This window comes from Taudactylus pleione, unplaced genomic scaffold (assembly GCF_031769625.1).
Source record: "Taudactylus pleione unplaced genomic scaffold, aTauple2 ptg001846l, whole genome shotgun sequence".
Classification (NCBI taxonomy): domain Eukaryota; kingdom Metazoa; phylum Chordata; class Amphibia; order Anura; family Myobatrachidae; genus Taudactylus; species Taudactylus pleione.
The window spans coordinates 182,285-326,463 of NW_028286243.1; the positions used below are offsets into that span (position 1 = coordinate 182,285).

A 144,179-nucleotide genomic window follows, 5' to 3' on the forward strand; every position below is an offset into this window, starting at 1 on the left:
TATCCCTTCCCATCTCCTCCACTACCTTTCTCCATGTGCCTGTTCATATCTTGCCTACCTCCTCAATCTCTCCCTCTCATCTGACACTGTCCCTTCTGCTTTCGCATTCCCTTGTCTCCCCCATTCTTAAAAACCATACCCTTAATCCTAATACTCTCTCCAACTACCGACCCATCTCTCTCTCCTCACTTTTGTCTTCAAACTCCTTGAGCGTATTGTTTACAACCCAATTACCGCCTTTCTTTCCTCCCACTCCCTCCTTGACCCTTTTCAGTCTGGCTTCCGCTCCACTGAAACTGCCCTCACGAAAATCAGCAATGACCTTCTTGCTGCCAAATCCAAGGACCACTACACTGCTCATTCTCCTCGACCTCTCAGCTGCTTTTGACACTGTGGACCACTATCTCCTGCTGCAAATCCTTCACTCCCTTGGTCTATATGACACTACCCTCTCCTGGCTGTCCTCCTACCTCTCTGACCAATCCTTCTCTGTCTCCTCTCATGACACCTCTTTTCACCCCCACATCCTCTTACAGTAGGTTTTGTTTTTAGACTTCACCTATTCTCCCTCTATATGTCCTCTCTAGTTGAACTCATCAGCTGTTTTGGCCTCCAATATCAACTCTATGCTGATGATACTCAGATCTACCTTTCTTCCCTTGACCTCTCCCCCTCTCTCCTCACTCGTATCTCCAACTGCCTGTCTGCTATCTCTTCCTGGATGTCCCAGCGATTTCTTAAACTTAATATGTCTAAGATTGGGCTGATCATCTTCCCAGCCTCCAAAATAACCTCATTTCCCACTATTTCTTTATCAATTGATAGCACAACTATCAACTTTAGCTCCAAAGTGCGCTGTCTTGGAGTTATCCTGGACTCCTCCCTCTCCTTCAAACCATATATCCAGCACGTCTTGCAGTCCTGTCGTTTCCATCTCAAAAATATTTCTAAGATCAGACCCTTTCTCACCCAGGATGCTACTAAAACCCTTATACACTCACTGGTCATCTCCAGATTAGACTACTGTAACCTCCTCCTATCTGGCCTCCCCTACTCACATCTCTCCCCTCTCCAGTCTGTCCTCAATGATGCTGCTTGGCACATCCTGCCTTTCCTCTTCTACAAGCTCTCCACTGGCTCCCCTTCCTGTTCAGAATCCAATTCAAGGTTCTTAAACTCACTTACAAAGCCCTCACCCATTCCTCTCTCATTTACATCTCTTACCTCATCTCCCTTCACTCTCCTGTCCACCCTCTTCGTTGAACAAATGCCCGTGCTGCTGGAACTCTCTCCCTCTCCCCATCAGACCCTCCACCTCTCTACAATCCTTCAAACGGGCTCTCAAGACTACTTCATCATAGCCTTCCAGCTCTCATCCTAACCCGCTGCTACATGCTCCTTCCTCCCCATCTGTGTCACCCCTGTCTGTCTGCCCCTTCCCTTTAGAATGTAAGCTCTTATGAGCAGGGCCCTCTACCCTCTCCACTTACTTTACTGTCATCTACTCCTTAGTCCCCACTAGGGCACCTTACACCTGGTTGCTTATGCTCTGTTGCTTATGTCGAAGCCGGATGATTGGCTGAGACCAGATCTTTTAAATTAATATCTGGCGACGCCATTTTGCGTCATCAGCACGATACCATTGTGTACAACGCTATACTTGGTTATTAGCGTTGTGAGTCTGTTTTTCTACTGCATATTGTTGAAAGTCCAATCAAAACCTATACGCACATTAGATAATACATACAAAATATACAAGACGCACAACGCACATTTGCGCTGTACATCAAAGCTTACAGATAAGCACAAAACACATATACGCACAACGCATACTAGCAAAAGTACACAATATTCTCACACATGCACGCACTTATAAAAGCTTAATATTAGAGGTTTTATTAGCAAATACTTATGTTGTGAAATGTAATGTATATGATATTTAAGGTACAGAAACATAGTAGACAAGTCATGTTTGGTTCCATTCTAAATCACTGTTTATTCGCAGATCTCCGTTTCTATCACCAAGGAGATCGCATCATGCGTCCGCAAGTTATGAAGTATAGGGAATTAGTGATTTGAGTGTATACCTCTGTATGTAGTGTCTTTAGCCAATTTAAACCAGTTCTTCGGCGGGAAAACCACACAAAGCAACTTCTGAGGAATTGGGACATACCCCTAGTGACACTGTATGAACTGACCTATGACCTGCATCATACCAGAATGTCCAGGAGCAAAAACCAATGGAAATCTGTCAACTAGTTTCTTTGTTAGAGCTGAACTCTGTAAGGTATATAACCTGCATGTTGATTCTAGTGTACAGCCATTCTCCTTGGATGTCCGCAGGCTTCTGGATTGACGACTGTATACTGGGACCAGTGCGCACGCGTATGTATCGGCTTGTACCTTGTATTTTACTTGCTTTTTGCGCTAATAGTTTAGATCACAGCGCGTTATACTATTTCTTGTCAAATATAACTTTTTGTGCTTTGGAACCACAATTGGATTGGGAAGCAATTATTTGAATTTAGCAATTTGAAGCGCTAAATAGCGACATTTAGGTATAGCGATTAAGGGGTATCCACACTTATTTGTGTGTTATTGTCGCTAATGTAGTAATGTATATTATCCATGTCCTGCATTGTATTGTACTGTAAGTCACTGGTCATTTATTTGTTTATGTACTTTGTATGGCGCTGCGGAACACTTGTGGCACCATATTAGTAAATTATATTAATAATAAAAAAATATCAGCATTGCGTAAATCTCTACATCAGGCCCAATGTTCCCATTCTTGTTATGCTGTGGTCTTACCCAGCGGTCTGGGAGCTGCCCAGGAAGCCCCCAACCTCTCCTTGATAACATGACAGATTGCGCCCCAATCCCTGCCCATGAGACACTGCGGCCCACAGGCGGGACAATGCCTGAAAAGCAGGACTGTTCTGCTGAAATTGGGACAGTTGGGAGGTCTGCTGTACACACAGCTCTGAGTCCAGCCTGCCATACCATAACATAGACTGCGCCTTTCCATCTGTGGTGGAACTACAAGGCCCAGCATGCTCTGCTAGACATAACATGTATTATATTGACTGATATACTGTACACACAGCTGTGCCCATCCTACCTTACCATAACATAGGCTGCACCTCTCCAGCTGTGGTAGAACTACACGGCCCAGCATGCTCTGCTAGACATAACGGGGTATATTTACTAAAGTGCGGGTTTTTAGAAGTGAAGATGTTGCCCATAGCAACCAATCAGATTCTAGATATTATCTTCTAGAATCTGATTGGTTGCTATGGGCAACATCTTCACTTCTAAAAACCACTTTAGTAAATTTACCCCAACATGTATTATACTGTCTAATATACTGTACACACAGCTGTGTCCATCCTATCTTACAATAACATAGGCTGAGCCTCTCCAGCTGTGGTGAAGCTACATGTCACTGCATGTTCTGTCTGCTATAACATGTATTATACTGTATAATATGCTGTATACATGTGATATAATCAAAATGTTGACATTTACAAAGTCAACATTCATAATGTCAACATCACAATGTCGACAGTTATGATGCAATGTAAAAAATGTACACATTGAAAACTAGGCGTATGCAGAATATCAACATGTTCACAATGTTGACATGTGAAATACCGATATTCTTCATGGACCAGAAGGGGAGGGTAAGGGTTAGGCTGCGAGAGAAGAGGTTAGGGTTAGGCTGCGGGTTGAGAGGTTAGGGTTAGGCACTAGGGGGAGGGTTAGGCTGCGGGAGGGGAGGTTAAGGTTAAGCAGTAGGAAGAGGGTTATGGTTAGGCTGTGGGAGGGGAAGTGAGGGTTAGGCACTAGGGGGAGGGTTAGGGTGAGGCTGTTGGTGGAGAGGTTATGGTTAGGCACTAGGGGGAGGGTTAGGCTGCGGGAGGGGAAGGTTAGGTTTAGGCTGTGGGTGGAGAGGTTATGGTTAGGCACTAGCGGGAGGGTTAGGGCATACAAGCCTGCCCTCCCGAAAGTTGCAGGTGGCTCCCGATTTTCCGGGTAACCCCCCGTACCCCCGGAAGGCTAGGCACTCCTGCCGCATTCTGCCCACTTCCTAGCGAAGTGGGCAAAGTAAGGAGAATTTTCTTGCGAGCCAGCGGGTCCGCGAGTAGGGGGCGTGACCTATGAGGGGCGGGGCTTAACTTCACAACCTATTTGGCCCCGCCCCCAACACTTGCCACCTGCTTCTCCTCTCTGGGCTTCTCCTGGGGAGGAAAACTCCACTGTCGGCAAGTATGGGTTAGGGATAGGCTGTGGGAGGAAAGGTTAGGTTTAGGCACTAGGGGGAGGGTTATGGTTAGGCTGCGGGAGGAGAGGTTAGGGTTAGGCACTATGGGGGAGTTAGGGTTAGGCTGCGGAAGGGGAGGATAGGGTTAGGTTGCGAGAGAGGAGGTTAGGGTTATGCACTAGGGGGAGGGTTAGGATTAGGCTGCGGGAGAAGAGGGTTAAGGTTAGGCACGGAGGATGGTTAGAGTTAGGCTGCGGGTGGAGAGGTTAGGGTTAAGCAGTAGGAAGAGGGTTATGGTCAGGCTGCGGGAGGGGAAGTGAGGGCTAGGCACTAGGAGGAGGGTTAGGGTTAGGCTACAGGAGGGGAGGTTAGGGTTAGGCACTGGGAGGAGGGTTAGGGTTAGGCTGCAGGAGGGGAGGTTAGGATTAGGCATTAGGGGAAGAGTTAGGCTGCGGGTGGAGAGGTTATGGTTAAGCACTAGGAGGAGGGTTACGGTTAGTCTGCGGGAGGGGAGGTTAGCGTTAGGCACTAGGGCAGTGGTCGGGGAACAGGGGTAAATTACCCCACATGGGGTAAAAATTAAATTCCTGGGGGTAATGGACGGACAGCCGGGCATGCATATCAATCATAGAATGATTCATATGCATGCCCGGCTGTGCCGCAAGGAGGCTTTAAGCCGGACGTCGGCTGAGATGTTATTACCAGCGGGCGCCCGGCTCCTTCCCTGCAGCGCCCCGCTAGCCGGAGGCTGGAGTTCTCTTCTGAACTCCAGCTTCCGGCTCTCTCCATGCGCACTATGGGTGAGACGTCATGACGTCTCTCCCATAGTTCCGAGGAGCAGCCGGGCGGACAGGACGGCGGCGGATGCAGGAGCGGGGATTAAGGTAAGTGTTTTTTGGGGGTTTTTTTTTGTACAAGCGGCACTACAGGGGCATTATATAGGGGCACTACTACAGGGGCATTGTATGGGGGCACTACTACAGAGGCATAACTATGGGGGCATTATATGGGGGCACTACTACAGTGGCATAACTATAGGGACACTACTATATGATTTCCTCCCTTTCAAATCAAGGGGGTAACATCGGCGTATCTAAATATATTTTGGGGTAAAAGGTAAAAAAGTTACCTAACCCTAGGGGGAGGGCAAGGGGGAGGCTGCGGGTTAAGCACTAGGAGGAGGATTAGGGTTAGGCTGCAGGAGGGGAGGTTAGGGTTAAGCACTAGGAGGAGAAGTTAGGGTTAGGCACTAGGGGGAGGGTTAGGGTGAGGCTGTGGGTGGAGAGGTTAGGGTTAAGCACTAGGAGGAGGGTTAGGCAGTACGGGAGGGTTAGGGAGTAATTATATGCACCTCCGCAAGTGCTGCTGGATCCATCGGACGTCATCATAATATGACTGCTGGACCAGAAAGACATCGCTGGAAATGCCGGACCTGCCTGACCAGGTAAATCACCACTAGACTACCAGGAATGTTTTGTCGTCATTGTAATCTTGTTAACAATTCATCAGTGTCGACATGAGGCATGCCGACCTGGTCTATGTCTACATTATCAAATAGAAAAAAAATAAACCTGTGGCGTTGCACTTCAAAGCTGCATAGGTCAATAATAAGTAACTAACTTGTACAGACATACAAGAAAGAAAAAACGACCTCACTTGCACTAAGAATTGTTCCGACAGCTGACACAGGGCCTAATTCATCAGTGCATGTTAGTGCACTGCTGAAAGCAGATTCTCGATGTTCGGGAATCTGCGCAGGCGACAGACCCGTTCTGCACATGTGCAGAACGGGTCTGTGAGCCCGCACGTAAACTTGCAGCAGACTGTCAGTGATTGACAGTCTGCTGCCGTTTGCGTGCGGGGAGGGAGCGGTGATGGCCTCCGTTTCCTGACGGAGATTTCCTGGCCTCTTCCTCGCAGCTGCGACGGCCGGCTGCGTGACCCCGTGGGTCACTTTAGCTGGCTGATGGTCTGCAGAGTATCCGATGCTGCGTTGGACAACACAGCTCGGATACGTAATGCAGTAGGAGGAGTGAAGCCCCCTGCTGCATTACCATATCTGCACAGATGGAATAGCTAAGCTGCTTGCGAGCACTGGGCCTGATTCAGAGCCGCTCGTAAGCGTCTGCTCGTTCGTTCCGAGCGATGTTCGCACATCTGCGCCTGCGTATGGGTTGTAATGCGCATGCGCCAACCAGTCAGTGCGGTCAGAAATCGTGTGCTCGCAAAATAGCGAATGCCTGCTAATATGAGTGACAGGATGAGGCGTTTGTGGGTGGTAACAGGGGAAGGTGCTTGAAAACGGGGAGTGGAGATCCGAACGCAGGCATGCCAAACGGTCAAAACGGGCGTTTTAAGGGTGTGCATAATTAACAAAGTAGCGTAATCGACCACGTCACTTGGTTGTCTTTTAGCCTGAACTGCTCGCATGATTGCGGTAGGAAAATGCTACCACAAGAATAGCAAGCAGTTCATACGCCGTTCGATGTACTCGATTAATCTAATAAATAGCGGAGATGACGTATGATGCGAGCGGCCAGGGGGCGTTTTTTCAAAATAGCGAGCGCATGTTTCGTTCGCTCGTTCAGACATAGAGGCGTCAACAGACCGCAAAGAGCGAGCGCTTAATTTAAATATCCGGCCCCTTTTTCAGAATGACCGTCCGCAAATAGCGTCCGGCTCTGAATCAGGCCCACTGTCTCAAGCTGAATCAGGCCCGGAGTCCTTATAGAGAATGTCCAGATAGCTCCCATATTGTTGTCTAAAGCATATAAACGAGTTAAAAAAAGGAAACATACAATAGTGTAATCAGGGCTGCCATCAGAGATTTTGGGGACTGAGGCTAGCAAAATAGGCAAGGGCCCCCCAAGCCTATTCCCCCTGGCTGTGTATATATAACTAATATAAATGGCCCAGCTCACTCTATCCTACCCACTTACCCCTACACACTCCCTCCAGGACTAGCCACACAGTCTGCACATCCGCATGACATCCTGGATGCTGCAGACTTACCTCACTCATTGAAGGAGGTTCCTTCTTCTCCCGGGGCCGGGCTGGTTGGCTGGTGCGGCTCTTCACTCTTCCAGTGGTGCAGCGTGACGTCACGCGCGCCGACTTAAAAAAAAAACTTTATTGAACAAGTGTGTGAGCGGGAGGAGCGGCGGGCGTCCTTGTCGGTTGTACCCCGGAAAAATCATTCACGTGCGGCGCGGCGTACCAGTCGGAGAAGGTGCAGTGTACCTTCCACTTAAGGAGGAGGTAGTAGTGGATGGTAGGGGCAGGCAGGCCCCCTGCTTTCTGTCAAGTGTCCGGGCCTGGGACTATAGTCCCAGCAGTTCCCCCCTGATGGCGGCCCTGAGTTTAATATAGTCAAACAGGGCACAACAGCACAAGGACATAATTAGAAAGGAGTTGTGCATAGGTCCTCTCCCAGCTTCAGGTAGTCCTACCACTGTATGATATCACCCGGACGGGAGTAGAAATACATGCTGTGTGCTGTGTATGCTTACTTGTAGCAGGAAAGCATATCCACATAAAGGTTTCTTTGTTGTTGTTTTCCTATATAATTCACTCAATGGTCAATATATAGCGCAGAGAGTACTCCCCAGTAGGTGTGAACCAAAATAAAAAATAAAAAAAGGCTATAATGCAATGTATAGCTGCAAACATAGGCTTTTATTGTTAAAATAATGTAAAAAGTGTCCATACCATCAAAGATGGAAAAACATATATCCAACTGCGGTAATGACGATGGAACCCGGGTAAGTCAAAATGTATACACGTTTAAAGATGAGTATCTCTTTAAGGTAATGAATAAATACATAGTTTGTATACAACCATTTAAAATACTAAAAATATATTTAGTCTTGACATAAATAGTATAGTTCTTGGTTCACAAAAAAAAACAGCAACTTCCCTTCTACATGTGTGTGGATCTAAGTTACATGACAGAGCATAATAACACAAAAAGGCAGAAAAATGTATCTATATGAGAAGCATGTGTGGTCTAGAAAATAAATTCAGTAGAAAGCCACGTTTGTGTGGTCAGACAGGAATAAAGTTTTATACAAAATGTGACGTCAGGACCATAATGCACAGCGCCACCCCTTTGCATTGCCTGTTGTTAGGCGACCACCAACACGCCGTTCACCGCTAGTGCTGTGGCAATTTTCAGAAGGTTTTAAAACATACTTGACTACCCTCCCCATTCGGCCGGGAGCCTCCCGAAAATCGGGTGCTGCTCCTGGCCCCCCCAGGAAGGCAGGAAAGCCTCCTGGAGGCCGCAGACCCCTTCATATGGTTACAAGAGAAACCCCCGCAGCGGGGCTGGCCGATGATGCAATTCATACTGTATCGCGTCATTTTGGCCCCGCCCCTTGCTTCACAAAGCCTGTAATCTCGGCATTGATTAACAGGGGCACCATAGGCAAATGCAGGGGGTGTTTCCTTCTGCCTGGAAACCCCCCTCCACAGCACATACCATGACCACAGTAGAAATAGTAATATAATATAATTTTACTAGTGCTACATGTTCTTCTCAGTATCACAAATGAAATAATTAGCACCACCTGTGGATCTTTTAACATGTATCAGCCAGTAATAAATAACCTGTGCACCAACTAGGAGATCTGGAAAACATGCACTGTTAGGGATGCACTGCTATAGAGCCCAATATGTACATATATGTCCAGGGAAGTGCTAGGTTCTTCTGCTGCTCCTCCAGGCTCCCACACTTGCTCCCATGCTCTGGAATGGTGCCCACATCTAAAAAAAAACATTCACCTCAGGCAGGATGGCCCTACTGGCACATATAATGGCTTACTGTGATCCTGAATATGCTGGAATTATGACACACAATACACATTGTATGACGCATATTAAAGCTGGATAAATCCTAATTATGACCTCTTCATGGACTGGCCACACTTGCTCTAAAATCAAGCATTTGGAAACCCCCCTCTAGAAATCCTGCGTTTGCCACTGGGCACAGTGGCCATGCCCGCGCTACTTCTGCCAACTTGTATCTGACATCAACCGCTGTTTAATGCTGGAGCCGTAATGTTTACATAGCGGTTGTCAGGCAGGTGATAATCACAGATACAGCCATGCTACAAGTGCTAGTGACCATGCAGTAAATCTCCTCAAATGGAGAGCAGTGTCAGACGGCCTGATTCAGACCCGCTCGCAAGCGGGTCAATGGCCGGGCAGTGCGCACGCGCGAGAAATCAGCACTAGCGAGAAATCAGCACTAGCGAGAAATCAATCGCTCCGGGGCTCGCAACAAAACGGGGCAGCTGTCGATGTTGATCGACAGTTCGCCCCGGTTTGTAGGCGGGGAGGGTGGCTGGCCAAACGGAGGCGTTCCCGAAGGAACGCCTGCCGTTTGAGGGCGGCCCTACTGACATCACTCACGATGTCAGTAATTGAGCTTCCTGATCTATTAGAGCAGGAAGCTCACTGGGGCTTGCAGGAACGAGACCCTACCACAAGGTTCTCGTTGCAAACCCGATGGTCGCGACCATCACCTGGCCGCTCGCAAAAGCTGTGGGTGGTCACCCACAGCTATGCGCGCGGCCAGGAGGCCGGCTCCACAAAACAAACGCCCTCATTCGGAGCATCCGGCTCTGAATCAGGGCCAGAGTCCACAGCACCCAGTAAACCTCTCTTTTTTTATTTTAGTAATATACTGTATATCTATAAAATTATACACAAATAATAAAATGCCTACTGGAATCTGAACATAGAAAATGAATATATGGATATGTATAAATTAAATTATGCTAATACAGATACATAAAGTACATAATAAAGTTTATATAAAACCATCTAATCTCAAAGTCAGCAGGCTTAAGAGTGTTTAACTCATAAATAAAATGCATCTCAGTTTTTGCTAGTCTGAATTCCCCATCGGTAGTGCGCAATTATCTTTAACTAGAGAAATCCCACAAAAACGTTTTAGTCCCTTAATGGATTTGTTGGGCTTCTGTAACGAAAAGGGATAATTCTCAGTTCCATTGGTGATGTTACGGACATGTTCCGCTAACCTAATCATTAGGGCCGTATTCAATTAATTTCGCACCCGAGATACGTTTTCGCATGCCGCACTATTCACCTACTTTGCGTGTTTTAGCCGCGGAAACTTAACTTGCGCACCCCCACTATTCGCCGGATTCAATTCCAAAGGATGTGAAAACGTGTCCCGGCGAAACTCAAACAGGCGAAAAGTGCTGTCAGTATTGGGGAAATCAGCCTGACCCCCCCCCCCCCCCCAAAACATGTACTAACATTGGGGATCAGTATAGATGTCCCTGATTACCCCCCATGGTGCTATTTGGGGTACTTAAGTCCTGTCAATTGTCCCTATTTAGCATCTTTGTACAAGTGGTGAAGATTAGCATTAAGCAATATTTTGGGGAGAAAATAAGTAGTCCTATCAAATTGGGATACTTGAAAATGGGTGCAAGCATGGTTTAAAATCTCTAATCTGTTTTCAATAGATTGTCGTCAGGAATAGTGAAGAAAGAATTTTCCAGCAATGATGTTCTATTTATTCTGTCTTGGAATATTCTGCAGCCTAGGATTGATGACGGTGAAAAAATAGGGTTGGGTATTGGATCCTGGCGGTCAGGATACCGGCATTTAGAATACCAACAGCGACATCCTGACGCCTGCAGGAAAGTACCCTAATCCTTCCTCTAGCTGTATAATTACAAATTAATGTACTGCATGATAATAACAGCACATATATATGAGCAGAGAGCTGACTCACCTAGGAGGTACCCCAGAAACCTCCTGGCACTATATGGACCAGCACGTCCTCCCAATGCTGGCTCCCTTCATGCCTCTCAGAACTGCAAATAAAAGTAGAGTGGTCGCTCACATCAGCTTAATGATATTGCACAGGTGCTTGTAAATTCAAATGCATGCAACTAATACCTCTGAATTTCTATTATCATGTAGGATTCAAGTATTCTTGCTGATATTATTGCAGTGTGCTGGAGGGAATATCCTTTTTTTCTGTGGTTCTGTGAATAAACCCCGCCCTTTACAAGCACCTGTGCAATATCATTAAGCTGATGTGAGCGACCACTATACTTTTATATATTGTGTATTTCAAGCAGTGTGTTCAGAAGAGTGCACCCCAAAACAATTCTCACAAAGGAGGCCTGTTCCTCCAAGTGCGTGAAAACAATAGCAATTTGCAGTATATTATTGTTAGCGCCGATAGCAAAAGTTTTTCTGTTTTGTATACATATATGGCAATAATATTGCCATGCTGCTGGTACCATGTATGATATGGGTAAAACCGAGCGCGGGCATATTTCTTTTCTGTTTTGTTTCAAAATTTTGCCTTGAGCTATCATGGCAGCTTTCAATTAAGGCTATAAAAAGCCTAGTTGGGTGTGGCTAACAGCCAGCCCCTGTATAGATGTGTCACTCTGTATCTAGGAGATGAGTACATTTGACTGCAATGTATTGATGTGCTAGGCATATATGCTAGTGTTAGCAGGGCCGCAACTAGGGGGGGGCTGGAGGTGCACGTGCACCGGGTGAGCCGCTGTACCTGGTGCCAGTGACCTCCAGCCCGGCGCTGCAGAGAGGCTCCAAGCCGGACGTCCGCTGGTAATATTTATTACCAGCGGGCGCCCGGCTCCTTCTCTGCAGCGACGCGGTGTAGCCGGAGCCGGAGGCTGGAGTTCTCTCCCGAACTCCAGCTTCCGGCTCTCCCCACGGGCACTATGGGGGAGACGTCATGACATCTCCCCCATAGTTCCAAGGAGCAGCCGGCGGACCGGACGCGACGCTGGATGCAGGAGCGGGGTTCAAGGTAAGTATTTTTTTTTTTAATAAGCTGCACTACAGGGGCATTATTATGGGGGCAGGGGCATTACCACAGGGGCATTACTATGGGGGCATAGGCAATAAGGGGCATTAATAATGGGGCATGAGCACTACAGGGGCATTACTATTGGGGCATGGGCACTACAGGGGCATTACCACAGGGGCATTACTGTGGGGGCATGAGCACTACAGGGGCATTACTGTAAGGGCACTACAGGGATATTACTATGGGGGCATGGGCAATACAGGGGCATTACTATGAGAGCATGGGCACTACAGGGGCATTACTATGAAAGCATGGGCACTACAGGGGCATTAATATGGGAGCATGGGCACTACAGGGGCATTACTGTATGGTGGGCACTACAGGGGCATTACTACATTACTATGGGGGTATTAACATATGGGCATTACTATGGGGGCATTACAATATGGGCACTACTGCAGGGGGAATTACATGGGGGGCGCCAAATTACTGTCTTGCCCCTGGTGACAAAAATCCTAGTTTCGGCCCTGGTGTTAGGGACCTGCAGAAAAATGGGGTCCCTTGATGCTGGGCTGCAGACTTAAATGCTTTGATCAAATCATGACAAAATCCCCTTTGTTTTATTGCTGCACACACATAAATTTGCAGTATATTATTGTTAACGCCGATAGCAAAAGTTTTTCTGTTTTGTATACATATATGGCAATAATATTGCCATGCTGCTGGTACCATGTATGATATGGGTAAAACCGAGCGCGGGCATATTTCTTTTCTGTTTTAATAGCTAGTGTTTGTTTGAAAAAAAAAATATATATATATTTTTTTTATAAACTGCATAGTGTGTTTTCCTACCAGTGTTTATGTTGGTGTGTACGGTGGTATCCTCCCCATCATCTGCAAAACAAAACAATTCTCACAAAGAAGACCTCCTAGTGCATGAAAACAATTTACAGTGTTTGCAATTTAAAAAAAATCCTTTTTTTTATACAGTGTTTTCCTTCCAATGTAAGCAACGGTGTGTGCAGTGGTGTCCCCATCCCCTCCCCCATCATCTGCACCACAAAACATTTCTCAAGTGTCTAAGCATAATTTATTGGCTGGTGTAAAAAAAAAATCTCCATTTTAATAAAACTGCATGGTAAAGGTAACAGTCCCTCCTCTCCTTTTCTGATTGTTGTACGTTCACTTGGTGTGATGGCAGTTAAGATGAACAACCGTAGCTTTACTCCTGTCCTGGTGTGAAAAATAAAACTAATCATGGATCAGTCGATAGAAGACCTGCAGCAGCAGCCAAGTACTTGTGCTGCGGCTGCTGCCAGTCATAGTACTTCACCATTTACTAAAGGTCAAGGGCAAAGTAGGTTTAAAAAAAAGGCACCTGAAATCTAAACAATATTTCACAATGTTAAAGAAAAAAACATAACCTCTTAACAATACAGGGATAATTTACTGATGAAAGACATAAAATTGCCAACATTCCATACACCAGACGCAGCAGCAAGGAAAGACTCAGACCATGGTGGATCCTTAACGGTTTGATCCATTTCTCACATTTGTTTTTCTTTCTAGTTATATTATTCCTTTAATAAATCAATCAATCTCATTGTGATTTAGGATTTTTTTTTGTATTAGCATTTTCCATTTTTCTGATTTTTTTTAATAGTTGTATTAGTAATTAATCAATCGATCTCATTGGGATTTTGGATGCTTGTTTTGTAATTGCTTTTTCACTTCTCTTAATTGTTTTATAGTTATATTAGTATTGCAATTAATCTATTACTTAATCAATGTCATTGGGATTTTGGATGCTTGTTTTGTAATAGTATTTCTATTTCTATTTTTTTTAGAGTTATATTAACACTGTAATACTCTGCCTTCATTTACCTGTACTGGTCTCTAGCCTCTGATCTAGTTCTTGATTATACCCCTTTCACATCGTGATGCTGGGTCGCACCCTGGATTTTGTTCACGCGTCCATCCCAGGTGTGACCGGCCTGAGAACCCTTTCAGACATCACTGCCATCACATGCTGAGCTGCCGGTTGTAGATGAGATCATCTCCAAGCGCCGGCTCTTCCTATGCTGTGAACGGGGCCTGGGTCTCATTGACCCTGGTTACCCGTTCACACTGCACCGAGAACCAGGTTGAACCCGTGTTCAATCCTGTTTGTTACAAGGGTTGAATTGCCAGGTCGCTCAACCCAAGTTATTTCAACCTGATCATTTCACACTGCACAGTAAGCCGGGTTGCTGCGCATTCCCGTGCAATAACCCAGGTTATTGCTTGTAGTGTGAAAGGGGTATTAGTTGAAAGTTGAAACATTCTATAGCATTTGTATAGTTAAATTGCCATCCTGTCTGACACTGCAGTGTCACTATGTTTCCCAGATGTTCTACATTCTTTTATTAAACTGCCACATGTGTTTGTGCTGCTGTTCTGTCGCTTAGTTTATCCAGTCAGCTTGCTGCAGCCCAATATAGGTGAAAACAATATTGTGAACTGTGACTGGAAATTAATGTTATTGAGGTTAATAATAGTGTAGGAACAAAAATAGGCCCAATTATGTGATTTTTACTTTTTTTTTTTTTTTATATCCGTTTTCAAAGACATCGATATTCAAAACATTTGAGGGTGGTTTTGGCAAAATCAAAACCAAAAAATGTGGAGGTCTGTGCACATCTCTAGCCCCAGCACTGCCCCTTACTCAGACTCTGCTGCCCTGCTGGGACTTCCACGTCTCTTCCCACCACAAAAAAACAAAACCTTGCCGACATGGATGCGTTTTTCTAGCCAACTCGCCCATTACCTCCCCCAAATGCTAACCAATCGCTGTGCATTCGCAGTGCGGCTCTGGTGCACGTGCAGTCACAAAAATTTGCTCTCCTGCATCAGACATCGCCCTTAATAAGCATTTAAATCGAGACAGTGACAATGTGAAAAAAAAAAGGATTTTTTTTTTTTCAAAACCTACATATAGAATTCCTACTTTTGACTATTTTTAAAAAGTAAATTATTGGCGGTACAAGAGCCAGAAAGTTATGTTATGTTTAAAAAAAATCTACAAAAAAAAAAATCATGTTTGTTTTTGGTTCCCTTTCTTGAAATTTCAATTAAAAACATTTTTTTGGGCCATTTGGGTTAAAAAAAAAAAATTTGGGGGAGGTTTCAGAATCTATAAAAGGAAGACTAATGGTATTTTCTGAAAATAGCCTTCTGAAAAAAACAAGGTACAGTATAATATCTGTGGGTGCTGTATAAAAAAAAAAAAAAAACATTGACTGATGTTGGAATGTGACAAGTGCTAATAATCACAAAATTACTTCAGCACAAGAGTGAGAAAACCCTCAGCAGCAAAGGGGTTAATGCAGAAAGGACGTGAAGTGGGCACACCTACCCAAGATTCTCTGTGGACAGCAAATTAGGCATTCCTGAATCAAGCGTCTTTGCTTTTCCAGTCCAGGTCCTTCGCAGAAACACTGTTGCATTACCAACAAGTCATTGGGGTTAAATCCCTGGCTAGATCACCATGCCTGGGGCTCTTTTGCCTTTGGGATAATACTGCTTTGCACTGGGATCCTGAGACAAACCCCCTCCCTTGCCATGCATCCATTACCCATCAGAAACACCTTAACCACATAGATCTGAAAACTCTGGTTTACAAAGTAAAATAATAAAGTCCTTTATAGCTGAATGTGACAATTAAGGTCAGTCCTCCCATGGAGGAGAACCTCATCGCAGGTAGCACCATTCAAGGGCTGCAATAGACCAGGTCCCCACATCACCTCCAGGATCTCCAACAAACCTCTCCCTACGTACTCTGTCATCCACTGCGTCTGAACTCTCCCTTGGACTCCTGGGTTATGTTGCCGCCCAATCCCGGGTGCCATCCTCCCTCCTGCACCTTAGCATCGTCTGGCTTTGACGCTCCTTGGCGCGAGCTGAATGTCTCCTGCTGCAATCTCTCTTCAGCTGGTCTCTCCGCAGTTTGTGTCTGTACTACCCAACCTCAGAGCACCTGTGTCCAATTCTTGGATCAAGCTTTCCAACGTAGCAGGCTGAGCCATACGATTTTCCCTACCACCAGCCATCTTTTTGGACTTACCGTTGATTACTATATACGCACCATGGACAATCACAAATGGCTCCAGCCAGGCAATATCCCCCCACTTTTGCCTCTCTCCTCTACCAGTCGTGGAAGTCTCTGCCCTGAGATTTACTGATAATGCTTTTGCCACCCATTTAGCGATAGAACTGGGTAAAATGAGATGGATGACCAATTTAACCATTTGCTGTCTCATTTTGACCCCAATTCACTTTCAGATTGGTCCTCTCACCTGTACTGTTATTCTCCTGCAGGAGATGGATGACTCTGTGGTTGATGTCCCTCCTTCTAATGTGGTGTCCCCACCTGTTGCTTTGAGGCCTATGTATATTGTTGGGGATGATATCCCTTTGTCTACTTTATCCTCTTACCAGAACAATTTGATTCCCAGACTTCGTATGGTCATTGACTAACTTCCTGGGTTGTTGTATTGCCTGAGGCCTTCTGTATCTCCAGTATGGGCTCGAAAACATGGACTGGGTTTGGAGAATTGGCAGCTTCACACTGGTTGCCTCAAAGGACAATGACATACTACAAACCCTGTTATATTCAGTTCTCCTTTTGGGCTGTTCCCCTAATTGTTCAAATGCTACTACTGCCCACCTGGAGACAGGGTTGGATTCCCGGGTCAAGTGACCTGGAAATCCATCCCAGGTAACTTGCAGGGTTTAAAATGGGAATAACCTGTAAAACCCTGCAGTGTAAACGGTACGATCTGGGTCACGATGACCTGTCGTTATGCCATATTAGTCTGGTTAGGAAAATAATAAAATGGCTGAAGCATATTTTCTTGTCACTACTATAGCAGTGTTGTTTTTTTGCATGCTATGCGCAAAAGGCAGTTGCTTGATGTGTTTCCTCTGTGTCAACTTTTTAGTATATAGTACTTTTTACCTTTGACTTATAGATGCATCTATTTTTTCTTTATATGCTACAGTATGCTCACTAAACAGTGGCATAACTATAGAGGGTGCAGGGGGTGCACTTGCTACGGGGCCCGGAGGCTTAGGGGGCCTGCCAGCCCAGCGAGCAACCCCCTGCACACTGCTGAATTCTCTGAGTCCTGGTCGCCAAACATATTACAAACTAGAGCAGCCGTGGCGCAGTGGATGGCTTCGCTTCATAAGCCCTCCCTGTGCCGCTTAGTGTGTCTCAGACCCTCCTCTAGTCTGTCACGTGACGTCACGCTGCCTGACATCACATAGGTGCCGTCGCGCGCTGTGCTCTACACGGATGGGTGCCCGCCACCGGCATTTATCCAATGATGTACTGAGGAGGAGACGCCACTGACTTACTACTGTAGCGCTGTCTGTGGCTGCGCTGTACTGCCAGCAGCATCTGACCTGACTGTCCTGTCAGTGGGGAGAAGATCTGTGGAAGATGTAAGCCCCCTTGGAGGAGGAGACGAGGCAGAGAGAAGAAGGTGACTAAACTACAGAACACTAAGTATATGAAGGGGGGAGGGGAGGAGCTAAGTAATGGACACCAGGGGGGGGGGGGGCATTGGTAATGGACACACAGAGGGGGGGCATAGGTAATGGACACACAGAGGGGGGGCATAGGTAATGGACACACAGAGGGGGGGCATAGGTAATGGACACACAGAAGGGGGGGATAGGTAATGGACACACAGACGGGGGGGATAGGTAATGGACACACAGACGGGGGGATAGGTAATGGACACACAGACGGGGGGGAGGTAATGGACACACAGACGGGGGGACAGAATAATGGACACAGGGAGAGAACATAATAATGGACACAGGAGGGGGAAAGGGGACACAACACAGTGCATACAGATGATGGGGTAGCACATTACAGAACATACCCATAAGGTCGGGAGCACTATACAGAACATAGCATAGCAGTAGGGTGATGTCCGCGCTTTTTGACAGGGAGTGATTAAAAAGCTATATTATATATCCTTAGGGCTGCCACAGATCAAAGTGACCCCTTCCAAGATCACCGGAATAAATCATTGATATGTGGATATGATCTTATAGAGCGCACCTAATGGAACTACATGTGTTAAAAATCTAGGATCAATATTGTCAACAAATGTTATGTTGTATGCTAATATACGTGTCTATATATGAATGAGTAGGTAGATATAATGTGTACAAATAAAAATAGCATTTAATATAACACTGTGTAGCAATGCAATTCAAACAAAATAGAACAATGTGTGTATATAATGTACACCAAGGTTAATGACAGCACAAAATAAATGCACAAAATAAATATATATCCATGGAGTCACACAGTGTCCAAAGTTTAAGGGCAGCGTATTGCAAAATCACTGCTTACAAATAGTTAAGAGACCTGTAGTTCATATGCAGTCTTATAAATACGAAAACCTTGTAAAAAACTTGCAAAAATGCATCAGGCACATTAAACGAGTAATAGATCCACTTTCGTTGTTCCCTTGGTCAGTATTCCAAATGCCGTCTGTAATGATTATAAATTACCTGGAACAAGTCCGGTAATAAGCTGCAATTAAATTGCCGGACAGTCAGATGGCAACGCTGGGTTCCTTATTCTGATATCACAATATAGGTATTGTATATGCATAGGAATGCTAGGTGAAGTTTATGTTATTAGGGTGCGCGCACCTCCTACCTTAGCTGACAAGCCTATTAGATGCGCTCTATAAGATTATATCCACATATCAACAATACACAACATACTGCTTATATACGTGTATATAAACATATATACATGTAAATATATGTATATACTCTGTTTAAGACCGGAGTTGGGGGGCCCCTTAAAAATATATGAGGCCTCAGGCTGCGTATGGAATTGCAATGGATAATTTATGCACACCCTGCAACGCCGTCCCAACGCACTGGCACGCCTGAGTTCGCCCGACCACCCCCCTCCCATCGCCACCCAGAAACAGCACTTCCTGTCAATCACCCTGCCATAGGTCTGCGTAGCCTCTGTAAATGCATTTCCCATCGCAATTGCTAGTTTGCGCACTCTGATGCATACGCAATGCGAATTAATCGCCCGATTGCGTGCGTCTTTGCAACTGCGATCCTTGCTGAATCAGGCCCTTTGAGCGATCGCCTTTCAAAGCCCACAACTCGCAACAAGAAACACTCATTACATTTCGCATAGCAAATCACAGATAGATATCGGGATCATTATTTTGACTTGCCCTGTATGTTTCATTGGGTCATGCTCCAATAAAAAAACAATTCAATCTCAATATACAAAGTAGAATTTGGTCTAAAAGAAAACACACACACTCTTTCTGGTTTATCATCATGATGCAACGCCACGTTTTGGTTGTTGATTATTTTTGGGAACCAAAAAAAAAAATCCCAAAAATGTAAAATTAGACTGTTTTTTTCTACAGAAGACTAGTTTTGGTGTGAAACTTTTTACAAATTCATTAAGCACATTTTTCAGGCTGTGTCAACAGCAGGGGGGCATAATAAAAAATAAAGGTCTATCCCAAATGGCATGCCCCTTAACTAGTTGTTACTACACAATTGTATAAAATGTCTGTAATGTGTTTTTTTTTTCCCCAATATTCTTGTAAATTGTTCTTTTATGTCACAGGTAGGTTCTTTGGGCACCTGGACTCCCCAACATGCTCCCTAAAAAGAACGGTCATCACTGGAGTCCAGGGAGACATTCAACTGACCATCAATAGTCAGAGAAGTTGTGAAGGCTTTGTGGAACTTGCTCCGCTAGAGATCAGCCATATAGAGCACCGGTTGGTCCTACATGGGTTAACTCAGGGTCTTTTAACCCAAGACCAAAGCTTGTCATGTTTTATGGCTTAGAAAAATAAAATGGTGCTTTTGGTCACTGCTAAGACCAGTTAGTCTTCCCAGAATCACTCACCGCAGGATGCCTGTTGCCACTGGAGGAATTGGGGGAGGTAAAGCAACTGCCCCTTTGCAATTTATCTTAGAAACACTATCTAAAGTCTGCCCGGAAGCCACACCACATAGAAATAGGTCTGGGGTTAAAAGGGAACCTTATCCATCAGCTGGTCCACTAAACAACCCTACTGAGTTGGGGGATAGTACTGATGAGGGGTTATGGATCCTGTTGGACTTCTTTACGTTAGTACCAGAGATTGGACCTTCAAGTATCTATCTATGGATTTTACGAACCTGACAAAATCAGGAGATCGAACTTGGCCTCTACTTTGCTGGCAGGAGGGGCGAATGGTGCGGCTCAGTAGCCGGAACTCCTAGGGACATAACTCTAGAGCAGGCCTGGCCAACCTGTGGCTCTCCAGCTGTTGTGAAACTACAAGTCCCAGCATGCCTTGCCAGAGTTTTAGCATTCCCTAATAGCAAAACTGTGGCAAGGCAAGCTGGGAGTTGTAGTTTCACAACAGCTGGAGAGCCACAGGTTGGCCAGGCCTGCTCTAGAGGGCCGTTTAGTAGGTCGGTTGAGCAGTAACCCCCCTCCCGGCATTTGTTAGTTAAAATGTATGTTTCCTGTGTGTGTGTATTATTTACAATTAAGTCCCTTAAGGACTGTTTCTCTTAGTGTTTCCGAACCCAAAGAGTTACCCGCAGCCAGCACTTAAGGCTGGCCAGCTAGCCCTGAGGGCTCTATTTAAGAACAAGTCACAACCCCTTTAGTACTCGTTTCTGACACTAAACTGAATATTTAGTGAACAATGGAAAGCTTAGCTTACTGCTGTGTATGAAGAAATCCCTGAGCCATCTATAGATACAGTAACCATTGCCAGTAATAAGGACCCCGTCGAGTTGAAGCAACATGCTTGGATGGCTGTTGTGCATGAGCATTTGCCAGGAACTTATCACCGACAGTTAGGCTGCTGGCAACACAGCATAGGACGCCGCAGAGGAAGGGGTCACTGCTGGACCCCGCCGGACATGAAAGTCTGGTTAAATACCGGCGGCACACTAGTAATCATCACTGCCAGATGCAGGGATACTAGAACGAAAAATAGTAACATTGTTACATGGAGTCCTGAGTAGTATAAGAGTTACGCGTGTGCCCGGTATCCCCACCCCCCGGCAATGCTGTAGTATATTTGGTAGTGGGCAGGATTATCTATGTGGGGCCATTATATATTGCTGGAGAATGATTATTCTAGTTTAACACAAACTGCACGCAGAATAAATAACGTCATACCGTAACGCACTCATTTGTTTAACATTTATAGAACATAAAATTGACTGCTATGAGGACAGTGCAGGAACAGTAAATAAAATACATAACCACAAACAGGCTACAGAGATAAAAAATATATAATTACAAAATAGCAAATATATTACATCTCTCCTCCATAAAATGACTGAGGTAAAACTATTTTCCAATACATCAAAGCATATCAGACATTAGACCAGCAGTAAGCAACGACTGACGTCCCACCTGTGGAACGCACTTGGTACTTCGCCAATGAATCGCCGCAGCTAAACATCTAGGTGCCTGTCGCTGCTGTAGCGGTTAAGGCATTGCTAGGTCCCCCTCAGCATACACCAGCGAGTTTACACGGCTTGGCAGTGAGCAGTAACATAGACAATCACAGAATTTGTGGTCAGGGATAGATCAATTCACTAATCTAAATACCTCATTTAAAGAAAACAGTTAAACGTTTAAATTATACGTCCAAAGTCAATATATTGATTCTCTATACAAATAATAACATTTCGCTCTGCATGTCTAGCAAGAGTAAGTTCAGCACAATTCGGGTGACTACGCAGAGGCATAAAATAGGTTGTGAAGGAGAAGAAAGAAAAATAATTACTTAGCATTTTTCAAAAAGTCTAAGAAAACCTTTTTTAAGCAGTGTCAGCCAAATGGACTTAAATAGCCAATGTCACAAAAGTTTTGCACCAGTGTTAAGTTAATTGGACATTTGTGCTCTGTTTTCTAGTGATGATCAATGACCCGGATTTGGATTGGCCTAACTTCAAAGGGAACAATGATCCCTCTTATTGATAAGTGTTCTAGCCATATTCTGGTTGCCAGTTATTATTTAATCTGTAATCCAGGAAAATAAGACTCCCAAGTATAAGATATTCAGTGCTAAAATATGGAATTTGGCTAGAAAAAACTAGGACTATAGTGACTGCATTTTTGATGGCCCAACGTGTAAAAGTGATATGGAAAGGACTAAAACTATTTGTCACAAGCGTGATCACAAGTTTATGACTTGTGAATAATGGTAGCTGAGAACCTATGACTCTCGGGAACACCGCTACTGGACTGCAGACAATTATTAATCTACAGAACATTCCGAGCCTATTACTGGTCCCAATTTCCTTTGCGCATTTCTACAATAAAGACTTGTGGGTTGTTCCCTGTGAACCGTTCATAACGGACTTGGTCTATAAACCAGAGCTAACCTATAGATTGTTTAGGTCAATCAATAAATGACGAACACTTTGGAATATAGGTCGGCCAATAACATGAAAACCCTTAGAAATAAATTATACATTTGGTAAGCTGCCTGACCAGCAACAGTATAGGACAGGAGATGTGTTGCATGAATCATATGCTGCCCAAGTCAACATACTCGTCATCCCTGTTCACAAGTTCATCCTCCGCTTCCCAACTCCGCCACGTGGTGGTAGATATGGAGGGTCTAAAGGAGCTTATATGGAGCAGAGCAAATGGATACAGTGATGAACGGCGGACGGACTTCTTGCGTCGGGTATCCACGTCATTTTCCTTGGCGATAGAGTGGTGGGAGGTCGGCCTCTCTTTAACCTTCTTCTTTAGACTCTGAATTTCATCCATCAGCTCCAAAATTCTCTGCATAGCAGCCACGTTGCCGCCCCCGATAACCTGCGCTTCCGGAATCCAACGCAGGTGGCGCTGGGCCCAGGCGCAGATATCAGGTCCCTCTATGTGTGGCAGGATCAAACCGTGAAAGTCCACTGGTTTCCGGTGCCAATTCTCGTAGAAGAGCCGGTAGTTACTTGGCACGTCATCTGAGGAATTTATTAGTTTGCTGATCCTTTTGCCCAGGAGACTTTTTATGAAAGGTCCGGTTTCTTCCTTGAAGAAGCCTCTTTTATTGGAACTTTTTGATTGGGTAAGCGGCAGAGATAATTGCCTCTGATGCTGTGAAAAAAAAAAAAAACAAGCACAATTAGCATCACATGAAACTTGAGGTTACAGTAGCAATACCATGAAAAGAAATAGAAAAAATTGTAGCATGTGACTGTAGAAGGCTGTAAAAAGAAACTTGGTAAATACCATTTTACTCGTTTTGATTTATTAGGCTGCTATTACATTATTTATATTTCTGCACAGTAATTACCATGGCGACCACAGTCACATGACACAGTGAGTATACAAGCTTTAAAAAGGTTCCTGTCTGCACAGTAAAATGATCCCCCTCTTCCATCACATGACATGCTAGCAGCTGTGAGACTGAGTAACTAACACTTAGGGGTGTATTTACTAAGACTCTGCGTTAATGCCACTCATGCTTCGCCTGCTACCGCTGTGAAGCAGGAGCTGGCTAACGCAGCAGTTACTAAAAAATAGACCAGCCGAAGAGGGTGAACGTCAAGCCACCCCCTCAGTGGTAACAGCTGAGACTCGCTTCCCCTGACAGCCCTGGTTACTCACCATCTCCGGCCGGTAGCAACATTTTTTTTTTTCAACAAACTATGTAAAAACGGCCAACCTGACACAGTTCAAGTCCTGCTTGTCCAGAAATAAATACAAATATAAAAAATAATGCATAAACTGAAAATAAACGACAGACCGCACCTGAGCAGGCCAGTTTTGAAGGATATCCATGCGTGACCACAAATGGTTAAATAAAACTAAACATCACCTGTGCTTCAAGCATGGATACCCTTAAAACCTGAACTGTTAGGGTGCATAGGACGGAGTATGGGAACCACTGCCCTATACTGCCAACAATTCTGGCTTACAGAGATGAAAAGAACAAAGAAGTGCCATTAGCGGTGCATACAGGACCCTTAGTGTCGAAGCCGGATAATTGGCTGAGAAATTAAATCTGCACGACGCCATTTTGCGAATGGCCGCAAGACGCCATTTTGCGACTGGCCGCCCAGTGCCATTTTAGCGAATCTCACACATTGTAAGTACTAGCGTCTTTTCTTAATACCCCAATACTTACACTCTGCACGCTTACATAAAAAGGTTCCATAGCATTAAGGTTAATATGTAAGGTTTTATTCAATATCAGTAATGTTGTGAAAAACATGTTATTTGAGATCTAAGGCTTAGTATATGATAAGCAGACCGTGTTTGGTGTCATTCTAAACCACTGTATCTTTGCAGATTTCCGGTTTCATCGGTGGAGATCGCAACATGTGTCTGCAAATTATGGGTCATAGAGAGTTAGGCATTAAAATGTATCCTGTAATGCAGCCAGTCGAGCTTTATTATGCAGCGGGAAAATGGACACAAAGAGCTGTTGCAGGCTGGACTGTGACCATACGAATTGACCTATGAACTGTACTGTAACAGAAGAACCAATGGAATCATGCCAACCTGTTCTATTGTATTGCTATCTCTGTAAGAGTATATATGCAGGCTCTCTGAAACTAGATACCAGTCATCTTTCTTTGCTGTTGACGGAGGTTTCATCTTTGATGCCGGGATCAGGATCCAGAGCGCGTGCGTATGTAACGACTGTACCTTGTGACTGTATAATTTGTTTGCGCTAATTGTAATTTAGATCACAGCGTGTAACTATCTGCTTTTATGGTGAGTAATAAGTTTTTGTGCTTTGGAACCACAATCAAAGTCTGAAAGCAATTATTTCTTGTGCGACTCATAACGCTAAATAGCGACAATTTTAGAGTGTATAGATAGGTAGGAATCAATACTTAGCACAGAATCAAAACAGAATAACCCTTATTAATTATACTTCCCTTGCTTATAACTTTAAGTTACAACAGTACCTAACACTTGGTTGCGGACACCCTGCTGCTTATTTAAGTGTTATGCAGCAATGTTTATAATTCATCTATTTGTCCTGTAAGGTTTGTACTGTTCGTAACTATTTTCTTGCGTGCTCATCTGTTTATGTACTTTGTAAGGGCGCTGTGTAACCCTTGTGGCACCATATAAATAAAGGATAATAATAATAATAAGAATAAATATTTCTAATAAAAAAAACCAGAAAACTAAACAGGATCCCTTGAACAACGTGACATATTAAAAAAAGAATATAAAAGTAACGCTGCTTTGGGAGTGGATGGAAAAATAAAAAAAATAGCTGCAATGAACAGAAAGTGCAGCTATCCCTGTACATTCATGGTGGAACCATCAGTGTATCCTCCACAGCTGTAAGCAAACATGAAGATTTGAAGCTATAAAAATATTCCACGCAGCTGAAATAATAGAGATGTTACCTTAGAGCGCGGCACTTTCCGACTTCTCTCCAGCTTGGACTTCCCCACGTACAGAGGGTTGTTTAAGAAGGACAGAGCTTTCCATTCAAACTGCACCGACCAATCCCAGACGGTGTAAAAACTCAAAGGTCCTCTTTGTTTGCCCACCCCGTCCTCGGCCTGCCAAGGAGAAACAAAAAGCTTCCAGGCTCCAGCAGACGGAAAGGGGTCACAGCTTAGGAAAACTTTGCCTTAATCACTACATTGCCCTTAGTGACTGAATAACGGATCATTTGTCCAACGCACTAGTTACATAGCCTGCCCTCCTGGTTATTCATTGTGTGAGAGGACGTTATATAAAGACTGTCCACACTTGCTGAGGACAACTACAAACAATGTCAGGAAAATGACAATGTGTAACAAAGTAAAACAAAGATGGACACTAGTTTATCTTGTCATACAACATCTTGTCCTATTCAGCCAGATCTTCAGTCCTAGTCATACCCCTCAGATCTGCTCCTAACCAACTGAAACCCAAAATGTCCCCCCCTCACCTTCCCCCTCTATTCCTGTTACCCCACCTTGCCAATGTCCAGTTGTTGAGCCCCAATGGCCACATGCTCACTGGACTTGTTTGATCCCCCTCTCCAGGGCTCCAGGTATAAACTCCTACCATCCCTCCCTGCATTGCCCCTTCTCTCCCAACACAACTGGTGCAGCTCCTCTTTTCCACCAAGAACTCTCTGGCCAGCTCCGATAGACCGGCTTCCTTCCTTACCCCCACAGGTTTCTAGCGGTGCCTTTGTTTAACGTTTCATCCTTACCAACAGACCCATCTCCTGTCTCTATTGCAGTCACAACCACTAAGCCCAGGTATCATTTTATATCAGTTTTCATCAGCGGTAAAGGGATTCTTACCCACTTGTGCTCATCTCTTTGGCATGGTGAATTGAAGAAGAACGTGCTGAAGATGGGTATATTGATGCTATCTGAGAGGACAGTCAGGTAGGTCTCAGAGAACTCGAAAGCAAGGGGGTACTGCCGCACCAATTGCCACACACAATCCAGGAAGAGCAAGAATACAGGAGCCTGCAATGCAAAAAAAGAATGCAGGGTTGGAAAACATGGCCTGGCATATAGAACACATATATAACACCAGCCTATCTGCAGGCTGGCGCTACCAGTAGGAGAACCTATAAAACAGTCACCTAAATATCATCCCCCGCACTCAGCGCCTGTTGTTGACGAGCAGGGTCAGCAGCCGTAGTTTCTTAGCTCCTCAATGTTAAGGCTGCGAGTGGGACGCTGGGCTACAATATGCCTAAGAGGCAATCTCCTAGGTTGCCCAGCAGACCTTCTGCAAGCCTTGGGCAAAAACTATGATTTTTACAGATGTTCCGATAGGATGGAATGACCCTTTATCTAACCTCATTGTCATTTTTCCTGAGGTGGTTGCATCTGTCCAGAAAAGCATGTCCTCCCATCACCCACTCCTTCTGGATGAGGCTCTGGAAGCCGTGCCGGGTGCGGTAATGTGGATCCATCATGATCTGCACAAGGCTGGCGATCAGACAGCAGAAATCAGACGCCGTGTCTTCTACAGGACGGCGAGAAGGGTAACAAAACGCCAATATTAAAATGAAGAATTTAGACATTACAGTGTGTTATATTCCCATAAGACCTTACACAATTGGTATTGTAAACCTCATTTGAATACTTTACATATTTTAGATTTCTCCTAGGATGAATCCTCTTTGGATAGATAAATGTGAAGGACACCATTAATTAGCAACAGCAAATCCCAACGCACAGTGACCCATAGGTGACCCCTAACCTCTGACTGAAATTAGCGTAGAACGAAACCCCATGGCAAACGGGTTTGTTGCAACACTAACCATATGCTCACGTTATGGCAAGCTTCATTCCCACCCCTGCCAGATTAATATACCGCCTGGTACCACGTACCGAGCTATGGCGTCAAAATACAAGGAAAGACCTCTGATAATCAGTAGAATCATAAACATTACTGACCAATATGTAAAACAAGAACACATACTTTAGTCCTGGCAACAAGATGTACAGATCCATTCTTTGTATAACAAAAGTTTATCATAGGTTTATCATAGGAGACGCTGCAGGTAGCCATGCTGGATTCCATGCAAAAGCCGCCAGGGGTTGTAAAGTCGATGGGGCGGGCACAGGATGCAGTGGCGGCAGGGGGTGTTTTAGGATAAGGAACCCCTTTAACCCCTTAACTGCTAGGGATGAGCAATGATGGCGATACAGGAAAAACACTGCAGAACATTTTAAAAGCCAGGAAATAGGGAAGAGATCATTAAAAATGCTCTGTCCTCCCACTCCCAGCACCCATAGACTAATTTCAAGGACCCGTGAGTAGTTATTCTCTGACCATGTGGGACCACTGCAGGAATCATTATGAAATCCAGAAATGGGAGAATCTCTCTCCTATCCTGGTTTCTATAAACTCAGGAGCACCTTCATTTACAAAGAAGGGAGACCAGACAATATACAGTAATACTGGTAGAGTGTACAGATGGGGGATTACCTACAACCTGGCATGTACACACTCAGGAACACCCTCATTTACAAAGAAGGGAGACCAGACAATATACAGTAATACTGGTAGAGTGTACAGATGGGGGATTACCTACAACCTGGCATGTACACACTCAGGAACACCCTCATTTACAAAGAAGGGAGACCAGACAATATACAGTAATACTGGTAGAGTGTACAGATGGGGGATTACCTACAACCTGGCATGTACACACTCAGGAACACCCTCATTTACAAAGAAGGGAGACCAGACAATATACAGTAATACTGGTAGAGTGTACAGATGGGGGATTACCTACAACCTGGCACGTACACACTCAGGAACACCCTCATTTACAAAGAAGGGAGACCAGACAATATACAGTAATACTGGTAGAGTGTACAGATGGGGGATTACCCACAACCTGGCATGTACACACTCAGGAACACCCTCATTTACAAAGAAGGGAGACCAGACAATATACAGTAATACTGGTAGAGTGTACAGATGGGGGATTACCCACAACCTGGCATGTACACACTCAGGAACACCCTCATTTGAAAGAGTAGAGTCCCCTCTTTCAAACAAAGTTCCAACTTAATAGTTAATGTCTAGTGATAACCAGACAATATCCTTATTTTTTCTTTATAAATAACAAATTCATTCCAGCATTTAGCATCTGACACTGCAGATTAATGCCAAAGCGAGAACCACAAAGTGTTTCTAGGTGGTGACTAGAAGTAATTACTGATATTGATGGTGGAAAGAGTCAGTCTAATAAGTGAACACATGGGCTCAGCAGAGATGGAGTTAGGGCTGGTTCCTCCTCACTCACACGTGAACTCTCCCATGAAACCATGGCCAGCGCTGCACTGTACAAGGTCTTACCTTTAAGGACCACATTGATTCTTTGACTTTCCAAATATTCGATGACTTCGATTGCTTTCTTGAGGCACTGCCTGGAATAGAAAAATAAAGGATCAGAGAGACAACACAGTGTAACACACAACCGGCAGCCTCCTATCAGCAGTACTGTATTTTATTTATGGTCATTTCTTTATTTGACAGGAAAGGATATTACTTTTCAGTCTAACATTTACATCTTACAGGAGAAGCATTTATTTCCAGCAACAGTAAAATACACTATGGCAGAGTTTCCTAAACATCGCCATTACAGTCCAGGTTTTAAGGATATCCATTGCTTGAGTCCATATGGTTGAATCAAATTGACAGAGGTACTAAATAAGTCACCTGTGCTCAAGCACGGATATCCTTAAAACCTGGACTGTAATGGTGGAGTTTGGAAACCTCTGTGCTAAAGGATTAAATTCCGAAATAAACAGAGGTTAGTTCTTAATGCTTTTCTCTCTCAAAAGTCAGACGTCGTTGCCGTACAGGAAACCCCTCCCCTCTCAATTCTCCAATCATAAGCATGGATATCCTTAAAACCTGGACTGTAATGGTGGAGTTTGGAAAACTGTGCACTATTGGGAAACGCAATTGGGGCTGAAGTTTGCTGTGAGGTCAAAATCACTGCAAACTGAAGACAATCGTGTCCTCCAAACCTCCAAATGTAATACCCAGCTACTTACAGGGTCCTGATGCAAACTGCCATTGATTTACAGTGGGTTTAGAAAATGAAAAGGAGTCAATATAATTTGAGAATTAATGTTACTGTTAACGAGGGTACACATTTATTTACATACATAAGAGGCCACACAACGAGCAGGGGTGCCAGGCTACGTAGCATTGGCCCAGACATTAATAGAAACGAGAGCCTGAAAAGCTTGATGCTAAGTAACCCGGTGAAATAAAAGAGGGGATGGAGGTGTGGGGGATAGTTGTGATTGCAGCTACTGTATCTTGCCTGTCACAACCACCTTTTTTGACAACTTTTTTCAGAAGGTTAACCAGTGATTTCAGCAGAGGACCCTGTAGCTTACACTATCTAGTACCCAGTCTGTGGCTTCCTGCTTGCCCCTCCTCACAACACATAACACTGCCCCCGTCACAATCAGGGGTGAAGCTTCTATATAAGCAGAGTCCGCCTCCTTGCACTATCCTCCTGGCAATGCCCTACCTCAGATTCCTCCTGTCATCTGTGACTCAGCTCCCTGACCGCTCGCTCCCTGTCTATCTAGCAGACACAAGTAAACACAGAGCGGGGCAGATGGAATGTTGTATTATGTATGCTTTATTATTTACATTTGTACAAATACAGTCTAATGTATTAATTGTATTGCAACAGTGTTGGGGGGGGGGGGGGGGGGGGTCATTTTATTTTCTTAAAGGGTCAACATTACCACAACCACATGAGTGAACAGGTGACTGCCTCCCAGATAGCACAACTCACCTTAAATACTCTGCACCATTATAAACGAACTGATGACCTTACTGGCAAAAAAGACTGTTCTATCCTCACCACTTCAAAGCCGGTAGGTGAGCAGATGAAGAATAATAACCAAGTGCTCTAACCTCAGTCATATGCACATTAACGAGAACATTTTTAAAGGAAGAACCAGGTTTCCAAAGATGTATTGTTTTTCTTTACAAGCTTGATTAGTCCTGAAAGAATCCATTATAGTATATAGGCAAAAAACAAACAAAAAGGAGGCCCTCTTCATTCTAACTTGTCCTGCTCAACATAATGCAGCCACAGTAAGGTACTCCAGTATCAATGTACAGTATATGCTACACAGGTAAAACTCTCACAGCACTCTGACCAATGCAAAAGGGTCCAAATCAAGGCTTCTCTTCAGTATGAATTGGGGTACACTGGTAATGTTATCTATGCAGCTTCATGTCCCTCAAGCAGCTGCATATTTCCAGCTGAGCATCCAGCAAGTGTCTGTCGTATTTGGTGTGCTGGGGTCTTACGTAGACACTGGAGGGCATATTATGCAAGACCTAGTTGTAACTTCCCCCTATGGCCAGGCTACCAGCAATCTTTTGGAGCTGACTGGCTCTGTAATGACCCTTTACAGCTCTCTATTGCATGTTAAAGCTATTGGTTGAACTTCTAGCACACATTCATGCAGGATGTTTATATAGCTGGCTGCAATTTGTTGGCCTGCCGGTATCCCCTAGGACAGGCCTGGCTAACCTGTGGCTCTCCAGCTGTTGTGAAACTACAAGTTCCAGCATGCCCTGCAAAAGTTTTGCTATTAGGGAATGCCAAAACTGTGGCAGGGCATGCTTGCATGTGTAGTTTCACAACAGCTGGAGAGCCACAGGCTAGCCAGGCCTGCCCTAGGACAGAAGTCCCACAAACTGATATACTGATCACAGCAAGATCCGTGGTTAGTAGTCACTTTTGCCAGACAGAACCTGGACACAGCAATTGTAGTCAGTCCTGGCTTTGATGCATCCCTATACTGAGAACTGCTACCACTGCCAGTAAATGCAGGTCTGGGCAATGTACTAAAAGCTGTTCTACTACACCCTATCGGAGGAATTTAATTCAGCGCGATGGTGGCAATTTGCCTTTACAGAACTATAATTTACGTCCATCTACATCCCAGTTTTTGCCTCGCACCCCACAGGAGTGTGCAGAAAAAACACCTAGCAATGTGGGGTTTACCCTAACTGGCCGACATGTGCGATATGCCCAGCGGACAATGCCAGCAGGTGAATCCCCCTCCCCCTATGAGTATATACCATTAGTGACACCTTTATAGAAGCTATATAATAAGATTTTTTTTTATTTATTTTAAATAATTTTTTAAAAGAGAGAAGAACAGGAGTATAGAAAGGAGAAGGGGAGATGGTTAGAACATACCAGCATGGAACAATTTGTGGAAATACAAAAACAGAGGTTGGAAATCATATCGCAAAACAAAGAAAAACAATTGCAGAGAGTGACTTTGGCACAAGGGTCCTATAGAGGCAACAGAACAGAAGACAAGGGCAGGTTTTCAAAAAGGAAAACCTGGGCAAAACATTTACATATCCAACACTTCAATATTTATATTTTCCACGAATAAATTGATGCCGTCGTTAAGTTCCTACGTTGTGGACATGTGGGGCTCTTCCCCGGCAGATGACCAGAAGTGGACCCTGGGAACTGCAGCGGCTCCTAGCTCACAACCCATACAGGGAACTTCTACTCGGCAAGAACCAAACCAGACATTATACACAAAGTCCTTTTGGTAACAAACCTTATTATTTCAAGCCAATTGCAGGAATCCAACAATGAAAACCACTTGGAGTCCGTGTCCCAGTAGTCAGTCGCGTTGTCTGCAACATGAAAAAACAAAATGTACATTTAGGCAACATCTGCTGGGTTCTGTCTCAACCAATACATACAACACAGGAGTACTGTAAGTGCAAACATGTGCAGAACCAGGAAATCCAGGACTGCGTAACACCAGGCAACAAGGACCTGGACAGGGGTTCTGGTTAATTACAGAGGTTTTGGTCAAAATCCTGGCTATTGACATGCATATAAAAAAATAATAATCAGAATGCAAGTCCCCAAGCCCCTGATCTGTGCATCCCTGGTGTAGTGCCAGGATTGCTACTGCCCATTACACACTTACACATGCCCTCTTATGTAAGGATGAGTAGATCCCTTGAAATTGTATCAAATTAGCATTAGGACTTTACATAACGGTCATATCTATAGTGTCACCATTATACACAGCGCTGTACAGAGAATACATATCAATCACATCAGTCTCTGCCCCGATGGATCTTAGAGGTTTAATTCTCTAACACACAGGCAGGTCATATTTGTCATAAGCCATTTATCCACAGACTGTCCATTGTTAATACTGTACATCACTCACTCATGACTTCCAACATGACACCAGGCATCAGCTACTTTGTTTTTTTAATTTGTAAATTACATTTCTAGATCACAAACAAATAATCTATACTATGAACATTAACAGTATCAACGAATAACAATAAAATGTAGGATTATGCATAAGAGCAATAACATTATCCCTTACTTTATATAACAGGTCATCTATTTGATTTATTAATAGCCTTTATTGTTAAGGCACCACAAAAGTTCCAGAAAAGCCATAGAGGGTATTTATACACAGTAACAATGACACATTATACATACAGTAACTGTAAGGAGACATACCTTTAAACACAGAGCAAAAAAAACGACAAACTAGGTAGGACGCGGACTCTAGGCGAGGGTTGGGGAACTCCCTGTACCCTGACAGGTAAGCGGAGGCTACTCACGGGGAGGGGATGTCAGTTCAGCCCTTAATGTGACTGTACCCTGTGAAGGGCGAGCTCTCATTGTCAAGGATAGGGAACAAGGAGCATAGACAGATATTCATATACAATTGAGGCTCCCATCAAACTCTTTTTGTTCAGTTGTGCCCAGTATAAAACAAAGTACCTAGATTGTATCGCTTTGTACAAGCTAAGAGACATAAATGGGGAAAGTGTAGTTCCCTTTACGCGCTCTGACAGTTTTTCTTGTTCTGCCCACACCCGAATGATGTCAGATCCAACAGCTGCCATTGAATGAAGCTCTCGAGTACAGATATGAGGTAGTAATTAGAAACATGCACCTGCTTCTTGAGAAAGTAGTCTATGCACAGAGAAACGCGTTGAAGTTTACAGGTGCTAGCAGTACCGCTAAGCGCTGAAGCCGCCTCCTGATTCTAACCTGTCCGGCTGTTTGAGATTTCCTGGGGGACTGGTACCAGCTGTATATAGGTCTTCTCTCAGGGCCTATGTGGCCTAATTCACTGGGACATTATCTGCTGTTTACTGGCTGGATCATCGCAAATGACCATAGAGGCAGCGCTGAAGCTGCCTCCTGATTGTAACCTGGGGACAAACACCAGCTGCATACTGATCCCCTCTCAGGGCCTATGTGGCCTAACTCACTGGGATACTATCGGCTGTTCACCGGTTGCATCACCGTAAGTGACCACAGAACTTAGCCTCCTTCTCCTTTAAGGCTGATACAGCCCGATGTATACCGCTCAGCAGCATAACATCGGTGCTTCTGTCAGACACCGGCTGTGGCTGGAACCGAAGGAGGAGCATTTCCCTTAGCAGCCTACTAACTTTTCTGTATACATTATTAACTTTCCCCATTGAAATCAACAGAGCCGGACCACTGGCATACCAATTCCTTTATTGTGCATTTTTAAGAAACTTTTACTTAGGTCTGAATTTAAGGAGGACGATTACAGGGTGAGATTTACAATTCCGCTTTCACTTACTGCTGGAGTTAATCGCTACATTATGTGGGGTTTCATTGAAGGTGTGCTACATTCGTATTGGAGAAACAATATAGCAATTATGTATGTGCATTCCTCGTTTGAATAGGAATAGCTGTGTATTGGCTACTCTGGAGCCATGTATGTTATAATTGTATGATTTTATCACTAACACACTCCCGGGAGCTATTAGCTTTTTTTGGTTATTATGTTTTAGTAAATCAAACTTTATTCAAATCAATGTTGTATTGTGTAAAGTTCTAAAGCTGGGTACACACTGACAGATACATTGGCCGATCAATTGATCGGCCAATGTATCTGCTGCCCGTCGGGCAGTGTGTACCCGCGATATGTTGGTGATCGTCGGCGTTCACCGACATATCGCAATGGCTGTGCTGCACAGCCAATGGACAGACTTGTCTGCAGGCATATCTGTCCATCGGCAGGTGTGTACGGGCGGTCAGCAGACCGCCCATACACATACAGCGGCAGCCGCGAGGAGGGGGGCGGGACGCGCCCCCCGCCCGCCGGGACACGCCCCCTGGTCGCCGGGACCTGCGGGCAGGCACAGATGATGGTTGTTCAATGTGTACGAACAACCATCATCTGCAGATATATCTGTATAGTGTGTACCCACCTTAAGCACCACTGCACAATTTTTGGTTTATAGTAATTAAAGACGCCTTTATAGAAACTAGGTAAAGCTCTGCGACATAAATATTAATATTTTAATCCAGTTGTTCCCAAACTTTCTTGACTCACAGCACCCTGGAGTATCAGCATTTTTTCCATGGTACTCCTAGGCCAAACGTTTCTTATTGAGAAAGGATGCTTAGCCGTGATCCTCAGGTTCCGTTATCTGGTGGAGGACAGGGCTGTGCTTCTGTCCATTAATTTTATGTTTGTCAGCCACCAGCACTGGTTTTCCCTATCACATTGACCATACATAATTGGATTTGGCCCTGGGACCACCAATCCGTGGCACCCCTGTACGTGCCCCGCGGCACCCAGTTTGGGAACCACTGAATGAATCCATTACTATTTCCACAGTTGTGAAGGTATTGCACATTACGGTGTGTAATTCTAATTTCATTCTTACCGATCAGAAAGAGCTGCTTAAATCGGGTATAGGCCATCTGGGTCTCAGAGAGGGAGGGGAGGCTGGCCGATAAATCCTCAATCCTTACTTCCTCGTAGGGAGGTCTGTGAAGAGTCTTCTCTACACTATTTAACAAAAAAAGAGATTATGTATTACTATACACACTTTACTGAGAGGAGGATGATCAATTTGGCAATTATTCTACTAGTTTAAAATGAAAGATAGTCCCTGTCACTGACCGAATAGAAACAGTAATTACATTAAATTTTCTGTTTTAAAGCCCATTTGTCACCTGTCACAGTAGAAGGGAGCCATTTAGCGGCTTTCTCCAGTATATATCAGAATGCAGCCATTATATGGGTGGGACCAATATTAATGAGCATGGCTCAAGGTGAGGCCGCCAGCTCACAATAAATTGAACACACTGATCTGTACGGACAGAGGCTGGTGTGGAAAGATCATCTCATTACAGTGGGTGAGAAAGCAGGGATGGGGGAAGTACAGGTATGCCCTCGCGTCGAACAGCCCCCCTCAGTACACCAGCTCCTGTGAGACTCTACTAGCGCTGGGTGTCTTTTTATGCCAATAAATTTTTTTCCACACCGAGTTCCGTTAACAGTCTCAGTCGCTCACAGATGTACAAGTGTCACATATCACATTAATCAGCAGTCTCCTGGTGCGCCCTAGTAACATCGCATTACGACGTAGACGCATTTTTGACAATAAAAAGAGGCCCAATGCTAGCAGACTTAAACGGGATCTGGCGGCTCACTCACGCTATGCAAGTCGCGCTACATGGCGTATTGAGGCTAGACGAGCAAGGACACATCTGTATATTACTATCTTCCATTGTCCTTGTTACGCTATTAGGGCAGTGGCTCCCAAACTTTCTTGAATCACGGCGCCCTAGAGTATCGGCATTTTTTCAGGGCACCCCTGGGCCAAACGTTTCTTATTGAGAAATTTAATTATTTATTTTTTCTAGAAGAAGTACATTGCGCTTCCCTGTCATCCTAAGGGTCAGTTATGTGATGGTGGACAGGGTTCTGCTTCCGTTTGTCCATATATTTTACGATTGTCAGCCACCAGCACTGGTTTTGCCTATCACATTTACCATATGGTCCTGGACCACCAACTTGTGGTACCCAGTATGAGAACCTCTGTATTAGGGGGAGATTTATCAAAGCTTGGAAAGAGATACAGTACCAACCAATCAGCTTCTGTCACTTTACAGGCTGTGCTTGAAAAATGACAGTTAGGAGCTGATTGGTTAATACTTTATCTCTCTCCAAGCTTTGATAAATCTCCCCCTTAGTTTTAAATCAGCAACTATCCATAGGGATAAGAAAATCATAGGGAAACTGATGGGAGTACAAATGGATTAAATTATATAATGGGCAAAAAATCTCTATCCTGCTGCAGTGAATATTTATACAGTAAAGTGAAAGACAGTACAAGACAGATAACACGGACCTATCCAGAAACACTCTCTGTTCCTGTATGGCAAACTCGTCCACTTCCTTAGGGAGGGAGGCCATCTTTACCAGGGCCAATCCATTCTGAGTGGTCCAGCACCAAATCTAAAAAGCCAAAAAAAAGGAGAGAGAGAAATAGGAACATTCCTTAATTGTTCTAGGCGCGCATTCTGGCAGCCATTTTCATGAAGACACAGCTTATTGACACATTAGGGACCAGTGACATCAGTGAAGCAATATGTGATGTCACTGCTTCCTAGTGAGCAGGCTGCGTGTTCACAATGGCTGTCCTCACTACGGGGCTGATTTGGAGTCGGGCAGAGCTCTCATCTCGCATGCGCATAGCGAGTTTTACCATACAATGCATGTAAAGAAGGATTTTTGCATATATCTGTCCCGATGGATCTTGGTCAGGTCTCGCTTTGCGTGAAATGGGTGTTTGCAGGGAGGGAACGCGGCATTGCACTATTCTGTCTGCTGGCAGTGTCGTGGGCATATGGCTAGAGTTCCGTGCGGGGAAAGCAAGCCTGTTGCAGACGGATCTCTTTCACCTAGCACGAGACTGGTGCACGTGCCAATATCAATGGTGACGATTGCGGCTATGGACGGAAAAAAAAAGTGGACGGAGCGGCTTCTCGTTGAGGCCGTGCAGAAACACGCATTAGCAGAAGGTAGTAAATATGGCTTCTCCAGCATTGCGCAAACACGGGCACTGTGCACCCGAATCATAATCAGGCCCTATGTGTAGGCAGTCAATGTACGCTAATGTCCCCTGTAATTGTGTCTTTAACTGAACAGCGTATTCCGCCATCATTATTCGCTATATCGCATCAGGGACGTATCTGTCACTGCAAAAAAAAAAAAAAAAAAAAGACTTCACAATGAACTAGGGGCCCGATTCAGACCCGGTCCTAGGCTCCGTCCGCTCGCTAGCCGCCGATGTTTTTGTTCTGCGCATGCACATAAGACGAAGTGAACGTGCACGAACCAGTCACTGCGATTGTGAAGTACTCAGACTCCCCGCAAGCATGAGTGACAGGGAGTGTCGTTTGTGGGTGGTGACGGGGGGCTGGTCGGGCGAACGCAGGCGTGTCTGTGCGTCTGAACGCCGTTTCACGGGCGAGCATAATTAAGACGCATCGTCAGCTTACTTAGCAGAAGGTGTCATTGCACAGAGGCACTCGCAGTGCCTGCGGCAGGTTCAGGTCAACCATAAGCGGTGCGTACGAGTCCGATGTCAGCCGATGTTACCGATTATTAAGTGAACTTCCTATATATGACGGATGAGACAAGTAAAAAGTGGGCGTCTTATTTCAGGCTGGTGGGCGTCTAGTTTCTTACCGCGATCGCACGGCAAAACATAGTACTGATGTTTTGCTAGCGATTGCCGGATTTGCATACTTTCACTGTGGTCGGCTGCGTGCGTCCTTGTATTTAGCGAGCGGTTCTGCATCAGGCACTAGACCTCAAATTGGAGTATCTTTACTCTAGGCAGGTAAACCACCTAAACACAGCACTGACTATAATGCTGGCGAGAGGATTTCCGCATGTGGAAAAGCCCATTAAATCCCTTGCATATTCTACCCCTCCGTCCCCTATGCCCCCGTGTGCTTGCAGCTAACAATCTATGTATGTATAAAATGAGAAAGCTTCATCTCTCCACCTGCAGATACTCACAGGAATTCCCCTCCCCTGGAACTTATGCACACACTCCTCCGGCAGGGATAAAGGTACAACAAAGAACGGAGGTAACCTACAGAAACACAAAACAATCGCAGCATTAACAAATCAATAAATACCGTGTACAGGGCAGAATTTATATTAATCAATAAAAGGCAATTTTATATACGTTTAGGGGGAAGAAATGCTTCTTATTTGCTTTAGGTAAGCAAAGTAGTCACACAATAATCATGTAAAGTCTATCACACCCAATTACCATGAATAATTAGTCACATATTTCAGTTGAAGCAGACTACAGTTTTCTAATCTAGGACATAGGGGGAATTGTATCAAGCCTTCTAAAGAATGGAGAAGTTGCCTATAGGAACTAATCAGATTCTAGCTAGCATTTATTAAGTGCATTCTATAAAATGACGGTGTCACGAACCCGGGCTGACTCACAGATACAACAATCTGGGTCAGCTGGTCGTAACGCCAGCGCACCTCGGTCACTAACCAAAATACGCGATTCTTCTGTCGCAACGCAGATTTTTCTGGAGTTCTGCGATCTCCGAACAGATTATTAATAAATCACATTCAATTACACACAGATATGTAGCATGGGCCTCACAGACTCGCAAGTTCAATAAGAATCACAGAGAATATGGCAGATTAAATGTGTTTAATCCCAAAAATATTTTCAAGGCTTAGTTACAAAACTATTAATAAAATGACAAACAGATAATAATGCAAATATTTTCTAAAAATAAAAGAGAAATAACTCAGAGTTCCTAAGACAACTAATGCATCCATTTAACGATGCGGGGGACGACGGCTCGATTACGATGCCGTCGTCTCCCGCGGGGTGAACGGCATACACTGAACGTTCAGACGTTCAGTGTATGCAGATCAATCATCCCCGAACATGGCAACCTGATGGCGGTTGTCAGGTTGACCGTCATGTTCGGGCGATGATTTATGTTAAAAACGACCAGCGGGCGCGCGCATCGCTGGTCATCTTTAACCTTTTACTGCCCGATTTGCGGGAGTTTACCAAGCGATGGAGCGATAACGACCATCGTTATCGCTCCATCGCTAGGTTTAATCGCCTAGTGGATAGGCAGCATTACAATAAAGTTCTTAGCACTGCTGATGAGGTGGGGGATTTCACCCACAAGAATATCCTGGTACACATATAGCACTTCCGTCTGATCCCCAATGAGTGACAAGCTGTTTTGGAAGAGCTGCACTCTTATGGTCCTGCAAGAGCCCTCCTAGCCCCCACCTTTCTGATTAACTCTCCCAGTGTCAGCTGTTAATAAATTATGTGATTTATGCACATTCTGCTCTTCAAATAACAACACAATTTAACATTTTCCTCAACTGGTCAAAGGACCCCATAACTGTTTGTTTAGGAGACAAGACACAGTTATATAAACATTCCTCAAATCGTTATCAACCCTCTTCCTGGTGTGGCTGGCTTCAAAGGGTGTTCCAGTTGTATACTGCGGAGTATCCATCAGCCCCTCTGGACACACACAGGTCAATTTAGGGTGTTCCAGTCGTAAACTGTGGAGTATCCATCAGCCCCTCTGGACACACACAGGTCATTAAAGGACATCAAATGCAGCTGCTTCATTACACATAGTTCACGAAATATAATTTCTGGAGATTATTCTTGAGATTAAATGCCACAGAAGGGTAGAAGCTAATTGGTTGCTATGGGTAACTTAGTATTCATCCTATGGTAGGCAGTGTCTGAAAAAAGGGCGTGGTCACTCAAAAAGGGAGCGTGTCATTGAGATGAGCCCCCTTTTCATCACTGTCCCGCAAGCTCTCCCGCAGTGTGAAAGCGCACGGCATCTATTCACTTGCCGGTGATTGTGTCACCGGAACTCCCCCTCCCTCCCATGGGACACTGCAGCCCGAGGGTGGGGCCGGCTGTTTCAGCAGGCGTTGCCATAAGGGCAGGGCGCATTTCAGCTATTTCAAATTGGGAAAGGCGCAGAACCCTGATGAAACAGCCAAGTGGGAACTTAACTTCTACACATTTAAGATGGCTTGATACCCCCCTATACTATCTGTGTTCTTCCACAGGGAGAAGAAACAGTGCAAAGTGTAGGGATGTGCAGTGCTGTGGAACATGAAGCTATGGAACAGAGTGTGGTTCCAGGAAAGTTTTTTCGGGTATCTCCGACTGAGAGGTATGCAGTGGGGCTGATTCTGAGTTGGGAGCAAATAAAAAAAATAAGTAACTGCACCTGGGACAAACCAGGCTGCAATGCAAGGGGTGCAAATACATTTATTTATTTTTGCATGCAGGGTAAATTCTGGCTGCTACTGCGTGTAGCCCACAGATGCTGGACAGCTTTACACTGCAGTTTAGATTCAAGTCAGGACACACCCCTCCCACATCTAAATCTCTCTGCGTATCTGCAGCATGGTTTTGCCAAGGTACAAAGTTACTGTTTTTCTTTTTTTGCTTTCCTCCCAACTCAGAACCAGCCCCTAAATGTACTACTAGCTGATGTACCCGGTTATACCCAGGTAGACCTTAGATATTTACTGTTTCCATTTCCACTCTAATAACACATTAATCCTTCACCTCTATAGTAATGTATCACTGGTCTAGTAAGACCTTACCTTCCCTCACCTGTGTAATTTCACTCCCTCAAGTCTGTAGTAACACCTTTCCCTCCCTTATCCGTGTTGTAACACTTTTGATATTCCCCTCCCTCACCTGTGTAGAAATAAAATCCCTCCATCACACCTGTAGTAACACATTACCCTCCCTCACACCTGTAGTAACACATTAACCTCACTCACACCTGTAGTAACTTACTCCCCTCCCCCACCTCTGGAGTAACACATTTCCCTCTTTTACCTCTGTAGTAACACATTACCCCCACTCACCCCTGTATTAACACATTCCTCTCCCTCGCCTGTGTTGTAACACATTCCATTCCTTCACCCCATAGTAACACAATTGACATTTCCTTCCTTCACTAATCAAATAGAGGAGCCACACCAACCGCCAGTGATGTTTGCCAGCACATGGGATGACAGTTGGTGTTTGAATATGATCTGTGCTACAGCCACGATGAGACAGTCAGACAGGACATTGCACAGGGGGAGGAAACATTTTAGTCCTTTTCTCCCCCTAAGGAGTTGAATTTCAAAAACTCTACTCTTGGTGGGCACCTACATCATGGAAGGAATATACTCCCCTATATTCATGTTTCTAGGTCCAGGGGTTTGAGCTGGGGCGTTGATAAGTTAGTCAGTGAGTCAGGACATTTTATTTTATATAAATAGATTGTGAAACAAAATTTATTTTGGAGAGCGTTGGAGTTGCAGATAAGTGGCTCTTACACACTTGAATTCCCAGCTTGGATTATAGCATGAGGACACTGTACATTATGAAATGTTCTCCCACAACAAGCAATGTTTCCTTTACTTGATTTTATATTCAAGCAATAAAACACAGATTTCGCTTTGCATTTTCTGTCTGACGCTTCTAAAGGCACACATCCACTAGAAGACGGGCACATTCCTGCACGACTACGACATAGTAATCGTGCAGTCGTTTGTCAGTCTGTGATGTGCCTACACTGAACGAGCAGTCGTACAGTGTAGGCACATCAATCGTCTGCAAACATGCTGAACCTGACGTTATCGTCAAGTTGTACTACATATTTGTCCGATGATAGATGTCTAAACGACCAGGGGGAGCGCGCATCGCTGGTCGTTTTAGACATTTTCATTCTTAATAATTTTCAAACGATTATTGAACGATTATTAAATGATTCAACAATATAGTTATCGTTCAATCGCTCAATTTAATTGTCTAGTGGATGTACAAGAACGAAAAAAAAAGTTAAAGGCTTAAAAAAATGCTGAAATGTTTGGGGGGGTGGGGTGGGAAGAGATTTATGTCCAATTTCTAGGTTGCTCTCAAGAACAATAAAACAATGTATCGCTAGGACTGTGCGAGCCGACGTTACGTCAGCGACGTCGCCAGTGTGGTGCAGCCGGCGGGCAGCGATGGCTTAGAACGCAGCACATACCTCTGAGACACCCTGTACTCTTCATTGAGGGACAATACTTTGTAACACATGTTTCCCTTGGTCCGGTCTAACTCCAACCGCCAGTCGTTGTGCTTGTCAAACATCACGGTTTGGTCCTTCGTAGATATCGCTTTACACAAAAAAAACAAATATGATTATTTTGATAATAATAATAAAGTATTTATTTCTATTAATGAATCATTAAGGGATCATGATAAAATTAGCAAACATTTGTTTAAAAAAAAAAAAAAAAAGGATTAAAATAATTAAATTTTAAAACAAAACTGTAGAACAGTGCTACCCGGAGAATGGAAGAAGGGTCAAAATATAAATACCCTAATAGAGAATAAGGCAAGGTTTCTTAATTATGGGTTATGGGGCCCATTCATCTACGATGGATTGCCTCAATTGCCCCAATCTGCCGACACTGGTGTATCAGAGAAATCCAACATATAAAAATCCTCGATTCACGGATCCTGGCCAAAAATTGTCGGGATTAGCGAACTGTGGATTTTTCCCCGATCCGCCGATCATTGATGACTGAGGATCTGCAGTTTTATTTTTTTTTATCACAGATTGGCGATTTGGATCGGCAGAACGGGTAATCGGCGCTGTAGATGTATGGCCTGCATTAATTCAATAACATTTGATTTATGATTTCTGTCAAAAATGCATGAGATCACTGGACTTAGACTTGTACTCACTAGCGCATTTAATGCTAGTTCAATATATGAAATTGGGGATACATGAGCGCTCAGGAGCGTTGTTTGTGGGTTTTACGAACGCTGCGTGCTCCACTTTTTGCATTTAATTCAAAAAGAACATGGTGAGGTCAACTGAAAATTCACTGATTAACATCAAATGTACCCACGCTTATTATCTGGGGTTACTGGCATTTGAACGTCTTTATACATAGGTGGGTATAAAGTGCTAAATGAAATGTATAACATGCTGTATGTTCATTGTATAATGTGTAAAGATAAATGCACCTACACGTGACTTGCAATGCTATACTGAGAATGGTAGACAAAATATGATTAGGATTGAGGATATGTAAAATTACTGGTTTTTACTGACTGGCTGTGTTGGTTGATGACTGCCTTGCTGCTGGGTAAGCTACTATCAATTGTGAGTGCGGTCAGCTGGTTCCAGGGGCCAATTATATAGTTTGGGGGAGTGGTTAGATCAGGTTATATATGGGAGCGTTTTGCATGGGATCAGCCTCTTTGCAGGATTTTTGTAACCCGCCATCCCTTCCGTTATTTTGCTGTGTATTAACCTTGTTTTTCCCAAGTCAGGGGAGGCGCGGCATGACGGGAGTAAGCTGCAGCTCACTGCCTTTATGTGGCGCAAGATAGCTGTGGGGGGCACTTGCCCTCGATGTCCATGGCAAATTTGTCCTGCTCCGTGCGAGGGGACCCGGGCGCTTTTGTGCAAAGCGTCTCGGATTGGCCCAGGAGGGAAGTGGGACCCTTGCAGCATTAGTGCGTCTCGAAGGGGGGACGTGTTAGTCGTCCCCCCGATTATTTGAGCAAGATAAAAGCTAGAACTGAGTCTGCAGCGTCTCTTTGCCAACCCGGTTAGGTTAATTAATTCAATTATAAATAAAAAGCTGTGACCTTTTTAGCCAAGCTATGGTGTCTGTGTCTTTATTTGTAGTTTAAGTTAAGTAAGCTAATCAAGGTTGGTAAAGGTTTGGAGGTAATAAACCTATGTAGATCTTATACATTTGCCTCATAACTGTACACAGCAACACTGCCTTTCTCCCAGGAACCAAATGTAAAGAATAATCCCAAGCCTAGGAGATCTGCAATCACCACTGAGGTTCTTAATGTGACAAGGCGCATTCTCATCAAATACGATCAGTCCAAAAAATGTCTGCAAAAAATGTCTGCCCCCAGAAGCGCTTATTTACTAACGTTGCATCTAGGTGTAGCATTTCTGCTAACCACAGTGTCCACACTGGCACTTGGCTTTCGCTGCTTAACTTGCACTACAAATAAAAGTTAGTTTGTTGGTCGCTGTGTTTATACCGAAATGCAAAGGAGAACTACTACACATTTCCGCGCATGTTACAAAGTAGAACGTGCCGCTAACAGTAGGATAGAACAGCCGTGAAATTTCCAGCTGTGTTCTCCGACTTCTCTGCTCAGGAACTCACCTACGTAACACGGGGCAGCGGATGTATATGAGAACAGGAAGAGACGTTTCAGAAGTTTAGGGCTAAGGGTGTGATGAATTATCCCGCTGACAATCTGAGACACAAAACAAAACTGAATTAAAAGAGGTTAAAAATGAAATATAATCGGCTCAGAGAAATATTATTCGGTGAATGAAAGGATGACCGCATATGAAATATACAAGGTTATCCAATATCAGAAGGAATCTGGGAACCAGTAGACATAAGACGACAAGTGTCAAAATATCACATACACCCTGTGGGGCATCACTACCTCAGGTGGAGCTTTCACTGTCAAGCATTGCCCCAAACCAGAAACTCCCCTACTTGCTAATCGTTGGCGGTATGGATAACAAAAGCTCAGCTGAAGGTGGCGATGCCCTTTTCACATTGTGACATCGGCAGAGACGTTGGGCATTGCTTGTTGAAAATGGCTCTTCTAGTCGTCTGTCTACATAAACCACTTCCAGGTATATTGGCCTCTAAAAGCATGCTATATATTATAAATATGGGCATAGAAATAACAAATCTACACAGTAATGTTACTATAAATAAGGGCGATTCGTTTATGGTATCTGGATTATCCCAGTATTGGCTACATCAAGCGATGTATTGCTCTAGGGTGATCTAAAAACATCTTTTTAGATACAAAAACAGTGAGAGAGATAATAGAATAGGGATGTGGGAAGGTGCTGTACCATATAATACACTGAGGAGCAGAAAATCAGTCATTTGTTAGGCACACTCTAATCCAGGGGTCTTCAACCTTGGCCCTCCAGCTGCTGTGGAACTACACATCCCAGCATGCACTGCCACCTTTTTGATATAACAGCATGCTAAAACTATGGCAGTGCATGCTGGGATGTGTAGTTCCACAGCAGCTGGAGAGCCAAGGTTGAAGACCCCTGCTCTAATCAGTAAAATGCATAATCCACCTTTATTAGACGAGCATAGTGAAATACAGAACGTACGATACAGATGTCTCGGAGCGGAACTATATTTACCCTTTTCACTTCCTCCTCTTTGCTGTAATTAAGAGAGAAATTAAACACTCTGAAGTCCTTACAGTAGATGATCAGTTTCTTTGGAACTTTCTTCAGAGCAGTCATAGAGATGAGAACTTTCTTTTTATCATCAAACACTGGAAAGAGATGGGAACAGATATGAAGTAACTGGGGGACCAGGTAAGACATAGAAAAAACTCAAAACACACCATAACAAGAAGTCATGAGAGCAGTAGCACCAGTGGTACATGGTCACATGACTGGTACATGGTCACATGACCCCACTTTTCTGAGCCAAGCTTCTATTATAAACCTATATATATATTTTCATACGTAAATGATTCTGGCTTCCCATTTTGTCCTGAAACTTGGTATGTAAGATCTTACTGAGACGGGGATTTAAAAATAAATAAATAAATAAAAAAAGCTTTAGAAGTCCAATTAAAAGAAATACCGTACGATAACATTTGTTGAATGAGGTATATGTCATGTATTATTAGTGACTTTCCACTTAACATAATGGTCCAAACAAAATTTTGGTCTTCTAGTTTCCATTACCAGAATATTTAGTTACATCTTTATTAATAAAATAATAAAAAAATCTTTACAAACAGCTCAGATCAATATAATTACACATAGCATGTTAGTTCATTAATGGGGGGTTTGTACTGGGACAGTCATAGTTTATGGCTTGGTCCCAGGGAGAAGGTAACCAGACAAAGGACCTGCTCACTTGTAGAGTGCACGCCTGAAGCTAGTAAGACCGGTAGAAAATCTGACTTTGCGAGGGAGCGAGTTCCGGAGGCGGGAGAAACAATAACACCTCCATCTTTGTCCCAGACCCTAACCATCTATGACAGCTTTGCAGGATGTTTAAGAATACATGAGCATACATTAAAGCACATTACAGCATTGCCCTTTTAACTATCAGGCTTAAACACCCCCTTTGGATTTAAACCATATATTTTGTCTACTGCAAAATATTAAGTGAAAAAAGTATATATAAAAAATGATCTTCTAGGGCCATATATTATTTCATTGAGGGCCTATGCCAGGATATCATTATCTTCTCCCAAATGACTCCGGTCACTTATGGACTGTGGATAAAGCATTAAGGGTATGGCCCAGAGACAAGGCTCCCCGAGATTTCTCACAGCCTGAACCGATGAATAAAATATCCATCTACGTGCAATATATACATTCTTCTGTGCTAGGCAAACAAGCAACAAACGTCTTTGAGCTTAGTGTGGCTGTACAGTGCGTTCCAATGCTGCACCTGGTATTAAAGTAAATCATTAATGTCCCATTGATGTGAAGCTACATTAGGGCTAATCTTGCTTGCTGAAGCCAGGACAATTGGGTCAATTTGAACAACAACTATGACCTTGAAAGATAAAACACTTATTGCAGAGATCTCAGCCTGTGTTTTCAGAGAGTGCGGAAACTGAACAGGGATCTTACAACCTGTAGCTTTGTGGCTGGAAACCTGCATACAGCTGGCCTTGCACACAGATATTGGTGAACTGTTCAGCAATTATAGACTGCGTGGCCTGGACACAGAATGACAAGAATGGTGACAGCAGCTTCTCAATTAGTATGAGAGTTCAAACCTACAGCCGATCTCTAGACAAATATTAATAATTTGCATTTGCAGGAGCTCATGTCTACACTTCCATACTGCATAAAACTCGGCCAGCGCAGCCTCTTTGCAAGCTAAAATACATTCACTAAAAGGAGTTGTTTATTTTGGCCAATATACGGGGTAATAACATCTACAGCCGGTGAGCCAAGAGCACAAACACACTTCTGTTTGATCACCGTGAACCGGGGCGGATTTGGTTGCGAGTTCTTCAGCGTAGAATCTGAAGCATTCAGCGCTGCCCTGGCATGTCTTTATTGACACCCTGCGTAATGGGAGGAGTGGAGGCGGATGGGCTTTATGATGGAGCGAGGACGTAAAAAAATAAATATTTGTACGTCCCTTTTTAGAATCACTTAGTGTCATGCACAGGCTTGAATTAATAGGGACTCCCGGGAGGACTTAGGGTTAGGCACCCCCCCGGAAAGGGTTAGGGTTAGGCCAGGGGAAGAGCGGGTTAGGTTAGGCACCACCAGGGGGAGGTTAGGCACCCCCCCAGGTGAGTTTAGGGTGCGGGGAGGGGGGGGTTAGGTTTGGGCACCCCTGGGGGGAGGTTAGGGTTAGGCACCACTAAGGGAGGGTTAGGGGGGGGGGAGGGTTATGGGGGGAGAGGGAAGGGTTAGGGGACTTACCCTAGTCGGGATTTTCATCTGCTGGCCTTCCGGCATCGGGACTTCATCCGCCGGACTCATATCCGGCGGTAATATATACAGATTCCGATTGCAGTCTCCTATGTCTTCTTCTGGGACCAAGTATTAGGCGAGGAGACCCTCTTTCTGGCTCCGTAACTTATAACCTGGCCCCTTGGCAAGCTACAAAAAATTCTTTACTTACCCCCGGATGTGGCTACAGTGCCTCCTGGGTCCCTGACGCGGCTCTCACCTCCTCCCACCAGTGTTAACGATCTTCCCGAGGATATGTCCCCGGCCGGAGCTGCCGCTCGCCTGTGCCCACGTGACCTCCTCTCCTCGCTGCCAGCCTTCAGCCCTTCTCGTGTCCTGTGAGGAGGCAATCCCAGTTGACCAGGCAGATTCTTCAGCACTACTCCTTCACTCTGCTGACAGCCTTGCAGAAGCACCAGTTCAGGGTAAGAGCTGGCAGCCATTTCAGCTAGTCTCCCTCTGCATACAGAGCTCTGATACACAACACCACTTTGCTCTCCTAAGTCTCAACAACTTTAGCTGTATACCATCCAGGCTGCATTACTCTTCACCACAACCACCCTTGATAGAGGTCCCTAAGACTCTGTCACACTCCAGGCTGAGAAGTGGATCTGAAGTGTAGATCCGGGAAGCCGCCATCTTGACAACCAGCCTCGGCTGCTCACTGCAGACACTCGGCCCACTGCCTCCCCTGCCCTGTACACTCTTTTCTACCTCCTTTCTGCCCTTCTGCTCCACGGGAGGTTTATGTCCTCCCTGAGCTCGCCTTAGGACACCTGCGTTACAGTTTGACAGGTGTACCGCCCCAGTCAAACTCCTAACCTAAGCCTCTGTCCCCGGGAATTATTTATTTTTATTATTTATTTATTACCAGTTATTTATACAGCGCACACATATTCCGCAGCGCTTTACAGAGAATATTTGGCCATTCACATCAGTCCCTGCCCCAGTGGAGCTTACAATTTATATTCCCTACCACATGCTCACACACATACACATACATACTATGGTCAATTTTGTGGAGAGCCAATTAACCTACCAGTATATTTTTGGAGTGTGGGAGGAAACCGGAGCACCCGTGGGAAACCCACGCAAGCACAGGGAGAATATACAAACTCCACACAGTTAGGGCCGTAGTGGGAATCAAACCCACAACCTCAGTGCTGTGAGGCAGTAATGCTAACCATTACACCGTCTGTGCTGCCCCGACTCCCAATACAGCTCCAGCGCTGGTATATCCTGAGTCTCTAATTTGCTGGACTTTGTTCTCTACTTCTCTATTGCTCTCTTTATTGCCCATAACTCAGGATCTCTCAATTTATTTTTGTCGCCTGCTGAGAGATTGATATACAGTTTACATTCCCACCCAGACGGCTGCAACATGTACTAACTGAAGCCTCACCCCCTCCCACCCCTAATCAGTACATGTGGAGTTATAAAATATATATATATATACACACACACACACACACTCAATGCCTTGAGGGAACAAACCCTCTGCAGGTGACCTCACACAGATTCAGCTCCTGACCACTAACTCAGAATCGGAAGAAGAAGACCTTTCTCCTATTACTCGCAGAGACTTTCTTATACTGTTCAAAGAACTCAAAGATGTGAAAAAGTCTGTTCAGACTCTTCATACCAGAAACTTCCACCATTGGTTCCAGAACAGAACAACTAGAACATAGAGTTGAAGAGGTGGTCACATTCCAACAATCTTACGATGCCGACCTCACACAGCTACGCTAAGATGTTGCTCAGCTTCAAGACGGCCAAGAAGACCAAGATAACAGGGCCCGGCGTAACATCCGCATCAGAGGTATTCCTGAAGACGTCGAGCTCCCCCACATTGGGCTCTATCTCAAAGACCTGTTCATGAAACTCTCTCCCTCTACTCTGGAAGATCACCTGCTCCTAGACCGAGCCCATCGCGCGCTGAAATCGTGCTATCAATCTTCCTCTCAACCTCGAAATGTTATTCTACATATGCATTACTTTACAGCCAAGGAGACTATAATGAGAGAGGTTCGCAAACTCCCTTCGGTCACCTTTAGGGATGTTACTCTCCAGATCTTTCAGGATGTTTCCCCTTTGACTCTTTGTAACGTAGGGACTTTAAACCTCTTACCACCCTGCTTCGCCATCATAACATAAGATACCATTGGGGTTACCCCTTTCGCATTCCAATATGGCACCAGAACCAGCTACACGTGGCTCGGTCCCTCCTTGAAGCTCAATCTATCCTTCCAACCCTGGGTATATCCGAAGAACTTGTCATTACACATCCTCTGCCCCCCTCCGACAAAGGTCTCGACAGACGACTCGACGCCCCCCTCCATCAGAATGGTCTACTCTTCCTAAGTCTTCCACTCTGATCCCTGAAACCCTCTAAAAGGTTTACTGTTACGTTGTTTCTGTGGTTTCGTGGTGTGGCCCCTCCACTTGTGAGGACACCCCCCATTATGAATACTTTATACTATAATCTCACTATCAATATTTGGAATTTAGCCTATTTTTGATATATTTATGGAGGTTTATGTAAATATGCCTTGGTGAAGCTCCATTATGGTTATAAGAATTATCTATACATGTTCATGTTTTATCTGTTTGCTTACTACTAGCCTTATTCAGACTTTGTTGAGCTGTTTGTGTGTATATGTCCATAAATATTCAAACACTGTCTATTACTTTGTATTTGGGTTTTGTCTGGGATGATTTATCCCTCGATCCATTGCCATTCCTTGTTTATTATTTTTCATGTTTCTGTTTCTATTGTTTTTTTACTTTTCCCATTTATATGTTCCCCTCCTTATATTATTTTCCATTTTTGCACAACATTGGCTCACCTATATTTTCTCTTACTTCTTGTGGTCTCCTTCCCTTTTTTTCTTTTATTTTCTCTCCCTATACTCCACCTGTACGATACTACACTTTTTTCTTCTTGTATTCTTACTATATTTAGGACTTGTTTTTCTCTATGATATCACTATGGATATTCGGCCCACTTCTGCCGCGCCCCTACAGGGTCTTGTACCCATTTGCTGACATATGTGCTTTATTAGTGCATAGTTCCCCTCCCCCGTCAGCACCCATGGCCTTGGACTCCTGTGCCATTTGGCCAACCTACCTCCCTTTTCCCTCACCGGTTTCCCTTCCTTCTCAAACAGGACAATCCCCCCCTTTCTATATGCCTGATGACGTGTCACTTTTGTTTACCTCTCCAATTTCAATTGTTTCTCTTCTAGCTTTCCTCTCGACCATCGCACATGGGTCTTAAGGTACTCTCCTTCAATGTGAAAGGCCTGAACAGCCCCCCAAAACGTAGCAAACTCTTTACTACCCTTAATTTATACAAAGGAGACTTAGTATTCTTCCAAGAAACCCACTTTTTGCAAAATCTCCATCCGGAACTTCGCTCTAAATCCTATCCCACCACCTATCATGCCTGCGACTCTAGACAGAAAAAACGAGATGTTGCTATCCTCTTTGCCCGCCAACTCACTTCTGATATGATCGACTCTTATGAAGATAGAGAGGGCCGCTTCCTTATCCCTTGGGTACCCTTAACAATACTCTCTGTACCATTGTCAACATATATGCCCCATACCAAGCCCAGCCTGCTTTTTTTTTTAACTAGACTAGATAACCTTCTCTCTCGTAAACAGCAGGGCTCCCTTATTGTATCTGGTAATTTTAAAGAAGTACTGAACCCTTCACTAGATAGAACTACCTCGGGGGCCACTGACGCCAACAGGGCGGATCTCCGTAACTCCAAGGCGCTGCTTGATCTCATGAAGTGCCAGCTTCTCTATGATTCCTAGCAGGTTCGAGAGCCCCTTACTCGGGACTATACCTTCTTCTCCTCTGTGCACAACTCGTGGATGTTAAAGTTCATCCTTCGATATGGTCTGATCACGCTCCTGTTTCAGCTGACCTCTCCTGTATCACTGAACATCCTCGCCCAACGACATGGCGCTTAAATGATACTATTCTTCATACTTGCGATACGATCACCCGTCTCAATACCCTTCTTACGGATTATTTTCAGTTAAACGCTCTCCCAGGCACCTCTCCCTCCACTCTCTGGTTGGCCCATAATGCTGTTCTATGGGGACATTTGATTAGTATAGCATCCAAATCCAAAAAAGATTTTCTAACTTGTGCTAACTCCCCCTCCATCCAACTCCAACAACTGGAGTCACAACATAAACAGTTCCCTAGCCCTTCCCTTCAACAAGAACTTCTCGCTGTTCGACATTCTCTCGCTCTTCTTTGTTCCCAACACACGGCTAAACATCTAAAATGGTTGCGCCAAACCATTTATGAAAAGGGAGATAAGGCTGATAAGATTTTGGCATCTCGGATCCGGGCGACATGAACCCATAGAAATACCCTCATGATTAAAACTTCCAAAAACCACCTTCTACACGACCCGGCAGCTATTCGTTCTGAATTCCAGAACTTCTACAGTAACCTATACAACCTGCACTCTGCCTCATCCCCTACTTCCATCCCACCTACTGAGACGGCAATTCAAGAATTTCTTTCCACTGTCAATCTTCCTCAGCTGTCTCATAAGGCGATCCAGGGTTTGAGTGAGGAGATCTCGGAGGAGGAAATCATAATTTCCATTAAACAGCAGAAGTCCGGCAAGTCCCCTGGACCAGACGGCTTTACAGCTGCATATTATAAAAAAATGTATGGAACATCTGGTTCCCCACCTGCACTCCTTTTTAATGCTGTTCTACAGGGGGGATCCTTCCCTACAGGCATGCTAGAAGCCAGGATTGTCGTGGTGGAGGGAAAGGATCCGCACAATTGTGCTAGTTATAGACCTATCTCCCTTCTCGACCTGGATGTTAAGATATATGCTAAAATTTTAGCCAACAGACTTAACCAGATCCTTCCCTCCTTGGTCCATTATGATCAGGTCGGCTTTGTACCGGGACGTCAAGCTCGGGATAATACCCATAGGACCATAGATTTAATCCATACCATAAATTCTAGGAGGTCCCCGGCTGTTGTCCTTTCTCTCGATGCTGAAAAACCATTCGATAGGATCTCCTGGACCTTTATGTCCCAAACCCTACGATCATTTGGGATATCGGGAGACTTCCTGACTGGTGTCATGGCCCTCTATTCCGTTCCCTCTGCTACTGTGCCCATCAACGGCGTCCCTTCCAACCGTTTCCTCATCTCAAATGGCACCAGACAGGGCTTCCCTCTGTCCCCTTTGATCTTCGCCCTAGTGATGGAACCTCTGGCCTCCCTCGTCCGACTAGACCCAAGCATTCATGGAGTGCAGGTTGGGAATTCATCTTCCAAAATCGCCCTTTTTGCCGACGACATTTTACTTACCCTTACTCAACCCCTGATATCTTTACCCAATCTTTACAAATTATTAGACTGCTATGGTGCGTTCTCTGGATACAAAATCAATTTTTCTAAATCTGAGGCCATGCTCCTCCATATCCCCCATCAGGACGATGAGGCCCTTAAATCCTCCTACAGCTTGAAATGGCAACATAGGAAAATTAAATACCTTGGGGCCTTCCTAACATCTTGTTATGATCTTTTATATCAGGAAAATTTTCCCCAGCTTTTTACAAAACTACAAGGGGATCTGACTTCCTGGAAACGGCTTATACTGTTTCTTTGCAACTTCTCGCATGGAATAGCCTTCATTTCAAAGAACAAGAATAGACTGTCGAGTTTCACATGAAAGTTCTCTTTTTCTGGCCATTTGGAGAGTATAATCGGACCCACAAATGTGATGCTCCAGATACTCAACTAGCTCAAAGGAAGACCAGTTTTATAGCTTCTCTAACGAGCAAACCTGTTTTCAGCTGTGCTAACATAATTGCACAAGGATTTTCAAGGGTTTCTAATCATCCATTAGTCTTCTAACACGCTTAGCAAACACAATGTACCATTAGAACACTGGAGTGATGGTTGCTAGAAATGGGCCTCGATACACCTATGTAGATATTCCTTTAAAAAAACAGACGTTTGCAGCTAGTATAGTCATTTACCACATTGACAATTTATAGAGTGTATTTCTGATTAATTTAATGTGATCTTCACTGAAAAAAACAGTGCTTTTCTTTCAAAAATAAGGACATTTCTAAGTGAGCCCAAACTTTTGAACGGTAGTGCATTTTGCAAAAAATAAAATAAATAAAACTACGGACATTTTTATAAAAATTTTTACTGATAAATAGAAATGCAAAAAAAGTTGGCTAATTATAATAAACTAATTCTGATACATAGTAAAAGAAAAATGAAAAAAACTTTGCTCTTCTGCCAGCATTGTCCAAAGTCGCCCATTTTGTAGGGTTTTTCTACTAAACACGTATTATATACAGTATGCATATATTTGTACATATTATCACTTATTTATATAACACCAGTGTATATTATGCCACACTGTACAGAGAATATGTAATTACTTGCATCAGTCCTTGCAGCATTTACACACTAAATTTTCTCCCACACAAAGATAAGGACCCATTAAGAAGAAGCCAATTAAGCTATAATCTTGTTTTTTGGCCTTGGGGTGGGGGGGGCAAGGGGAAACAGGTGAACCCAGAAGACGCACAGAACACAAAAACTCGCAGATAGGGCCTTGGTCAAAGTCAAACCCATGACCCCAGTGATGTGAGGTAGCAATACTAACCACTGTGCCACAGTTATAGTCTTAATTAGGGGGAAGTCTGAAAATAACATTGGCTTTAAAATTGAAAAGGAGGAAACAGCGATTTCAAAAGGAAACCGTATAAAAAAGAAAAGGAAGTATTTAGCATGAACAGTGCAGGCTGCCTATTCCAAGCACGTTACCTCCATATAACTGGTCCACGCACTGCAGGGTGATGTCATTCTCACCGAGAATCTTGTTCTTAAATTCTGGAGCCTGAAAGGCAATGAGAAGTGATACAAGTCAGACCCTGAGCACTCACAGCCCGGCAAGTAGAGGAGGGCAGTGATCTCACAGACAGAGACACGTCACATATATCATGAGATATACAGAGAAATCAGATGAGCACACATCAAGCACAACCTTTTTTTGTTATGAACCATTAAGTGTTGGTACCTAAAGAACACAAAAACAAATGTTAACACCACTAGCCCCCCAAAATAAGCCATTGGTCTATAAAAATCTAGGCACTAATTACACGCGACTTAGATCCTGCTGCTCTCTCTTCTGGCTGAGCACAGACCGATAATACAGCTCCTAACTCTGCCCTAAGTATTGCCTGGGTGCATTGTATACCAGCATATGACAAACCTGTGTTTGCGCAATTCACATGTCTGCATACTACAGGCAGTGTGTGATTGCAGAGTTCCTGGCATGCTAGCGCTGATAAATCCCATGAAGGCAACAAGCAGCACTCAGGGTTCCAAACTGATCACTATTTATCAACACCTTGCTCGCTAGAGAGATTAATGACTGTATTATCACTGAAGCTGCAATGACTGCAGCTCAGACGGACCATACATTAGGCGTGTGACAAGAACTCAGCGCTTACACTGCCTGGTGTAGACGTGTGTAACGATGTAGGTATTTACAAACACACACACACAAAGTACCTCTAGGTCACTGGTGTCAGCAGTCATTACACGGGGAGTGCAGAGTTTAGGCTGAGCGCAGCATCATTACAGCTCTTGGGAATGTGGCCGAGCTCAACTCTACGGCTGAATTCATCCAAATAGAAATCAGAGTGCAGCGTTTTTCACTGCCCTATTTAGGCGAGAGGGCTGGACTATAGCCTACCTATATCACCTTATATAACTCTTTGATAACTTGATAATGGTTTCCTCTGTATTAAACAATTACAAAGATTGAGTCACGTTATATATAGTTTCACACTGTTATACTATCCACTGGCTAGTGGGAAGCAGGAGTAAGATCATCACATGGCTCTGGCGTGTTGATGAGTTAGCAGCATGTAAAAAGCACAGATAGCACATACAAACATGCAGCTGGTGGCCACGGGTTGTGTGACTCATATACGCAACTGGGGACATATATAAAAACTACTGATGCATAGGACACATTTACTGCAATAAAAAAAAAAGATGATTTAGATTTCAAATCAACAAGTTAGAAATTGGTTGTTGGCCATGTTGGTTGCAGAATTTGTATATAATAGACAGACAGTTAAAAAGACGACAATGTCTAGATAGACAGTAGATGTTAGACAGACAATAGGTCGACAGGGACAAAAGGTCGACCCACTAAAGGTAGACATGGAAGGTCGACAGGTACAAATGGTCAACAGGGTCAAAAATGTTGACGCAAAGATGGTTTTCTAAACCTAATCTTCACCATAACCCTACCTCCTGGTGCCTAACCCTAACCGTCGGGGTAGGTGCCTGACCCTAACCGTTCCTCCTGGTGCCTAACCCTAGACCTCACCCTAAAAAATATATTTTGTTAAAAAAAATTCATGTGACAACCATTAGTGTTCAGACAATTTTCATGTCGACCTTTTGACCCAGTCGACCATTTGCACCTGTTGACATTCTTTCATGTCGACCTTTAGTGTGTCGACCTATTGCCAGTCTAACATCTGATGTCTATCTAGACATTGTCGACCTTATAACTGTCTATCTATAGTCTGGATACCGCAGAATTATTCTGTTCACCAGTATTGATATATGACCTATGTGCTTGGTAGAGGATACGGGAGAGAGTTAAAGACCAAGGGAAAATATATGTCGTTAACACATTAAGAGAAATAAAACTACAACCAGAGGCAGAAGCGAGGCTTTACAAGCACAATATTCCACTGTATTAGTGGAGAGGCCAGAAAAGCTGTGGAATTAATTAAAATCAAGGGGTATCCAAAAGATCAGGCAGTGGGCAGGGAGCCCTGAGTTCTGGCTGCAATGCCGCTCGAACTACCCAGCCCCCCCAGAGAAGCATTAATCCGTTTTACTATTTACAGGATGTTCTCCTTCCCTGAAGATTTCCATAAGTATTCAGCTACATTCCAGCTATTTATTACACCTAGTCGTGCCTCCCTGCAGGTGCCTCAGTAACTGCTGTTCATGCTTTACTTATTTAGTCCCTTGCTACGACAGAAAAGACCACCAATGCCAACACATTATAAGGCGTCTGCCAAGAATTTGTTGCTGATGTGGTTTGCCAAGGACCGCCGAGCTGGAAGATGGACACAAGAAACGGGAGCAGGCAGAGGCAGCAATGGTTCTTCTAATCAAAAGTCTTAAAGGGAACCCCAACACTATTCTTTAATCAGTATGTTTCTAATGTAAGCATTCGGGGATAACTGTAAAATAATATTCTTGATGCAGGTCCTGGAAGCAAATACGTTGCCCAACACTTTCTGCAAGGTGAACACATCGGCAGCAGACTTGTAATCTACACCCCAATCATTCCCCTCCTCCAATTAATTTTTATCAGGGCTCCTCTTAGTGACTATTGGAATAAACACTAGTCAGACCCACCGGCGCCTCCTTTAGACGAGTGTCAGAACTGCATCAGAAGTTTTAAACACCAGGGGGTATTAGTTACTAAGCGGCAGCTTTCCAAAGAAGTGTTTTGCATTTAATATTATTGCTCTTTTAAATCCCACAGTCAGAACCACTGACAAGAGGCGGCTTTGAAAAAGTCCAGATCTTGCCCATTGGGGACAGGAGATATCAGATCAGGACTTTAGGGTAAATGGGCAGTTTCTTTACATATTCACAACAGGGGGTGGATATAAAACACACTCACATTTTCGTCCGGTACTTCGTCACACAGAAACGCGATCTTGAAGTTTGTGCAGATGAGTCTACCGCAGACCCCGCGCTGGGAACCTTCGTCCTGGGTGCACTTAAACACATTGCTGGCCTCGCAGAGCAGTGTCTCACCTGCGCAAAGTATACAGCACAACCTGTTATAACCATGGCAAGTTATATGCAGCACATCACTATGAAGCAAAGGTGACATTTATCTGGCATTCATCCTTTCTGCTGCTGTACGATGCACTGCAGATACAGAACACCAGGATAATCACTGATAGCAGGGAGAAGTCATGTTGCCTGAGCGCAGAACTCAGGGGGTAAAACTGCGACAACTAAAGAAACATTAAACTGAAGTATCACAAACAACACAGGATTTGCTGAAGCTATTTAAGGACAGTGCTAAAGTTTTCCCATGTCAGAAGTGCTCTGCTCAAAATGTATCTTTGGCTAGAGGAATTTATTATTAATGCCCTTAGTTCTGCAATATTAGGGAGACATAGCGTAGACACAACAATTACACTACAGAAACATGCAGGAAAACATATGAGAGGGTCCCGATCTCTAAAGCTTACAATCTAGGAGGAATCGCCGATACTGACAAACAGGCCTTTTTCAATACTATGCAAATCAGTGCGGCTTAGTCAATAGTTACACAATATGGTTTGTAAATACAGCATGGTAACACTGCGCTGATTCTGAACTGGCGGATAACATACTAACACACATTAAAAGGGATTTTCATGATATTAATCATTTACTGGTTTGTAAACACCCTAGTGCCTCATATTATTACATACACGCTTTATCTTTCTAGCTTCCTTCTGTGTGTTTCCACCAAGTATTTGTAACATCAGGTTGTTTCCTCTTCATTAGCCTGGGATTCAGCAAAACAGCACCTCCTGAGATACAATTGTACCCAACGTAGAGAGGACAGATTCGGTGCCTTGGCCACCAGCATGAGTTTTGCAAGTTTGTGTGTTTAACAAGACAGTTTGGGGACATTTCAGGTCCCTTTATCAAGTACCTTTTAAAAGGGACGTTAAAGGTCATTAAATGTCATGTGAAACACAGAAACATTATGGACTTGTGACGGTGTTGTTTACATGAAATAAGTCCTGTATCTTCCTAATTTCTTTTTGTCGCTATATCTCTCTTTCACTCCCCCCCCCCATTCCCACCCCATCTTTCTTACCTCCAACCTGTTCTTATACCTCATTTCCATGTTTATGTTTCGTTTATACAAAGAACATAGAGAAGGAATATTATATTGTTTGTCAATTTGAGAAAGAGAGGGAGGAGATAAAGGAAAAGGATAGAGAAGAAAACTACAATGGAAATAGTTTAACACTTTTATTTTATCACATAGAATTGTTTGTATTTTGTACTAAGTCTAATATTTTTCTGGCCTTGTTTTCTTCTATATGTATACAAATGGTTACATTTGTTATTATATTTTTGAAATACGATAATGAGATTTAAAAAAATAAATAAAAAAAATATAAATAAAACTATGCATTGATCTCCGAGCCATCGCACCCACCTACATCTGTACACCAGCAAGCGTAACCAGCGTCTGCCGTGACTCTTATTAGTCTATTACACCAAGCACCAGCAGTGGTGAGAGAAGCATGGATAGTCATATATTTGTGTGACCAGTTTAGAGCTGTGGTGCCCAAACTTACTACACACAGGGACCACAGACCTCAAACTTCCACAGAGGTTTTTCCTTAGGCATGCCCTGTAGTTTTATACAGCATATGGTGTAGAAATGTGGGTGTGTTCTATGCATATATGGGTGTGGCTCCCCTTTGGCATAAAGCACGAATTCATGGGTTCACTCCGAGACGTGGTAGGAGAGAGCATCACTTTGGACTCTACTTTAGGGCCCGTCCATAAGAAGGTGAGGAATACCTTTCTTCAGGAATACTCTGTCCTCTCTCTCCTTGGCTTCAGACCCCTCCACTGGGCCGCTACAGGACTAGGCCTGCCAACATAACCCCTTCCACGAGGTACAAAATACTCCACCCCTGGACTTGCCAATTTATGACTGCAGTCACCTGTGTTAGAAACACCCTTCTCATTAATTAATAGTCCAATACCGGTAACTGTAAATCGTAAATTAAGTGGGCTGTCCTGGAGCAGAGCATTTTGCACCTGGTGTAAGGAGTCATGTTGGAGGGTATGCAGCACGGTGAGACCCCTGCCGTCCCCAATAACCAGGGCAACTTAAAACAACAGCTGGCTGTACATTGGTCAGCACCCAGGGGGAGGTCGGAGCAATCTCAACAGTGCTGGTTACAATGGGCAACAATAAAGCCAAAAACGTGCAAATGTTGCGATTTAAGTTTGTAAATCAAATATTTATTGCATCACGATTGACAAACGTTAATTAGAAATGTAGAGGAAGAAAATAAATGATTACAATAACACTAAGTAACGAACTTCCTTGCTTAACCCATAGTAATAGTTTATGACCTGTGTAATTATCCTCATTTCCCCCTTTGCATTAAATTGGTGTTAAAATCAGCAACCTGGTACGAGAGGCAGAAAAGGGAAAGTTTGGGGATATTCTAACATCCACACCGCACCGCTAAGGAAATATTCATACTTCCCTTTTTAAAGAAAAGAGAATTTGGTAGAGAAGTCAGTATTACAAATGCTCCGGATACACGTGATTCACTGCACTACGTGTTGGCTGTATATCACAATTACTGGAGCTCCTGTAATACAGAGTGGCACAGATACTGTGCAGGAGATAACCGGTACCAAGGGCCCAACACAGGCCTCACTCCGAGCAGAAGGGCTGTAGCCAATGGATTAGCAGGTTTCCTATCGTGTAGGAAGCAGCTAAATGCTGCAAGTAAGGATGAGATATACAGTATAAATTTTAAACAATGCTGAGTACATGAATCTCCCCATAGCAACTATTCAGATGTTTGCAGTTCGATTGCTATAAGCAACATCAGTGTTTTCATGCGCAATATCTTATATATAAAATTCATTGGTCTGTTCGGTTATGCATCCGGACACCACTGCACCAACTGGGATGAAACCACCGCAAGGTGGTCCAGTTGGATCGTGGCCAGGTTTTAGGGGTCTGGTCGGACGCTGGGCAGAACCTTGAACCGGGGAGCCTGTTCTGAGCCTTCCACTGGATGGATTTGGACAAAAAACTTCAGAGTGGTAACATCGGATCCCAGAAGACATGATAGAGGGGTTGAGGTCCCGGTCGGACCGCCCGTTGGGAGAACTTTGACCCGGGGAAACTGGCCAGAACTTTGACCCAGGGACCCTGTTCTGGGCCTTATACTGGATGGATTTTGATGAAAACTTCACAGAGGGGTGGCATTTGGTCTGGTTTACCTAATGGAGTGGTATGGGCTCCCGGTTGGACATCACGGCGGAGTGCGCTGGACCGAACTTTCCACATGGGCGTGTTGGGATTATTTTAAAAATGTTGACAGTTACATCCAATTCATTCATAACTTGAAGATTTAAACCCGGGCAACGCTGGGTACTTCAGCTAGTTTTTAATAAATGTCCCTAAACATGTGATGTTATCTTATTGTGCCTGTGTGTAGGATGCAAGGATTTTATTTTCATTTAAAAGAAATAAATAAATAAAATGTAATAATACGGTCAGCTGAATATACACAACTGCATCTTCTTAGAGAGGACAAACGATAACAGTCTGTTGTTCCCCATTTCCTTCATCTTAATAAACATTACATCACAGGAACGCCTACTGCACACCACTTCCTAGCAAGGAAATAACCTGGGGGGCCACTGACAATGGGACAGCCATGCTACAATGAGTCTAACAGGAAATTATATGAAAAACAAAGATAAAATGCAGAATCCTGAACTTCTAGCTCATTATAGTGAGAATGTTATCCTGCGATTACTGTATCCAAGAGCCTAGTAACCTATAGCCCTCTAGATGTTGCAGAGCAGAAGCTGGCAGGAAATTCTGGGACTTGTAGTTCGATAGCAACAGGTGTCTGGCTGGAAGCGCATGATCCAACTGGCTAGTTCCATTAATTGCTTACCTCTTGACTATTCTGTGTCAGTCTTAAAAAATTTAAAATGAACCTAAGCTTTTATGAAAAGAATATATTGTTAATAGAGATGAGCGGGTCCGGTTCTCCGAGAATCGGACCCTCCCGAAGTTCGTGTTCCGAGGCGAGATCAGAGTTTGGCTTGAGTTTTCCCGCCTGACTCGGATCCGCAAACGAGGCAAAACGCGCCATCCTCCCGCTGTCGGATTCTCACGGGTTTTGGATTATATAAAGGTCCCCGCGATCGGCGCCATTTTCACTCCAGCTATGGAGAGAGAAGCTATCAGACGTAGTCAGTCACTCAGTGTCTGTGTTCAGTCGGGGTGTTGGCCTGAAAGCTGCTGCAGTGTTGTCCATAAAGGGGCTTAGGCTGCAGTATATAAAGGGGGGCTTCCTTCAGTGGGTGCTGCAGCCGCTGTGTCACTTGTCCTGTCAATTAACTGTGGCTGCTGCTGTGTTGTTGTCCTGTCCATCAGGCTAGGGCTGCAGTCCATAAAGGGGTGCTGTGTTGTCCAGGGGGGGGGGGGGGTGCTCTGTCAATTAGGGGTGCTCTTCCCCTGTGGTAAAAAAAAAGTAATTTTTTATTTTGTGTGTGTGTGCATTAGCAACATAGCTGCGCTATTATTCTTCGGTGACACAGCCGCAGTTTATCGTCCACGTATTTGTGACTCTGCAGGTGGTCTGTCCACAGAGGAGCTTTGTTATCCATAAAAAAGGAGTGCTGTCTGCATTGTTCATCAAGGGGCTGCTGCCTCATACAGGGGTGCTCTTCCCCAGTGTCAAAAAAAATCAAAGTGCTTTTTTTTGTATGTGTGTGTGCGTTAGCTGCGCTATTATTGTTTGGTGACACTGCCGCCAGACCGCAGTTTATTGTCTACGTATTGTGACATTTTAAGACATAGCGCAGTGCGTTATTCTTATTCATAAAAAAATCTTGCGACACTGTAGGTCATTGATACCGCAGAGTAATATTTAAAATTGGTACAAATTGACATGTGTGCTGTACCCCACTTCATTCGTGTTTGTTGATATGGAGAACGATCAGTTGAGAGGAGAGCAGGAACCACATACTAGTGCTGAAGCTGCTGTCAGTGCCACCCACCATGATGATACCAATTCATCTACATCATCTTCTAAAGCCGAAGCCCAAGGTAATACAGGGCATCTAAAAATCAAGAACCAATCTTTTAAAGTGGTAAAGAAAAAACATCAAAGGGAAAATTAGCTGCAGAAAGACATAAAATTGTCAATATGCCTTTCACCACATGAAGTGACAAGGAAAGGCTAAGGCCATGGCCTTTATTTATGACTGGTGGTTCTGCCTCTTATGATAATGTAGGCACAAGCAAACAAGCTGACATAGAAATCGATAATGTGGAAGTGCACCAGGATGAGCAGGATATTTGTGTAGCTGACGCTAATAAGGGGCGCCGAGAGGGGGGGGAGCGGGTACAGATTACCCAGGCCCGGGCTTCCTGAGGGGCCCGGCGGGGGCCCGGGTGCGGCGCCCCCCCCTCTTACAGCAGCCCAGCACACAGCGTGTGCTGAGCTGCAGTTGGAGACTGCTCGTGGCTGCTGAGCAGCAGCCACAGCAGTCTCCTAAGCCTGTGGGGGGTAGCGATCACACTGATCGCGCCCCCCCTGGCTTTGCGCCGGGCTGAGGTGGCTCAGAGCGCCCCCCTCCCCAGCCCGCAGCGACGCTTCGCAGCGCTGCAAATCTTTTTTCATTTTTTTCTGTCACCAAGGGGGCATGACCACGCCTCCCGCAATTAGGGCACACCCCCTATTACCGGGGCCCGCCACGGCTCTTGGCGGGCCTGACGCTAATAAGGATGTTGTAGATGAGGATGTTGTTTGTGTAAATTCAGTCACCAGTGGAAGAAACAGTTATTGCCCATGATAAAGAAAAGCCCACTGTCATGTCTGGGCACAAGACAAAAAAAATCCACTACTTATGTCTGGAATTATTTCTACCCAAATCCGGACAACAATTGTCAAGTCATCTGTATCCTTTGTAAAGCCAGAATAAGTAGAGGTAGGAACATTAACCATCTAGGAATCTCCTCCCTGTTAAGTCATCTGCAGCGCATCCATCCAAAAAGTTTTTGTGTTTTCTCTTGACTCATCTGCATCACCAGTGGGTCTTTTGGGAAAGTTTAGTTTTTTTCTCGACAGATGCACTTGCTGGAGAAACTGAAGGAGAAGCCATCGTTGAATCACATGCCACTTGAGCTGACAATTTGCTTACCAACAGCTCTTTACATCTTTTCTGATCTGTGTCTGTTGGGAAGAACATAATGTATAACTTAAACCTTATATCTTAAATCTTGCATTTGCTCTGTTCAGCTTGTCCACATATCTGTGGTTAAGTGGACAGTGGATACAATGGCACCTTGGAGGCCACTAATTAAAAAAAAAACTTAATGTCCCTGTACAGGTTGGGAATTGCTTTTCTAGTGAAGAGAAATCTTGATGGGATTTGGTAGCGGGCACTCAGGACCTTAATTAACTGCCTAAAACCCACTGAATTATTGGTGGATATTGGACGCACCTCTAATACCAGAATATAGGTTATGGAGTCAGTGATCCGCTATGCAACTGGGTGACTGCTGTCATACTTGCTCCTCCTTGCAAAGGATTGTGTAACAGTCAATTGTTTTTTAAAGTATGACTAGTAGTCTTCCTGGTCCCCTTCTGGGATGAAAATTCACTCCCAGCAGCAGGCATAGTGCTCAAGGATTCTTTTGGGGGCAAGGACTGATGTGAATGACTAAAAAAATTTTTTGTAATTGATCCCCCCTCCTCCCTCATAAATTTGTTTTGTAATAAAAAAATTAAATAAAATTTACTACTAATCCATATCCCGCTACCTCCAACATGTGTTAGCGAAACTGTGGTCAACTAGGCTCCTTTTTTCATATTTGGTGGACGTGCCGTAATATTGTTCCTTTTTGGTCACTTGTTCAATCACTTATGTCCTCTATAGTTCCACTATGCCCCCCCCCTTCCCTGCCCTCGTTGCTTTTGTGTGCCCCGGTATGCTAGCTATCCAAATTTGACAATAAAATAATTATGTATAGTTTCTTATTTTCGCTAGGGCCTGGAAAAACCCTTCCCCTCCAACTCAACAGGAGCTCCTCAATTGTGCTTGGTTTGTGTCCAAAATGGAGTACATCACTAGTCTTCAAAACAATAATGTGGACAAGTTTCACAAAATTTGGTCCCCGTGGTACAGGTTCAACAATGCGACCCTTCCTGGTCTATCGTAAACACTAATTCTCTGTCCTGCTGTTAGTCTAATATATATACAGTCAGGTCTATAAATATTGGGACATTGACAGAATTTTCATATTTTGTCCTCTATTCACCACAACAATGGCTTTGAAATGCTACAATCAAGATGTGCTTTAACTGCAGACTTTCAGATTTAATTTGAGGGTAATTACATCCAAATCAGGTGAACGATGTAGGAATTACAACGGTTTCTATATTTGCCTCCCACTTTTTAAGGGGCCAAAAGTAATGGGACTATCAACGCAAAAGCTATTTCATGGACAGGTGTGGGCTATTCCCTCGTTATTTCATTAAGCCAGATTAAAACAATATTGTGAGCTATGAGGTGGTCAAAATTGACTGGAAACGAGTGGAAATTGATGTTATTGAGGTTAATAATACAGTAGGAACAAAAAAAACCTTCAAATTATGTGATTTTAGCTGTTTTTATACATTTTTGAAAAAAATATACAGATCCAAAACCAAAACACGCAAAAGGGTGGTTTTGGCAAAACCAAATCCAGATCCAAAACACAAGGAGATACAGATCCAAAACAAGGGGTTCGGCGCACATCCCTAATTGTTAATAGATAGTTTAGAGTGTGCAATCATCCCATGTAAAAACAAATCATGAAAGATTAAAAAGGTAAGAGGCTGAGGGTATGAACACCCTAAGTGTAAAGCTTCAGCGTCACCAAAAATGGGGGCTTATCTGGGTCAGGAGCCATAACGCCACACCACCTCCCCATGGCGAGGAGCCCATATCTGAGATAAAGGGGTCTATTTACCAAGCTTTGTTAGGAGATAAAGTGAACGGTGATAAGGTACCAGCCAATCAGCTCCTAAATGCCATTTTTCAAACACAGCATGACATGGCAGTTAGGAGCTGATTGGCTGGAACCTTATCACGATTCACTTTCTCTCCTAACAAAGCTTAGTAAATAAACCCCAAAGCTTTGATGTGGGAGGAGGCAAAGTATTCCCCATGCTTTCATCAAACTTCAGGCAAGTAACCCTAAAGAAGCAAAGTGAGTGGAGTATTTAGGAGTCCATAATGGCTGCGATTCGCAAGGCGATAACAAAATTATTACATATGTGGTTATCTTAATGTAATTATATGTAGACTTGTTAAGTAACAAAATGTATAATCAAATTGGAATAACTTGTATTTTAGAAAATTGCAAATTTGTAGAAGTGGCATTTGTGGTAATTTTCACTGTGCCAAGAGGTGAGAGATAATAGTGTACAGACTCCGCATTCATGGCTGTGAGACACGATTTTTATTTGATTTTTGGCAGATTTTCATTATAGCTTATTTATATAACACCGCCAATCAAGCAGCGCTGTACAGAGGATACAGGTTAATTTTAGTTAGCAGTCAATTAACCTACGAGTACGAGTTTGGAGGGGAATCCGTATACTTGGGGAAACACACACAAATACATAGAGAACATGAAAATTTCACAACGATAGGACCCTGGTTGGGAACCGAACTGATGACCCCAGTGCTGTGACGTAGCTACTATGTCCAATAAGAAATGGGCATAATTAAGTAGGCTAATTAGCCTGATGCTGTGGGAGTGGACGGAGCTTTAAATACCATCTATCCCTCCGTCTCACACCTTGATGTCCGTATCACAAAGCCGTTCACATGTAAGTTATGGGGGTCATCCTGATTGTAAACCTATCAATCTATGCATCCCCCCTCTCTCCTGATGCCCATGGAACCTTTCCCCAGGCCCTCTAATCACACTGCTGTCACTACTCAGCATGTGGCAGCCATCTCTACCCCATTCCCTGCACAGTGTGGTCGCCCTCCAGTTACCTCCTACAGGCCCTCTGCCCTGACTATCTTCTGGTTTCCAGACACAGAACATTAAATTACAAATTATTTACTAAACAAACTCCAGCGATGCTCACTGTGACTTACAAACAGTGCAGGCAATTCATTACAACTTTGCTATCCCGACTCCCCTAGGTTACAATACTACCTGCTTATTATGTCACCTTATTATCTGTTCATCTATTCAGTGCATCTTCTCTCCCACACCATGAGTATGTACTTTGTCCCCATTCTCCCATCAGTGTTCCACCTATTTAACACCCTGCATGGTTTTCTCTCCCTCCTGTACCGCTCTGAGCATTCTCCAATGTTCTTATACAGAATTCCCAGCCAGCCACTATGTCTGACGTCAGCAGGAGACAGTCCAGGCTCCGGCACGCGGAGCATTCAGCTGCCGCTCTGTTTATTAAGTATCTAGAATGTAGCATCTTTCTCCTTCCTTTACTAGGTTCCAGCTCTGTACAGTTATTTTCTCCAGGCTCTGTCTATTCCCAGATTTCCTTCCTATACCGTTTCCATTCCATGCTGCATTACTCAGAGCTCTGTGTCCTGACAGTCAACTCCTACCAGCTCACTGAGCTATTCATGTTCATGTACCTTTCTCGTCAACATACAAACGCCACACAGATAGGACCCTGGTCGGGAATCAATCCGATGACCCCAATGCTGTGAGGCTAACCACTGTTCTACTGTGATGCGCAGACATGGCTACAAATCTTCACTGGTCAGGTAGTCAGATACGTCACCTCGCTCTGCCCATAAGCATCACGCAGTGTCTTATACACCCTGGGATCATCCACTATTAGTCCAGAGCTTCCATTTCATTATCATCATTATCTTGCCTCCCCTTAATAGTTAAACCCCTGACTGTTCCATACCTGACTATTGCCCAATCCCTGCTAGACATCAACTTTCCCAAAAATATGCTACACAATCAATATGCAGATTTACCTTCTGTGATTACCCCTATACCCTATTAGCCCCTTAGCGAATACAGGACTGGTGGACAGATAGGACATTTAGAGAGTATACAGCACTGCTCCATGGTTATGACAGAGTATATGGCACTGGTGCACAGTTAGGACAAGTCTAGAGTATACAGGACTGGTGCACAGTTAGGACAAGTATATAGAGTATACAGCACTGGTGCACAGTTAGGACAAGTCTAGAGTATACAGCACTGGTGCACAGTTAGGACAAGTCTAGAGTATACAGCACTGGTGCACAGTTAGGACAAGTCTAGAGTATACAGGACTGGTGCACAGTTAGGACAAGTCTAGAGTATACAGGACTGGTGCACAGTTAGGACAAGTATATAGAGTATACAGGACTGGTGCACAGTTAGGACAAGTATATAGAGTATACAGGACTGGTGCACAGTTAGGACAAGTATATAGAGTATACAGGACTGGTGCACAGTTAGGACAAGTATATAGAGTATACAGCACTGGTGCACAGTTAGGACAAGTCTAGAGTATACAGCACTGGTGCACAGTTAGGACACGTATAGAGTATACAGCACTGGTGCACAGTTAGGACAAGTCTAGAGTATACAGCACTGGTGCACAGTTAGGACAAGTCTAGAGTATACAGCACTGGTGCACAGTTAGGACACGTATAGAGTATACAGCACTGGTGCACAGTTAGGACACGTATAGAGTATACAGGACTGGTGCACAGTTAGGACACGTATATGGTATACAGGACTGGTGCACAGTTAGGACAAGTCTAGAGTATACAGGACTGGTGCACAGTTAGGACAAGTCTAGAGTATACAGGACTGGTGCACAGTTAGGACAAGTCTAGAGTATACAGGACTGGTGCACAGTTAGGACAAGTCTAGAGTATACAGCACTGGTGCACAGTTAGGACAAGTCTAGAGTATACAGGACTGGTGCACAGTTAGGACAAGTCTAGAGTATACAGGACTGGTGCACAGTTAGGACAAGTCTAGAGTATACAGCACTGGTGCACAGTTAGGACAAGTCTAGAGTATACAGGACTGGTGCACAGTTAGGACAAGTCTAGAGTATACAGGACTGGTGCACAGTTAGGACAAGTCTAGAGTATACAGGACTGGTGCACAGTTAGGACACGTATAGAGTATACAGCACTGGTGCACAGTTAGGACACGTATAGAGTATACAGCACTGGTGCACAGTTAGGACACGTATAGAGTATACAGCACTGGTGCACAGTTAGGACACGTATAGAGTATACAGCACTGGTGCACAGTTAGGACACGTATAGAGTATACAGCACTGGTGCACAGTTAGGACACGTATAGAGTATACAGCACTGGTGCACAGTTAGGACACGTATAGAGTATACAGCACTGGTGCACAGTTAGGACACGTATAGAGTATACAGCACTGGTGCACAGTTAGGACACGTATAGAGTATACAGCACTGGTGCACAGTTAGGACACGTATAGAGTATACAGGACTGGTGCACAGTTAGGACACGTATAGAGTATACAGGACTGGTGCACAGTTAGGACACGTATAGAGTATACAGGACTGGTGCACAGTTAGGACAAGTCTAGAGTATACAGGACTGGTGCACAGTTAGGACAAGTCTAGAGTATACAGCACTGGTGCACAGTTAGGACAAGTCTAGAGTATACAGCACTGGTGCACAGTTAGGACAAGTCTACAGTATACAGGACTGGTGCACAGTTAGGACAAGTCTACAGTATACAGGACTGGTGCACAGTTAGGACAAGTCTAGAGTATACAGCACTGGTGCACAGTTAGGACACGTATAGAGTATACAGCACTGGCGCACAGTTAGGACACGTATACAGTATACAGCACTGGCGCACAGTTAGGACACGTATAGAGTATACAGCACTGGTGCACAGTTAGGACACGTATAGAGTATACAGCACTGGTGCACAGTTAGGACACGTATAGAGTATACAGCACTGGTGCACAGTTAGGACACGTATAGAGTATACAGCACTGGTGCACAGTTAGGACACGTATAGAGTATACAGCACTGGCGCACAGTTAGGACACGTATAGAGTATACAGGACTGGTGCACAGTTAGGACAAGTCTAGAGTATACAGCACTGGTGCACAGTTAGGACAAGTCTAGAGTATACAGGACTGGTGCACAGTTAGGACATGTATTTAGAATACAGCAGTGGTGCACAGATAGGACATGTATAGAGGACATTTAGTTTTCTTCTGCTTTCCCTTCATTCATTTCATAAGGTCTACAATCCGAGTCAATTATGTGTCAGTTTCAAGCAATTAATTCAAGTCACATATGCTGTCATTCCATACAAATTACTTTGTTCTCAACTCAACCCACACATTTGTTTCCATGGAATTTTGTTAAATTTACGTCAAGATTTGAACAAGCAGCCCTTCATTTCATCATTAAAAAACTCTGACTCATCTTTCATGTTATCAAAGCACCTCAATAATTCCTCATACATTTATGAGCATTTACAGCTGCACAGGTCTTCAATCAGGTAACATCCAGAATTACTTTGGAACGCCCGGTTTCATAGTCATTCATTCAAACCACTCCATTCATTATCACTCAATTCTAAAGCCATGTACATTTTAGCCACTCAGTGGTGCCTCCTTTTTGCCCTGTCACCTAGTGATGCAGGGGTGCCAGGAGGAGCCCCAATACAATTCAACTAAATCACACTATAGCATGGATGGGCAAATGATCCATAGCTTAAGAATCAGATTACCTCACCTGGTAATAGCAGAACATCATCCACCTTCTCTGCTTGTTCCTTTTCTCTAACTTCTATCTCCTGCGGAGGGGGGAAATAAAGTTTAGAACAAAAAAACCACTTCATAAAACTTGCCTTGTACAGGTCATAAAAATACCAGCTCAACACTATTAGGGGTCGATTCAATTGCAGCTGATGACGTTATCAATTATCCAAACTATGAAATTTACATCTGGCCTCTTGGCATTTTCCACAATCCACTGACGAAACCACACGCAATGTGGGAAAACGAGTTAATCCTGTGGACCGGACTACTACCGTTTGGTTGTTTTCATTTGTGTCAAGTGGCTATTATATGCATTTTTCTCTAAGAGTGAAAAAATGATAGGAAGCAATATTTTTTGGAAAACAAAAAGCTGCAGTAAAATTTTTGGTACACTAAAATGGGCGTAAGTATGTTTTTGTGGCAAAAAAGTGCATTATTAAAAAACATTAAAATTACACCAGCCACTTGCATCTGCAAATCTAAAAACACCTGTCCCCTCCAAACAGCCCCTCAAAATACCTAACCCACTACTTTAAACCCAATCCGACACTTTTTACTCTTTCACTCCAAAAAAGACGTGTATAATTGGCCAAATTAAGCTAATTCAAAAATATTTTTGCCCAATTAGTTATTAAGATGGGGTTCTGAACCAAGTCCAGACATTTTTTTTTTCCTTTAATAAACTCTTTTTATTGAGCCAATCACAATACAATAGTACAGTCAAACATTCAAAGATAAATTACAGCACATAATATGCTTTTAAATTAAAAACTGTAATCTCTCAAAACAATAATATAGTGATTAATTTTCTCAGTATAGAAAAAGAAAAATATAGAAGCAAGAAAAACATCTTGCGGCAACGGTGTGGCAAACCGTCTAAAAGTAAGAAAGAGAAAAAGAAAGACATAAACCAGAAGAAGAACAAGGGAAAATAAGGGGAGTAAAGGGTGGGTTGGCTCTGAGTAAAAAAAAAAAAACATTCTTTCAATCTAAATATAATAGAAAAAATTAAAAATTAAATGTTGAATGGCAAGGATATGTTTTGATATGTCAGCCAAGGGGACCATGTTTTTTCAAAAGATTTCGATGTATTGCGTAATAACGCGGTCATGTATTTCATCTTGTAGACATACCAAATACGTTATAATATTGCCTGCACAGGAGAAGGATTAGGGTTTTTCCAATCCGCTGCTATATGGCAGGTCATAGCAGATACTATATGTCGGAATAACTTATTCTGATATCGTGATAAGGTGGGCAGATATAAGGGAAGTAGAAAATGCTGAGGATCGGAGGGAATCGTGGTCTCAAAGAGGCGCAAACTCATTTTGGAGTGGAAGTGTCCAATTTGTAGGAACCGAAAAAATTCTTTGGATGGAATGGATACTTTATCCTGGATTTCAGAGAATTGTGGAAAATTAGTATCAATAGTGATATTGTTTACATAGTATATATTACCCGATGACCAGGCAGTAAAGGATTATTTGCATAAACCTGGAGGGAAAATGGGTATCAAAGGGGACGGGCCTGGAGCAAATTTAAAACGTCTATTGAGTAAATCCCAGATTGCTAAAGAACGGGAAATTACAGGGTGAGAAGAAACCAAGGCCCTCATTCAGAGCCACTCGCTAGCAGCAGTACGCTCGTTCCGAGCGATGTTCGCACATCTGCACATGCGTACGGTTTTTAGTACGCATGCGCGAACCAGTCAGTGCGGTTGAAAATCGTTTGTACGCTATATAGCGAGTGCCTGCTATTTTGAGTGACAGAATGAGGCGTATGTGGGTGGTAACAGGGGAAGGTGCTTGAAAACGGGGGAGTGGAATTCGAACGCAGGCGTGCTTAAAGGTCAAAACGGGCGTTTTAAGGGAGTGCATAATTAATACAGCAGCGTCATTGACCACGTCACTTGGTTTTTTTAAACTCAGAACTGCTCGCAAAATAGCGGTTGAAAAAACCAACCACAAGAATAGCGAGCAGTTCATACGCTGTACGATGTACTCGATTAATCTAATAAATAGCGGACATGACGTATGGTGCGAGCGGCCAGGGGGCGTTTTTATCAAATAAACGAGCGTATGTTTTGCTCGCTCGTTCAGACTTAGAGGTGTGAACAGACCGCAATGTGCGAACGGATCATTTGAATAGCCACCCCTTGTTTTTGAACGAACGACCGCAAATAGCGAACGGCTCTGAATGAGGGCCCAAGTCCAGAAATTTTTAGACAAAAAATAGGAGTTTTGCATAACTTATCACCTGCTCTGAGATGGTGAAAACTTTTGCGGTTTTCGCCACACAAGCACGACTTATCGCGGCTAATTGACTCCATCCCGGGCGTTCCAACGGCATGTCGCTGGCATCACCGGCAATTTGCTTGACCCTTTAAAGATCTTGACCCTGAATCTTCTTCATATTGTCTGAGCCAAATCTGAACCAACACGGTTGTGGTTGGTTTTGCCAAAAGCAAAACATTGCTAGACACCACATCACTACTACTTGGGTGTATTCCACATACATAACATTCACAAGTTTTCTTATTGCAATCACAAAATGACTGCATAAGTAAGGACCATAACACTTTCTCATCAGATATCTATACTGATAGTCTCTGACAAAACATAGGCTATGAATAGCCAGTAGTAGAGAAATAACAATGTAACTCAACAGGTGTCCTATGCAGCTTAAAACACTGTAAAAATTAAAAGTAAAGTTAACACTGTGACAGGTCAATGGTAAGAAGCAAATTTAGTTTTTGCCCAATCTATTATGCTACCTACTTGTCCTCGTTTGGAGAGTCATCCCTTATACAATGAATGTATGTTAGTGGATGAGGGACGGGGGGGGGAGGGGAATGGTGACATTGTGACACTGGGGGTTCTATTGCCCCTCTAGACATTTTCTTTGATGGTGTGAGGCCTACATCACAAAACTTATCCGGAAAGACTAAAAGATCTTATATGCATCGTTTGGGGCAGAGAAGGGAAAGGGGCGACATGATACAATTTTTCACATATATCAAGAGTTTTAACAAGGGGCAGAAGGGAAACATTCTACAAAGGAGGAGAAGTACAAGAACATGAGGAAATACACAAACTGGAAGGAGGTAGGCTCAGGGTCAAAGGCTTCATAGAAAGGGTAGTGGATAAGTGGAATAGCCTCCCATCAGAGGTGGTAGAAGCTAATACAGTAGAGCAATTTAAACATCCTAATGGAGCATACACACGGTCAGATTTGTCAGATGAACGATTGAACGATTTGAACGATTGAACGATTTTTGACTGCATTAAAATGAATGGAATCGTCCAAGTCTGACTGCAAACACATCAGATGTCAGAAATCGTTATCTGACCATCGGGAACGCGCATCGTTGATCGTCCATCGTTCAGGCATGTCAGATATGAACGATTTTCCTTCAGATATGAACGACTGAACGATTTTTAAATCGTTATCGTTCATATCTGAAGGAAAAATCTGACCGTGTGTATGCACCATTAGAATAGACATAAGGATATCCTTACAAAGAAGAAAGGATCAAATAGGGTTTGATGTTACAATAAGGTTAAAATGGGGCAGACTAGATCGGGAAAGTGGTTCTTATCTGCTGTCAAATTACCACTAACCCAAACCCCTAACCCTAAAGGGGCAGACTAGATGGACCAGGTGATTCTTATCTGCCTTCAAATTCTCTTTCTATGTTACCCTAACCCTAAAGAGGCAGATTAGATGGGCCAAGTGGTTCTTATCTGCCTTCAAATTCTATGTTTCTTTTTTCAATAAAATATTTAACTCCATTTAAAAAAAAAACATTCTAAAGTTAATTAAATGAAGAAAAAAAATATATATTTTAAGCAGTTTTTTTGAGACATAAGTCAGTTGAGTGGTTAAAGCCAGCGATAAACATACATAAAAATAAACAAAATGTGCGTTTTGTGGGTAAAGATCAGTATTCTGGGTGTATTCGTATAAAGTGCGATATCAATTGCTAGTTGCCACATCAGCCCTGGATTCTGCAAATGACACCTCGAGGTAGGATTACCACCACCTGGGAAGCAGGCATATTACAATTATGTGTATCTACTTGGTATAAATCTCCTGTATGCACATTCTTCTCCTCAGGCTGCTGGGGGGACACACAGCCGATAGGTGGAGCAGCCCTGGCTGTGGGCAATGCTATACAGTTGTGAGACACATGCAGTTTCCTTCAAAGGCCAAGGAAATCTGTACAGACACAGAGGACCTGATTCTGACCCGCTCGCGAGCGCTGTACACTCGCAAGCGGGTCGATGGTGCACAAGTGCGCATGCGCGAGACCCGGCGAGCGACGGGGTCTCGCACCAAAGGGGGCGTGCTGTCGATGGTGAGTGACAGCACGCCCCCTTTGGTGGGCGTGCCGGGGGCGTGGCTGCCAGATGGAGGCGTTCCCACAGTGCTACACAGCAGCAGGAATAAATCTCTCCTTAGATGGAGTCTCTGAGTTTTACATAGCTGTACCAGCATGATATAACATAGTGCATGGGAAACGCACAATCACCTAACAACTGACCCATGAGAATCCATCAGCACTATTTACTTATAATAATAAGTGAGTGATAAACTTGAAAGAGCGTGTCAGTGTTTGGTACAAGCACAGCACCGCATGGTATAATAACAGTGTGGTATAAACTCAATGTATGAGACATTTATTTCTCACAATCACTTAACAAGTTCCCACTGGTCGTATAACGATTGGTCTGTAAGATTTTGTCTATACAATTCTGACTGTGTAACAGTGGGAAATACAACAGGAGAGATAGCTTATAAGCTTTATATTATGTACAAACTAACATATGGTTAACACAATTGTAGCACTAAATAACAATGAATTAATAGTATCACTGTCCAGATTAGCAAAAGCTGATTATAATAGCAACACTGAAGGCAGTATAGCATGTATACTAACTAAATAAAAGCCATATCCTTCAGTTTAATATGGTTGAATAATATGGACTCTATATAAAATTGCTGCATCTGCCACTATGAGTAGTCTTTTCACGTCAGAATAATATAACCGATAAGCCCAATACATAGAGAACAACAAAACCATTCATTTAAATGTAAATATATTTAATATACCTGAGATATTGATTTTATACAACTAATATATGGATTCTGTGCACTTATAAATGGAACATATGAGTGGATGTGATTGAATAACCAATGTAGTACACATAGTGATGGAAAATAGGAGAGTTGTCTGACTCCCTGGAGTATAGTCCTATTTGTAACATAGTTTGTGTTCAATCTGCCTCTTTATGTCAAAAAGCAAAAGAATTACAAATGTATCCAGTATAACTAGAAATCCAAGGTTTACCAACTGTCTATGTCATTCTGATTACACACTGATACAATCTGACTGTGGAATAAATAACAACTCTGATAGGAAGAAATAAGTGGATTTAATTAATAATTGACATATACATATATAAATAACAATATAAACCACTATATATATATATATATATATAATTCTTCATGGAAAATAGATATACAGACTTGTATTAGCCATAATTATTTTAATGCACTATTTCTAATTCTTTGATCACACTCTTTTTTCTTTTAATATTTCGCAGACTGTAAAAATATGTATATTTTAAAATACTAATAAAAGTTACATTTTAATATTGACTGTACATCTAAAAAGACAACTCTTTCTTTATCTGTGGGGATTTAGTAGCATCCTGGGTGAGATAGGGTCTGATCAAATATTTTTGAGATGGAAACGACAGGACTGTGAAAGGTTCTGGATATGTGGTTTGAAAGAGAGGGATGAGTCCAGGATAACTCAAAGACAGCGCACATTGGGACTAGATGAGATAGTTATTCCATCAATTGATAAAGAAATAGTGGGAGGTGAGGTTATGTGGGAGGGTGGGAAGACGATCAGCTCGGTCTTAGACATATTAGGTTTAAGAAATCGCTGGGACATTCAGCAAGAGATAGCAGAGAGATAGTTGGAGATACGAGTCAGAAGAGAGGGGGAGAGATCAGGTGAGGATAGTTAGATTTGAGTATCATCAGCATGATAATGGAGGTCAAAAGAGCTGATGAGTTCACCTAGAGAGGAAGTATAGAGGGAGAATAGGAGAGGTCCAAGAACAGAACCTTGGGGAACACCTACTTTAAGAGGCTGTGGGGGGCGGGGGAAGAAGAGTCATGAGAGGGAAACTGAGAAAGATCGGTCAGAGAGGTAGAACGACAGCCAGGAGAGGGTAGTGTCACGCAGACCAAGGGAGTGAAGGATATGCAGCAGGAGAGGGTGGTCCACAGTGTCAAAAGTAGCAGCAAGGGGGTCGTTGCTGACTTCCGTGAGGGCAGTCTCAGTGGAGTGGAGTGGAGAGAACGGAAGCTGGACTGAAAAGGGTCAAGGAGGGAGTGGGAGGAGAGAAAAGCGGTAAGGCATTTGAAGACAATCCGCTCAAGGAGTTTGTAGGCTAAAAGGGAGGAGAGAGATGGGTCGGTTAGTTAGAAAGAAGGTTAGGACCAAGGGTAGGTTTTTAAAGAATGGGGCAGACAAGAACATGCTTGAATGCAGAAGGAACAGTGCCTGATGAGAGGGGGAGGTTGATGAGGTGGGCAAGATGGGAGCAGGCAGAAAGAGAGGAAGCGGAGGAGGTTGGGAGGGGATAGGATCAAGGGAGGAGGAGGAGGTGGAGGGGGGGGGGTGGCCGGATGAGGGCCATGACTTCTACTCCAGATACAGGGGAGAAGGATGTTAGAGTTGGTAAAGTTGATGGGGAGGGGTGATCTGGGAAAGGAGGAGGTGGAGAGCTGGGGGACTGGTTGGATATGATGTCCTGACATATGGAATCAATTTTATATGTAAAGTAGGGAGCAAAGTCAAGGGCAGAGAGCAAGGAGGGGAGACGAGGAGGGGGTGGGCGAAGGAGGGAGTTGAAAGTGGTGAAGAGACGCTGGGGATTAAAGGACTGAGAGGAGATGAGGATCTTGAAATATGACTGTTTAGAGGGGGAGAGCGCAGCACCATAGGATGAGAGCATAAATTTGAAATGGAGAAAATCTGCCTTAGAGTGTGATCTTCTCCACTGTCGCTTGGCAGTTCATGAACACTTCTGCAGATATCTGGTGAATTTGGAATGCCAGGGTTGAGGAGTAGATCTGCGAGTGTGAGTAGTGATCGCCGGAGCAACAGAGTCCAGAGCAGAAGTAAGGGAGGCATTGTATAGGGAAATGGCTTGATCAGGGCAGGAGAGAGAGAGGATAGGGGAGAGAAGTGAGTCAAGCAGGGAAGAAAAGGAAACTGTCGATAGTGTCAATGTTACGCTTAGTGATGGTGGCTTTTGGAGGTAGAGGAGGGGAAGGAGAGAGGGACAGGTTAAAAGAGAGAAGGTGATGGTCAGAAAGTGAGAAAGGGGAATTGTAGTGATAAGAAATATCACATCGGTGAGTGAAGACCAGATCAAGCATATGGCCACTCACATGGGAGGGTGAGGAGGTCCATTGGGAGAGACCAAGTGAAGATGTGAGGGTGAGGTGTTTGGAGGCAGAGGATTCTGTGGGGATATCAATTGGAATATTGAAGTCACCTAGGATAATGGAGGGAAGGTCTGAGGAGAGACAGTGAGGGAGCCAGTAAGCAAAGTTGTCAAGGAACTTGGAGGAAGGGCCAGGGGGACGGTAAATGACAGCTACTCGGAGGTGTACTGGGTGGAAGAGGCGTATAGCATGCACTTCAAATGTAGAGAATGTAAGGGATGTTTCAGAGGGTATGGGTTGGTATGAGTAACCAGGGAATAGAAGGACCCCACCACCATGGCGACCCCCAGGTCGTGGGGTGTGGGAAAAGGTGAATCCCCCAGGGGAGAGAGCTGCAGGAGAAGTGGTGTCAGAGGGTAAAATCCAGGTTTCAGTAATGGCTAGGAGATTCAGGGAGTTGGAGATGAAAAGGTCATGGGTTGGGACCGGTTTATTACAGACTGACCTGGCATTCCAGAGGGCACAAGATAATATGAGATATGGTAAGAACTTACCCTTGTTATCTCTATTTCTACGAAGTCCATTGGGTTCCACAGGATACCTTGGGGTATAGGTGTGACGTCAGTCGCTGGGCACCATAGAGTTAAGCTTTTCAGCCTCCCAGGATGCACTAGGGTCCCCCTCCTATACCCCGCTCCCGAGCCAAGGCACCTCAGTTAGTTATCAAGCCATAGGCCGGAGGAGGAGAAGGAAGAGAGAGAAAAAAGATCTGGACACATACAAGAATCACATTCTCACCAGAGGGAGACGGAAAACCGGTGACCAGAGCAAAGCCCATCTGCAGCACAGGTGCGACAGGGCGGGAGTCCTGTGGAACCCTATGGACTTCGTAGAAATAGAGATAACAAGGGTAAGTTCTTACCATATCTCATATTTTCTACTTCAGGGTCCATAGGGTATCCACAGGATACCTTGGGGATGTCCCAAAGCAGTATCCTTTAAGGGTGGGGACGCTCCTGTGCAGAAAGGAGAATCCGCTGCCCGAAGGAAGCATCCTGAGAGGCGAAGGTGTCAAACCTGTAATACCTCACGAAGGTATGGACAGAGGACCACGTAGCAGCCTTGCAGATCTGAACTGCCGAGGCACCACGTCGAGCTGCCCACGAAGGACCCACAGACCTAGTGGAATGAGCCTTCAGAGAAGGAGGGACCGGTAGGCCTTCATGAAGATAAGCTTCAGAAATAGCCATACGGATCCAGGCTGCCAAAGTTTGCTTCGAAGCAGGCCAACCCTTTTTACGGAAGCCATAGAGGACAAACAAAGCGCCCGACTTCCTAAACGAAGAAGTGCGGTCAACATAAGTCCTTAAGGCCCGCACAACATCCAAAGAGGCCTCACCCACAGAAAGACCCGGTGAGTTAAAGGCCGGAACAACGATTTCCTCGTTAACATGAAACTGGGAAACAACTTTGGGAAGAAACTCGGGCCGAGTGCGGAGCACTGCCCTGTTCCCATGAAAAACCAAGAAAGGGGGTCTACAAGAAAGAGCCCCTAACTCAGAAACACGTCTGGCCGAAGCAATGGCCAGAAGGAAAACAGTCTTAGCTGTTAGCCAATTAAGATCCACTGAGCCCAGTGGTTCACACGGCGGTCCTTGGAGAGCCCTCAGGACCACAGCCAAATCCCAAGGCGCCACAGGTGGAACAAAGGGCGGCTGAATGCGGAGAACACCTTGCATAAAGGTGCGCACATCCGGGATTGTAGCAATCCTACGGTGAAACCAGACAGATAGGGCCGAAACCTGTACCTTCAAAGAAGCAAGGCGAAGCCCATGATCTAGTCCCGCTTGCAGGAAGGCGAGAATCCGAGACAGACGAAACTCCCGCGGTGCATAACCTCTCGGTCGGCACCACTGGAAGAACGTATGCCACACGCGATGGTATATCCTCGCGGAAGACGGTTTCCGAGCTCGTAACATGGTACGCACCACAGAGCTGGAAAACCCCCGGGACCTCAGCATGGCCGTCTCAACAGCCACGCCGTCAAAGACAGCCGAGTCAGGTCCGGGTGAAGACAAGGACCCTGAGACAGAAGGCAACCGCAGAGGACGGTCCACGGACAGACCCTGAAGGTCTGAGAACCAGTGCCGTCTGGGCCACGCGGGAGCTATCAACAGGAGCGTCCCTCCTTCCTGTTTGAATTTCCGGATTACCCGTGGAAGAAGGGAGACCGGAGGGAACAGGTATGCGAACCGGAACGTCCACCGGACGGACAGAGCATCCACCAGAGACGCCCCTTCGTCTCTTGTGCGAGACCCGTACACCGGCAACTTGTTGTTGTGTCGGGACGCCATGAGGTCGATCTCTGGAAGACCCCACCTGTCCACCAGCAGTTGAAAAACGTCCGGGTGCAGGGACCATTCCCCCGGATGAACGTCCTGGCGACTTAGAAAGTCCGCCACCCAATTTAGCACTCCCGGGATGAAGACCTCGGATATGGCCGGAAGATTGCGCTCCGCCCAAACCAGGATCCGAGAGACCTCTACGAGACCCGCCCGACTGCGAGTTCCTCCTTGCCTGTTTATGTAGGCCACGGTGGTAGCGTTGTCTGACTGGACCTGCACCGGGTGACCCTGGAGAAACCGCTGTGCCTGCTGGAGAGCATTGAAGACCGCACGGAGTTCCAAGATATTTATTGGAAGCTCCGCTTCTGTCGGCGTCCACCTGCCCTGGAACAAGTGTGGACCCGAAACTGCTCCCCAGCCCCGAAGACTGGTGTCCGTTGTCAACAGGACCCAATTTGGAACCCAGAACGGACGTCCCTTGTTGAGGTGGGTCGTCTGTAACCTCCGGGGTGATCACAATCGTCTGGGACTTCAGAGACTGAGGCAGCCCATTCCACTTGGACAGGATCAGGTGCTGCAGAGGTCTGGAGTGAAACTGGGTGTATTCCACCATGTCGAACACCGACACCATGGAGCCCAGTAACCTCATCGCCGAGTGTAGGGACACCCGGCGGCTGTGCAGACAACTGCGCACCCTTGACTGTAAAGCAGAGATCTTGTCCTCCGTCACGAAGATCCTTTGCTGTCCCGAGTCCAATAAGGCTCCAAGATGCAGAATCCTCCGAGACGGGATTACAGTGGTCTTCTGCCAGTTGATTAGCCAGCCGTGCCGTTGCAGCAGTGCAATGGTCAGGTCCAAGTGGCGTAACAGGAGCTCTGGAGATCCTGCCACCAATAACAGGTCGTCCAAGTACGGCAACATGCGGACTCCCTGCAGCCGCAGAGAAGCAGCCATGACCGCCATCACCTTGGTGAAAACACGTGGTGCTGTCGCCAGGCCAAAAGGTAACGCCCGAAACTGGAAGTGGTCGCTGCGGATTGCAAACCTGAGGAACTGTTGATGGCGCAAAAGAATAGGGACATGCAGGTAAGCGTCCTGTATGTCCAATGACACCATGTAGTCCCCAGGTTCCAGCGCCAGAATGATGGACCGTAGGGTCTCCATCCGAAACTTCGGGACCCGCAAAGACTTGTTGAGTGCTTTGAGGTTGAGAATCGGACGATACGACCCATTGGGTTTCTGTACCAAAAATAGATTTGAATAGAAACCCTGGCCCCTCTGGGAGAATGGAACAGGCACTATAACTCCAGCCTGGAGCATAGTGTGCAATACCTTCCGCAGCTCCGTAGCCTTGTTCCGGTCTGATGGTAGACCCGTGGTGAAGAATCGAGCCGGGGGTCTGTGCCGGAAGGAGAGGGCGTATCCGTGGGAAATCACCTCCAGAACCCAAGTGTCTGTCGTAGTGGCCGACCAACACTGGGCGAACTGCAGCAGGCGGCCTCCCACCCTGGGATCCCCCAAAGGGAGGCCCGGACCGTCAGGCCGCAGGCTTGTCATCTGGCTTGGGGGCCGGATGTCTGGTACTCCATGCTTGCTTCCAGGGCTTGGCCGATTTCTTAGGACCAGCCTGTCGAGGAAACGACTGTGGTTTGGGCCTGCCCTGGGCCCTAGATGACCGAAAGGACGATGGTCCAGAACCAGAAGGAGCAGCGGCCGACGGGAGACAAGCCGATTTGGCTGCCGCCAGCGTGGCCACAATCTTATCCAGATCCGGACCGAAGAGAACTTCTCCGGTAAACGGCAACGCCTCCAGACCCTTTTTGGAATCTGCGTCCGCCTTCCAGGATCGCAGTCACAAGGTGCAACGAGCAGCCACCACTGCTGAAGAAATTCTAGACACCAGAGTACTAATGTCTAGGGACTCTAATGAATCCGCCCAGCGCTCCATCGCTCTGGCAACCCAGCAAATGGCCATAGCCAGTCGTGCTGCCCCCCCCCGCAAGGGAATAAGCGGACTTCAGGCAGATCTCCACATTGCGGTCCGTAGCATCCTTAAGGGAGGACATCGGCAATGTGGCACTACGGACAAGACGGGTCACGTGAGAATCCACCTGTGGAGGGGATTCCCACTTTGCAAAATAATTATCCGCGAACGGATAAGCCACCGCCAGGCGTCTCTGCGGCTGGTACCTTTTGCCAGGCTGTTTCCACGCCTCCTCTAAATGGTCCACCAACTGACCCGAAAGAGGAAAGACTGTGGCATCACCCTTCACATCTTTGAAAAAGGCATACTTAGATTTAGCCGCTGGGGGAACTTCGTCCTCAATCACCAAGGCTGTGCGGACCGCCCGAATAAGTCCAGGAATATATACTTTGGACTTAGCATCAGCGTCCTTAGTATGGAGAGGTTCCTGATCGTAAGGATCCAGAATCTCCCCATCATCAGACGTCCCCTCGTCATCCTCATAAGGAGCCGACAGAGACGCCACCGGCCGTTTATGCGGCCGCATCACAGACTCCCCTTGCAACACATCCGACAAGTGCTGTACAGAACTCGTCAGGGAGTTAACCCACGCTGGCTCCTGAGAAACCGGGAGCGGGGAAATAGGGAGACTGTGGGGTACCACCAATTGTCGTGGGAAACCCTGCATGGGTGACGACACCACTGACTGCTGGGATAAACCCATCGGTGTAAACGCGGGCTGCGGAGCTAACTGGCCCACTAAGGCTGTAAGCGCCTGAGCGAAACAAGCCCAGGGCGGCTCCTGTACCGGTGCTGTAACCGTAAGAGGCCGCGCCATGGACAAACACTGCCGGCAAAGGCCCTCCGCGCTACCCTCCCCCTCCGCTAACGGTACTTTACACGTAGTACACTGTAGCCGGGGGGGAAAATCACTTTCGGACATGATGGCACCACGTATGTGACCCCTCTCACCAATTATATATTAAATAGGCGAGAGACCACCCTGCAGCACCGCACCGCAAGGGCTTAGCAGAAAGAACAGGGACAGTAATAAAGCTGACAGTTTAGAGAAAAGTTACAGGCAGCAGCGCTAGCACAGTCACATACAATGCAAAGAAAATCAATTCCTGCACTAACAGCGCTGATCACTCAACTACGCAGACACAGGGCCTGGTAGGACACAGCGCTGCATACACAGACCTGACCACAGCGGAGGAGAGGTATGCGGGGGGACCCAGACCACGATGCTTCCAGCAGCGTTCACCATGCGTTCTGGAGAAGATGGCCGCCGAGGAACAGAGAGGAGGCTGGCCTGGGGGAGGAGCGCTGCCACAGGACCAGTCGGCAGCGTGCAGAGAGGGCTGTGTGCAGCGGGGGAGGCGCCGGCGGTGAGACAGGGAAGGCGCGCTCCCCTGGCATGCATTTAACCCCTGGGACGCCGCAGCGCTACCGCTCTGCTGCGGTCCGCTGTCCCAGGGGGTAGTGGAAAGCGCAGGTTGGTCGCCTGGCTCCTCGTTGCAGCCAGTCCCCAGGGAGCCCCCTGCCTGGGGACTTAGGACCATGTGACCAGCGGGGACCCACCGCGGGACCCCGCTGCTTACCTTTGTCCCCCTTGGATACGGCCATGGTCCGGAACATCTGGGGTCACCGCTAACTGTGACCCCAGATGCTCACCAGCATCCCCGGATCGGTACCGGCGTTCTGGTACCGGCGGGGGTGTAGGGAAGACAGCATGGACGTCAGGACTGACTGTCCATGCTGTACATCCAGATGTGCAGCCACAGCTGCACTGAAGAAAGCTTCAGGGGCTCTTCTAGCCCCCACTCCGACAGGTGCACCCGACGCCGGCCGGGCACCAAACTAAACTGGGGTGCCTTGGCTCGGGGGCGGGGTATAGGAGGGGGACCCTAGTGCATCCTGGGAGGCTGAAAAGCTTAACTCTATGGTGCCCAGCGACTGACGTCACACCTATACCCCAAGGTATCCTGTGGATACCCTATGGACCCTGAAGTAGAAAGTGGGACAAAGTTTGTTGGAGAGATTTAAATGAGATTATCAGGGTTGCTATAGCGTGTGGGTGAGATTAATTTGGGGGACCGAGATGAAGAGAGTGTAGCGATGGTGCGGACTCCAGTGCTAGAAGGGGAGCCAGTAGAAGGTGGGCAGAAAGGGAGCTTAATGATATGTGGATGGATGTGGGGGTGAAGTGACATGGAGAGGGGGGGTGGGAGGAGGGATTAGCAGTGAGGTCGTAGAACCCCGGTGGAGTATAAGAGAATGAAAGTGGAGTAATGGGAGAAGATGGGGAGGAAGGTAAACAGAGGAGAGGAGATAAGGGGAAGAGGAAGTGGAGGAGACAAGGGGAAAAGGATAAAGGTGGAAGCAAGGGGCAGAACAAAAGATTAGGTAGACACCGAGTGAAGGTGGGAGTTGAAGAAAACATGGTCATGGTAAGGATGAGGTAAATAGGGGAAGGAAAAGTTGAAAGTAGGAATGAAGAAAGAATGTAAGAGAGTGCAGATTTCCAGAAATGCAAGTAAGAGTACAGTGTGGGAAAAGTGTGTCTGTAAAACAAAAGTTTATTATTGAGTATAATAAAAGTGGAGATTCGGTGGGAGCAGAAATTAAATAATAAAATAGACAGTGGTTATAGCTAGATGATATAAGACTTAGAAAAAGAGCTAAGGTAAAAGTACATTATTATTATAGAGGTAAACTGACACTAACACAGATTAGTATGCATTAGGATTATATGTAAAGCACAGAGCCAGCACAAATAGTAGCAAGGGAGGCACCAGGTTTATGCCGCCACCAGACAGGGAGTTCAGTGATGAAAGTCCAGGTTATGTAGCCCACACAAATATGAGGTCATCCACACTACAGCGTACAAGACCTGGAGCCAGCACAGGCTGGTCTAACCACAGTGCCCGCTTACACTTTACAGTCATAGCCCCACAACCACTGCCGTCCTATCCTCACCCAGCAGTCACAAGATCTGTACAATATGCCTTGAGGAAGCCGTTGCTAAATCATTCAAACGCCAGACAATGAGCGGCTGTTCCTGGTATTTTCCTTGAAGCAGTTTAGTATGTAGGGAGTATTTTCTGTGACACACAAGTCACTCGCAGACGTTCAACATCTGTTCTACAAGCTCTCGCTCTTCACTGGACAATCACGTTTGCTTTTTGTTAATCCTTTCGTTCAGCATGTAAATGCATAGCAGAACAGGACTTGTATTGACCAATACAGGCAAATGAAAGGATGTATGAAGCTCATAAGAATCCATTAGGAGCGAGATCCTATAGACTGCTGTGGGGATATTACACTAATACTTTGGAGAACTTGCACGTTTCAGAAATTAATGGATTCCCATTGGCTGAAAAAACAAACAAAAACCCATACAGTGGGATACAAAGCAACCCTCTAACACTGCCCGCAAGGTGATTTAGGCCCGTCTATGCACAGAAAACAAATCGCTATTTAGTTAATTCTTTATTCCAAAATACATGTATAAATGAGATTCACCAATTGATTCCTATGCTGTGTTCGAAACAACAACACATGCTGCAACAAATACATCTGATCTGAAACAGGTTTTAAAAAGAATGCCCAACATTGGGCGGAATTAAATTGATTACGCGGTCCGGATCTCCCGTCTAAAGTGACAGGAGATCGCGGGCCGCCATTCAGTTGCTGCCATTCTTCGCGCTGATCGCGCCCATAGAGGTCAGGTTTAGCTGCTTTACGCAAAACCCAAAGTGCTGGGTGCGATCGCGAAAAAGTGATGTTTGGGCGCCCAAACATGTCACTTTTCGCACATTTCAGCTCTCATCCCCCAGGGGCTGCGAGCTGAAATGTAGCGCTTGGCAGCTGATTGCGCCCGACAGGAGCAAGAATAGAATAGCTCCGTCGGGCGCGATAGGGGATGAAAACAATTGAATTCCGCCCATTGTATCACGCTCCCAAAAATGCTTTCCTAGTTTACAGCAAAGAGCTTAGATTGCTCACGGTGTGTAGTTTAATAATGGGCAGGGTTACGGTCTTCTGCCATCAACGTAAGTAGATAAACACAGACATTAGTATTCTGACCAAGCTGTGTGCATCATATGAGATGATTTCCAATAATGTAAAGTAGCACAAAGGAGGGGTCGCTTTGGGTGGCCTTCAACCCTTCAAAAGGGCCTCACTTTATTTATATAATCTTTATAGCAAGTTAATTTAATATGAAATCAAGGAAAGAGGGACCTAACAGCAATAACATATCAACTATGCCAAATACACTTCACCCACATGTAACAAAATTGAACTCTCCACAATTTACAGATGGATTACATTTGTGACCAGCCCGACAAGAATAGAAACCTCTTCAAGAAGAGAAGCCTAGGGGAAAGTATAATATATAAATATATTCTATATATATCTCCACAATTGGCCGCAAATATCTGTTTTGGGCCCACCAACTAATGCCCTGAGTCAAATGATTGTAAAGTTTAAAAAGGTCCACGAACCCAATACATACTGATCCATTAAGACGTCACTGATTAGGCGGCATAAAGTTGTCTATATTATAGCAATACACAAGATTTTTAACACTGTATTCAATGACGATAGCGAGGCATTGTATTAAGTTATCCGCCATTTTAGTCTCCGAGTGACTATGCAACATCCAAGTTTCCAGCACATCTTGCTCACCTCATTGCTCACACATAATCGTGAGCAGAACAAGACCCCATTATGCTCTGAGAAGGAGACTGTAGCCCTGACTGGGAGGGAAACTCCCCTACAAAAGTGTGTGCTCTCTGGTAAGACAGGGACAACAAAACCATCAGAAATTCAGCTTCCAGGCATAATAAATTAAAAATGGATTATGAGGTACAGAACAAAAATGCATATTGTGTCAGCTAATTACCTGATATAAAGCGTGCCTTAAAATCAAGGAATCCAGGTTAATTCAGTTGGCAAGTGTATATTTGTTTTTTGAAACAAAATACACCATTATATGGTCTCACAGGGAGTCATGTTAAATATGAAATTGCAGGGCAGGCTGTAAGCTCGGTGCAGGCACATAATGCCACAAACCCTGCAAAGGAGCAGGAATCATTTTCACGACTTTAAGGGTATTTTTTTTTTTACTGCAACTTTCGAGCCCCCTACACTCAATGGGACATTTGTTTATGTGGCCTTAATGCTACAAGTATGTTCTTGCACACTGACTGGGAAGAAATTCAGCTTTCCAGGATGGCCACGTGAGTACCTCCCAAGACAGTCGGCAAAGGCACTCAGTGTAGAGTAATGTCGCTAGTCCTGCCTCAGAACCTTAAACATGTATAGGCAAATTAGCGATGTTTGACTAATGTAATGTACCAGACCTAGCCAACCTGTGCCTCTCCAGCTGTTGTGAAACTACAAGTCCCAGCATACCCTCCCACAGATCAGCTGGTAAAGCATGCTGGGACTTGTAGTTTCACAACAGCTGGAGAGCCACAGGTTGGCCAGGCCTGTAATATACAGTGAAGCTCGCAGCCAAACATGGCGGCACATCGCTGAGAATTGAATTTCCCTCATGATGTCGGGATTTAAACACCTGTAGTAAAGAGTGAACGTAAAAGTGCAAAATGGTTGGTAAATACAGTGAAAAAAGAAAACACTAGAGCACAGGTTCTCAAACTCAGTCCTCAGGACCCCCAAACTGTGCTTGTTTTCCATGTCTCCACACTAAGTCAAGTGAAATAATTAGCTCCACCTGTGGACCTTTTAAAATGTGTCATTGAGTAATGATTACACCTGTGCACCTGCTGGGTGACCTGTAAAACGTGAACTGTGTGGGGGGTCCTGGGGACTGAGTTTGAGAACCACTGGCCTAGAGCAAAACAACTAAACAGAACACTCCCGCACACAAATAGCTGTGACAACTGGTAAAATTATACCTTATTGTGTTTACATTGAAGTCACTTGGTAAATGAATCACAATTGCTGTTGCACAATCACCTGGTCTAAGCATAAGCAACAAGTCGCTCCAAGGTTGTCTGTGAGCAGTTCCCAAGGAGCGAATTGCAGCTATTCTCCCAATACTCACTTTCCAACACAAGTCACAAACTAGGGTCTCTTCCCTAGCTTTGTCTAATGGGCTCCAATATGTTTACATAATTATTCCCGCTCCAGTGTACAGTACACCTTGGTTTGCCAGGATGAACCACCTAAAAGCATGGCTGTATTTAGTGTTTATGCTACACTTGTTACAGTAACTTAGTAAGGATGCCCTTATATGCTCATGTTTTATTACCCAATCCTCTATTGTTATTCAGACAAATTATCGTTTATTATAGGCCAAGTGATATAAAAGTTCACTGTGCTCCTTGTATATTTCTATAGAACACATCCCTTTTCGATGCTTTCCCATGTATTATGTTACCTCAGACATACCCATAGTTGGACAATAAATGAAGCTCTGTTTAGAAGAGGGCATTAACCAGAACATAAGGCATTTACATATGTAAAAGAAGAGGAAGACAAGTTGGGAGCTGGTTATAGAGTTGAACACACTAATAAAACGTGTGTCTGTCTGCTCTGCCTTCGTCTAGCTCACATCAAAGGGGACATATCCCTGCTCTCCTACACAACCACACCTGTTTCCAGCAACCTGGGAAACAGGTCTTACCAGGCTAGAGAGAACGGAGAAAAGTTTCACAATCATTCCAAACTTCTCCTAAAAACTATCTTTCCGCAGTTTCAGAAACAAAAACAACCCAGAAGTATATCAGCAATGAATGCAAGACCATAAACCCGTAAACATCAGGAGTACAAGGAAAACGTAGGCACTTCTGGTAGCCACGGTTTGTGGTCTACACAAATAATCTGTACCACGTTGCTCAGCGTGATAAGATCTTGTAGTAGTCGGATGCTTCACTTACACTGAAGAACAGCCTGTGGGTACACTTTTTTTTTTTATATTACCATGGAGTGAAATTCATTCTCTTATATCTACATTACCAGCTAATTGCTAAATGGTTCACATCCCTGCCCCGGGGCTGCCCAAAGCTACAGCGCTCCCCTAGGCTTCTCTGTTTCTGTAATACAGAGCTGGTAAAAGGTTAAGTTCGCCATTTTATAAAGGCTGCAGAGAAAGTTAGTGAGAGAGAGGAGGCGGCCCTCCTGCCACAACATAACGCAGGTAGGTCTGTGAGACAGGGTCCCAGGAAAAACAGGTTTATGGAGGGGCCTTGGGGAAGAGCTAAGCATGAGGAGTGACATTTAACAACTAGGTGATAATGCAGCGTAGACATCTATAATGGGTATTTCTATCCAAATGAGAGACTAGGCTAGTGGTGCTACCCCTAAGTGCCCTATGGTGCCAAAGAACAGCTGCTTTTCACCTGTAAAGCTGCCGGTTGCAACTCCTCATGGTCAGTGACGGTCCGGAAGATTGGCGCTGGGCTATGTCACAGCATAGTACCACACTTTTAGACTGACAAAGCCGTCCAGAAAATATTGTCTGCCGTCCCTCCTTAACAAGGTGAGAACTGAGAAGTAGGGGGCTAATGGCACATGAAGTGTGGACAGCGGCTTGACTGCCAAAAGCACACTGTCCTGCTCTGAATGCTAGTATATAGACTTTTACCCCATATACTGTGTAATGCATGGATGCAATATAGACGTATTTATTATGTATCCTGTACATGCATTCCTCCCACTTTCTACACCACTAGAAGATTGTGGGAAGCACAGGGGATGAATCCAGGTATAGGAGCAAGATATGATTGCCCCTGACCACTTATACCACAGTACTTTGCTAATCCTGATGGGCTAAAATGGGCTGGAATTCCATACCATGGCAGGCCGCAGCAGGCAAAACAGACAGTAAAAGCAGACGCACGTAAAGTTAGCCTGGCACTCCTTATTAAAGGGCTGTGCCATTTTCTGCATCAATAGCCACACATTGGCTCCTGCCTCTAGCATTAGGCACACTGCAGGCTACTATAGCATTGTATAGAGCGTGTGGTTAATGTTCTCTTTCCTCTGCCTGATGGACAATCTTTGGTGTACAAGCGCAAGGCACGAGACTGGTGTGGAGGAGTGCCAAGGTTTTGCAAGGATTCATTAATAGGATTTATGGGACTGGTAACTACACAAATAAGGATTCTGCAGCACAAATATTCAGTAGGTCAAAGTGACAGGGAGACGATTACAGATAAGGGTTAATAAAACTGTTCTGTAAGTAGGGAGTGTTGAATAGGGTAAAAACAATGTTCCACGTATTAAGCACACTAACATTTGTTCATACAGCCCGCACTTCACTTGACTAACATTTTAGCTCTGTGAAAAGTGATAAGGCTGACTGGGTTTCAACAAGCAGTCAGTATTAAAGGAACATTTTATATATACAGTTAGGTCTATATATACACTAAAGGGGGGCATCCACTACACGATTTTAGCAGATGATTGAACGATAACGTCGTCGTTATCGTTCAATCGTTTAAAAATCGTTTATAAATCGTGCAGTGTTTGGTCGTTAACGATCAACGATGTGCGCTCCCGCTGGTCGTTTGATCGTCTCGTCAGTTGACCGAACATGCAGGTCAATTTCACTTGATCTATTAAAGATCGTTTGCAAATCGTTCAGACTGAAGGATAAAATTTCAAGGGAAAAAAATCAAGAGAAAATCGTTTAGAGATTGGACAGGGAGTAGATCGTCTAGTGGATGTGCCCCTTTAGACACTGAAACAATTAATAATCTGCACATTAAAACCATATTCATTATATATCCCGCTAGGCTGTTTCAGCAGGGCGCCGCGCCCTGCCCTATTTCTGAAAAGCAGAAAGCACCCTACCCTCCAGAGCGGTGTCCCAGTGAAACAGCCTGCGGATTCTGTCCTCTGCCCGCGGGCCACAGTGTCCCGCGGGTAGTGAAAACAGCAGAGCAGTGGTCACATTCGGTGAATGGATGAATGGATGCCAGGCGCATGTGCCCGGCATCCATTCACAGTGACCGCGGCGCTTGGGGGCTGCCCGGCATGTCCGTAAGTGGTGGTCACGCCCCCAAGAGTGACAAAAAAGGGGACGCGTCAAAGACACACCCCCTTTTCTTGGCCACACCCCCTTTTCAGACGCAAGCTCCTTCGGCGCGCGCAGAAGTGCCCTTGCTCTAGGACCGGTGCCCTGCCTGCCGCCGGACCTAGAGTGAACACTAATATCTATTTGGTGAACAGCTAAAATAACAAAAATTGTGTCAGTGTCCAAATATATATGGAGCTATGTGTGTGTATATATATATTTTTTTTTTAAAAGCAGGATTAGCATCACACAGTCGTGAGTTTAATTCATGAGTTGTCCTCTGGGTGCTCTGGTTTTCTCCCACACTCCAAAAACAGAATGGTTGGACTTCTGATGTGCAAATTAACTCTAGTGTGTGTCCATATGATAGGGAATTTTGTAAACTTGTGAGCAGGGCCTTCCTACCTCTATGTCTGTCTGTTATTAGCCAGTTTTGCTTTATTCAAGTTTCCAATTGTAAAGTGCAATGGAATATGTTGCACTATATAAAGGAACTGTTAATAAATAATAAATATATATGGATTGAATGCTCCAATATAGCAGGAACTGGTGCAAATGATGGAAATATTCTCTGTAAAACACTACCTAATATGCGTGCACTAACATAAAAGCACACGTTCTGGCCATGTCGGGGCCCTAAAGTTCATTCTATTCACATTTCTATTTTTAAATTTGAAAACGTTATGGTCATGCTTTTTGCGGTTATACTTTCATATTATAGTATGCTGAGATTCTAAGACAAAATATGGCAGACAAAAGTTGGATTATTCAGAGTGGAAGGTTTTGTTTTTATTACCATTTCTGTGGAAAGTTAAGGCCCCCATACACGGTGAGATTCAAAGTTTGTAAGATCAGTTGTACGATTTCCCTTGAAATTCTTCATAAGATGTGGTCAAATGGTGAACGATTGATCATTAAGATCATAAGATAAGATGCATAGAAGTGTATTACATCGTACACGATCAGTTGAGATCTCTCTGCAAAACCATCTGATCTGCGATCCAACTAGATGACGGCGGGGACGCGCATTGGGGGTTGCAGAAGACTCAAAATACAACTATTTGCAAACGATTGGTCTGACCAACCCGTAGAAAATGCCAAAATCAAGTTAAAAATCGTCCCGTGTATGGCCAGCTTATTCTGCGCAGAAAACGGAATTTGCATATGTGCATGTACAGCCATGGCCAAAAGTTTTGAGAATGACACAAGTATTGGTTTTCACAAAGTTTGCTGCTTCAGTGTTTTTAGACCTTTTTGACAGAGGTTAGTATGGTATACTGAAGTAAAATTACAAGCATTTCATTAGTGTCAAAGGCTTTTATTGACAATTACATTAAGTTTATGCAAAGAGTCAATGGCCCTCATTCAGAGCCGTACGCTCTGAGCAGAGCGCACGCTCTGAATGAGGGCCGGGCTCCATTTTCATGGAGCGTCCTCCTGGACGCTCGTATAGCTGTGGGTCACCACCCACAGGCTATACGAGCGTGCATTTTGATGGCCGCGATGGTCGAGACCATCGCGACCATCGAAATTGTGAGCCGGAGCCTGCGGTTGAGGTTTTCAACCGCAAGCTCCGGAGTGATTTTGGCTCTATCAGAGCCAAAATCACTCCCACTGACATCACTAGTGATGTCAGTGGGCCGGCTTCTGACGGGAGGCGTTCCCGTGGGAACGCCCCCGTCAGGGAGGCACGCCCCCGGCACGCCCACCAAAGGGGGCGTGCTGTCAATCAACATTGACAGCACGCCCCCTTTGATCGGACACAACGAGCGAAGGACTTTCCTTCGCTCGTCGCGTCTGGCGCATGCGCACGACGGAGCTCCCTCCGTCGTGCGCATGCTCAGTGCATAACATCGACCCACTTGCGAGCGGACAGCCGCTCGCGAGTGGGTCTGAATCAGGCCCAATATGTGCAGTGTTGACCCTTCTTTTCCAAGACCTCTGCAATTCGCCCTGGCATGCTGTCATTCAGCTTCTGGGCCACATACTGACTGATGGCCGCCCATTCTTGCCTAATCAATGCTTGGAGTTTGTCAGAATTTGTGGGTTTTTGTTTGTCCACCCGCCTCTTGAGGTCTGACCACAAGTTCTCAATGGGATTAAGGTCTAAGGGAGTTTCCTGGCCATGGACCCAATGGATGTTTTGTTCCCCGAGCCACTTAGTTACCACTTTTGCCTTATGGCCAGGTGCTCCATCATGCTAGAAAAGGCATTGTTCATCACCAAACTGTTCTTGGATGATTGGGAGAAGTTGCTCTTGGAGGAGATTTTGGTACCATTCTTTATTCATGGCCGTGTTCTTAGGCAAAATTGTGAGTGATTCCACTACCTTGGCTGAGAAGCAACCCCACACATGAATGGTCTCAGGGTGCTTTACTGTAATGCAATTGTCAATAAAAGCCTTTGACACTTATGAAATGCTTGTAATTTTACTTCAGCATACCATAGTAACATCTGACAAAAAGGTCTAAAAAACACTGAAGCAGCAAACTTTGTGAAAACCAATACTTGTGGCATTCTCAAAACTTTTGCCATGGTTGTATTAGAATAAGGAGAAGCTGCAAAACTTCAGCTAAATAAAATACTATTTAGAGGAAATTAATGCAGCGCCCTTTACCTTGTATGCAATATATTTCACTTCTGTGTTGCTTTCATAGTACACACAGTTTTAATAGGGCACATCCACTAGACGATCTACTCCCTGTCCAATCTCTAAACGATTTTCCCTTGATGTTTTCCCTTGAAATTTCATCTTTCAGTCTGAACGATTTGCAAACTATCTTTAATAGATCAAGTGAAATTGACCTGCATGTTCAGTCGACTGACAAGACGATCAAACGACCAGCGGGAGCGCGCATCGTTGATCGTTAACGACCAAACACTGCACGATTTATAAATGATTTTTAAACGATTGAACGATAACGACGTCGTTATCGTTCAATCGCCTGCTAAAATCGTGTAGTGGATGCCCCCTTTAGCCATGAAGTTATAATATTGAATCAAAGTTAGCAGTAATAGTAACAATGATAATGAATATTAATAATAATTATAATAAAACTTTGCTCCTTCAGTCTTATAATATAACATCCAAAGTAGTCAAATCCAACCTTACCCAGGTACCCTGTTACCCATACAATAATATTACCAAGCAAATGCTTTGACCAATTCGGAGGCAAAAGACTAATTTTAAATTGTTTGTAAATACTCATTTTGCAGTGGGCTGAAAGCTATTTACAAAGTTGCCATTTCTATCTGTGCAAACCTGGACTAATGGGTGAACCTCTAACCTTCAAAAGGGCAACACATTACGCAGCAGTAACCGTAATGGGGATGTAGTTATGAGACCGACGGCCACGATACAGCCGGTCTCAATCCCGATGCTGAAAGTCCGACACAGGATTTAAGATAGGTGTCGAAATACCGACGCCTATCTTAATCCCAACGCCGGAACACAGAAGGATGCCAGCCCGAATGAGGTATGTCCGGGGTACCCTTAGTGGTAGCCGTGGGTGGAAGGGTTAGGTTTAGATAGCAAAGCGGGATTAGCACTAGGTTTGGGGGGGGGGGGGGGGGGGTTAGGCACGAAGGGGGAGACTTAGGTTTAGGCCCTAACAGGGAGGCTTAGGGTGCGGGGTGGGGAGGGTTGGTGTTAGGCTACAAGAAGGGAGGGTTAGGGTAAGAAGAGGGGAGGGTAAGTAACTTACCTGACCCCTATCGGGATACCAGCCATCGGGATGCCGCTGTCTGTATTTTGACAGCCGGCATTACATACCGATTCCCTCTAATGAATACATTTAATTAACGGAACAACCACCGGTAATTACATATCAGCAGACATTTAAAAACAAGTGCTACAACCTATAACAAACAAATATGACAAGCAGGAAGGAGCTGGGGGCTACAAGTGATGGCACGGAGGGCCGTCTGTCACCCACCACTGTCCTAGAGCATCACATATTAGAAAATATTATGAAATTATACTATTTAAAGACAGAACCACTGCACCGCATATGATGAATGGTCACTGTTACATTTAACGTTACTTTACACTGACGTCTATGGTCACACAGAAATACAGTCATTTTAAATAAGAGAGACATTTGCGCTGTGGTACACCGACAAACATAACCACAGATCAGGTCTCCCAATCCACCTGTCTAGGGTGCACTTATAAGCAGTGACTGAGCCAGACACACCCCAGCGTCCGCAATGCTTCAGAATACCTGAAATCAGTCCCTCAGCCCCATCACAAGTCATCCCAGGGACGCTTGTTAAACTTCGCCCCGAGAGGAAAGAGACTGACGCCTTCTCCCCAGGGCGCAACATGGTTTATTATATGTAATTATTAATAATGGCCTACATTCAACTGCATTATTTCAGGACTTTTGTTTAAACTATAGTAAGTTCTCAAGGATATTATTAAAAGAGTTTTCTCAGCATTGTTTTGTCTTCTCAGCTGTGGGGTCACGCCTCTGTTCATATAGCACACTGTTAATAATTAGCACCAGGCACGTGTAGCATACATAATGTATGAGCAATAACCATAGGCAATTCTGCTTTAGTGTATTGCTGACATGGAACAGGCGTGTAATGCCCAAGATGCAGAGTGGGTACATACTGTATACTAGAAAATGACAAATGATTATAGAGAACATGCATGTAATCAGTGACGTAATATTATTTACTGGGAGAGACACAGCACTCAGTGATTAGCTGTGGCAGGGAAGGACAGTGTCATACTCTGTATATGATTTATACGCCTGTGGCTTGAAGGCAGGGAGACTGCTTGGTAGTGACAGTGGTTATAGAGGTCAATAGGTAGCAACACCCAGGGCAGGTGGGAGCTGGCAGTGAGAAAAGCTATGGAGGGCAGCGGTAAGAAGGATGATAAATAGCTGTGAAAATAGATACAAATTCTCATTATTGGGGAACATTCTTGGGGCAACATAATAAAAGAGTATGGTGTAATGGGGAATGGCAAGGAAGGCACTGGTGTAGTGTGTGGCAGGCATAAGCACTGGTCAGGGGTAAAAAAGGATTGTAACAAGCAGGCAGTGGCTACAGTGGCAGTGATCATTGTGTAATGCAGAATAATTATAGGCAGACAGTAGATATAGAGACATTGATCAAGGGTGGTCAGGCAGTGGATATAGTGGCAGTGGTCAGGGGTAATGCAGGGCAGTAATGGGCAGGCTGTGAATATAGTGGCAGCGGTCAGGGGTAATGCAGGACAGTAATGGGCAGGCTGTGCATATAGTGGCAGTGGTCAGGGGTAATGCAGGGCAGTAATGGGCAGGCTGTGAATATAGTGTCAGTGGTCAGGGGTAATGCAGGGCAGTAATGGGCAGGCTGTGAATATAGTGGCAGTGGTCAGGGGTAATGCAGGGCAGTAATGGTCAGGCTATGAATATAGTGGCAGCGGTCAGTGGTAATGCAGGACAGTAATGGGCAGACAGTGAATATAGAGGCAGTGGTCAGTGGTAATGCAGGATAGTAATGGGCAGATAGTGAATATAGTGGCAGTGGTCAGTGGTAATGCAGGATAGTAATGGGCAGACAGTGAATATAGAGGCAGTGGTCAGGGGTAAAGCAGGAAAGTAATGGGCAGACAGTGAATATAGAGGCAGTGGTCAGGGGTAATGCAGGAAAGTAATGGGCAGATAGTGAATATAGTGGCAGTGGTCAGTGGTAATGCAGGATAGTAATGGGCAGACAGTGAATATAGAGGCAGTGGTCAGGGGTAAAGCAGGAAAGTAATGGGCAGACAGTGAATATAGAGGCAGTGGTCAGTGGTAATGCAGGATAGTAATGGGCAGATAGTGAATATAGTGGCAGTGGTCAGTGGTAATGCAGGATAGTAATGGGCAGACAGTGAATATAGAGGCAGTGGTCAGGGGTAAAGCAGGAAAGTAATGGGCAGACAGTGAATATAGAGGCAGTGGCCAGTGGTAATGCAGGACAGTAATGGGCAGGCTGTGAATATATTGGTCAGGGGTAATGCAGGGCAGTAATGGGCAGACGGTGAAAATAGTGGTCAGTGGTAATGCAGGACAGTAATGGGCAGACAGTGAATATAGAGGCAGTGGTCAGGGGTAATGCAGGAAAGTAATGGGCAGACAGTGAATATAGTGGCAGTGGTCAGGGGTAATGCAGGGCAGTAATGGTCAGGCTGTGCATACAGTGGTCAGTGGTCAGGGGTAATGCAGGGCAGTAATGGGCAGGCTGTGAATATAATGGCAGTGGTCAGTGGTAATGCAGAGCAGTAATGGGCAGACAGTGAATATAGAGGCAGTGGTCAGTGGTAATGCAGAGCAGTAATGGGCAGGCTGTGAATATAGAGGCAGTGGTCAGGGGTAATGCAGGACAGTAATGGGCAGACAGTGAATATAGTGGCAGTGGTCAGGGGTAATGCAGGACAGTAATGGGCAGACAGTGAATATAGAGGCAGTGGTCAGGGATAATGCAGGAAAGTAATGGGCAGACAGTGAATATAGAGGCAGTGGTCAGGGGTAATGCAGGAAAGTAATGGGCAGACAGTGAATATAGTGGCAGTGGTCAGGGGTAATGCAGGACAGTAATGGGCAGACAGTGAATATAGTGGCAGTGGTCAGGGGTAATGCAGGACAGTAATGGGCAGACAGTGAATATAGTGGCAGTGGTCAAGGGTAATGCAGGAAATTAATGGGCAGACAGTGAATATAGAGGCAGTGGTCAGGGGTAATGCAGGACAGTAATGGGCAGACAGTGAATATAGTGGCAGTGGTCAGGGGTAATGCAGGACAGTAATGGGCAGACAGTGAATATAGAGGCAGTGGTCAGGGATAATGCAGGAAAGTAATGGGCAGACAGTGAATATAGAGGCAGTGGTCAGGGGTAATGCAGGACAGTAATGGGCAGACAGTGAATATAGTGGCAGTGGTCAGGGGTAATGCAGGACAGTAATGGGCAGACAGTGAATATAGAGGCAGTGGTCAGGGGTAATGCAGGACAGTAATGGGCAGACAGTGAATATAGTGGCAGTGGTCAGTGGTAATGCAGGACAGTAATGGGCAAGCAGTAGATATAGTGGAAGTGTTCAGAGGCAGTGCAGAGCAGTAATGGGTAGGCAGTGGATAGAGTGACATTGCTGAGGGGAAGTGCTGGGCTTCAATGGGCAAGCAGTGGATATACTAATACTGGTCAGGTGTAATGCAAAGCAGTCATAGGTAGGCAATGAATATAGTGGCACTGGTCAGGGTTATTTCAGTACAACATTCATCAGGAAGAGGAAATAGTGAGAGGAGACGTGCGTGTGGGGACGAGTAGGGTCAGGGAGGAGTAGAGTGTCTGTGGGTGAGTGGGGTAGGGAGGAGTGTGTCTATTGGTGAGTGTGGGTGCGTGGGGCCAGGGGGGGGAGGAAAGTATGTGGGTGAGTGGGGTCAGGGAGGAGTGTGTCTATTGGTGAGTGTGGTAGGGGCTAAGTGGGGGAGGAGAGTCTGTGGGTGAGTGGGAGGAGAGTGTGGGTGAGTGGGGTCAGGGAGGAGGAGAGTGTCTGTGGGTAAGTGAGGTCAGGGAGTGTCTATTGGACGAGTAGGGTAGGAGAGTATCTGCGGGTGAGTAGGGTAGAAGAGAGTGTCTGCGGGTGAGTAGGGTAGGAGAGGAGAGTGTCTGCGGGTGAGTAGGAGAGGAGAGGAGAGTGTCTGCGGGTGAGTAGGAGAGGAGAGGGTCTGCGGGTGAGTAGGAGAGGAGAGGAGAGTGTCTGCGGGTGAGTAGGAGAGGAGAGGAGAGTGTCTGCGGGTGAGTAGGAGAGGAGAGTGTCTGCGGGTGAGTAGGAGAGGAGAGTGTCTGCGGGTGAGTAGGAGAGGAGAGGAGAGTGTCTGCGGGTGAGTAGGAGAGGAGAGTGTCTGCGGTTGAGTGGGGTAGGAGGAGAGTGTATGTGGGTGAGTTAGGTCAGGAAGGAGGAGAGTGTATGTGGGTGAGTGGAGTCAGGAAGGAGGAGAGTGTATGTGGGTGAGTGGAGTCAGGAAGGAGGAGAGTATGTGGGTGAGTGGAGTCAGGAAGGAGGAGAGTGTATGTGGGTGAGCGGAGTCAGGAAGGAGGAGAGTGTATGTGGGTGAGCGGAGTCAGGAAGGAGGAGAGTGTATGTGGGTGAGCGGAGTCAGGAAGGAGGAGAGTGTATGTGTGTGAGCGGAGTCAGGAAGGAGGAGAGAGTGTCTGTGGGTTAGTGGGGTAGGGGGAGCAGAGTGTCTGTGGGGTAGGGGGAGCAGAGTGTCTGAGGGTGAGTGGGGTAGGGGGAGCAGAGTGTCTGTGGGTGAGTGGGGTAGGGGGAGCAGAGTGTCTGTGGGTGAGTGGGGTAGGGGGAGCAGAGTGTCTGTGGGTGAGTGGGGTAGGGGGAGCAGAGTGTCTGTGGGTGAGTGGGGTAGGGGGAGCAGAGTGTCTGTGGGTGAGTGGGGTAGGGGGAGCAGAGTGTCTGTGGGTGAGTGGGGTAGGGGGAGCAGAGTGTCTGTGGGTGAGTGGGGTAGGGGGAGCAGAGTGTCTGTGGGTGAGTGGGGTAGGGGGAGCAGAGTGTCTGTGGGTGAGTGGGGTAGGGGGAGCAGAGTGTCTGTGGGTGAGTGGGGTAGGGGGAGCAGAGTGTCTGTGGGTGAGTGGGGTAGGGGGAGCAGAGTGTCTGTGGGTGAGTGGGGTAGGGGGAGCAGAGTGTCTGTGGGTGAGTGGGGTAGGGGGAGCAGAGTGTCTGTGGGTGAGTGGGGTAGGGGGAGCAGAGAGTCTGTGGGTGAGTGGGGTAGGGGGAGCAGAGAGTCTGTGGGTGAGTGGGGTAGGGGGAGCAGAGAGTCTGTGGGTGAGTGGGGTAGGGGAGCAGAGTGTCTGTGGGTGAGTGGGGTAGAGGGAGCAGAGTGTCTGTGGGTGAGTGGGGTAGAGGGAGCAGAGTGTCTGTGGGTGAGTGGGGTAGGGGGAGCAGAGTGTCTGTGGGTGAGTGGGGTAGGGGGAGCAGTGTCTGTGGGTGAGTGGGGTAGGGGGAGCAGAGTGCCTGTGGGTGAGTGGGGTAGGGGGAGCAGAGTGTCTGTGGGTGAGTGGGGTAGGGGGAGCAGAGAGTCTGTGGGTGAGTGGGGTAGGGGGAGCAGAGAGTCTGTGGGTGAGTGGGGTAGGGGGAGCAGAGTGTCTGTGGGTGAGTGGGGTAGGGAGAGCAGAGTGTCTGTGGGTGAGTGGGGTAGGGGGAGCAGGGTGTCTGTGGGTGAGTGGGGTAGGGGGAGCAGAGTGTCTGTGGGTGAGTGGGGTAGGGGGAGCAGAGTGTCTGTGGGTGAGTGGGGTAGGGGGAGCAGAGAGTCTGTGGGTGAGTGGGGTAGGGGGAGCAGGGTGTCTGTGGGTGAGTGGGGTGACTGAGGCGCTGGCCGGCAGTGAGGGGAGGAGAGTAGCACCGGGGCATGTTGCACCCCGTCACTCACCTCCGGCATCAGGTAGGACACAAATGACGGCTGTAACTGTTTTGGGGACTTCAGAGCCCCTCCCGGTCCGAGCCCCAGCATGTCCCCGGCTGCCGGTCGCCGTCGCTCTCCTCGGTTCAGTCAGTAGTCAGTGACAGTCGGACAGTGTACAGCAAGGCACCGCCCTCTCCAGCAAATACCCGGCCACGCCCACTCCCGCTATCATTGGCTCAAAGACACAGGCAGGCACCGCCCTCTCCAACGGATACAACAGACACGCCCATCTCGGCTGTCATTGGCTGTCACCCAGGACAGAGGGCGAGCACGAGCGTCTCCAGGAAACGACGCCTGATTGGTCTATCTGCAATGTTGTTATTTTCCTCCCGTGGTTGGGACGATGCGGCTCTTGATTGGCTGAGAGCGGGACCTGATTGGAAGGGGGGGATATGTTTTAACCGGGTTATATTATATACATACGCCATGCGTTATATAGTCCCACGGAGATACTGGATGGTTCCACATGGTGTGTAATATAGTGTAATGTGGGAAAGCTGGTCTGTGGGAAGAGGTGGCAATGTTGGCCAAGAGCTGGAGTATGAGGGGATTTCAGTAGTTCATGGTCACTTCTCCCATAGGGACACCCCAGGCTGGGCTCTGGGCAAATATCTTACATTACAACCAGTGACATGTTCCTCACCCCATGGGCAGACCGTAGAGGGGCGACAGGGAGTGTTTTTGGAGAGGCGCATTGAGATGTAAGGAATCGTGATGTTTTAAGGACTTGTATTCTCAACAGCATGGCGAGACACTACATGGCCAAAAGTATGTGCACCCCCTGAACATCACATCCTGGGGTTCTTGTTGGATATACATTTCAAAACCATGTATGGAAATTGGTCTTTTCCCTGTTAAATCAGCCTCCACACTCCTGGGAAGGCTTTCCACTAAATTTAGCAACACGGGCCTGATTCGTTACCGATCGCAACTGCAATGACGCACACAATCGGCCGATTGTTGCGTTCTGCGTATGCATCGTAGTGAACCAGCCATTGCAATCAGGGCTGCGATCGTAGTGACTAAGCAGACCCATCGCAGAGTGATTGACAGGAAGTGCCGCTTGTGGGTGGTGACGGGGGGGGGATGTTGCAAACTGCAGGCGTGCCAGTTCATTTGAACATCGTTGGATGGGCGTGCATAAATTATTCCCTGCGATGCCTTACGCAGCTTGAGTACTCACTGCATGCAACGAGGTTAGTAATTCCTGAGTAAGGTCAGACCTTGTGCAAGTGTGCATGAGTCTGCGATGGTACTCGATTGTTCCGATGGTTTTGCAGTCTTGATAAACATTACGGATGTGTGTAAGGTAAAGTGGGCGTCCTTATGTAGTGCTGCGACGGCAAAGCGATCGCAGTGGATTAGCATACTATCGCAGTTGAACTGCGTGCGTAATCGCTATTGCATTTGCAGTTGCGATCCATAATGAATCAGGCCCATCGCTGTGTGGATTCACATCCATTCATGTTGAGCAATAAGGTCTGGCTGTGCATAGGGAGGGGGGGGCAGTGCCTTGCTGAAACAGTAAAGGGTCCTGTACTGTTACCACAAATTGGAAGCACACAGTTCTCGAGAATGTCAGTGTATGCCGCAGCATTCAGATTCCCCTTCAGTGGAACTAAGGGGCTCCAGGCCATATAATGCAAAACAGCCCCAGTGTACATTCAGCAGCAAAAAGTATGATCCTGGCATACGCTAAACCCAGGTTCGTCCCTCAGGCAACCAGGTGGTGAAGCATGACTCATTACTCCAGATAACAGGTTTCCACTACTCCAGAGAGTATAATAGCCACCTGCTTTAGACCACTCCTGCTGACGTTTGTCATTGCACATGGTGATTGGAGACTGATGTGCGGCTGCTGGGCCATGGAAACACAATCCATGAGCAATTATTTTGCTGGCGTTCCTTCCATGGGTAGTTTGGAACTCAGCAGTGACTGTTGCAACTGATGGAAGGGAAATGTTATTTTTTTACATGCTACAGAACTCCACGGTCCTGTTCTGTAAGCTTGTGTTGCCTACTACCCCACTTTTGAGCTGTTGCCTCCAGGAGCTTGGTTCAGAGCTGCACGCGATGCCAATGTTTGCGTAGTTGCCTGATTATTTGCAACTGCATATTGCAAAGCTTAATTTTCTATGGTGTGTAAGGACGCATCAGTCGTTATTACTACATACACAGACGCTGAGAGCGGACGTCTCAGTCCCTGCACCTTCGGCCGCGGGGATGTACACCAGGGAAAGAATTTGTAAAAGCAGATGGGCGACCGCCAGCAGACGCTGCTTCCCGCGTTTCTGCGTCCACCTCTTAATCAGGCCCTAGATGTCTATGCTTCAAAAGTTCAGAGATACCACTTGCGGTTGACTGTTGGCATCTCTAGAAATGCAGAAGTTGGCTACTTTTTTTTGATTCCCAATCTGCCTCTGATGATCTACACTGAGGGGGTGATTCTGAGTTGGTCACAAGTGCCCGATCTGGGGGTTTCTGGGTGGTAACCGGGTAGTTGTGGTGGTGGTGGAGAATAAGGAGGTGCATAACAGGTGGGGGCATGTTGGTGCCAGCGGCTGCATCTAAAGACGTAGTTCCACTTACACCGGCGACCATGGTCCCTCAGACATTCCGCAGTGCAATGCCCTATGATGTTGCCCATTGTCCGCCGATAGTGCATCTTTGTACGCCCATCGGCTGCATCTAAAGACTGGGTGGTAATTGGGTGATGGTGGTGGGGAATAGGATGTGCCTATCAGGTGGGGGCATGTTGGTGTCAGCGGCTGCATCTAAAGATTCCATGGTCCCTCAGGCGTTATGCGGCTGCCATAGGCAGTTGCATTGTCCTATGGTGCGGCCATTGGATTCGCAGCGCTGCGGGTGGGCGTCTCAATAGGACGACCAGTAACGCTGCGACAAATATAGCTACTGCAACTGCTTCTACCTCTGAATCACCCCCTGAGTGTTTTTCCTCTCCAGATATTAGGGGTATGCAGGTACAGTAAGTACCAAAACATAAGAAAGTTATATAAATGAGATATTAAAAGTAGATGTTACCACATGGGTATTGTTCCTGAGTTAATTTAGCATTACCATCACTGTCATGAGGCAGGCTGGCTGAGAGGATCTATTTCAGTCTAGGGTTAGAGCCTAACGGACCCCTAAGCAAGGTCTGATACACAGATAATCTATCAAAATACTAATTAGCAGAAGTAAGGTATTGGGGCGTAATAATGAGGCACTTGATCAGCATCTGAAAGTATGCTTATATCGGTAGGCTCAATTCAAATATGACACCAGCATGACATCATCCACAGGCATCTGTCCCTTTAAATCTCCCAAAATGGTACCAGACCTCCCCTTACGAGAAGCGTAAGCCCAGTGTTCAGGAAGTACTGGCTTCTGGGAGAAGAAGAAACTTGTCTTCAGTGGGGAACATGGGTGATCCAGACACAATGCCCCTGCCAGACCAGGTATGTTGGCACACTTCGCCATTTTGCGATAACATTATATTAATGATGTTTTATAAATAGCTATCATGGCTACAGGGAGACCTCAGTGACTGACGTGTGTGGTTGTTGTGGTACATTGGACAAGAGCTACCACTCAACCTGCTGATATTTCATAAGGAATAGTGTCTTCAGTGCTGCTGACATGGAGGTCTGGAGGAAGTCATCATCAGCCAGGGGAAACACTGAATATAAAAATTAGGAGCATCATACAGTATATGACAATGGACTAGGGATGTGCAGGCTCGGATAGGTTCGAATTTGCACGCCGAGTTCGGATTTTTCCCTCCAAAGAACAGGACTCCGAAAGAGGCAAAATGTCATCTTGCATGGACAAACATCATCATTCCTGGACTTTTGTCCAGGAATGATGATGTTTGTCCATGCTAGATGACATTTTTGATGACATTGATGATTGTCCATGCAAGATGACATTTTTTTAATGTCATCTTGCATGGACAAACATCATCATTCCTGGACATTTGTCCAGGAATGATGATGTTTGTCCATGCAAGATGACGTTTTGCCTCTTTCTGAGTCCCGTTTTTTGGAGGGAAAAATCCGAACTCGGCGTGCAAATTCGAACCTATCCGAGCCTCCACATCCCTACAATGGATTAATTAAATTTTTAAAGCGGATATTCATTCACTGTAAGTATTTTTTATGACTCTCTGCATACCTTTTTATTTTTTTATTAACAGTTTCTTATATAGCGCAGCATATTCCGTTGCGCTTTACAATTGTAAACATTAATAGAACAAAACTGGGTAATAACAGACAGATATATAGGTAGGAAGGCCCTGCTCGCAAGCTTACAATCTATAGGGAAATAGGCATTGATACACAAGGATAGGTGCTATATATTGCATTTTGGTCCAGCTAGAATGCACAGTTTCTTGGTTGGCTGCATGATCCAGTCACACAGGAATGTCGACCAAATGTCATAAGGATGTGAGAGGAAGACGATGTGTGAGATTGTGTGTGGACTGTAAAAAGGGGATGTAATTAGATATGGAAGCTATGAAGGTTATGTGGGAGGTTCTGGAATTTGATAAGCTTGCCTGAAGAGGTGAGTTTTCAGGGATCGCTTGAAGGATTGGAGACTAGAGGAAAGTCTTATTGTGCGAGGTAGCTCATTCCATAGAGTGGGTGCAACGCGAAGAAAGTCCTGTAACCGTGAATGGGAGCAAGTAATGCATGGGGATGAGAGACCCAGATCTTGTGCTGAGCGGAGAGGTCGGGTTGGGAGATATTTTGAGATGAGTGAAGAGATGTATGTTGGTGTGGTTTGGTTAATAGCCTTATGTGTAAGTGAAAGTATTTTGTATTGAATACGGTAGAAACTGGCAACCAATGGAGGGACTGACAGAGCGGGGTAGCAGAAGAAGAACGTTTGGCAAGGAAGATAAGCCTTGCACCTGCATTCATAATGGATTGTAATGGTGAAAGCCTGTTTTTGGGAAGACCAGTAAGGAGGCTATTGCAATAGTCAAGGCGGGAAATAATAAGTGCATGGATTAGAGTTTTTGCAGTGTCTTGTGTGAGATATGGTTGAATTTTGAATATGTTTTTTAAATGTATGTAACATGATTTTGAGACAGATTGAATGTGGGGAACAAAGGACAGTTCAGAGTCAAGGATGACACCAAGGCAGCGAGCTTGTGGGGCGGGGTGGATGGTCGGGGTATCAACAGTGATAGAGAGATCAGGTTGGTAACTGTTATTGGCCGGTGGAAATATAATTAATTCTGTTTTAGAAATATTAAGTTTCAGGTGGCGAGATGACATTCAAGATGAAATGGCAGAAAGACATTCAGTGACACGGACCAATACAGATGGAGATAAATCTGGAGAGGATAAGTAGATTTGAGTATCATCCGCATACAGATGGTACTGAAATCCAAAAGAGCTGATTAGTTTGCCAAGAGAGGTGGTATAGATTGAGAATAGCAGAGGACCTAAGACAGAGCCTTGCGGTACTCCAACTGATAGAGGTAGCGAAGAGGAGGCAGAATCAGAAAAACGAACAGTAAAAGAGCGATCAGATAGGTAGGAAGAAAACCAAGAAAGAGCTGTGTCTTTAAGACCTAGGGATTGCAGTGTTTGTATGAGAAGAGAGTGGTCAACAGTGTCAAAAGCAGCAGAGAAATCTAGAAGAATTAGGAGTGAGTAATGGCCTTTAGCCTTGGCAGTGACAAGATCATTTACTACTTTAGTCAGTGCTGTCTCTGTGGAGTGTTGGGAATGAAAGCCGGACTGAAGTGGGTCCAATAAGTTATGTGAGTTAAGAAAGTGTGTGATGCGGGTGTAGACAAGTCTCTCAAGTAGCTTGGAGGGGCATGGGAGCTGGGAGATAGGACGGTAATTTGAGAGAGTACTAGGGTCAGAATTTTGTTTTTTCAGAATGGGAGTAATCACTGCGTGCTTGAACAGTGATGGAAAGTTGCCAGTAGAGAGAGAGAGATTACAGATTTTAGTTAGGGTTGGGATAAGCACAGGAGACAGAGCTTTACTGATTTGTGAGGGTATAGGATCTAGAGGCGAGGTAATAGAGTAGGAGGATGAGAAGAGTGTAGATACTTCATCTTCGTTTGTGAGATCAAATGAGGTGAATGTGCCAGAGGGTTCAGGTAGGGAGTTGAGCAGGTCACTAGCTGAGGAAGAGCCTACTATTTCATTTCGGATCTTATCAATCTTGTCCCTAAAATAGGAAGCAAGATCTTGTGCACAGATAGTAGCAGGTGGTTTGGGTGATGGAGGGGTAAGAAGCAGTTTAAATGTATTAAAAAGTCGCTTGGGGTTAGAAGCTTGAGCAGAGATTAGAGATTGGAAATATGTTTGTTTGGCAGTGTCCAGAGCAGTACGATAAGAGTTGTAGATAGTCTTATATGTGAGGAAGTCACTTGGAGTATGAGACTTTCGCCACTGACGTTCAACTTTACGCGAGAGTTTTTGTAGATGCCTTGTTAAGCTAGAATGCCACGGTTGACGTCTAACTACGTGGTGTGTGATGGGTAGCTGGAGCTACTTCATCGAGGGCTTTTTCTAGAATCTGGTTTAGGTGTGATGCAGCAGTCTCAGGAGAAGTGAAAGTTGTAGAGTGGTAGATAGTTGTTGAAGGTTAATGGCATTAATATTTCTACGGTTTTGGGTTTAGGTTTGGTTGATTTCAATGATGTTGATGTAATGGAGGAGAGTGTGCAGGTGATAAGGTTGTGATCTGAGAGAGGGAAAGGAGCATTAGTGAAATCAGAAACTGAGCATAGTCTGGTGAATACAAGATCAAGACAGTGGCCCTCCTGATGAGTAGAGGAGTCAGTCCATTGGGAGAGGCCAAGAGAGGATGTTAAAGAGAGTAGTTTGGAGGCATGAGGAGATTGTATACTGTCAATGGGGATATTGAAATCACCCATAGTGATGGTGGAGATGTCTGAGGATAGAAAGTGAGGGAGCCAGGCAGAAAAGTGTTCCAGAAATTGTTGAGGTGGCCCAGGTGGGTGATAGATAACAGCAACTCGCAGAGAGAAAGGAGTGAAAGTCCTGATAGAATGTACTTCAAATGATGTAAATGTGAGTGAAGGTACCTGTGGGAGAACTGTGTATGTGAAAGATTGGGAGAGTAATATTCCTACCCCACTTCCTTTACAATTACCAGGCCTGGAGGTGTGTGAGAAGTGTAGGTTACCATGTGAAAGTGCAGCAGGGGAGACAGTATCTGATTGTGTGAGCCATGTTTCTGTTATTGCCAGAAGGGTGAAGTTGGTTGAAATAAATAGATCGTGGATGGCTGTTAGCTTATTGCAGACAGAGCGTGCATTCCATAAGGCACATTTTAGTGACTTGGATGGTGAAGGGAGGCATGCAATGTTTATGAGGTTAACTGGATTTATAGTTACTTGTGGGTTGGGCCTGGATTTGGTGATATGTCACCAGCTAATAGAAGCAGCAGAAGAGAGATATAAATATAATTGTTGGATTTGTCCGAAAGATTTTTATGGCGACAGGTTGTAAATGTTATTGTCAGTGTGTATAGATAAGTTAAAAGCTCATGTGTGTTCATAAGTGGAGAGTAGATTAATGAGGCAGCAATATGTACAGAAGGGTGAGCTGCAGGAAGAGTAAAGGATGTAGTAGCCTTAGAGAGGATTCCATGGAGTGAGATTATAAAAAGAAGTTTTTGATACATTGTCTTTTTTTGTATTTGGAAAAAATAAAATTTTCTAAGTAATGGGTTTGTAATTACCTGATCTTCAATGTTGTTCCTTCTAAACAACTACCATTTGGCCAACATGGCACTCACCAAGGGCACCAATTGAGGTGTGTGGGGGGGAGGGGTAATGGATGCTGCCAGACCAAGTATGACTTTGGCAGTATCGAGGCATGGTGTCTAATGGACCCCCTGATATTCACCAAGAACCACCTCAAGCCGGCATGGGAGCCCACAGCTCTAAACTGCCCCCTATAGGTGACAATGTGGGAGTACTGGTGTGGTAAAGAATCAGTAGGCAAGAGATTGGTCAAGTAGAGAAAAGTCAGGTTCTGTAGCGGAGGTTGAAAACAGACAGACAAGCAAGTTGTGTCCCCGATGGTTTTATTTTACACTTGCACTGCAATGCAGAGCTACTGGGTACTGCACCGAGGCGCTGCCAGCAGCTCCAAGACGGCTTACAGACACAACACACAGAGCACAACACACACAGGCCGATTTATTAACATTATTTTTACTAAAATAAAGTGAAAAAGGGTGTTTTCAAACCCCTTTCACATTTTACAAGTATTATTATACACATTAATTTAGTATCATATAAATTTACTAAAGGGCAATTGGAGTAGAATTCGTAAAAATTCTACTCCAAATCCTAATTATCACATATTTTTGGTAAGCAGATCGCATTTCCCATAATTGTAATGGTAAATGCCATCAGCTTGAGATTTATTAAAAATAAAATGTGAAAAATACCGGGGGAAAGGCCCTGTGATAATAGCACCACCTGGAGGTGGCGTTATCCAGGCATTCCCCTGGGTTAAAATAAGATGTTCCAAGGCGCTGTCAGATTTAAAGTTTAATCAGTAAGTTAGAATGCTATAAAAAATTGTATAATATCATATACATACATGAATACAATGCTAAAAACAAGTATTAACAAAAATATAATCTATGACCATGCCCCCCCTCCTATCAAGAAACAGCTCTAGGGTTGAAACCAAACAAGAAATATCTTAGAGTTCAATAGGAGCAGTATCCTGCTTTAACCTGATTCCAAACATAAAAGCCTCTGTGTCTACATATATAGACAAATGTATCCAGTTAGGTCTTGCTTTAATCCAAATGGCAACATAATATTCCTTTATGTCACTTTGATAAGGAGAGAAAGTATATATAGAATGGCTGGAAAATATATTGTTCAAATAATTATAGACAATGTCATTCAACAATCATAGACATCTCCCAGCGTAGCCGATGTAATAAGCCTAGAAAAAATACAGTGTAGCGCTGGTAGACAACAAAATAAATTTAATTAGCACAATAAGACATACGTGCACATAGATATAAAAAGAATAGATCCTGATCAATATAAGGTATGATTAACCAAGCTGCTATAATAAAAATAGTATATAGGGCGGAGGTTCTTGCAATAAATTCCCTCATACAAGTAAGTCCAGGATTGGGAGCAATAGAATGTAAATGTCTCACCCCAAAATAGGCTCTGCAGTATCTTATCCACAGGGCACCAAGGAAAAGTTCCAATAGATTCTACCTGTCGTCGCTGGAGTAGGGAGGATAGAAAACACAAACGTGTGAGTGTGCCGTGGTATAATTCCCTCTTGGGTCCGTGCGGCTCACTTGAAGCGGGGATAATGTCTCCGTAACAGACTCCCAAAACTTCTCCTGCCGTGACAGTGGAATTGCTGTGGAGGCCAACGGGGCCCGAATAATGTCCGCTATGTCCACAGTCTCTCCCCAAAGTGGACTTGTGGCCGGATTACCTCCAGGTAGGCTCCTGTGTATGATTAGCCGACAGGGCTGGACAGAGAGACGGGAACTGACCGCTGGATGTACTCCGTGTGTACTCCGTCTGCGGCTGCTGCGTGTCACAGCTGAGATGTTTTCCCAAAGTGCCGGTGTGGAGTGAGAAGAAAGGTGATGAATAGGCAGAGCTTCTTACGTATTACAGCGAGGTTCAGGATATCCCCTATGCCTTAACGCGTTTCTCGGGACTTATCTCCCGGTCTCATCAGAAGGAGGGAGTAAGTGTTTTGCAGTATTGGATCAGGTATATATAGGGCCTGTAACCACACCCCTTTGACTTAATCAATTAGTGCACACCTGTATCAATAAATATATATACATATATAAAAAAGTTAAATCAAACATAAAAAAGATGAAGGAATACATAAAAATATATATACATTTTAAACATGAATATTACAAATACATTTATATAAATATATAGTAATATACACAGAAACACAAAGTATAAAAGGAGACCAATTTAGTCTCTACCCGAAATATATTATTTATTCATATAACACTGATGGTTATGATCATATGGAATGATAATATGGCGAAAGAACTCAGAATCTAGATGACTATATCTGAGGAAAACCATGGACATATTCATAATCTTGTTATCATGCTGGCTCATCCACTTCTACCCACCCACAGTAATTGATATTATATGTGGATGGATAAGTATACGAGGCAGATGATTCAGCAAAGACAAACAAATAACTAAAAACCTAACTATCAGACAGGGGAAGAGGTTCTGCATCTAAATGTTCTGAAAATGTCCCTATTGCAGGAAAGAACTATGTAACGCATAAATAAATGGAAAATATAAATGTCCAATTTACAGATGCTAAATCCACAAATCAACTACTGGAATAATTAATGCATTTAAAGGGATCAATTCAGAAATCTAATTCTATAGTCTCGTTATGCCCTTCGGGAAAAAGAGTATGCATAATGTGAATCCAGTATGCTTCTCTTGCACAAAGTCTACTGTATCTATCGCCTCCCCTCTGTGTGGGTTCAATCTTCTCTATTATTATTGCTTTAAGAAGTTTTGAATCAGCGTCATGTACTTTCAAAAAGTGACGTGATAAACTGTGATTTTGAAAACCTCTTTTGATATTTCTGCAGTGTTCAAGGTATCTAATTTTAAATTTCCTAGTAGTGCGTCCAATATATTGTTTTTTACACGGACATGTGAGAAAGTAAATGACATATTCTGTTTCGCAATTTACAAAGGTCTTAATTTGATGTGTTTCACCCGTGGCTTCACACAAAAAGGAATTAGCCCTATTCCTTCTAAAGGTACATGTCATGCACATTTTGTGATTACATCTAAAGCATCCCACCGGTTTTGAAGCCCAGGGTAATATTGGTAGTATCTGATTAGATACCACATTTGTTTGTCTTTTAAAATGACTAGGGGCTAGCTTGACTTGTAGATTATCTGCCTTTTTGAAAATTACAGTCGGTTGATTACTTAATTCCTGCTTTAAAATTGGATCTAATTGCAAAAGGTGAAAATTTCTCCTAAGGACAGCTTTGATTTGGTGAGAGGCACTGTTTTGTTTGGATACAAACACAATGGATTTGTCTGTCATATCAACTTGGGGGTAATTCTTTTATTTTTTATTTTTTATCATTACTTACCACAAGGAGTGATGATCTATCTACAGCAGCAACCTCTTTAAAGGCTGTTTCCAGCAACTCTGTAGGATATGATTTTTCTCTGAAAGATTCTATTAGAACATTGGCTTGTTCTCTAAATTTAGTTTCAGTAGTACAATTTCGTTTCAATCTTCTTAACTGTCCTTTTGGGATGTTATCCAACCAGGCTTTTTGATGGTTGCTGCTATATTCATGATAATTATTACAATCTACATCCTTATGGTAAGTAGAGGTAATTATTTTGTCATCTATAATCTCCAATGTTATGTCCAAGAAATGAATACATTCAGAGTGAATAGTGCTCGTGAACGTGAGATTAAAAGTGTTCATATTAAGGTGCTCAACAAATCTAGTAGCTGACTGGTGATCCCCTCTCCAAACAAAAAATAAATCATCTATGTATCTAGCATAGAGGACCAGGTTCGCACCGAAGCCGCCATCCCACACATGGCGTTGCTCGAATGCACCCATGTAAATGTTGGCGTAACTCGGTGCAAACCTGGTCCCCATTGCCATCCCAAGAACCTGTAAATAAAAAGTGTTGTCAAATCAGAAAAAATTGTGAGTGAGAATAAATTGAATTGACGTCAAAATGAATTTCCGTTGTGGCTCTGAGATACCCGAGTCTTCTATGAGACTCTTCTCCACTGCTAACAAACCCAAATCATGTGGGATGTTAGTATATAATGATGATACATCACATGTCAAGAATAAAAAATCGGTCAAGACCATCGCGACCATCGGGCTTGTGACGAGACCCTTGTGGTAGGGTCTCGTTGCCGAAAGCCCCAGAGAGATTTCAGCTCTAACAGAGCCGAAATCTCTCCCACTGACATCACTCGTGATGTCAGTGGGGCCGTCCCCAAACGGAGGTGTTCACATGGGAACGCCTCCGTCTGGGCAGCCACCCTCCCGGCCCGCCCACCAAAGGGGGCGTGCAGTCACTCAACATCGACAGCACGCCCCCTTTGGTGCGAGACCCGGAGCGACGGCTTGTCCGTCGCTATCCGGGTCTCGCGCATGCGCACGACGGGCCCGGCTCCGTCATGTGCACTGGCCCACCATCGACCCGGTTGCAAGCGCACAGCGCTTGCGACTGGGTCTGAATCGGGCTCTCTGTGCAGACCTCGAATGCTGGGAGGTACGCTTTATAATGGTGCACAGAGGGTCCTAGGAAAATTAGGGCCCAAACCTCTCTAGTTACTTTCCTGTATGATATCTAAATGTTTCAATACAGTGTATATAAATTTTACATCACACTTTGCGTTATCTGCTATATTGTTAAAAAGAAAATCACCATTTAGACAAATGATTCGCTTTCAAGGAGATTTTTAGTGTTTTACATATGGCATTCATTTAAAACTATTTTAATATTTATATTTAGGGGTCTATTCACTAAGCCTTGGAGAGAGATGAAGTGGAGAAAGATAAAGGGTCTCATTCAGACTCGGTTGCAAGCGCCGATGCGCTCGCAACCGGGTCGATGGTCCCCACAGAGCATGCGCACAACGGAGCCGGCTCCGTCGTGCGCATGCACGAGACCCGGCTAGCGACGGGCACTCCGTCGCTAGGGGTCTCGTAGCAGCCCGGGCGAGCTGTCGATGTTGAGTGACAGCTCGCCCAGTTTGCTGGACGGGCCGGGGTGTGCCCGGCCAAACGGAGGCATTCCAGTGGGAACGCTTGCCATTTGGGGGCGGCCCCACTGACATCATTGATGATGTCAGTGGGAAACTTCTTGCTCAAACAGAGCAGGAAGTTCCCTCGGGCTTACGAGTGCCCAGACCCAACCTTAGGGTCTGGTCGTAAGCCCCGATGGTCGCGATGGTGATGACCATCGCGACCATCACCCTGGTCGGTCGCTAGAGCTGTGGGTGGTAACCCACAGCTTAGCTTGCGACCTGGAGGCAGCACTTCAGAAAATGAAGTGCCCGCCCTCATTCAGAGTGAGCGATCGCTTCTTGTGATCGACTCTGAATGAGGGCCAAAGGGCCTGATTCAGAGCCGCTCGTAAGCGGCAGTACGCTCGTTCCGAACGATGTTCGCCCATCTGCGCATGCATACAGTTTGTAATCCGTATGCGCGAACCAGTCAGTGCGGCCGAAAATTGTTTGTTCGCTATATAGCGAATGCCTGCTATTTTGAGTGACATGAGGAGGCGTATGTGGGTGGTAACAGGGGAAGGTGCTTGAAAACGGGGAGTGGAATTCAGAACGCAGGCGTGCTTAAAGGTCAAAACGGGCGTTTTAAGGGTGTGCATAATTAAAACAGCAGCGTCATTGACCACGTCACCTGGTTGTTTTATAGTCAGAACTGCTCGCAATATAGTGGTAGCAAAAACCAGCCACAAGAATAGCGAGCAGTTCATACGCTGTTCAATGTACTCGATTAATCTAATAAATAGCGGACATGACGTATAATGCGAGCGGCCAGGGGGCGTATTTTTCAAATAAACGTCCGTATGTTTTGTTCGCTCGTTCAGACATGGAGGCGGCAACAGACCGCAAAGAGCGAACGGTTCATTTGAATAGCCACCCCCTATTTCTGAACGAGCGAGCGCTAATTGCGTCCGGCTCTGAATCAGGCCCAAAGTACCAACCAAACAGATCCTAACTGTCATTTTTTCAAACACAGCCTGCAAAGTGACAGTTAGGAGCTGATTGGTTGGTAATTTATCTGTCTCCATTATATCTCTTTCCAAGGCTTAGTAAATAGACCCCTTAGAGCATTCCCCTCTGAAGCAGAGAGCAGTAGCTCAGAGATTCCATCTCCGTGCAGCCCAGATTGTGTTGTCTTGGGTTTCAGTTATTAATTGAGGTAAATTCTTGTTTTACAGCAAGGAATTAATGGAGCAGATAATAGCTCAGACAGAGAGGACAGGAGCAGACAATGGTTTCTTGGATGAACTGGGTCAGATTGACGTCACTCTGGGTCCTTATAGCCCAGAAATTAGTTATTTACTTACCCACTTTATTTTAATGAGTTTTAAGGAAGATACTTTTTATCTAAACTGTATGGGGCCATTACACCCTCTTTTAATAAGAGAGCAGGTTCAGAGGTAGTGATAATCAGGTTAGCATGAAAGGGGAAATAATTATTTCCTTTTAAAACCAATTGTGCCAAAAATAGTCAATATTTTAGAAACACAACTAATTGTATGGCTGTAACTGTATAAAAGGGTACATAGTACGTAAAACATTTTAAATTGTTGATTCATTGGGGAGTATATAACTAGCATTTCTTTCTCTCTAAGATAAGATTCAATTCAGCGCGATGCTGAATGCTCCCTGGGAAGGAGTCCTCAGAGCTACAGTATTTAATTCAGCGCGCTAAGTGTGACTGCAAGATTTCTGCTCGCACCCTGCTGCTGGCCGCAATGCTGTTTTCCCGCTTAGCACGGCGCTACCAGCCTCTCGGCCGGCATATTAGTCGGAGAAATCCGGTTGCCACGACTAAACGACCAGCTTAAGGTGAGGTAGCCGGCTTTCTCTGACTTAAGTGGTTGTAGTCGGACTTAACAGCGCGCTATTCAGGGCTATTCAGCATTGCTCTGGATTAAATCACACCCCAAGGAGACAAATCTGTGGTAATAACACATAATGCACAGAAATATACCCTATATATTTGCATCAATTGTTACTGTAAACCCACATGGAAAATAGACTTTTTTTTATAAATAAATATAGGAGTGATCTAGCCCATGCAAACTTGCACAAGTTCATTATACCTATAGGTCCAGGTTCCGGGCCGAACGCAAGGTCGATGTCGTGCGCAGTTGAGCAATATTTTCTATTGCGCATGTGTCTAGAGTCCGTGCACGGTCTCAGAAAATGTATTGGACGGTGACAGGGTGGTGGCTAGGCGGGCGCATGGAGATGGTCTGCCTAGTGGGCGTGTTATGGTAGTGTCGGGGGCGTATCGGTGACTAAAGACGCACCAATCAGTATTTGAGCGGCTAAAGATGCTGAAAGTGGGTGTCTCTGGCCTTGCACATGGACACACGCAAACAAATCAAAAAGATGTTCCCATGCGCTCCTAATGGGAGTTTTCTTTCCACTATGAAACACAATTATAGTTCAGAAAGTGTATTTAAATGTCCAAAGAAATTCAGTTCAATATCCAAAAGTAGTATTTTCCCTTTTAGATGGATTCACCAACAGACATAGGTGGCTATATTACACCCCTGTGAATATGAGTATAAAAAATCCTTAGAGTTCAAATAAAATTATAAATAGTTCACCGCAGATCATCACTCCAGATCCTTTCAATTATATTCCTTCTTCCAAAGTGGCTCCTCTTTTTATGTAGACTCCTCAAGGTAATGGACTTGTGCTCCCCTCCCCCCATAATTTCAGGAAGTTCCCTCCAGTAGTAGTCCCCCCTATGCAGTGCCCCCAGTAGTAGTCCCCTCTATTCACTGCCCCCAGTAGTAGTCCACCCTATAGAGTGCCCCCAGTAATAGTCTCCCTTATGCATTGCCCCCAGTAGTAGTCCCCCTATACAGTGCGCTCAGTAGTAGTCCACCCTATGCAGTGCCCCCAGTAGTAGTCCCCCTATACAGTGCCCCCAGTAGCGGCCATCCCCCCATAACGTGCCCCCAGTAGCGGCCCACACAATGCAGTGCCCCCAGTAGTGGCCATCCCCCCATAATGTGCCCCCAGTAGCAGCCCCCACAATACAGTGCTCCCAGTAGCGTCCATCCCCCCCATAATGTGCACCCAGTAGCAGCCCCCACAATACAGTGCCCCCAGTAGAGTCAATCCCCCCCATAATGTGCCCCCAGTAGTTGCCACCCCCTATACAGTGACCCCTAGTAGCCACACTCCCCCACTGTGCTGTGCCAGAAAAAGAAAAAAAAGTAACTTACCTGATCCCTGCTCCTGCCGATGACCGCGCTATCCACTCCTCCGGGCCCACTCTCGCTCTGCACTATGGGATGGGAGAGATGTCATGACATCTTTCCCATCACCTGCTGCGGGGGGGAGCCAGAAGGCGGAGCTCATGAGTGATCTCCAGCCGGCTCCCTCCGTGGGCACAGCAGCCAATGAGAGTCTGACTCTCATTGGCTGGCTGCTATAACAAACAGACAGCTGCCGCTGGTGGCTGTGTGTTTGTAACTGTGTAGGGTAGAGCGCTCTCACTGCGGTCTGCCATACAATTAGGGCCCGGGGGACTAGCGGGGTAGAACACCCATTGGCTGCTGGTGGCACTGCCGAATGGCGCCCCCCCCTTTGGCCGGCGCCCCTGGCGAGTGCCATCCTGGCCAATAGGTAGATAAACCCCTGACAGCATATATGCATGTAAAACAAAGAGAGGGTTGCTACCATAGCATAAAATCATTTACAGTTTATTTGGGATATAAAACAGACAAATGGATGCGTACCGGATTTGACCTTTTGAGAAAGGTACACTTTAACACATATAGGGGTATTATTGTGCTCCCCCTATAGAGCGTTACCTTCCCCGTCAGGAGGATGCGCTCCAAGTATACAATCACCAACGCGTTTCAACCACTTTTTGGGTCTTTGTCAAGGTGCAAAGTGACTCTGGAGTGACTAGATATATATAGGATAAAAAAAGCCCACCTTTAATTATGTATTAATTGTTAGTACCACTTAATTGGCTTCTGGAGCTGTCTATCAGCTCCTTGGTGCTCAGGGTGACCGGCGGGATTCCCCGCATTGTGGAGCGTCCCACGTGACTCCCGTTGTGATGCGGAAGTGCTTGCGTTCCGGCGCTGGTGCATCACGTGATGCGTTCCACGGGCCAGAGCGTTCCACTCACCATTTCAGCATCACATGGTGCGGCTCTGCGTTCCACCCATTGAAAGGCAGTGTGTGGTGCTCGTTTGGAGTTCCCGATGCGCTGGGGTTATGTGGCTATGTTGCATGTTAAATTACAGAAGAATGGCATGCAGTTTATCAACATATGAATAAAATCTGGTAGTCTCTTGTGTGTATATAAGATACATTGTGATTGTCAATATGCAATGGGAACATTGTCATATAAAACCTACCACTACCCTATATACCATAAAATGCACATAAACAGAGAACTAAAATAGGAAACCACAAATAAAATAAATCTTAAAATACACCGGATGGTAAAATATTGGTAAAATTCTTAAGCCTAAAATACTATAAAAGGCATAAAAGATCATATAAATATTCAATTATAAGGCATATACAGAACATATATACTATTCAATTATAGGAACCATTTAAGTTCAAAGTCTATATTTAATCCATGTGGTTCTAAAGTTTTTGCTTCATAAATATACTTCATTTCCGCTTTGCCAAAAAAGTTTCAATGCCCTTAGTTGGCCAGTTTCCATCTACTCTTTTTATACCTACAATCAGTCTTATTTCATTAACCGAATCATTGTGTTTTTCATGGAAGTGGTTTGAGAGTGCATGGTTAGTCACCCCTCTCCTAATATTACGTAGGTGTTCACCCCATCTCTCCTTAAGTTTCCTTGAAGTTTTGCCTATATATTGTAGACCACAACTGCATTCGATCATGTAGATGCAATCCTTGCTATTGCAAGTCATGAATTCTTGTATATTGAACTTTTTAAGATTAGATTTTGAATCAAATGTTTCTAACTTCGTGTCTTGTTTAGTGTGTGTAGTACAAACTAGACATGAGCCACAACTATGGAAGCCTTTCGTTTTAATTCTCCCAATTCTTTTTTCTAGTATTGCACTCTTTACTAACCTATTTTTAATATTAGGGGCTCGTCTATATGTAAAAAGCGGTTTTTCTGGTGTAATTTCTCTTAGTATGGGGTCTTGTAGGAGAAGAAACCAATTTTTCCTAATTATGTTTTCCATTATTTTATATTGGTTGTGAAACGTGGTTGTAAAGGTTACCGTGGGTCTCTTATCTTCATTATTTTTTTCTTTATAAGTTAGGAGTTCATTTTGCGGTATTTCTCCTATCTCTTTTATTGCTTTTTCTATATTCCCGTTATTATATCCTTTAACTAGAAATTTCTGACATAGAGCTTCTGTTTGCTCAAGATAATATCTGTCGTCTGTACAATTTCTACGGATTCGTTGGACCTGACTTTTGGGGATATTCCTTAACCATTTGGGATGATGGTGACTTTTCATATTAATGTAGGAATTACTGTCCGTGGGTTTATTGTAATTCTTTGTGGCTATTCCATTATCTGTGCAATAAATAACTAGATCTAGGAAATTAACCTCTTTCTTGCTGATATTAAATGTAAGATGAATATTATATTCATTATTATTCAGATTTTCACAGAATTTCTTTAGGTCCACTTCATCCCCTTTCCAAACAAAAGATATATCATCTATGAATCTAATCCAAACAATAAAGTTATCTATAGATGAATTATTCTCCCAGATGGTCAAATCTTCCCATAATATCATAAATAAATTTGCGTACGCTGGTGCTACACGACTCCCCATAGCGGACTCCCCATCGGAGCCGCAGATATCATCAGGATCATGGCGCGGGCATCATATTTACAAAGATCTGCGCCTGCGCACTACTGCATGTTTTACTGGTATAGCGGCTTATTAATGCTCCTTGTTCCATTAGTGCATCTGACGCACAGCAGCACAGTTAAAAGCGTACATACTTTTCAACAGGAGCACATTGTAAATGCAATGAGATGCGTTAACATATGCGCTAACTTTCTACATGTGTTTTGTGCTAGGGGTCAGGGTTAGACACATTCTGGTAATTATGTCAGTGTTGACATTGTGAATGGCGACATTTGCCATGCCGACATTATGGTATCGACATTCTGAATGTCACCATTTTATACCACACCCACTTGCCCACTGTACCAGAACTTCTGGGGGATTCCTGAACTTGTGGAGAGACTCCCGACTCCCGGATAAGAGGGCAACTTTACCACGACCTGCCACTTGCCAGCATTTTTAGGTGAAGTGGGTGGGGCAAGGGGTATGATTTGCTATGAATTGTGACTTTATACTAATGCCATTAAAAGCCATTCCCCTGGTGTACAAGACTGTGTCTGAATGTGCAATGACTGAGACGCCCACTGTACTGCGCATGTGCAGGTCTCCCTCTGCGAGGTCTCTTACAGTTCCCCCCAAGCCGTAGCCTGATTGATTTTTGCATATTTACACATCTCAGCTGGGTACACAGACGCAGTAGTGGCGGCATTAACGTACATTGGGCCTGATTCAGAGGCGCTCGCTATTTGCGAGCGCTCGCACTGAATCAGGGCGGGTTTTTTTGTAAAAAAATCTGCCTCCAGGCCGCTCACATAGCTGTGGGTGACCACCAACAGCTTTTGCGAGCAGCTTGGCGATGGACGCGATTATCGCGACCATCGGGCTTGCGACGAGAACCTTGTGGTAGGGTCTCGGTTCCCGCAAGCCGGAGTGAACTTCCTGCTCTAATAGAGCAGGAAGTTCACTACTGACATCACGAATGATGTCAGTAGGGCCGCCCACAAACGGCAGGCGTTCCTTCGGGAATGCCTCCGTTTGTCCAGCCACCCCCTTCCCCGTCTACAAAACAGGGCGAGCTGTCGATCAACATTGACAGCCACCCCGTTTTGTAGTGAGCCTTGGAGCGAGTGAAGTTCTTATTATTATACTTTATTTATATGGCGCCACAAGTGTTCCGCAGCGCCTTACATAGTACATAGAACTAATAGGTGAACAAGAAACAAGTAACTTACAGTACATTACAGTGAAAGACAAGGACACGACTTATATACATTGTGGAAATAGTGATTAAAGCACTCACAATAAGCTGCCGGGAGTTGGCAGTCCCGTGTTAGGTGCCCTAATGGGGAGTAGAGAGTAGAAGAAAATGTAAAGAGAAGCACATGAGGGAAGAGGTCCCTGCTCATGAGAGCTTACATTCTAAGGGGAGGGGCAGACAGACAGGCGTGACACAGAAGGGGAAGATAGGAAGGAAAGAGCATGAGTTGGGTTAGGATGAGTGCTGAAAGGCCTTGATGAAGTAGTGGGTCTTGAGAGCCCGTTTGAAGATTTGTAGAGAGGTGGAGAGTCTGATAGGGAGAGGGAGAGCATTCCAAAGGTAGGGAGCAGCACGGGCAAAATCTCGGATGCGGGAGTGGGAGGAAGAGGCGGCATGCATTAGTTGAGCAAAGTGGACGGGTGGGAGTGTGAAGGGAGAGAAGGTCAGAAATGTATGCGGGAGAGGATTTGGTGAGGGCTTTGTAGGCGAATGTAAGAACCTTGAATTGGCATCTGAAGGGGAAGGGGAGCCAGTGTAGGGCTTGAAGGAGAGGGGAAGCAGATGTAGAACATCTGGAGAGGAAGATGAGCCGAGCAGCAGCATTGAGAACTGATTGTAGTGGAGAGAGGTGAGAGACTGGGAGGCCAGCTAGGAGAAGGTTACAGTAGTCCAATCTGGATATGACCAGTGAGTGGATGAGGGTTTTAGTGGCATCCTGGGTGAGGAAGGGTCTAATCCTGGAGATATTTTTTAGGTGAAAATGGCAGGACTGCGAGAGGTGCTGAATGTGCGGTTTAAAGGAGAGGGAGGAGTCTAGGATAACTCCAAGACAGCGTACTTTGGGGCTAGAGGAGATAGTTGTGCCATCAATAGATAATGAAATTGTGGGAAGTGATGTTGTGGAAGAGGGTGGGAAGATGATCAGCTCAGTCTTAGACATGTTAAGTCTAAGAAAGCGCTGGGACATCCACGAAGAGACAGCAGAGAGACAATTGGAGATACGGGTAAGGAGCGAGGGGGAGAGCTCATGGGTGGAAAGGTAAATTTGAGTATCATCAGCATAGAGATGATATTGGAGGTCAAAGGAGTTAATGAGTTCACCTAAAGAGGATGTATATAGGGAGAAAAGGAGAGGTCCAAGAACAGAACCTTGGAGAACTCCTACTGTTAGTGGAAGTGGGGGGGAAGAGGAGTCATGAGAGGACACAGCGAAAGAACGATCATAGAGGCAGGAGGAAAGCCAGGAGAGGGCAGTGCCACGTAAACCGAGAGAGTAAAGGATTTGCTGGAGGAGAGGGTGGTCTACAGTGTCAAATGCAGCAGAGAGGTCAAGGAGAATGAGCAGAGAGTAGTGGCCTTGGGATTCGGCAGCAAGGAGGTCGTTGCTGACTTTCGTGAGGGCAGTTTCAGTGGAGTGGAGAGATCGGAAGCCAGATTGAAATGAGTCAAGGAGGGAGTGGGAGGAAAGAAAGGTGGTAAAGCGGTACGCTCAAGGAGTTTGGAAGCAAAAGGGAGAAGAGAGATGGGTCGATAGTTGGAAAGTATGTTAGGATCAAGGGTAGGTTTTTTAAGAATGGGGGAGACAAGAGCATGTTTGAATGCAGAAGGGACAGTGCCAGATGATAGGGAGAGATTAAGGAGGTGAGCCAGATGGGAACAGGCAGAAGGAGACAGGTGGGAGAGGAGACGGGAAGGGATAGGGTCAAGAGGGGAGGACCGGATGAGGTCCATAACTTCCTCTCCAGAAGCAGGGGAGAAGGATGTCAGAGTTGGTAAGACAGAAGGGGAGGGGTGGTAAGGGCAGGGAGGGGAAGGAGTGCTGAGGGTCTGATGGGATAAGATGTCCGCACGTATGGAGTCAATTTTAGATGTAAAGTAGGTGGCAAAGTCGAGGGCAGAGGGTCTCATTCAGAGCCGCTCGTAAGCGGACGTTCGCTCGTTCCGAGTGATGTTCGCACATCTGCGCATGCGTACGGATTGTAATACGCATGCGCGAGCCAGTCAGTGCGGCCGAAAATCGTGTGCTTGCAATATAGCGAATGCCTGCTATTTTGAGTGACAGGAGGAGGCGTATGTGGGTGGTAACAGGGGAAGGTGCTTGAAAACGGGGAGTAGAAATCAGAACGCAGGCGTGCTTAAAGGTCAAAACGGGCGTTTTAAGGGTGTGCATAATTAATACAGCAGTGTCATTGCCCACGTCACTTGGTTATTTTATAGTCAGAACTGCTCGCAAGATTGCGGTAGGAAAAACCAACCACAAGAATAGCGAGCAGTTCAGACGCCGTTTGATGAACTCGATTACTCTAATAAATAGCGGACATGACGTATGATGCGAGCGGCCAGGGGGCGTATATTTAAAAAAAACGACCGCATGTTTTGTTCGCTCGTTCAGACATGGAGGCGTGAACAGACCGCAAAGAGCGAATGGTTCATTTGAACAGCCACCCCTTTATCAGAACGACCATCCGCAAATAGCGTCCGGCTCTGAATCAGACCCAGAGAGCGAGGAGGGGAAGGGCAGAGGAGGGAGTTGAAAGTGGCAAAGAGACACCGGGGGTTTGAGGACTGGGAGGAGATGAGGTTCTTGAAATATGTATGTTTGGAGAGAGACAAAGCAGCACTGTAGGAAGAGAGAATAAGTTTAAAATGGAGGAAGTCAGCCTTAGAGCGTGACTTTCTCCACTGACGCTCTGCAATTCTTGAACACTTTTGTAGGTATCTGGTGCATTTGGAATGCCAGGGTTGTGGTGTGGATCTGCGAGGGTGAGTAGTTATTGCCGGAGCAACAGAATCAAGAGCAGAAGTAAGGGAGGAATTGTACAGGGAAGTAGCTTGTTCAGGACAGGAGAGAGAAATGATAGGGGAGAGAAGAGAGTCCAGCAGGGAGGAAAAAGCCACAGTGTCAATAGCCTTAATATTATGCTTAGTAATGGTAGCCTTAGGAGTTATAGGAGGGGAAGGAGAGGTGGATAGGTTAAAAGAGAGAAGGTGATGGTCAGAGAGGGGGAATGGGCAATTGGAGTAATCAGAAATATCACAACAGTGAGTAAAGACCAGGTCAAGTGAGTGCCCACTCACATGGGAGGGTGATGAGGTCCATTGGGCGAGACCAAATGAAGAGGTGAGGGTAAGGAGTTTAGCTGCAGAGGATTCTGTGGGAATGTCAATAGGAATATTAAAATCACCTAGGATAATGGAGGGAAGATCTGAGGAGAGAAAGTGAGGGAGCCAGGAAGCGAAGTTGTCAAGGAATTTGGGGGGAGAGCCAGGGGGACAGTAAATGACAGCTACTCTGAGGTTTACTGGATTGGAGAGACGTATAGCATGAACCTCAAATGTGGGGAATGTAAGGGATGGTTCAGAGGATATTAGCTGGTAGGAATAACTGGTGGATAGAAGGACCCCAACACCACCACCATGGCGAACCCCAGGCCGGGGTGTGTGGGAGAAGGTAAGGCCCCCAGAGGATAGAGCAGCAGGAGAAGTGGTGTCAGAGGGTGAGATCCAGGTTTCAGTAATGGCTAGGAGATTCAGGGAGTTGGAGATAAAAAGGTCATGGGTGGGGACCAGTTTATTACAGACTGACCTGGCATTCCAGAGGGCACAGGATAGAGAGATAGCATTTGTGGGGGAGATGTGAATAAGATTATCTGGGTCGCTGTGATGTGGAGGTGAGATTAATTTGGGGGACCGATACGAATAGAGTTTAGTGATGGTGCGGGCACCTGAGCTAGAAAGGGAACCTGTAGGAGGTGGGCAGGGAGGGGGATGTGGATGGCAGTGGGTTGAAGTGACAGGGAGAGGAGTGTAGGAGGAGGGTTTGGTGTTGGGGTAGTAGGACAGAGGGGGGGGTAGAACAGGAAGAAAGTGGAGTAAGAGGAGTGAAGAGTAGGCAGACAGAGGAGGGGGGAGAAGGGGAGGAGGAGTTGGAAGAGATAAGGGGGAAAGGTTAAAGGTGGAAGCAGGGGGCAGAACAGAGGATTAGGTAGAGACTGAGGGTCTCATTCAGACCCGCTCGCGAGCGCTGTACGCTCGCAAGCGGGTAGATGGTGCCCAAGTGCGCATGCGCACGACGGAGGGAGCTCCGTCGTGCGCATGCGCGAGACCCGGCGAGCGACGGGGAAGCCGTCGCTCGGGGTCTCGCACCAAAGGGGGCGTGCTGTCGATGGTGAGTGACAGCACGCCCCCTTTGGTGGGCGTGCCGGGGGCATGGCTGCCAGACGGAGGCGTTGCCATGGGAACGCCTACCGTCTTGGTCCGGCCCCACTGACATCACTAGTGATGTCAGTGGGAGTGATTTTGGCTCTGATAGAGCCAAAATCACTCCAGGGCTTGCGGCAACGAGACCCTACCGCAGGGTCTCGTCGCAAGCCCGATGGTCGCGATGGTCTTGACCATCGCGACCATCATCATGGACGCTCGCATAAGCTGTGGGTGGTAACCCACAGCTATGCGAGCGTCCAAGAGGCCGCTCCAATTTTAGGTAGCCCTGATTCAGAGTGAGCGTTCTGGTCAGAGCGTCCGGCTCTGAATCAGGCCCTGAGTGAAGGAGGGAGTTGACGAAAACCTTGTCATGGTGTTTATAAGTAAACAAGAGGAATGAAATTTGGAAATGTAAATGAGATATGAGTGCAAGAGATTTGTAGAAATCCAAGTGAAAAAAAACCAGTGATGTATCAAAAAACAGTGTATTAATAATTAATATGTATGCAGATTAACAAGATTGTTATAGGGAGGATTAAAAGTGGGGTTCTAATGTGTGCAGAATTTGAAAAATAACGCAGATTGTAAGCAGATAGAGGATGTGAGGCTAGGCAAGAGAGCTGAGATAAAGGACAGTGTTTCAAAGTTGAATTGAATTGTATGCGAGAATCAGAAGGCCAGCATTATTAATAGCAATAGAAGTGTTCTTGCCGTGATTGTACAGGGAGTCCAGTTGGAGTCTTTAGATTGTTGAGGTTTTTTGCTTGATGGACCTTTTTCTCCTTCTGTTTCTCCTCGGTTTAACGCAGGTTCTCACTCACTCCGGGGCTCGCGCGTGCGCACTGGCCGACCATCGACCCGCTTGCCAGCGCTATACGCTCGCGAGCGGGTCTGAATCAGGCCCATTGTTCCATATCTGATTCATCCATTAGGCAACCTAGGCTCCAGCCTCTAATCTTTATTTTTCTTTTTTTAATATTTTAATAACCAGAGCCCATGTTGCCTAGGGCACATAAGGATTGTAATTCAGCTGTGGAATGTGTATATCACTGGCATATGTGCAGGGTTTATGCCAGCAGTAACAAATATATATGCTCGCGCCCCACGATAGCGCAAAAGTCACATGAGAACATACGCCGGTATTCTGAGCCGGACAAACCTACAGTGGCGCAAAAAAAAGTTTTTGCCCCCTTCATGATTTCTTCTATTTTTGTATATGTGTCACACTAGGGGCCCGTATTCAATTAGTTTTGCGTATGCGATAACGTTTCGCCTGCCGGACTTTTTGCCTACATCGCGTATTTTAGCCGCGGAAACTTATTGTGCGCGTACCCGCGATTCGCCCTATTCAATTCCATTAGACGGGAAACCAGCGACACGCAGTGTCAGAACAGGCAAAAAGTGGTGTCAGATTTGGGGAAATCAGCCTGAACCCCCTAAAAAGATGCAGAAACATAGGGGATCAATGTAGTAGTGCCCGATTAGCCCTAACACTACTGTTTGGGGTACTTAAGGTCGCACAGTTGCCACTTATTAGCGTCTTTGCACAAGTGGTGAAGAATGGCATAAAGCAGTTTTTGGGAGAAAATAAGTAGTCCTGGCAAATTTGGGTACTTGAAAATGGGTGCTAGCATATTTTAATGTCTCTAAAGTGCAGTTTTAATAATTGTGATTTTCCACCCTCATAAAAGCACCTGCAATCCCAAAAAACTTGACCCCTTGTTAGAGCATCCCCAGAACCTTATTTTGCTAGTTTGCGAACTTGTACCCCCACTTTGTGCTTTTTTACCCCAAAATTCGAAGTACTTTTTTTTTGGGTGTACTTAAAGTTTTTTTTATGAATTTTTTGACGTAGTTGTACATCGGGGGCTGTTCCAAGGGTTCTGAGTGGTTTTTCCGCCTTTGCACCCCGAAATGAAAAATAAGTGGGCCTTAATTGTTTCAGATCTTCAAATAAAATGTAATATAATACAAAGACACCCTGAATAAACACAAAATACAGTTTTTAAATGATCATTTCATTTATTGAAGGAAAAAAAATATCCAACACCAACTGGCCCTATGTGAAATCGTAATTGCCCCCTAAAGGCCCCGCCTCCCATGCACTACCCGACGGCTTGCTGGATCCCGCGATGAGCTCGGAAATGGCGATCCCGCAGTTGAAAATGCCAACCAGCGGCCAAAGATGTTCTGCAATCCGTTGGAGGATCGGTGAAATTCTCCATGTTTAATAATCCAACATGTTGGATTTCACCGATTCTGAGATGCCGACTTGCAGGAACGCAATGATCCATCGCTAGTGTATGGGCCCTTTTAGTTATTCATTTAATTATTGAACCAAATTTTATTATAATTGAGTTAAGGTGGCCATATATCAGCGACTGTTAGTCGCGATCAGGCGATGCAATAGGAAATGCCGGCGTTTCCACCTCCCACCATCTGCGATCCGTCGCTGGATCGCAGACATTTGCCATGCTAGATGTCGGCGATTTGGCGATCATTTTTTGATCGCGATCGTCAAATCAGAAAAATCCAACATGTTGGATTTCTAAGATCCTGCGATGCCGGGTTGCAGCATCGCAGGATCGCGGCAATCCGTCGCAGATGTATGGGGCCCATCATTTTAGACACAATCAGGCCGGATTACTGCCAGCCTTGGTGAATCTAAACATCACTTAAACAGAACCTTTCAGGAAATGTGAAGTTCTAGAAGAGATGAGAAAGTTATTGAAATATATCAGTCTGTAAAGACTTAGAAAGCCATTTCTGAGTCCCGGGAACTTCAGAAAACCACAGTGAGAGTTATAATCTCCATATGGAGAATAGTTGTGATGATTCTTCCCAGGAATGGGCAACCTACCAAAATTCCTCCAAGTGCGCATCGACAACTCATCCAGGAAGACACAAAAGAACTCAGGTGAACATCTAAGGAATTGCAGGGCTCCTTCACTTCAGTTAATATCAACATTCAGGATTCCACCATGAGGAAGAGACTGGACAAAAATTGTATCCATGGGAGAATACATGCTCGATACCCTCCAGTGTGGCTAAACTAAAGCAATTGTGCAAAGAAGAGTGTCCAACATTCCTCCACAGTGATGTGAAAGACTGGTCTCCAGTTATTGGTAGGGTTTGGTTGCAGTTGTTGGTGCTAAAGACATAGCGCAACCAATTATTATATTTATGGGGGCAATCCATTTTCATATAGGTGTGGAATAACTATTTTCCTTCAATAAATTAAATGATCATTTAAAAACCTGTATTTTGCATTTAATTAGGGTGTTGTCGTCTTATATTCAATTTTGTTTGAAGATCTGAAATAATTAGGTGTTCCAAATATGCAAAAAAATAGAAGAAATCAGAAAGGGGGCAAAAACTTTTTCACACCACTGTATGCGATTGCCCCGCCCCGCCCGACGCATCAATATCATTAGCACCAGCCACGTCTTTGATGCTAGACATCAACTGAAATTGGACGTATTTCTGCATATGCCCACCTGAGAATAGGACGCACAACACACCTATGGCAAATTTATTCTGCATGCGAACGCCCCATTACCACCCAGTAATGCCCATAGAGCTGAAAGTGAGAAGCGTCCGAGCTGCGTACGACTCATTCATGAGTACTTTAAGATGCGTATGTAGCCCGTGGCGCATGCGCATTTTTCTAACAATTGCTAAATCCCTCTGCAGACTCGGTCGCACACAGATGTACAAATGTCGCACATCCAATTGATCAGTGCAATCTAGGAGAGTAGTTTTGTCGCATCAAGTTGTTTTATTTTTGGGAATAAAACACATATTTTGAGCAAGAAAGACCCACGGCGCGGCCAAGTTGCCCGGCCCCTGGTGCGCCAAGAGGGGCAGTTTTCCGCGACTGAAGCCTTCCTTAGTGTATGAGGATACCTCTGTATAAGGGTTGCCATATAATTTGGGGGCTGGATATCATACTTAGCAAATGCAAATTTAATAGAATTTATTTATTTATTTTAGTTTTAAGGTAAATCTTCTACAATGCTATTTAGTTATTGGGTTTCGACACTGATGTTAAGGCGACATTGTTGCAGTGTCAAACATCATGATCAGAGACATTGTGATTGCATACTGAGCTAATTAGTAGACAGCTGTTAAATATATTATGCATTCCGGATCTAGCCATATTTGCAAAGTTATATTCAAGTTTTGAAGCCAAGGGCTATTTTCTTCTTAATCCCATGAAAACCTCCCCCTCCCCCACCACCAGTTGTCAGCCAGGAAGAAGTTACCATTGCCACACAATCTGGTCCTGTACATGAGGTTACTGTGCGGGTAAAGGGTCTTGTTATGGATATAGAGCATGATTCATTAGTTGGGAATAGAGTAATATAGAGCAAGTAATACCCATTTTACACCCGAGCTAAAACCTGGTATAATGCTGGGTCTACCCAGTCACAGCTCCGTGTAAAAGGGTCCCTGAAAAATAACCCGGGTCAAGTGACCCCCTCAATCCAACCCGGTAGCTACCAGGGTTGGACCCAGGATGGACCTGGGTAATGGTGCAGTGTAAACGGTGTGACCCTGGGTTATCTGACCTGGGTCATGCCTACAATGAGCTGATTGGTGATTGTGGAGCAGTCACCTCCCACTTTTTATGACCTCACAAGTTTAGCAGGGCAGACCCAGGTTCAGTGTGAATGGGGCTGACCTGAGAGTAACCCAGATCGATGGTGCTGTGTAAATGGTGTCTGACCTGGGTTGGAACTATGTCTGAAAATCCAGGTCGGACCTGGTTTTTTGGTGGAAAAGAGGTATAACTGTGCACCTGGACAAACCATGTTGCAATGCAAGGGGTTCAAATGGGATGTAGTCAGGATGCCAGCGGTCGAAATGACGACCACCAGAATCTCGACACTGAAAGCCAGGCATGGGACTAAAGCAGGGCTCGACAAATCCCGGGCGCCAGGTCGCCATGGTAACTAAGATTTTAGTCCTGGCGACCGGGATTTCCAAGCCCACCGCCGATGGGAAACTCCTGCTGGGCACCCGCTGAAATGTTACCGGCGGACGCCCGCTTCCCCACAACGGCAGCCGGAGCTCACTCCTGAGCTCCGACGTACGGCTTCCCCCACGGGCATAATGGGAGAGACGTCAGGGGGCTTACTACTGGGGCACTATTACAAGGGGCTTACTACTGGGGGCACTATTACAGGGGGCTTACTACTAGGCTGAGGGCCACTGAAAGGGCATGTGTGGTGGTCTATACAAGCCTTCATATATTTTGGTAAAGGATGATGGTCTGGCTCCTAAACTTTTAAGATGGCTCCTAGATTTGACAAAAATGTGTCGAGCCCTGGACTAAACTAAGCTTAGCCGAGCGGCGCGACCTGTTAACCTCAGGGGGGGGTGTTTAGATTTAGGCACCCCCCAGGGGACTCAGGTATAGCCACCCCCTGGGAGGGTTACGTTTTGGCTAGGGGAAGGGGGGTTAGGCACCACCGGGGGGAGGTTAGGGTTAGGCACCCCCCGGGAGGGTTAGGTTTAGGGTGCGGGGAGGGGGGGGTTAGAGTTAGGCACCATGGGGGGGACTTAGGGTTAGGCACCCCCAAGGGAGGGTTAGGGGGGGAGGGGAGGGTTAAATATACTTACCAGACGGCGTCGGGATTATGATGTCGGGCTTCCAGGGTCGGGATTTCATAACCATCCCATTCAAATACATACATTTTATTTGCATGCAAAATAAATACTGGCTGCTTTTGCATGTAGCCCACAAATGCTGGACAGCTTTATTTTTACACTGCAATTTAGATGTCAGTTTGGACACAGCCCCTCCCATATCTAAATCGCTCTGAACATTTTAAATCTGCCTCACCTGCAGTGCAGCACGGTTTTACCAAGATGCACATTTACTCGCTCTTTCTAAAGGCCACCATACATTAGCAATCAGAAAACCACAATTGAACAATTTGAAGATTTGTTGCCCGACTTTCGGATTTCGCAATCTAGCTATCTGCGCAGATACATTACAGATCTTTTCCAGTGATTCGCAGATCATTTTCAGCAAATACAGATCTGCCAATCTTGAAAGGCTCCATCATTTTACTAGTAACGCTCTGCAGATCTGCTGATTGTTACCATACACCGGCAATCTACAGCCCCAATCCATCTTTGAAATCCAACATGTTGGACAACCTGATTTACCAATTCCAATCACTTTTTGGTTGGAATCTGCGACCTGTAATCACCATACGTTGCAGATTTCTTTACACAATCATCTGCAAAACGCAGAATTGCCACAATTGATTGCTGATGTATGGGGCCTTTACTCTATTCCCAAATCTGAACCAGGCCCATAGGTCTCTAGGGCGGAGTCCTCCTTTAATATGGGCTCTATTCAAAACTATAGCCAGGCTTGCCGACAATCTGGCTGCCTCTTCTGGGACGAGGCAGCCAGCTCGGCACAGCGGTGGGGGAAGGGGGGCGTGACTCTATTTTGAGGGTGGGGCAAGGGGCGGGGCTGTGGAATACGTCAACGCGGCCCCGCCCCCGCTACACAACACAAAGATTACCGGCATTGTGTATCCGGGGGCGGAGCCAGGTAAGAGCGGATGAGGGCAGGGGGGGGGAGCGGACGCAGGCGGGGGGGAGGGGGGATTTTGGGGTACGGGTGAGTTGCGCCGGCCAGGAGACCTGCCAGGGGGTCAGGAGCGACACCCGATTTTCGGGAGGCTCCCAACCATTTCGGGAGGGTAGGCAAGTATGACTATAGCCATCATATACTAAAAGCTTCAAATATATAAAAGCTAAAGCAAGCACAAAGTAAACAACAAAGCAAAGTGTAATCAGACATTGCATGGTTTGTTCTGCCACCGTAACTCCCAGCTATATAGAATTTACATCAGATATGCGTCCTGTATTTTTGATTGCGGGAACGTTGCTGTGATTGAAAATATTTTGTTTTGGAATCCCCTTGTGACAAGGGGCTCACCTCTTGCAATGCATGCTGGGTCACACAACATGGAAATGCACCAAGCTGCCTGGGGGGGTCATGTGAAAGGTCATGAGGATTATAAATAGATTGTCTAGAATGATAATATACTAATATAAAACTGGTTATGGAATGTAAGTTTGTAAACACAGCTGTGTCATATGATATGATGCTCCTCTGCCCCCTTGGGTTGGATCTAACCACTTTTCCTTTCTTTCAACCCCAGCATATTCATCCAAATTTGCAACAACTATTAATGTCTATCTCTATACGAACCACGTGCAATCTGTATGTATGTACAGTACTGTATGTGTAGGCAACTATTATAACTAAGGACGCCCCCCTCCAGAAAAATCAGAAATACCCTAGCAGCAGCAGAGTATTATACAACATGAACTCTCCCATGTATTGTATGTAATGTCATTTCAGCTTTAACCCTAGCAGCAGCAACAGCACAGAGTAAGCCAAAGAGAGGTCAGACTTCCGTTTTAACTTAAACCCGGTGTAGAAAGGAAATGTATCTCATCCTCCTGCATCCTGAGCCCAACTAAACATAGGGCTTATGTCAGCTCTTAACATTTACAGGAACAAGCCAGACAGGAAGGGAATATAGGGCCTGATTCAGAGCCGCACGTAAGCGGCAGTACGCTCGTTCCGAGCGATGTTCGCACATCTGCGCATGCGTACGGTTTTTAATACGCATGCGCAAACCAGTCAGTGCGGCCGAAAATCGTTTGTTCGCTATATAGCGAGTGCCTGCTATTTTGAGTGACAGAATGAGGCGTATGTGGGTGGTAACAGGGGAAGGTGCTTGAAAACGGGGAGTGGAGATCAGAACGTGCTTAAAGGTCAAAACGGGCGTTTTATGGGTGTGCATAATTAATACAGCAGCGTCATTGACCACGTCACTTGGTTGTTTTATAGTCAGAACTGCTCGCAATATAGTGGTAGGAAAAACCAACCACAAGAATAGCGAGCAGTTCATACGCTGTTCGATGTACTCGATTAATCTAATAAATAGCGGACATGGCGTATGATGCGAGCATATGGATTGTAATACGCATGCGCGAACCAGTCAGTGCGGGCGAAAATCGTGTGCTTGCAATATAGCGAATGCCTGCTATTTTGAGTGACAGGAGGAGGCGTATGTGGGTGGTAACAGGGGAAGGTGCTTGAAAATGGGGAGTAGAAATCAGAACGCAGGCGTGCTTTAAGGTCAAAACGGGCGTTTTAAGGGTGTGCATAATTAATACAGCAGCGTCATTGCCCACGTCACTTGGTTATTTTATAGTCAGAACTGTCGGAAAAACCAACCACAAGAATAGCGAGCAGTTCAGACGCCGTTCGATGAACTCGATTAAGCTAATAAATAGCGGACATGACATATGATGCGAGCGGCCAGGGGGCGTATTTTTCAAATAAACGTCCGCATGTTTTGTTTGCTCGTTCAGACATGGAGGCGGCAACAGACCGCAAGGAGCGAGCGGTTCATTTGAATAGCCACCCCCTTTTTCTGAACGAGCGAGCGCTAATTGCGTCCGGCTCTGAATCAGGCCCATAGTCAGCCTAGGCCTAAAAGGAGGCACTACAATACCTCACCAACTTGAAAACCATACCAGCACCATCTTGTGGTAGTATAGAGGCAGTGAACTTGAGGTTCTAGACAAAAAACTTGAAAGAAAAAAATGCGCTGTCATTGGCAACTCCCTGCTCCCAGCAGCCAGTCCCTTGAAAATGAGCTGTAGAGCGAGGGCCTGGGACAGCTGCAAATGTCACAACAGGTAGTGAGAGGTGTAACAGCAGAAAAATAAAAACTTATGCCGATATGTGCAAACCCCTACCAAAACTAATTCTGAGAAAAAAAGAACACAAGATACCAAATAGGGTAAGCATGTCGTAGCGATATTGTGTATTTCTAAATACGTAAATCATGTTGTTGGTTTTTTTGAAGTTTTCATACTCATTTTTGTTAGTAGATATATATACTATCTACCAGAGTGTAACTCTGTACATATCGGGAGGCCCGTGCACAGTAGGCGATCCGGTGCCGCCCGCCCGTTATGCCGGCCCCTGCCGCATATCGCTGCATGGGATAGTCAGCCGCATCGCCTGATTTGACTGCATGTACAAAAGATCAGACGATGCGGCTGCCGACCCCACGGGAGTATGCAATGCACGATATAGTGCATACACACTGGACGAGTTTAATGATTTATCGTTCCGATGTATCGGAATCAGGCAAATCGTTAAGAAAATTGTCTAGTGGGTAGGAGCCTCAAGTTTGCTATATTTCAAAAATAAAAACTTGGGATACATTTTCATGATGTATTCATACATTACTTTAAAACCTTGATATAGGAGACAGTGGATTAAATCAATGCAGTTAATAAGTCCTTATCGACAGATACCCGGTGGTGTATTGTCCACAGACCACAGTATTGGAGATGGTGTGCTGATAAGTATTCAGGGTTGCTCTGTTGAATGGTGTGTGTAGCTCTCTATCCGATCCCCCGATGTAGTTAGTCCGCAGGCTAGGGTCTCTGGTTAGTAGGTAGGTAGTAGTGCCACTGGCGAATCCAGCAGCTGCACCCCGCTTTCCCTGACTAGAGGTGTGTGGCTGGGTCCTGTCTGTGAGCTGCTCGTATTTGGGAGAATGCAAGGTAATTCCAGGTTCATGCTGCTGTGGGCGCTGTCTTAATTTGTGGATGTGTGACTGGACATTGTAATCGGGCGCCGGGGACCACTAGACCACGCAGGAGCCTCCTACACAGCCTCTTCCGTCCTCAGTTACAGCGGCTGCCCCTCCAAAAAAAAAGGAGAGTTATGGTAAAACTTACCTTTGTTAACTCTTTCTTTGAAGTCCATAGGGTCCACAGGGAGACATTGTGGTGTAGGTGGGACCTGGAGGACTGGACACCAACAGCAAAGCTTTTCAATCCCAGGATGCTCCGGTCCTTCCCCCTATACCCCGCCCACAGCCTGAGGGCACTTCAGTTTTGTTAACAAGCCAAAAGTAGGAGCAGGATAGGAGAGAAGGAAGACTGGTACACGGAGGAATCACACTCTCACACAGAGAAGGAAACAAGTGACCAGGAGAAAGAAGTTAGCAAAGGTAAGTTTTACCATAACTTTCCTTTTCTTCTTCAGGGTCCATAGGGCTCCACAGGGAGACATTGGGGATATTCCAAAGCAGTTGTTCAAGGACGGGAACGTCTTGAGCTAATAGGAGCTCTACGCCCGAAGGAAGCATCCTGAGAGGCAAATGCATCAAAGGCATAAAGCCTAAGTAAGGTGTGGACAGAAGACCAGGTGGCCTCCTTGCATAGCTGTTCAGCTGAAGCGCCATGCCGGGCTGCCCACGAGGGACCCACAAAGCGAGTAGAATGAGCAGATACTGTAGCCGGCACAGGAAGGCCAGTCTGCATGTAAGCCTGTGAGATAGTCATGCGAATCCATCTGGCCAGAGTCTGTTTGTTAGTTGGCCATCCGTTCTTGTGGAATCCATATAAGACAAAGAGGGAGTCCGATTTCCTGATGGAAATAGTACGGTCCACATCCAAAGAGGCCTCACCTGCCGAGAGGTCTGGTGATTTAAAGGCCGGAACCATTATTTCCTCATTCAGGTGGAAGCGATAAAGCACCTTGGGAAGGAAGCCTGGGCATGTTCGAAGAACAGTCCTGTCCTGATGAAATATTAAAAAGGGGGAGTGACATAAAAACGCCCCTAAATCCGATACCCTACTGGCAGATGCTATAGCCAGAAAAAACAGAGTCTTCGCAGTGAGCCACTTGACATCCACTGATTCCAGGGGTTTGAATGGAGGTTCCTGATGTGCTTGGAGCACCACTGAAAAATCCCATGTAGCCACCAGGCTAGGGACAGGCAAACCTCTGGGGGAGGCCCATCGTCTGAGATTTGAGCAGATGGGGTAGCCCGTTCCACCTGGAGAGTATCAGGTGTTGTAGGGGCCTGGAGTGAAACTGGGCGAACTCCACCATGTCGAAGGTGGACACCATTGATCCCAAGGCCTGCATTGCAGAGTGAATTGAAACTCGGCGATTGTGGAGCAGTCTGCGTAGTTTGAACTGGATTGCTGAAATCTTGTCCGCCGTTAGGAAGATATTCTGAACTTGAGAGTCCAGGAGGGCTCCCAAATGTACCATCCATTGAGAGGGTGTTAGGGAAGATTTTTTCCAGTTGATCAGCCAACCGTGCATTGAAGAAAGGCAATGGTTACCTGCAGATGGTGGTGAAGAGTCTCTGGGGAGCTGGTCAACAGCAAGAGATTGTCCAAGTATGGGAGCAGTCTGATTCCTTGACGATGAAGAGAGGCCACCATAACTACCATGATCTTGGTAAAGACACGGTGGTACATTGAAAGGCCGAATGGCAGAGCATGAAATTGGTAATGTTGCTGTAGTATAGCAAACCGGATATATTGTTGATGAGAAGGCACTATAGTTATATGTAGGTAAGATTTTTAACACGATTTTTGCATTTTCTACAGGTTGGTCAGACCAATCGTTTGCAAATAGTTGTATTTTGAGTCTTCTGCGACCCCGATGTACGTCCCTGCTGTTGTCTAGTTGGATCGCAGATCAGATGGTTTTGCAGAGAGGTCTCAACTGATCATGTACGATGTGATACACTTCTATGCATCTTATCCTATGATCTTAATGATCAATCGTACACCATTTGACCACATCTTGGGAAGAATTTCAAGGTAAATCGTACAACTGATCTTACCAACTTTGAATCTCACCGTGTATGGGGGTCTTATTAGAGTATATGGATGTATGACAAGCTTCTATACGTCTATCTGTAGTCTCCTTCAAGGAGGTTGCAGTGTGTATGGGTAATGTGGCATTTTTAACAAGTCGTGTTACGTGAGCATCCACTGCTGGGGGAACTTCCCATTTAGTACAATCAGTAGCTGGAAGAGGGTAAAAGTAACTAAACCGTTTTGGAATTTGAAACCTTTTACTGGGCATATGCCAAACTTCACTCATGTGATCAGATAGCTGGTATGAGTGTGGAAACTCTTGTAAAACTGCTAAAAGTGGGTGTTTTTTTCTTAGGAGTGGGTTCATCCTCTTCTATTTGTAGAATAGTTTTAACAGCTCTCACAAGAGCAGGTATATTTAGTTTAGAGGGTGGCACCTCTTCTCCTGAGATGAGGTCAGAGTGAGAGAGATCTGCGTCTTCTGCCTCGCCAAATGATATCTCAGAATCAGATAACTGTGTGGATTGGGAAGATATCATAGTACGTTTAGTAGGCTTAGTAGGTAAAGGCTTTTCTTTTTGCAGAATTTGCTGAAAAACCATAGATGTATTAGTCAAACTCTGTACTGAGGTCAGGGCCGGCCCTAGCCCAAATTTTTTGGTAAGCAAGTATATTTTTTGGCACCCCCCTATGCAGTGCCCCTTTTACAGTGCCCCCGGTAGTGGTCCCCCTGTACAGTGCCCCTTGTGCCCCCAGTAGTAAGCCCCTTATATAGTGCCCCCAATAATGGTACCCCTTATGCAGTGCCCTTTAAACAGTGGCCCCAGTTGTAGTCCCCCCCCCTATGCAGTACCCCCAGTATTGCCCTTTATATAGTGCCCCCAGTAGTGGTCCCCCCCTTGTAGTGCCCCTAGTAGTGGTCCCCCCAGTGGAGGTTCCTCCATATGTAGTGCCCCCAGTAGTAGCCCCCCTTGTAGTGCCCCCAGTAGTAGTCCCCGCATGCAGTGCCCCCAATAGTGGTACCCCTTATGGGGCCCTTTAAACAGCGGCCCCAGTTGTAGTTCCTCCCCCTATGCAGTACCCCCAGTATTGCCCTTTATATAGTGCCCCCAGTAGTGGTCCCCCCCTTGTAGTGCCCCTAGTAGTGGTCCCCCAGTGGAGGGTCCTCCCTATGCAGTTCCCCCAGTAGTAGCCCCCCTTATAGTTCCCCCAGTAGTAGTCCCCGCATGCAGTGCCCCCAATAGTGGTACCCCTTATGGGGCCCTTTAAACAGCGGCCCGTTGTAGTTCCCCCCTGTGCAGTACCCCCAGTATTGCCCTTTATATAGTGCCCCCAGTAGTGGTCCCCCCCTTGTAGTGCACCCAGTAGTGGTCCCCCCAGTAGTAGCCTCCCCTTGTAGTGCCCCCAGTAGTAATCCCCCCTTGTAGTGCCCCCAGTAGTAGCCCACCCTTGTAGTGCCCCCAGTAGTAGCCCTCCTTGTAGTGGCCCCAGTGGAGGTTCCCCCTATGCAGTGCCCCCAGTAGTAGCCCCCCTTGTAGTGCCCCCAGTAGTAATCCCCCCTTGTAGTGCCCCCAGTAGTAGCCCCCCCCTTGTAATGCCCTCAGTAGTAGCCCTCCTTGTAGTGGCCCCAGTGGAGGTTCCCCCCTATGCAGTGCCCCCAGTAGTAATCCCGTCTTGTAGTGCCCTCAGTAGTAGTCCCCACTTGTAGTGCCCTCAGTAGTAGCCCCCCTTGTAGTGCCCCCAGTAGAGACACACGTAATAAAAAAAAAAACCCCTTACCTGAAACCCCGCTCCTGCTTCTGGTCCCACTGCCGCTATCAGCTCTTCCGTCCGTCATTCTGGGCCACTTTGCATTATGGGAGAGACTCCATGACGTCTCTTCCATTACCCACTGCGGGAGCCGGAAGATGAAGCGGCTCCTGCAGTGGGAGCAGCAGCAGCCGATGAGTCTGACAGACTCTCATTGGCTGCTGATCAAAACAAACACACAGCTGCCGGCGCCTGTGTGTTTGGCACTGTGTAGTGCTGACCAAACTCCGTCCGGGCAGCGCTACACATGCGGTGCAGCTGTGTCACAGAGACACAGACTGCCCGTGGCCCGCATGGTACACAGCTGAAGCGCCCTACTTAGTGGAGTCGTGGGCGCACCAGTGTCCACATCAGTGCCTCCTGAGACCGGAGGTAAGACTGCCCAACAAAGCAGGTCCCTGCGAATGGGGTTCCGCCTTACCTGTCTCCTGAATTCCGGGCTGCAGCCTGGGGTCCGGGGAGCCTGCTAGCTAGCCCCCCTTGGAGCCCTGCTGGGAGTACAGGCTTGGAGTCACGGCACCTCGGAGGGGTGATGGGGCGGCAGCACAGACGTCCGGAGGAAAGTAAAAAATAAATAAATAAAAAAAAAATAGCCCTATGGACCCTGAAGAAGAAAATAAATATTTGGGCACCTTGAAGACTGTTTTTGGGATGCCAGGACACAGACCCCAGTTCTGGTACAATCCCAGGAAAAACCGAGCTCTCTCTCTCTGCGTCTCTCTCTCTCTATATATATATAAATATATATATATCTCAACCCTGCATCAGAGTGTAGCTCTGTATATATCAGTCAACTGGCCACTAGGATATGTTCATGCTCCTACAGTACTATGCATCATACAGAGGCACTATTTTGTATGCTGGCTTTTCTTTTTAGAACATAACACTTTTCTTTCTGTTTGTTCAGCTTTATTCTCAGCATGTCTTTTTTTTTTTAATATATATTGTTGTTGTTTATACATGGTAACAACAGATCTCCTTCAGGCCTGGTCCATAGTTTGTCCAAATCTGTCCTGGCACACATAGATGACTTAGGTGGCGATCCCCAAGGGTCCTTATAATCTCCATGAAGCATAAATTCCAAGATTCCAGCACTAATAAAAGTGACCTATCTTTGTGTCTCATCAGCAAATTAAAGCTCTGGTTATAGGTAGGAGAGGCGGGTGGGGGGTTGTTGGGTGGGTGGGTGTTTGGCAGACCTCCTTTAGCTGAACTGGCATATGTCATTTTTCACAAAATTATACTCTTTTCTCTCAACACCCTAACAACTTTAAGGTGCGTATCCACTACGTGACCCAGGGAAGACAGTATGATGACGACATCGTAATCGTACCGCCGTTCCCCATCCCCTGCAGTGCCTACACTGAACGATAAGTCGTTCAGTGTAGGCACCCTCCGTCATCCCTGAACATGGTCAATCTATTATCGGCAGATTGACCAGCGTGTTCGAGCAATGATTGACGTCGGAAACGACCAGCGGGAGCACGCTTCACTGGTCGTTGCCGACATTTTGATGCCCGATTTGGGCCCGATAAACGAGCGATTGAACGATAATGATGTCGTTATCGTTCAACTGCTCTGTTAAATCGGCTATTGGATACCCGACTTTAGTCAGAGCAGGCATAAATGCTATGAAGTTGCATTGAGTCACAGCAGACACAAATGCAGCCTCAATTAGAGCTAAGCATTTTAGTAAATATTAGACCACATTGTTATGCATAATATCCTACTGACTGTCTTTTAACTGAACCAAAATATTTATAATTTATATTCATTTTTTTTTTTTTTTCTACTACAGGTCTGTAAATAAATAAATAGATCACATAACCTGTAGCCTTGCATGGCACTCTGTGAAGAGCTTACTCAATTGCTTCTGTCTGGACATAACTTGTTTGGAATATCTTACACAGTGCTGCCACCCTGTGGTCAGTTAGCAGATGAACTGGAGACCAATTTATATACAAGGTATACAAATTGGTCTCCAGTTCATCTGGTAACTGACCACAGGGTGGCAGCACTGTGTAAGATATTCCAAACAAGTTATGTCCAGACAGAAGCAATTGAGTAAGCTCTTCACATTGCAAACTCGGCTCCGACCTGAGATTTTGAAGCAGGGTCAGACCCCTTTTCACACTGCACTTTTGACCAGGGTTATTCCCAGGTCGGCCCTGTAAAACCCTATGGATGTCATAAAAACTTTTCTGAGTGCCTTAAGTTTATATAGCACCTGCTGAGTCCTATAGAAGCTGCAGGATTCCAGGATCTTTGCTATATTTTTGTTGACAACAGAGTCTTTCGCTGTGCCTGTCATCCGTCTTATTTCCTCCTTGCCACCCTTATGGCCAGCAACTCCCTCACCTCTTCATCACTCCAAATGGACATTGCTATAGTGGCGTTATGGTATATTAAACACGTTTAATACAGGAATGCTGCCTCTGTTGTTGTCTGCAGTGTGCTGCACGTGTGCCTGGGTTCCTGGGTTTAACCCTGCTCGATTGCAGGGTTGAAATGCCGAGTCACCAGGTCCGGCAATGTTTCTGGTGGTGCGTTCACACTGCACCTCGACTCGGGTCGTCCCAGCAATATCGCAGACCCTCCAACAATACCGATTTGGCCGGTACAGTACCGTTTTTTTATGGTCTGTACCGGCAAACAGGGTCTGTACCGATTGTACCGGATAAGTAGTACAATCTATAGCAGCGCTGCGGGGACATAGACTCCCTCAGCGCTGCTGAGTAACAGGCGGCTCCGTCGTCTGTATGCCGAATCAGCGCTCAGTCTCAGTTGTTTTTTGGGAGCTTCTCCAGACAAAGTCTCGCGAGATGATGACGTCATCATCCCGCGAGACAAGGACAGAGAGCAGTGAGGTTGAGCTAGGGCTTCAGCATGCTCACATACCCGCCCCCTTTAGAATTTACCACGCCCCCTTTATTTATGGTCACGCCCCCTGTACCATTTTCTATATTTGAAATGTTGGAGGGTATGTTATCGTGGGTTAATTTTGCGATAAGATATGGGTATTAATTTGTTTTAGCAAAGCATGTAATTCAGTGATAGGCAATCAGGTACACTTCAGGGGCCACAGTGATAGGCAATCAGGTACACTTCAGGGGCCACAGTGATAGGCAATCAGGTACACTTCAGGGGCCACAGTGATAGGCAATCAGGTACACTTCAGGGGCCACAGTGATAGGCAATCAGGTACACTTCAGGGGCCACAGTGATAGGCAATCAGGTACACTTCAGGGGCCACAGTGGACAGCCCTCCAACCATCAAAATGGCTGCACATTACGCATGACCTCAGTAGTAAGTTAAATTAATATATGTAATCAGTGAAATAGAAAACTCTCTGTAATAGCATATTACCAGCTCTAATAGAGTAGGAAGGATCGGGGGCTGCATTTGTAAGGAGAACTAGTGGTTTATAGTAACTATTGTGGTTAAAAAAAATAAAAAATACAGCCTGAAAAGCATAACTGGAGCACCTCTCTAACCCTTTTATAAGGTTTTGTGTGCGTCGCGCTGGGTCTTGCAATTAGCCAGCACTGAAAGATTCAGTGTAAATTGGATCTAGAGTGGCTTCTATAGCACTAGCAGACAAGAGAGATCCCAAACAGAACTCTGTCTGGAGACTGCCCTTGCTGGGGAAGCCATTTTGTGACGATCTTCAGAGGGTCCCATTGCAGAGATTGTGAATATTTGTGACAGATTAATTTATTTACACTGAAACAAATGTAAGGAAATTTCTTCTTCCTACTTCATGGCAGCCATTACACATGGTTTTACATCCCATCCTCCTGATATTAGACCGGACAGTTTTGCAGGTCACCCAGCAGGTGCACAGGTGTAGTCATTACTCACTGACACATTTTAAAAGATCAACAGGTGGAGCTAATATCTCACTTGTGATTCTGTGAGACCTGGAAAACATGCACTGTTTGGGATTCTGAGGACCGAGTTTGAGAACCTGTGCTTTATTCCAAAGTTACACAAGGATCCCCTACACCCACCGGGCAGACCCATCCTTGCGGGGACGTGTGCGGGATGCAGACGGTCTGAATATCGGCGCCGAAATCCCAACAGGTCGGGATCCCGACGGCAAGTATCGGGGTGTTAGGGGGAGGTTAGGCTTAGGTAGCGGGGTTAGGCACTGGGTAGGGAGCGTTAAGATTAGGGTGCAGGGAGCTGGAGGTTAGGTTTAGGCACACTTTAGGAAAATATTTACCGTGACTTCCTATGGGTGTCGGGATTCTGGCTGTCGTGATGCTGCTTCGGTATTCTGACCAGCGGCATCCCGACAGCTGGGATTTCATACCCAACCCATCACTGCGGCCTGGGGTTCCCTTCGTTACAAAATCTGTTTCTGGATTATCATCTCTAGCCCCTTGTACAGGCACATGACACCTTCCCTCAAGGAGACCACCAATCTGATCCTTAAATTACAATCATTACCTGTTTTACCAGATTCCTGTTGGTTGTGCACGATAGATGTTGCTAGCCTGTACACCAGCATTCCTCATGCTAGAGGTCTACAGGCTATGAGGAGACTTTTGTGCAATAATCCTAAATATTCTGGTCCAGACATGGATTTTTTTATTTTTTTGCTAACACTCTTGAATTTCACACTGACAAAAAGTTTTTTTTTTGTTTGATGGCTTTTTATTTTCAGTTACAAGGCTGCGCCATGGACAGTTGCAAATTTTCATGTTCGAAGTTAAAAAGGATTTTTTAATTTTTTTTTCACAAACCTGTATTTCAAACTGCATTCTCCTGTTTTCCAGATATATAGATGACATTTTTATTATATGGTCAGGTACCAAGGAAATGTTACTACGCGCCCTTGCGTTCATCAATATCTCCGATGTGAACCTCAAATTCACTTTTGATATCAGAGATACTGAGATTAATTTTTTAGATGTACTCATCAAATAGGGTACCCAGGGATTGCAGACTACTTTGCATCACAAACGCACAGATCCCTATCTACTAAACGATGAGGGATTTTTCAGGACAAAGTTGTGTATCTCGAATATATATACGTTCTCTAGCACTATCATGCAAACAGCTAAGAATTGCTGGCCTATTGTCAGCGGTGATACAGATTTGAAAGCCCTGAAGGATACTGGTGTCATGCTGTTCTTTTGGCGAGGGAGAAATATCCGGGATTTTGTAGTCCATGCGGACATCACCGGCTTCAAGGAAACTACAGGTCATTTATTTAGTAAAAAAAAAAACAGATCAAGAGAAAAGTGGAAGTAACAATTTTCTAACTAAAAACAAGAGATATGGTAAGAACTTACCTTTGTTATCTCTGTTTCTACGAAGTCCATAGGGTCCACAGGGTTGACCTTGGGGTATAGGTTGGGGAACCAAATCCGGGCACCACGCAGATAAAGCTTTCAGCTCCCAGGATGCACTGGGTCCACTCTCCCTATAACCCCGCCCCCCAGCCAGAGGCACCTCAGTTTGTAAGTAGCCAAAGGCCGGAGGAGGAAAGAAAGAGAGAGAGAAAACTGGAGCACTCAAGAACCATACTCACAGAAAAGGAGATGGGAAACTGGTGACCAGTAACACAGCC

At 45.3% G+C, this 144,179-nt stretch overlaps 1 protein-coding gene across 1 annotated transcript; it reads right to left on the reverse strand.

The window, feature by feature from the left end:
- Positions 1 to 21,425: 21,425 nt before the first annotated feature.
- MTMR12 (myotubularin related protein 12) lies at positions 21,426 to 101,169 on the reverse strand. The gene is made up of 16 exons (XM_088465107.1): positions 100,981 to 101,169; positions 70,694 to 70,759; positions 57,795 to 57,926; positions 54,893 to 54,965; positions 45,755 to 45,891; positions 44,733 to 44,826; positions 42,572 to 42,701; positions 38,523 to 38,598; positions 36,844 to 36,950; positions 35,371 to 35,495; positions 32,235 to 32,313; positions 28,966 to 29,036; positions 26,948 to 27,117; positions 26,439 to 26,609; positions 25,542 to 25,700; positions 21,426 to 23,265 (listed from the first exon to the last, which is right to left on the reverse strand). The coding sequence occupies exons 1-16, from the start codon at positions 101,059 to 101,061 to the stop codon at positions 22,690 to 22,692; spliced, it is 2,247 nt and encodes a 748-aa protein (XP_088321233.1). The 5' UTR covers positions 101,062 to 101,169; the 3' UTR covers positions 21,426 to 22,689.
- Positions 101,170 to 144,179: the final 43,010 nt, after the last annotated feature.

Coding starts and splice junctions, on each gene's coding strand:
- MTMR12 (XM_088465107.1), bottom strand. CDS start 101,061: ATGCTGGGGCTCGGACCGGGAGGGGCTCTGAAGTCCCCAAAACAGTTA. Junction 42,702..44,732: donor CGCTGCCCCGTGTTACGTAG/GTGAGTTCCTGA, acceptor TTTTGTGTAAAG/CGATATCTACGAAGGACCAA. Junction 35,496..36,843: donor CAGAGAGTGTTTCTGGATAG/GTCCGTGTTATC, acceptor TTTGTTAAATAG/TGTAGAGAAGACTCTTCACA.